This window comes from Octopus bimaculoides, chromosome 26, assembly GCF_046866305.1.
Source record: "Octopus bimaculoides isolate indiv1 chromosome 26, ASM4686630v1, whole genome shotgun sequence".
Classification (NCBI taxonomy): Eukaryota; Metazoa; Mollusca; class Cephalopoda; order Octopoda; family Octopodidae; genus Octopus; species Octopus bimaculoides.
In genome coordinates this window covers 23,171,869-23,316,047 of record NC_142953.1, presented here as the reverse complement: position 1 = coordinate 23,316,047, position 144,179 = coordinate 23,171,869, and the positions used below count along the sequence as shown (strand labels likewise).

The window sequence follows — 144,179 nt, the reverse complement described above, 5'->3', positions numbered from 1 at the left end:
CCAACTACTTTACAAAGTGTGCTGGATGCTTTCATGTGGCACTATGTGGGCGCTTTTGTATGGCACTGCCATGAGTGCTTTACACAACCAAAGGGATCAGTCTTAACACCTCTGCTGCAGAGGACAGATCTTCTATGTTATCTTGTATTAAGTGGCCTTTTCCAAATATTTTAACTTTCTTGTTTTAATGTTTTATCGTCATACTTATATTTATTGTCTTAAGCTGTTCTCACTTGACTGTAAACACGAGCATGTTTGTGTGAGGGCTTTTGCCTTGTTCATTCTTATTAAAGCTTACATATGTTTGATTTCATTATTGTGTATTCTCATCCAAGTATGTCAGCATGGGAAAACGTGGCTGTAAAACAATGATGATATGAAGTGATGTACTTAATAAACAATATAACTAATGACTGATCATCATCATCATCATCGTTTAACGTCCGCTTTCCATGCTAGCATGGGTTGGACGATTTGACTGAGGACTGGTGAAACCGGATGGCAACACCAGGCTCCAGTCTGATTTGGCAGAGTTTCTACAGCTGGATGCCCTTCCTAACGCCAACCACTCAGAGAGTGTAGTGGGTGCTTTTACGTGTCACCCGCACGAAAACGGCCACGCTCGAAATGGTGTCTTTTATGTGCCACCCGCACAAGCCAGTCCAGGGGCACTGGCAACGATCTCGCTCGAAAATCCTACAGGAGCCAGTCAGGCGGTACTGGCAACGGCCACGCTCAAAATGGTGCATCTCATGTGCCAACCGCACAAGAACCAGTCCAGGGGCACTGGCAACGATCTTACTTGGCTTGCCGGGTCTTCTCACGCACAGCCCATTTCCAAAGGTCTCGGTCCGTAGTCATCGCCTCGGTGAGGCCCAATGTACGAAGGTCTTGCCTCACCACCTCAGCCCAGGTCTTCCTGGGCCTACCTCTTCCACGGGTTCCCTCAACTGTTAGGGTGTGGCACTTTTTCACGCAGCTATCCTCCTCCATTCTCACCACATGTCCATACCAGCGCAATCGTCTCTCTTGCACGCCACAACTGATGCTTCTAATGTTCAGCTTTTCTCTCAAGATACTTACACTCTGACGGGTATTCACATTGACATTACACATCCAACGGAGCATACTGGCTTCATTCCTTGCGAGCTTACGTATGTCCTCAGCAGTTACAGCCCATGTTTCACTGCCATATAATATGATAATAGTTATTAATTAGTTCAATAATAGCTATTTATTGTGAAGGTGCATGGCTTAGTGGGTAGGACATTCGGCTCATGATTGTAAGGTTATAAGTTTGATTCCCAGCAGCATGTTGTATCCCTGAGCAAGACACTTTATCTCACTTTGCTCCAGTTCACTCAGCTGGCAAAAATAAATCGTACCTGTATTTCAAAGGTCAGCCATGTCACAGAATATGATCCTCATCCCTCCTCAACACATGTCCATACCACTACACTCAATTCACCCTTGCCAGCTGTTCCACCAATTTCTCCAACCCCCAGCATCCCCATCAAGTCCTCTTCTTATCCAATAGTTTCACACCACACATTGCTTTCATCATTGCTCTCTCTCTCAGTCCTTCTCAAAATTGCCATTTCACTTTCCCTCAGAAAGGAAAATGAGAAAGCTCCCACTACTAAGCGGAAGTTTTTGGGAAGGAGAAGGTAGAGGTGGGCGACTGTATGCCAGGTGTTGAAAGGCTAAAGTATGATAAAGGGATAAGCACAAGCGTTTTGCTATAGAAGAAATACATGGCTGAAGATATACAGAAACTTGCACACACACATATGCATGTATATATATACTTACATATATATATGCATATATATATATATATATATATATATATATATATATATATATATATATATATATATATATATATATATATATATATATATGTGTGTGTGTGTGTGTGTGTGTGTGCATATGCACATATATACATTTATATAAAAACACACATACATGCCCATATATGCAGTTTTCGTATGCCAATTCTACTTGCAAGGCATTGGTCAGCCTGCAGCTATATAGTAGAAGACATGCCTCAAGTGCCATCCAGTGGAGCTGAACCTTCAACTGCATGGTTTTGTAACAAACTTCTTAACCACAGTGCCATGCGTAGACCTTGTAAGAGTACCAAACAGCTGTGTCATCTAACTTGGTGATTTCAGAAAGTTGATGTTTAAAAAAAGTGTCAGAATGACAGGAAATATTTGACATTGAAAGTCTACCCTTGACCCATCGATCAAGTTTACAGGGGCAAGAAATGGTTATGTAGAACAATCCTCACAATATAATTTTGATACTTGGCACTTATCCATTTTCTCTCAATTTTTGTGTATGCATGCCTTTTTCTGAAAAGATGTAAAGTTGAACTTTGGGGAATCAAAATCTATGTTGATTGTTTCCTAAAACAAATCAAACAGGATATTCAGCTGTGATGGACAAGTTTTGTATGAATTTTCGTTTTTGTTTACTACTTAATCTTCTAACAAGTTTTTGCTTTTTAATTGAACTACCTAATTGCACAAACTGAATTGCTGAATTCATTAATGTTCATCATCATCATAATGTCTACTTTTCCATGCTTGCATGGGTTGGACGGAGTTTATTTGTGGCAGATTTTCTATGGCCAGATGCCCTTCGTGTCCCCAACCCTCACCTGTTTCCAAGTTGTTATATTTCCCCACGGTCCAAACACATTTCCACAGAATACTGAAAATGAGGAACACTGCCTGCATGATAATGATGACACTTGTTAAACATCCATCACATAAAGTTAAGGCAACAAGACACTAACACGCAAGGCTGAGTTCCTTTCAAGCATTGGGCCTCACGGAGGCAAAGTGGCTGAGTTCCTTTGAAGCATTGGGCCTCACAGAGGCAAAGTGGCTGAGTTCCTTTCAAGCATTGGGCCTCACAGAGGCAAAGTGGCTGAGTTCCTTTCAAGCATTGGGCCTCACAGAGGCAAAGTGGCTGAGTTCCTAACAAGTGTTGGGCCTCACGGAGGCAAAGTGGCTGAGTTCCTTTCAAGTGTTGGGCCTCACTTTTTTTCTCTAATTTCTGTTTAATAAAATTACATTAAATTTTAATTTCAGTTTCTAGTTTTGGTAAAGCAAAGTCTGAGAAAGAAACAGTGTATGAAACTATTATGCTTCTTATGAAAATGTTAAATTACTTGAATTTAGTTGATAGGGTGAGTTTATCTGAAGTATTGAAGGGTTTGTCCAATCTAGTGAAAAAGGGCAACCACATTGTTTTCCTCTTCATGTATGTCTGAACATACGATGGAACATTTTTTTCACATAGACCCATAACTTTCAGTCTATAGAAAGGAGGAAAGGAGATGACATAATGTTGTTCAGCTTTGTCTTTTATCTTTTACTTGTTTCACTCGGATTGCAATCGTGCTGGGGCACTGCCTTGAAGAATTGTTTAGTTAAATGAATCGACCCCAGTACTTTTTCTTTTTTAAACCTGGAACATATGCTATCAGCCCCCCCCCACCATTTTTTTTTCTCCAAACCATTAAGTTACAGGGACATAAACACCCCTATATTGGTTGCCAAGTGATGGTAGGGGACAAACACATCACCACACTTTTATGCACACACACACACATATATGCAAAAGGCTTCTCTTAGTATCCTTCTTCCAAATCCACTCACAACAAAGCTTTAGTCAACCCATGCCTAGAGTAGAAAACACTCACCAAGGGTTCCTCACAGTGGAAACAAGCTTCTTACAACACAGCTACACCTACACCTATGGTCAGCTTTTAGCCAGTGGGTCAAGAGATTCTAACTATGCCTTTTTCAGCGATCTAAGACTACCTTATCTAATGTAGTCTTAGGATTTCCTGAAAAGACTTCCTGTTTAGTTTGAAGCAGATTTGGTCACCATTTCTTGAAGATCAACCAATCTGAAAGATCACTTTGGGTATTGGTTATGAAATTGCCATAAATAGGAATTGAAGCTTGAATATGGGCTCAACAAACCAGATGAGCTTCATCTACATTTTGTTTCTTTCAATATTAGTCAACACACACACACACACACACACACACACACACACACACACACACACCATTCACTGCAAGCCAGCAATTGGAGCTTCTGTGCTGCTGCTTGACCTGTGAGAAATAGCAGCCACATTTCTTCAAATCACACTCTACGATCTAAAAAAGGAGGAGGAACACATTAGATAATAGTCCCAAATACGCCTAAAAAAATTAAGATGAGATAGGCATGGCTGGATCTCCTTCGATCATATGCTCAGTCAGGGCCAACATAGAATTCTCCATGCAGTCTCTATGTTCCAACAGAATCGGCAAACATCTTTTTTTATCATTATTATTATTACATTGATTTTTGTAACAAGAAAATAGCACAAACAAATCCAAAGACCAAGTCTTCAGCAAAATATTGGTTCTAATAATAATAATAATATTTTCTGCTATAGCACAATCCCTGAAATTTTGAGGGCGGATTCTAGTTGATTACATCAACTGGTATTTATTTCATTGACCCTGAAAGGAGGAAAGACAAAGTCTCAGTGATATTTGAACCCAGAACAGAAAAGCAGGCAAAATGCTTAGCAGCATTTTGCCTGGTGTCCTAATGTTTCTGCTCAAATCATAATGGTTTTAAATTTTAGCACAAAGCCAGCAAGTTCAGAGAAGTGGGTAAGTTGATTACATCAACCCAGTACTCAACTGGTACTTAATTTATCGATCTTGAAAGGATGAAAAGCTAAGTCAACCTTGGCGGAATTTGAACTCAGAACGTAGTGGCAGACAAAATATTGCTAAGCGTGTAATTTTGGGGGAGGGGACTGCTCAATTACACCGACCCTCAGTACTTCACTGGTACTTATTTTATCGACCCTAAAAGGATGAAAAGTCAGCCTTGGCACAGAACATAATGAGTCAGAAGAAATACCACTAAACATTTTGTCCAACGGAATAATGGATCTGCCAGCTCGCCATCTTATTAATAGTAATAGTTTCAAATTTTGGCACGAGGCCAGCAGTATCATAGATGGGGGCTAGTCAATTACATCGGTCCAATGCTTAACGAGAACTTACTTTATCGATCCTGAAAAGGCGAAAGGCAAAATCGAACTTCGGTTGAATTTCAGCTCAGAATATAAAGCCGCAAGAAATGCCGCTAAGCATTTCGTCCTGCGTGCTAATGATGATGATGATGTTGGTGATACTTTGCATCGATCATGGGAGACACATTTGTGGCGAGCTATAGATGGTGGGATCGATTATCGATTCCTGCTGGTTTTTGAAGTGAAAACGTTGAGAAACGAAAAGTTACATTTACTAAAATATAAAATGTATTTCGTCCGGTGCCCTTACTCTTTCTGGTCCTCTAAATAAAAAAAAGAAAAGTCATGACTTTTCACTGACTCCGTAATATAAATTGAAAGAAACACTTCTGAACACAAGGCAGTCTCTACGTAGTCGCTTGATTGCTGGAAATAACAGCCCTGTCTTTTTGAAATCATATCGTTTTAGAACAACGACAGAAGTTGTTGATCAACAACTACCACAACAACAGCGTCATCACTTACCAAACAAGCCATAACTAATCCATAACACCATCATTACTACTACTACTTTTCTCCTCTTTCTCTCCCTCTTTACTATTGTCTGAATGTTAAGGATTTTCTATGTAGTCGCTCGATTGCTGGAAATAACAGTTAAATGTTCTTCAAGCCATTACCCACTGTCTTTGAGACGGAGACAGTGGATGATAGGATCTCGGGGGTGCACTGTGACTGGAAAGCTGTTAAAAAAAATTACGTGGTGGTCATGGCTAGAACGCCTTTGATCATATTTCGTCTGCTCGATCGGACCAAGTCTTTAAACAAATAACAGCCATCGCGTTATCGAATCAGACATAACTAATCCATAACACCGCCATCTCCATCATCCTCACCACCACTACTACCAGTCCTACTCCCACTTATTCTCTACCTCTTCCTCCTCCCCCTCTATTATTATTATTGTCTTAATGTTAAGATGGCTGACTATCGTGTAACGTGGGATAAAAAGAAAGAAAACCAACTCATAGACTATTTTGAAGGTGCGTATTGTTGTTATTAATATCTTTATTATTATATTCCGCTTTCTTGCTTTGATGTTTTATTTGTTGTTCTAACATTTTACTTTTCAATTTCTATTCCCCCCTCCCCTCATTCTTTCTGTTTGCTATTAACTTTCCATTCGGAAACTATCTTTTGTAACCTTTTCTCTCTCTTTCTACACATATAATTTAGACTATCTAACTAGTTGTCTGGTATTTATTTACCTTCGTGTGTTTTTATATTTATCTATTTGCCTATCTATCTAACTGATCGTGTATTAATCCGTTTTTAAACCCCTATCTCCCCGTGTCTGTCTGCTACTATTATACATGTTGTTTCTCTGTCTGTCTTCCCTCTTGGCAGATCATCCCTGTCTTTGGGATCATACTCATGCCGATTATTTCCGCAGAGATGTCAGAGATGGACTCATGAAAGAATTGAGCAATAAACTAGGCTGTGATCGTTCCGGGCGTCCTTATACAGGTAAAGTCTGCTCTATCATTTCTATGTAACAGTCTTCATAAACCGCTCATTTATTTACTTGTGTTGGTGTGTAAACGAGTTGTTACAACTTCTATGTTGCTAATCGAAGTCGACTTAGAGATTGCACTTTCGATTTCCGGTTAAACCATTTCATTTCGCTTGCGCTGTGTGTCGGCAAGATTTTCCTGTTGTTATCGAATGTCGTTGGCCACAAACGAGTTTTTGCTTGGTTAACAATGTCCTTGGCTTATTTACTGCATGAACACAATTTTCTCGGATGTTCCGGCAACCCATTAAAGGTTAGCCAATGTGCGTGCGTGTTTATACACGACCTAGCCGCTCGATCTGCTAAAGTTAGCAACCAAGTCCTCCTCAAGTATGTGTGTGTATGTATACCATCTTAAAATAAAAGGACACATTAGTTGGTGTAGTCCTAAATTATCTCGGAAAAAAATTAGATGGTCACGGTTGGGATGTCTCTAATAACAGGTCTGCATGTTCAGAGGTGACCTGCGTCTGTGAAGTACACACACACATAGACAATGCACCTTTGTTAATATAAATACGTCCTAGTTAGAAAGGATTGTGTTAACCGGTGACAGAGGTTAATGTCATATATGTTATTAGGTAAAATATATTTATTGATACATTTTTGAACGCACTAGTAAAAATATAGAAGATACTGTCAGTGTCACGTAAAAATAACATAAATCTTATAAAAAAATACGAGTGGGTACTCGTAGAAAATCCGTGGCTTTCTGGTTAATTACTTGTGGTTGCAAGAATTAATTGAACAAAATAGAAGGCTATAACTAAATATAATTTATACGTGGACAGTTAAACGTATGCACACTTCTATTCAGTATTCAGTTAAGCCAGTGATTCCCAACCATTTTTTACCTATGGACCCCTTTTGATTGTTGTTTTACTTGGATGGACCCTCAAACATTTGATGTTTAAAAAAAAATCCTGTTGTATTTTTATGGTTAAATATCATTAGGAACTGTATAAAAAAGAATAGTTAAAACATTTTGTGTATAGTAAAAGTATGACCAGTTTATTATACTTCATAAACTGGTTTATACTTTTACCATAATCTTATATGGACCCTGGTTGAGAATCACTGGGCTAAACAAATGCCCTTTTAATGTTTCCAGGAAATACAGAGGTAGTGAAAGCTTCATAACTTGCAGTGTTTCTCATATGAAATGAGTGGAGCTGACAAATTGCTGTGTTTAATAAAATTAAAATCAAAATAATTTCCAACTTGTCCAACACCATCATGAACAAAGAAAAATTTTAGGGATGCATTATGTTGTTAATAATGAGGGGAGATTGAAAACATTTTCAGTTATATTGTCAAGTAGTGCTGTCATTTTGCATTTTATGAACCAGCAGCTCAGCCATCTAAATAACTTCTGTCAGTATTTACACAAAATTCACACATAACAAAAGTATTCTTTCAGTGGGGACAGACGAAGAGGACACACTATAATTTACATTGGTTGATTGGAATGAAGTTGAAGAAGTAAGGCTTGTGATATAACCCTTTTCTACTATAAGCACAAGGCCTGAAATTTGGGGGGGGGGACCAGTCAATTAGATTGACCCTAGTGCGCAACTGGTACTTAATTTATTGACCCTGAAAGGATGAAAGGCAAACTCAACATCAGTGGAATTTGAACTCAGAACGTAAAGACAGACGAAATACCTACTGGGGGCCACAGTCTTGAATTGTTTAGTCAAGTACTTATTCTATCAGGCTTTTTTGCCAAAGTGTTATGGGGGCCTAAACAAATCAACACTAGTTATCAAATAATGGGGTGACAAACTCAACACATGCATACATATATATTACTCATACACATACAACAGGCTTTCACGCAGTTTCCATCTACTAAATCACTCCCAAGGCATTGATCAGTCCAGCCTTATGGAAGAAAACCCTTACCCAAGGTACCATACTGTGGGACTGAACCCAAAAGCCTTGTGTTAAAGTGGGCTTTGCTGACCCTCACTTTCTGTTGACAAACCAAAGCGTGAATTGATGTTGTCAAGAAATTTTTGTATAAATGAAAATTTGAGTTTCTTGGACAGTCATTTTTGTTTAGGAACATATTCTGCATCTTCTGGCCTGATTCTGACATCAACATCTTTTCCATTTGAAGAATATGTTGAAAATTCCTTGCTTTGACTCTCTCAAAATCATATTCCAGCTCTATATCATTAAGAGGGTTATTTTTTTCCAAACCATTGGCTCGAAAGCACTGGCACAAAGTCACCCCTCCCAATTAAGGGGTCTTTTTGTCTTGCAAATTACTTGGTGATCCTGTCTGTGATGATGCCACTTTGTAAAGTGGTTGGCATTAAGAAGGGCATCCAGCAACAATGGAGCCTGGTGTGACTCAGCCTTGCTCGCTCCTGTCAAACTGTTCAGCTCATGCCAGCATGGAAACTGGATGTTAAATGATGATGATGATGGCTAGAGTGGTAGTCTACTCTGGGTAACTGATGCCTTTCAAAGTTCATCCATGTAGTGACCTCACCACCACCACCGCCTTTTAACATTCATATTTCTCTGTCGAATGTAATATTTATTTATTCACATTGCTTTTAATAAATCATGCATTATCTTTTAAATTCAAGATTTTGATGATGTGATTGTTTATTTTTAGAATGACATTGTAGTGTTGGTGTGAGATGCCAGATCTAGCCATTTTAAACAAAACAATGTAAAATATTTGGGTCAGATATGTCCAATTTAAATGCTAAAGGATTAAATAGAGCACATCATGTTTATTTGTACAGCAGCACTAAGGTTGACAAGTATTCCTTAATTTACGACCAGGTGTCAAGACAAAAACACTCCTGTATATGATAGACCCCTTTTTCAGTTTCCCTCTACCAAATTCATTCACAAGGCTCTTGTCAGCCCATGGCTACAGTAGAAAACACTTGACAAAGGTGCTGTGCAGTGGAACTGTGACCAAGTGATTGTGAAACAAACTTTTTAACCCCATAACCATGCCTGTCTATGTTGAAAATAATAATAATAATAATCTTAATACTAATGGTTTCAAATTTTGGTACAAGGCCAGCAATTTCAGTGTTCAGTACTTAATTTATCGACTCCGAAAGGATGACAGGCTAAGTCAGCTCCAGTGGCATTTGAACTCAGTTGGAAGAAATGCCACTTAGCATTTTTCCTAGTACGGTAATGATTCTGCTAGCTCACTGCCTTGACGATAATTATGAAATAATTGCTAATATTTTAAACATTATAAATACCAAGCTGTTGTAGATGAAAGCAGCAAGCATAATACTGTATATTTTTTTTTTTTAATATTTTGTTTTTAGAAAGACACATCAAGATGAGGTGGAAAAATATACGTACCACTTATGCCCGGGAGTGTCGAAAATCAGAAAGTCGTACTGAGGACGGTAGCGACTATGTATCAAAATGGGCTTTCATTGACCGTTTGGGTTTTATCAAAGACTTCATCAAGTCACGTGCTCCTTACAACTGTTCCAATAACTTCAGGCTGTCTACTCTTACTACTGTATCTTCAGACCAAACAGATGTTTACCAGGTAGGTGAAGAATTTACTGGAATAATTTACTTTGGGATCAGCTAACTTACCAGTTTTCAGTCAAACGAGCCAACCCATGCCAGCATGGAAAACAGACGTTAATTGATGATGATGAGAATGTTGCTGACATGGGTTGGACAAGACTTGATGACGTTTATATCCCAGTGTACCACCATCCTAGAGATTTCAGTGTGAAAACAAGCACACACATCCACAGTGCTGGTGCCATGTATAAAGCACTGGTGCTGGTGCCACATAAGTAGTACCCAGTACTCTCTGTAAAGTGGTCAGCATTAGGAAGAGCATCCAGCCGTAAAAACCATGCTGAAACAGACAATTGGAGCCTGGTGTGGTTCCCGGCCTTACCAGCTCCTGTCAGACCATCCAACCCATGCCAGCATGGAAAGCAGACATTAAATGATGATAATGACATTATACAACTGATTTCTATACACTTCCCATGGACCAAATTTCACTTACACAGTATTGGTCATCTCAAGGTTTTAGTTGAAGGTACTTTCCCAACATGCTGTGCAGTGGGACCGATCCCCAAATCTCATGGTTGCAAAGCAAGCTTCTTAACCACATGGCCATGCCTGAGCCTGGGAGCATTGTCTAATGCTGCGTTTCTCAACCCTTTTTTACCTATGGATCCCTTATGATTCCTATTTTGCTCCGAGGGACCTTCATGGCCATTCAGTGTTTAACAAATTCTATTATATTTTTATAATTAAATATTGTTAGGAATCATATTTAAATTCAAATATTTTGAGTATTGTAGAATTATAAGCAATTAATTAAGCATAAATTCTCACAGCAAAACCCTGGTTGAGAATCACTCTGGTCTAAGGATTGAGTTTCATTAGCTTATAGCCTCAGATTTTAGTTTCGTCCTTGTTATAATCAGAAGCAGCTGAACCTCGCTAAGCTACTATACTATAGATAGATTGCCTTGAGACAGTGGTTAGGGTATTGGACTCATGCTCATGAGATTGTGGTTTCAATTCCTGGGCTGGGTGATGCATTATGTCCTTGAGCAAAACACTTCATTTCACATTACTTCAGTCCATTTATCTGGCAAAAATGAGTAATCCTGTGAGGGACTGGTGTCCCACCTTGAGACTTCTTAGGCCCTAACATAGATATGCTACCTGGAGCTAGTCTTCTATGCAAAAGGTTATGAACTTCAATTCAGTGTTATTTTAATCAAATGTTTGTATATATTGGCTTCCTGATCTTTGACTGATATAGAATATTTTCTCAGACTCTTTCAGATGATGACATCGAAGAAGAGGACGACGACGATTTGGTTGTCTGTTTAACGGAACCATTTAAAGATGACAACACGACTCAGAAATCAAATCATCAGGACATGTGGGACTCGGATGATAAGAAAAGCATCTGGATATCGGAAGGTGTGAGCTTAGCAAACAATGCGAGTGATTTGAAAAATATAGACGGGAGCAAAAACAATTTAACTGAGTCATGGATTGTTCAGGAAAGAGTCAGTCCTCATCGAGACTGGCGGGTTGAAGAAAGAAATAGCGGGAGTCCTTCAGAAATGTGGAGAAAAGACAATCGAGAAAGTCACCCGTCGGATGTCGCTACAGACAACCTTCATAATAACAACTGTACTGATTCATCTGGTGACATTCAAGTTGGAAATATCACCTACATGCACAACATTAAAAATCCTCAGTCAGAAAAAAACAGTCATGGAATTGAAGACTACCAGCAGACTGATACCGTTTCTCTTGCAGAAACATTGTCTTTGAACAATAAAGTGTCTTGGAGTAAAGACAAGGAAAGTGAACTTATTGCATTTTTTGAAGGTATGTTTTTTTTTTTTCTTTCATTTTTCATACTTGATTTTACATCTGTTTTTTCAATGGTAGTATGAGTTAGATGAATATATTACCGAAGTGTTGTTTTACAGGCCAGTATAGACATTATTAAATGATGATGATGAGAATGATGGTACCCGTCTTGTCATTAACCCTTAACTGTTTTTCAAGTAAGGGATCTGTTATTCTACACATGTTGAAAGGAGCAAAAACCAGTGGAGGATTGTTGACAGAAGAAATGACAACATCCCTACTTGTAGCTCAGAGATTTTCAAAAAAGCACAAACACACGTACATGCATGCATGCGAGTAAGTGTGTAACTGGCTTCTTCAACCAAATCCACTCACAAGGCTTTGGTTGGCCTGGGGCCACAGTAGAAGACACATGCCCAAGGTGCTGCACAATAGGACTGAACTTAAAACCATGTGGTTGGGAAGTGAACTTCTTCACCAGACAACCATCATTCATTTCTCGTTAGTCGCATCTTTACATAATTTTATTTTCACCTTTTATATCTCAAATGGAAATCAGTCACCTAAGCCTCTATATGGTTGCTAGACTTGCTAGAGATAGCAGCTAAAATTGCCCCCAAGTCTCGCCCCATCATTTTATAATCAGGTACATATTGGATAATATAGTCTGGAATACACACTGCCAGTAAAATAATGAGACAGCCATGGCTGGAGTGCCTCCTATCATAGATCTTCTTGATTAGGGTACATCTAGAATTAAACAGCCCATACCATTCTAGTGTTCCTGTCATTAAATCTAAATTTTATTTTAAAACTATTTTCAAGCTGGCCAGATCTGGCCTCTTACACCAACCCTACAATATCATTTTGAAAATAAACAATTGCATCATCGAATTCTCAAAGCTATGAGTTAATGCATGATTAATGAAAACAATGTGAATAAATAAGCATTACTTTTAAGAGAATTATGTGAACGCTAGAGGGTTAAACATTTCAGGTATTCATTGATGATGTGGACCCATACACTCTTTAGAAGTCCTTGTTGGCCTATGCTATACGTCTTTAACCCTTTAACAATACCCACCTCAAATATTCTACCTGTTTTATGTTCAGACCAGCCACATCTGGTCTCTCACTTCAGTCTTACAATGTCATTCTGAAAATGAACAATCCCATAATTGAAATCTCAAAACTACAAGATAATGCATGATTTAGTTGAAAACAATGTGAATAGATAAGCATTACATCTGACACAGTAATCTGAATGCTAAAGGGTTAACTACCTTATATTGGCTGGTACTTAACCTCCAAACAAATTAACGATTAGTGCTGTTTGCAATCAGCTGTTGTTGTTTAACCCCAAGTAAACTCTATAAAAGTAGGCCTTTGATCTAAAGTGTTCTGTGAACATCCGTTCTCTCTCTATCTATGAGTATATTAATCCTTTCATTTTTTAAAACAACAGAGTATGATTTAATATGGTTGGCTGTTATTTTTAGCAGGTCAAATAACTGTATAGAAGCTCCTCTGTTGCCTTGTTCTCATTCATCCTGAATCGCTTGGTAGTCAGTGTTTAAGGAGGACAAGGTGACAGAGTATTGGAGAGGGATGGGTGAACCAAATATTTTATAAGAGGGTTTTAGTGTGTAAGACAGGGAGCATGGTAGGAGTAGACTAGAGATTCACTTTGTTTTGTGATGATCCAAGAACATGGTATTGATAATAAACCTCGATAATGGTGAAATATTGATATCTACCATCATCATCATCGTTTAACGTCCGCCTTCCATGCTAGCATGGGTTGGACGATTTGACTGAGGACTGGTGAACCGGATGGCTGCACCAGGCTCCAATTTGGTCTGGCAGAGTTTCTACAGCTGGATGTCCTTCTTAATGCCAACCACTCCGAGAGTGTAGTGGGTGCTTTTACATGCCACCGGCATGAAGGCCAGTCAGGCGGTACTTCCGTGGCAAGTTGTCTCACCTGGTCTGTGGCATTCAAATAGTCTTTAGCACTTGGAATCATTCGGGGAGCTTTTCCCAGATACTGTCTCACACCAAGTTTGGCATATAAACAAAACATATACACTGTGTGTGTGCATGCCTGTGTGCAACCAATAATATCTACCTTGCTAGAGCTGACTGTAATTCATAATTTAATGTGTGTGTGTCCTTGCTTTGACATAACATGATAGTTGTAAGCAAATGTCTCCATCATGCAATGCAGTGTCCTTCATTTCCAATTTCCCATGAAAAACATGTCTGATCATGGAGAAAACAGGAAGGGCATCAGACAGTAGAAAAATTCACCTACAAACTCCATCAACCATGGAAAAGTGGACTTTAAAACAATGATGATGTCTCAGGTTTTACATTTAATATATCATTCAACATACATCTGATTCCTTATCCATGTTATTCTGCTGACACTGCTTCAGGGAATACATTGTGTCCTGTCTTTAGTATTTTAATTCACTTCGTCTTAAAACTTCATATTAAAAAAAAGTCTTCTATGTTTTTACAGTTGGGTATCTTAACAACTTCATCATTGTCTTTTTTTTTTCTTCTGCTTTCTCAGGTCACCGGTTCTTATGGGACCACTCTCATCCGGATTATTTCAACCGAGATCTACGAGACTGTATGATACGGGAGTTAAGTTCTAAATTGGGTCATGATCGAAATGGACAACCTTATACAGGTATTTAGTGTTTTAAATGTCATACTACAAGATGTAGCCCTATATTTGTCTAGAAATGGATTGAGCACTATCCTGATCATTTACATTTCTACCCCCCGCCCCCCATAATCACTCTCTTTCCTCCTTCATGCTCTCTCTTCAACATGGATGCTTGATACATGGAATCAGCACAGATGCCTTTTATGTGCCACCAGCACAGGTACCTTTTACGTGCCACCAGCACAGGTGCCTTTTACTTGACACCAGTTTGGGTGCCTTTTAAGTGTCACCAGCGCGGGTGCCTTTTACGTGGCACAGGCGCCGTTTACATGCCACCAGCATGGGTGCTTTCTACGTGACACCAGCACAAGTGCTTTTTGTTTGTGTATGTGTGTTGCATATTTTATATGTATATTTGTATTTCTTGTTCATGCGTGTGTGTGTTATATGTGTTCTGTGTGTATTTTCATGGCAGATGGTTTCATAAGGCAAAGATGGAAGAACCTACGGACAACTTTTGCTCGAGAATTAAAGAAGATTGAACACCACAGCAAACACAACCAGGAAACTCCTTACATTTCACGGTGGGCACATACGGAACGACTGTCTTTCCTGAAAGATTGTTTAAAAGCACGAGGTCATTTAAAAGTAATTCCTCATCTACAGAATAACATAGATGTATGTCATGTGAGTTGGATAATGTTTCTGTTTGGTTTTTGACTCTTACTGCATCATCACCATCATCATCATCGTCGTCATCATTACATCACCTTTAACCTCACTTCAATTTTTGTATGCTGTCAAGTATCAAAAAAGTTTGCTTATTTTGCATTTAACCTTTCTTTGTGGTTATCATCATTAGCATCGTCATCATCATCATCGTCATCATCTGTCTATTTCATTGCTTGCTTGTGTTGTTGAAGGATGATGTCTTACCGCCTGTTTCTATCACTTGTCATCTCCTTTGTGAGATTCAGCTCCCTGAAATCGATTCTGTGGGCTCCTTCCACTTGCTGAAATGTTTAAGAGTGGTGAAAATAGCTTGTGTGGTTAAGGGGTTAGATTAGGTACTTTATAGTGCCTTGTCTTGACCTGTTGCTTTAAAAGCTGCCAAATTTTAGCTGGTCAAAATGGTGAGAAACATTCCAGTGTTGGGTCCTATGGGTGATTATCTAATGTGCCCTTCCTTTTTTTTTAAAGATGGGAGTTGTGATTCAAAGCAGATTTAGCTGCTATTCTTGGCAACTCAGTGGATCAAATCTGTTGAGGTAACACATTGTCTAAACTCAGCTGTATGTAGCACAGCCTAGTTTAGTTTTACTGCTGTCAACAGTGGCAGCACTATGAAAGTGACATGTGTTTTTGTCAGTGCCAAGATCAAAAGTTACTTTTGGTTGGTACTGATGATGATGATGTTTAGCCCAAGGCTAGCCCTCATATTGAGCAGATCTGTGATTAAAGGCATTTAAGTATAATACTTTGTTTTGTTTTTTTTTCTTTCTGTCTATTTAGAAGTCCCTGGGACTGCATTATTAAGTGTAACTTTAAGCCAGTAGGACATCAGCTTCCCAAACTGTGTGTCATTGTCATAAAATTCACACTGGTCTGATTGGTTACATGTCACATGATATTTTATTTGAAAACAAGTTTGGAAAGTTCTGTGGTAGAGTGTGATTTGAAATAGATTTAACTGCTGTTTCTAACAGGTTGAACATCTTTACATGAATACTTTGTTGAAAGGGATGAGTGTTACGCAATTTCATTTTTCCTTCACATTATCATTTTGTGCTTCTTTTTTTGGACCTTAAGAAATTAATATCTCTGAATCTTAAATTTTTTTTCTTCTTTTTTTCCATATTTATTTCCAGACTTATTCCTTATCTGATGATTCCGATGTAGGCAACGATTCCATAGCTTGGCCGTCTGAACAGTTTGTCGAAGATGAAACACATAATTTTGAACAACTCTCAAGAACAAAGCGGTTGGACACCAACCCCGTGATAAACTCCCTCGATTTATTGTCAGACGACAACAACATTGGAGGTGGAGGAGGAGGAGGAGGTGGTGGTGGCAGTGGAGGTAATATTAGTATTAATGGCACTGTACAGAATTTCTCAGCATCAACAACGAAAAAACGATGTCGGTCGGATGATATGGACTTGAAAGACGACTTCCTCAAGGAAGCCTGGAGGATTTTCAACCTGAAAGAACGGCATGACCCTGAGGACTTGTTCGGTATGCATGTAGCAGGGACATTACGACGAATGCAACCGCTGCAGAGAGAGAAAGCCAAACTAGACATTCAGGGCATTTTGTTACAACACTGCTTCTCAAAAGCTGATCAATAAATTCCACATATATTTCACTATAAGTGCACTGCCTTAATCAATATTGATGTTTTCTGGTTAAATGTTCATATAATCTTTTCTCTTTTTGCATGTACATATTGTTTTGTTTCTGTTTTTCTTTTTTCCCAAAATGTTTTTTTGATTATAGGTCTGCTAAATCAACGCTAACCAGGATCTAAACAGCACATGAAAATACATGGTGGACCATTCCATTTCAGAGTTAAGGGTCCAGAATTGAAACACAATACTGGAACCAATGATTCAGTCATCCATGCTGGACTTAACTCTCAACATCTACAACACCACATTTATCAACCAGCCCTCTGTGTCTGTGTCTAATTTGTATTTATTTGTACATTATACAATTATGTGTGTGTGTCTCTCTCTCTCTCTCTCTCTATATATATATATATATATATAATATATATATATATATATATATATATATATATATATATATATATATATATATATATATATATTTAGATAATTAAGTGGCTTGTGGGTTGGCAGTTTCATGCAAGGCATTTATCAAAGTTTCATTAAAATAATTGTTAATTTGATAAGGGTATTGCTTGAAACTCTTTACCCTTAAGTCACTTTTTGTAATTTACTAATCAGACACAATTACAGTTGTCAGAGTAAATAAGGGATTAAGAAATAAGGCATAAAGTCTCTTACAGCTGTTTCTAGAATAGTTGTGCATAGTTCATTGAGTAAAGATTTTCATAAAAAAAAACCAACTATTCCATCTTCAGAGAGGAAGAATTAAGGAATATCCTTAATAAGTGATACTAGTAGTTTCCATTTCCATTGTCAAAGAGAGAAAGTGCACTTACACACATACTTGTTACCTTATGTCATTAGACAATTTTTTTCACGTGTTCTCTCTCTCTCTCTACATATATATGTATAATATCATGTGTGCTTTGTATTTGAATGTTGAAATGTTAAATATTTGTGTTAAGTTGATGAAAACCTCTTGAACTACCTAACTTACATTACTTCACCACACTTGTATCATTCATGCTATATGCCATCCCTTTGTTAACTCATAACTGTCTTTTTGTTCTCTAAACTTCTTTGATTTGTTGTAGAAGAACCAAGGTTTGAATCTCACTCAAATGAGCTGCTGGCCGGACTTCGGCCTCTTAGTAATTGTCTACCGTTAATACAGGAATTGAAAGGGAAATAATACATTTGGTAGAAATCTTTGACTTCCTGACTGATGAATTATCTGAGCTTGGGTATAGGTTTGTCACAAATATATACACATGTATACATAAATACATACATACATACTTATATATATATATATATGTGTGTGTGTGTCTATGTATGTATATGTATACTCTTTTTATTCATTTTAACGCAAATTATGTAACTTTTGTTTCAACTTGATCTTAATGGTTTTACTCTTTAAGAAACACACAACTTTTCTGGTACCAATTCATTTAAAATGTATTTGTTGTCATTATTGTTTGTCTTTTGTTTCATTTTGTTTTTGTATATCCACAATGTGTTTGTTTATATTTAAAAAATAAAAAGCTAGAATATCAACAACTTGTGCTTTTTAGACATTTTGTTAAAAAATTATTAATTTTTAGGATCGTTTTTAATTTAAAGTCATCAAAAAAATTTTCAAATGTTAGTTAAGATAATTAATATAATACAGGTAACTTTTAGTTTCCTGGAGTTTATTGGCAAGTCAAAAATCTGTTTAGTCCTTATTCTTTGTTACTAACAGACTGGTTTCAAATTTTGGCACAAGGCTAGCGATTTCAAGGGAGGGAGTAAATCAGTTACATCAACCTCCAAAAAGATGAAAGGCAAATTTGCCCTTGGTGGAATTTGAGCTCAGAATGCAGAGACAGTATATATTTGAGTATGTATATGTACTGTGAAGCATTTTGCTCAGCGTGCTAATGATTCCGCCAGCCCACCACCTTTGCTATTAATGTACTGACTAGAAGCAATGTATACTTTAGTGGCCAGATTTAAAAAAAAAAAAGAAAGAATAAAACCATAGATGGCATTTCAAACAAGCAGAAGTTGGTAAGATGTACCATGCTTTCACAAATTGTTTTAGGTGCCTGTGTAGTCATGAGCAAACAGATACTCTCTTAGCTCTGCTATCCCTTGACACAGCATAACATCCAAGATGTGACAGTTATAGGGAGAGGGCCTGGCTGCATCAGCCCTTGACTGATATTTATTTTCAAAATGTGAAATGATGTACTTTGCTCACGGACAAATGCTACCCTGTTCAGTAATTGAACTCAGGCTCTTGTGATTGTGATTCCAACTCCCTACTAGCCCATATGCTTCCATAGGCTAGGTAAACTGCTAGAGAAAAAGCTTAGTCATTCATTTTAAACTTGGAGTGGGAATATTTGTTACACTCAGCTGAAAAAAATATACCATTCTGAAATTGTAGGAGGAACAGATTTAAATAACTGACCAAGACCTTTGGCATTATGTTGTACTTGAGAAGAAGACCCGAGTTGAGTAAAATCAAATTCGTGGAAGATACCAATGTCATGCAAATGGCATCATCCGTGCCAGTGGCACATAAAAGCACCCATTACACTCTGAGTGGTTGGCATTAGGAAGGGCATCCAGCTGTAGAAAACTATGCCAAATCAGACTGGAGTCTGGTGCAGCCTTCCACTGTGCCAGCCCAGTCAAACCGTCCAACCCATGCCAGCATTGACAACAGATGTTAAATGATGCTATCTAACTATTGAAATCTATTTTCACCATTTCCTAGCTGTGAAGTAGAGAAATACTATGTTTGTAGAAACTTGATTGTAGTCTAAACAAGTGGTTCTCTGCCATGTTTTACCCAGGGACCCCTTTAATTCCTATTTGGCTCAGATGGACTCTCATAGCCATTCAATGTTTAAAAAGTCCCATTATAGTTTTACAATTAAATATCATTAAGAATTGTATAAAGAAAATTGTTAAGATATCTTATGTAGAAGTATAACCAATTTATTGCTCATAAATTTTAGTAGAAATGTCTTATATGGACCCCCAACTATGGTCCAATGGGCTAGAACGTTACTAATCAATGAAATCTGTATTATTTAGTATCACATAATAAACATTGTCCTTCAAACTGTATTAACATAAATGTAGTTGTAACATGAGTAATTAATAATCTAGATGATAATTAAAACAGGTTAATTATTCTAGTTGCCTTGTCAGTTCCTTATTTATTGTTTGTCTTTTTGTGAAAAAGTTTTTCTTTTTTTTTTGTGTGTGTGTGTATGTGTTTTTTGTCTTTCTTGGTATTGAATTACATATTTTGGGTAAAAATGTTGCATTAAATTCTGTTTCCCCTATTTTTAACAGCTTGAAATGAGCAGTGGAAATGGATTTGGGTGCAGTTTAAAAGGGTTTCGTCGTCTGACAAACTCAATGTAAGTAGTTTATGTACACAAGCTTTGTTACTCACTCTGCATAGTCCTCATCATCACCTACCATTACCATCATTCTCATCAACTTTAATTTAAATGTGCCACTTCACACTTTGTAAGGTTCGAACTTTGTTATCAAGTGGTCACATGATCGGCCAAACTGTTGGATGTTGTTTAAACATCACTGGTCACCATGTGTTTTGCATTGTCTTCACTTTCAAATGACACCACTCCTGGTGGCTAGGCAAGCAGCCAACATTCACCCTGATCAGAAAACCAGTCCATCATAGGGTGACCCATTTACAGCTGAGTGGATTGGTGCAACATGAAATGAAGTGTCTTGCTCGAGCATAATGTGCCTCTTGGTCCAGGAATCGAACCCATGATCTAGCAGTAGTGAGTACAATACCCTAACCACTAGGTCATGTGCCTTCACAACTTTGCTATAAGGTACCTTATTGGACATACATGGCTTCTCACACCAACAATGTCATTCTAAAAATAAACAATCACATTGAAGTCTCAAAGCTACAAGATAACGCATGATTAATTATAAACATTACATTTAGTAATCTGAGGGCTAAGGGGTTAATGAATGTGCTAATTACTCACATTGTCAATCAGGGAGGGAACTGTCATCTCCAGTGGTTGTTGCAGTGCTGTCATCATCATCATCATCATCATCGTCAACTGCTTTAAAGAGGAAGGAAATTATTTAAAAAGAAGCAACTACAGAGATAATGATTTGATGGATTAAGTTATAGAAGAGAAACATTTGTAGCTGTACTACTGGTTCTGTGGAGGATGAGATGTATCTTTTACTTGCCTCGTTCATTAGGCCATGGCCATGCTAGAGCATTTGCCTTGAACTATTTTTAGTCAGATCAATCAGCCACAGTACTTTTTCTTTTTAAAGCCTAGTATTTATTCTATTGGCCTGTTATGCTGAACCACTAAGTTATAGGGGTTTAAAACACACCAACACAGGTTGTCAAGCAGTGGTGGGGGATGGGGAATACATACATACATATATATATATATATATATATATATATGAGCCAGCCGTTGCCAGTACCGCCTGACTGGCTCCCGTAGGATTTTCGAGCGAGATCGTTGCCAGTGCCCCTGGACTGGCTTGTGCGGGTGGCACATTAAAGACACCATTTCGAGCGTGGCCGTTTTCGTGCGGGTGACACGTAAAAGCACCCACTACACTCTCTGAGTGGTTGGCGTTAGGAAGGGCATCCAGCTGTAGAAACTCTGCCAAATCAGACTGGAGCCTGGTGTTGCCATTCGGTTTCACCAGTCCTCAGTCAAATCGTCCAACCCATGCTAGCATGGAAAGCGGACGTTAAACGATGATGAAGATGATGATGATGATGATATATATATATATATATATATATATATATATACACACACACATACAATGGGCTTCTCTGAGCTTCCATCTACCACATCGACTCAAGACTTTGGTTGGCTCGAAGGTATAACGAAAGACACTTGCCCATGTTGCCACATAGTGGGACTGAACCTGGAAACATGTGCTTGGGAAGCACACTTCTTACCACACATCCACACCTGTGCCTATATGTAGTTCAGAGGTGTACAAAGATGGGGCATCACCATTGTCCATTCTCTGGCATCATTTTAATAATGATAGTCGTTTTGCTAAACTCTTTGTTATTATCAAAATCAATTAAAACAAAAGCATTGTATTTCAACAGAAATATGGAAACAAAAGCGTTAAGACCAGTTCTGTGTGGGAACTTTTCTATGCTGATCATGTTATTCTCATAGTAGACTCTGTGAATAAGTTAAGAGAAGAAATTCCTGATATAGAAGCAAAGACAGGAATCATAAAACTACAGAGTAAATCTAGCAAAAGTTCTTAGTTTGTGGGACAAGACCTGTTACCATTGCTGTTTCTTCATCATCATCATCATCATCATCGTCATTTAATGTCTGCTTTCCATGCTGGCATGGGTTGGACGGTTTGACTGAGGACTGGAATGCCGAGAGGCTGCACCAGGCTCCAATCTGATCTGGCAAGGTTTCTACAGCTAGATGCCCTTCCTAACGCAAACCACTCCAAGAATGGGTGCTTTTTATGTACCACAGGCATGGAAGCCAGTTAGATGGCACTGGCATCAACCACGCTCGAATGGCGCTTTTTACATGCCACAAGCATGGGGGCCAGTTAGGTGGCACTGTCATCAGCCTCGACTATGATTTCACTTGGTTCAAAATAAATATAAGTTTGGTGCCCCCTTTTGTTAAGTAGGTTGATATTTTAAGAAGTTAACCCTTTAGCATTTACATTATTCTATCAAAAGTAATCCTTATTTATTCACCGTATTTTGAATTAATCCTGCATTATCTCATAGCTTTAATATTTCAAATATGTGATTATTTATTTTTATAATGACAATGTAGGGGAGGTTTGAGAAGCTATATCTGGTCATCATCATCATCATCGTTTAACGTCCGCTTTCCATGCTAGCATGGGTTGGACGATTTGACTGAGGACTGGTGAAACCGGATGGCAACACCAGGCTCCAGTCTGATTTGGCAGAGTTTCTACAGCTGGATGCCCTTCCTAACGCCAACCACTCAGAGAGTGTAGTGGGTGCTTTTACGTGTCACCCGCACGAAAACGGCCACGCTCGAAATGGTGTCTTTTATGTGCCACCCGCACAAGCCAGTCCAGGGGCACTGGCAACGATCTCGCTCGAAAATCCTACAGGAGCCAGTCAGGCGGTACTGGCAACGGCCACGCTCAAAATGGTGCATCTCATGTGCCAACCGCACAAGAACCAGTCCAGGGGCACTGGCAACGATCTTACTTGGCTTGCCGGGTCTTCTCACGCACAGCCCATTTCCAAAGGTCTCGGTCCGTAGTCATCGCCTCAGTGAGGCCCAATGTACGAAGGTCTTGCCTCACCACCTCAGCCCAGCTCTTCCTGGGCCTACCTCTTCCACGGGTTCCCTCAACTGTTAGGGTGTGGCACTTTTTCACGCAGCTATCCTCCTCCATTCTCACCACATGTCCATACCAGCGCAATCGTCTCTCTTGCACGCCACAACTGATGCTTCTAATGTTCAGCTTTTCTCTCAAGATACTTACACTCTGACGGGTATTCACATTGACATTACACATCCAACATAAAACAGTTAAAATATTTTGGCCAGATATGGCCAGTTTAAATGCCAAAGAATTAAAGAACGCATATGACATGTATTATTTCTGGATTTTAGGTATGGTACTGTTGGCACTGGTCTTTCAATGACATCTAGGGGTTTACGGCCTGGTTTCTCTTCAAGTAAGTCATAAATTTTAATGTCTAATTAGTTTTCTATATTGTTGTTGTTAATTACAGATCAACCCTGATTCAGTGAGCCTACAATCAACTCATTCCAACCATGACCCTATCATATGCTGGGAGGGATGTTGGACTATAATATTTGATATGTTCTTTTCTAAAATAGTAGTGTATTATTTGAGGGATATGTGGCTATTACTTCTAGCATGCCAGCAACCATGGCAAAGCAATGTTACATGCTTTGTTTGTGAATTATGTGGAACTGTGTATGTGTATGTATACACACACATGTATGCAAACATTCTGCGTGCTGGTATTTACGATACTAAATTAACTTTTGTTTTCACTTTTAAACATACATTACATACATATATATATATATATATATATATATATATATTACATCATATGTAAACAAACTTAAGTTTGTTTTTGAAGCGCTGAAATGTATAGTAGTACAAGTAGAAAAATATATTTTTCAACGTGTAAATACTGATATAACAGTTTAGCTTGATGGTAGAGCACTTGACCGGAAATCAAAGGGATGTGAGTTGGATTCTCATGACTGGTTGCTGACAGATTTTTCTGGTCTGTAAGGGATATCATCCCGTATATACTGTTATATCAGTATTTATGCGTTGAAAAATATATTTTTCTACTTGTACTACTAATGTATATAATTTTTTTTCATGTTGAGTTGCAGTAGAAACAATTTAACATTAAACTTGCAGAATTAATAGTTTTGTCGAGTATTTCTGATACTTTTACAAGAAGATGAGTGACAGTGACTTCAAAGTTTCAAGCAGGCAAAGGCCAGCAGACTAGACCTTCGAAGTCACTATCACCCACTTGTAAAATTATAATATTTTATCTTTTACTTGTTTCATGCTGGGGCACCTCCTTGAAGTATTTCTCATCAAATGAATCAACCATAGTACATTTTTTAAGCCTTGTATTTATTCTGTTGGTCTCTTTTGCCAAACCACTAAGTTACGGGGACATATACACTCCCACACCAGATGTGATGAAGGCTTGTAAAATGCACCCAGTACACTCTGTAATGTGGTTGGCATTAAGAAAGGCATCCAGCCGTAGAAACCGTGCAAATCAGCCATCTGGAAATAGGGCAGCTCTCTGGCTTGCCAGTTCTTGTCAAACTGTCCAACCCATACCAGCATAGAAAACAGACATTAAATTATGATGATGATGATGGCATATACGATGTGCTTCTTTCAATTTCCATCTATCAAATCTATTCAAAGCTTTAGTCTGTTCAGAGCTGTAGTATAAGACACTTGCTCATGGTACCGCACCTATACCTATATATATATATGTATGTGTATGTATATATAAATTTTTAGTGAAACTGTTTTGAAACCAATTGAACTCTTTTCTTCCACCCAACAATATTTATTGCTTTCTGTGATGCATCGATATTTAGTGTAGTAACTGTATTTTCTGGTTGTTTTGTAGTGATTGTATCACAGTTTGGCAATGTCCAAGGACGACTGGTCTGGTCAGCTGGAATGACGACGGCTATGAGTACCATCATAGTTTATGATTCATTAAAAAGACATGCAGTATTTACGGTTCAGGTTTGTAATGAATGACATTCTTTCATTTCACGGGAGGTTAAATGTAGGCTGTTGTGAACACTTACATCGTTTGTTGTAGGTTTCATTATTGTAGGTACCAATCACTGGTATGTGGCATTTATGATGCTGGGAGTAACACGGGTGTATCAGGATAAGTCAGGCAGAATAAATATTACAGGGGTATTTTTGTTAAATGCACCTGTTTATTAGTTTGTCTCACTGCTGTGTATAGCTTCTGCACTATCATGTGTGCATGTCTGAAAAAAGACTCCATTGTGTGTGTGCGTGTATTTTATATTCTAATGTAAAACTCCTTTTAATATCTATTCCCCGAAAAGTGGTGAACTGACAGAATCATTAGCATGCTGAGCAAAATGCTTGGCAGCATTTCATCTGTCTTTACATTCTGAATTCAAATTCCACCGAGGTCAACTTTTCCTTTCATCCTTTCAGGATCGATAAATAAGGACCAGTTGAGCACCGGGGTTGATGTAATCAACTGACTTCCTCCCCTGAAATTGCTGGCCTTGTGCCAAAATTTGACACCAGTATTTACTCACTAAGTTTTATATTGAGGCATAAGTCGAATTGATGTTCTCATCTTGGTTGTTACTTTCACCGTGTTTCAGTTGTCGTATGCTCCAGCCCTCCTCAGGTGTCTTGTGTTAAATTTGGCTGTTGAAGAAGGCCGGTTCATACAGCAGCCGAAACATGTGTAAGCAACAATCAGTTTGATTAATATAGAATTTTAAAGAATGTCATGTTTCAGTCCCTTGACCATTTGACTATGGGTAAATAAATGCCCAAAATCAAAGTGGACAACACCACTTTCTATCTTTTGTTCACTCTGAAAACAATTGATGCAATAAAAGAGTAGGTCTTTCATTGTTTCTGATGGAAACTAAGATATCCTGAAATGTTCTCTGTTTCTATTGTTTGGTTTTTCCTTTCTAGATTGGAATTCCAAATAGTTTTGTTTCATTAAGTTACACGCACAAATTTCAAGAAGATGATGCTCGTGTGCGAGGTGCAGTAAGGTCAGTATTATCTCTTTCGCAAATAATTAAATGGCTTTTGTTCATTCATTTGATATCTTTTTTAGTCCATGGTAACATGGACTATAGAACATGTCTGGAAATTTTGCCATAAAGGAGGCACACAAGCAGACTGTAAACTAGATAATTTGTTTTGAAGAAATTACCTTTCTCTATTTCATAGGCTGTTAGTTTTAGCATTTCAAGTAATGGTATAGAGCATTGGTTCCCAACCGTTTTAATATCTGGGTCAGATCCAAAACCTGAATTTTGGGGGGAAGACTGTCAAGGGCTGCCATAAGGATGCTTGAGGACTGCATGTGGCCCTGGGAGCTGCCTTTGAAAACTGCTGGTATACAGACTCAGTGACTTGTGTTTGTCAATATGATGTATGAAGAGTTTGTGGCATGTGTAAAACCCTGCCTTTAACGTGGTTGTAGTTTATCGTTTTTTTTTTTTTGTTGTTTCTTTTTTCTTGAACAGAGTTGGTGTATTTAGTACAATCTTAGAATGTGGTGTTGAGAAAAAGATCACCGAATACAGTACATTAGGAGCGACAATGTTGGTGGGTGTTCCAACAGGAGTAACTCTTCGAATAAAGTAGGTGGCATGCAAATTACTCTTTCTCTCTTTCTCACAGTCTCTTGCTCCCTCTGTCACACTCTCATAGACACACACTCCTCTTTTTTCCTTTTTGTCTCTCTTTCTTTCACTCCCACACTCTTCACTCTCTCACCCCTCATCCTCTCTCTGATATCCTGATTTACAATCATTTCTATTTTGTTTTTACCAAAATGTCTTACATTGCAAAACAGATTTAATATTTTTTTCTTTCCTTGTCTTTTTCTACCAGATTAAGTCGTGGCCGCCAGACGTTCCTCTTCCCCATCCACCTATCCGACCATTTAATGCCCAGCGCCATCTTTTATGGAACTGCTGTCCCTTTTATGTTATACCATGCTGTGAAAATTCTTATCATCAAACCATATCTACAGGAGCAGAAGAAAAGGTCAGATTATTTCTTTTAAAGGAAACGCTTTATTCCATAATAATAATAATAGTAGTAGTAGTAGTAGTAGTCACCTTTGTTGTCTCTCCAGCACCTGTACCAGTGCCACGAAAAAAGCATTTATGCTGGCACTATGTAAAAAAGCACCTGTGCCGGCACCACATAAATAGCACCTGTACTGGTGCCATGTAAAAACCACACATTCTAGTGTCTCAGAAAATCCACTCATGCTGGTGCTACATAGAAAGCATCCATGCTGGCACCATGTAGAAAGCTTTGGTGCTTGTGCTGGCACCAGGTAAAAGACACCTGTGCTGGTGCAACACAGAAAGACAACCATGCTGGCACCACATAGGAAGCAGATGTGCTGGTGCCACATAGAAAGCACCCATGCCAACACCACTTAAAAAGTACTGGTGCTGGCGCCACATAAAAAGTACTTTTGCTGGCCCCATGTAAAAAGCACCCAGTACACTCTGTGGAGTGGTTGGCATTAGGAACGGCATCCAGCTGTAGAAACCAAGCCAAAACAGATGACTGGAGCTTGGTGCAGCTCTGTAGCCTTGCCAGTTCCAGTCAAACTGTCCAACCCATGCCAGCATAGAAAACGGAAATTAAATGATGATGATAATGATGAAGATTGACAAACAATCATAAATGGTGTTTTACCCATGATTTTCCTTTTTCTTCACTTTCGTGTTTTATCAAACATTGTGTATTGCAGATACCATTATCCAATATGTCCTTTCCTTTCTAAGACTGTAGATGTTGAAAATTTTAAGAATATCTAGCTCCTGTTTCTTGAAGGACACTAATGTTGTTTTGTCCTAGTTCAGCCTTAATAGAACAAAAACTTGATCAAAGATGTTCCGATGGTGACCATCCCATCTTATTTCTGTATCTAGGACTACATTGTCCTATATGTCCTTTTTTAAGATAATAGGAAGTAATCTGGCTGCTATTTCCATATAGAGGCTTGTTTGTTTTTTGATAGGTTTGAGTGTGACAGTCAGTGTAAAGTTGGGGTGAGTCCCCCATCAAGCAATCTCACTGCTTACATTTGATTCCCAATTATTGTTTCACTGCAGTTATACTGTTCAGACACTTGGGAAAAGTGTGATAGTCACAACTCTTATAATCAACCTCTTGTTAGCTCTTCCTTTTCATGAAAAAAGGGCTATTTATATACACATATCATCATCATCATCATTTGACATCCACTTAGGAAGGGCATTGAGCCACAGAAGCCATGATATATATAGACACACACAAACGCACAGCATTTGATGAGCTGGATGTATCCTATACACTCATGTGGGTCTGAGTCAAACTGATATTAAAAATATATGTGATTCCTACCAAATGTGTTGAGTGCTACTTTTAATGTTTCTTTTGATGTTTCTTTTGATTTCTGCATTTCAGAGATATTGAGAAGAAACAAGAAGAGAACAGTGAAATTATCCACAAGAAGAAGATGGAAGCTGAAGCTGCAGTGAGTTTAATGATGTTTGTTTGTTGTTGTTGTTGTCTGATTTGGACGACCTTTGTCTCAAGAAATTGGGGGCAAAATGTTGAGGAACGATTTACTGATACAACCTATTAGATACATTGGGTCTGAGATTGTGCAGAGTGACAGTCTAAAGCAGTGCTTCTCCATCAAGATCCACATGCCACAAGGGGTTCAATATAAGATTCTGTTGTTGAAATTTATGCACAAAAATTCAATACACAAAATACCTTAACAATTTTTGCTCTATAATTCCTAATAATATCGAATTGTAAAAATATGATAGGCTATTTTTAGACACTGAACAGCTGTGGAGGTCCAGTAGATTAAAATAGAAATCAAAAGGGATCCATAGACTACAGAATGGTTGAGGATGATGCTGTTGTAACTCACTGCCATTCTGATGGTAAGATCCTCATCCTGATCCTTATTGTTTTAACATCTATTTTTCTATGCTTGCATTGGTCAGATGAAACTTTTGTTAAAGCAGATATTTCTTCAGCTGTTGCCAACCCTCACATGTTTCCAAGCAATATAATATTATTTCTCCTCCTCTGTCAAACAACAAACAGCTCAGACCTACTTTCACAGAGGATTGTAAACAAATGACACTGTTTTTATGAACAGTGGCTTTAGTTTACAATCAGCATACACAAGGGAAGACAGACACTGATATCTGTGCCATCTATACATTAAATCTCTCAAATGGCACAAAGCCACACACCCTCAATACTACCCTCCCCCCTCCAAGTTAAAGGGGTTTTTGTCTTGCAAGGTATTTGGTGACCATGTCAGTGCTGGTGACACATAAAAAACAAATAAGCTGGTGCCACATAAAAGGCACCCAGTACACTCAATAAGCTGGTTGACATTAGGGAGGGCATCCAGCAGTAGAAACCATGCCAAAACAGACAATCCAACCCAATATTTACCTGCTGTTATTTATAGCTTTATGTGATGTGCTTCAAGAGCCATTATTCCCCCAAAGAATTACATGTGTGTATGTATATGTGTGTATATATATATATATATATATATATATAATTTAAAGAAAAACCACTATTAAATAATTCAACAAAGAATTCGACTCACACCCCCCAGAAAACAAATACATCACAAAAACGTTATTCAAAAAATCAATAAAATACAAAAAGAATAACTAGTATATGATTTATTAGTTATTCTTTGTGTATTTTATTGGTTTTTTGAATAAGGTTTTTGTGATGTATTTGTTTTCTGGAGGGTGTGAGTTGAATTCTTTGTTGAATTATTTAATAGTGGTTTTTCTTTAAATTATATACATATATTTTATATTGAGAAATTTGATTTAGTATTGCTAAATTAAATTTTTCCCTGTAGGTTTTGGAATTTATTCCCTAATATTATATATATATATATATATATATATATATATATATATATAGTGGTGAAATTCAACTGCTATTATTGTGTTTTCAGATCCATTTGATGCAAGAAACAGTTCAAAGGGTAATAAAGGAAGAAAATGAGAAATCTGGTCTGCTGATTGTGAAAGCTCTTTATGGGAAACTGTCAGAAAAGTCACAAGAGTAAGATATCCATTTTGATTTGTTTCAGTACAACTTATCATCATACCCTTCGTCTTCAGATCTGCTGGTGAGATACAAGAGAAAATGTCTGTTAGAAGCTAATCCTGTCATATCTTATAAACCTTCATATGTATCTGTGTTTTATACATGTGTTGATAATAAGTGTCCAAACTATGCTAGCATGAGTTAGATGAATACTTATTATTAAAGCATTCTTTTACAACTGGATGCTTTGCCTGTCACCCACACTTACATGTTTTTCAAGTGAGCGTTTCTTTTTTTTTTAATTCCACTTGATTTTGAAAACAAAACCAACATGATGATTTGTAAACAGGGAAATAAGCTGACATTCAGTCAGTTATGACAACAAAGAGTGTTCCTGCATGTGAAATTTAAGTGCAAGTGGCTGAGCACTCCACAGACACGTGTACCCTTAATGTAGTTCTCAGGGAGGTTTAGCATGATAGAGTGTGACAAGGCTGGCCCCTTTGAATTACAGGTACAACTCATTTTTGCCTGCTGAGTGGACTGGAGCAATATGAAATAAAGTGTCTTGCTCAAGGACACAACACTTTGTCCAGAATTCTGAGCTGGACACACTAACCGCAAAGCCATGTGCCTCCACAACGGACGTGAATGAATGAGTGAGTGAGTGTATAGGCCATGTGTGTTTGTTATACATGTTTAATATTTTACATTGTAATAATTGATCTATGATACACTGTTGTGAATAACACCCATCTTTAGATCCTCTAATATCTTCTGCAACAGTGTTACACAACAGCTACTACAAACAGTGGACAATCTACTATAGTCCAATGTGTTAAGCTTTAATATTTCATTTTATCTGAAATATATCTTGATAGAGAAACCATACCAAAGGTGACATTGGAATTTGATGCAGCCCTGCAGCTCCCAGTCAAACTGTCCTACCCATGCTCACATGGAAAGTGACCATCAAATGATGATGATGATAAAAGTGGGCTGGAAGAAACTTTACTGTTTAATATCAGATATTACATGCACCCTTGATAACTTATATGTACCCCCTAGTACCGTGTATTACATGTACTCCCAGTTGTATCGACCAGACTACTGGATGTTGTTATATGCCATTCATTACTATACACTTATTATTCTTTCTAGTTTGTGTCCTCCTATTCCATCTTGGACCAAATTGCTTCACTAAATTATCTTCCCATCATCATGAAGGCCTTCCAAGTGAACTCTTCCAGTCTTTTGGATATCACTCGGCAACTGCACTGACCAACCTTTTGACATGTTGGGTTCAGCTTTTGGTATTCTGTGACCACATCATTCACTTTGCTCCATTCTCGTATTATTTCATTATAAACTCTCGCAATGATACTCCTAACATGGACCTTTCCATGGCCCTTTGGGTCATAGCAACTCATATTCTTCCCTCTTTATAGTAGCCTACATCTCACTTTTGTATAAGAGCACAGATTGGACAGTGTTGTTGAAGAATCTGGCATGTACAGTCTTGTCCAGCTTTGCTTCAACATATCCTTTATTGAGGTAAACACCTTCCACCCTACCCTTCTTCCCCTTGAAATGTCAGCATATATTCTCTGTGTGCCCCAAGTACATGTACACTTTTACCTCCTTGATTTCATTGCTTCCTGCTCCCTAATTTCATGTATTATATGTACCCTAATTTAAATCTTGATTTTTTTTTTTTTTCATATGTACATTTTAACTTTGACAAGAATTCATTGGTGAGTTCTCAGTTTGCTCATAGCATGATTCTTTTTGTCTTGTAGTGGGTTTGTTGATGGTAAATACATCGATGTTGCTGTGCCACTTCAGTGCCTTATCAAGAATTCTTCGTTATTAATTCCTGAAAAGAATAGCAAGGTAAGAATCAGGATTTTCACATTTGGGGAAACTGGAGTAAAAGGAGTTACACACACACACACACAAACGCATTGGGAATGGCATTCAGCTGTAGAAACCATGTCAAAGCAGATGACAGAGCTTGACTGGCTGAATTCTCTGGACTGACGGCTCTTGTCAAACTGTCCAACCCATGCCAGCATGGAAAACAGACATTAAATCATGATGATGAAGAAAGTTACACATCTCTCTTTGTTTCACGGGGGCCTAACTCTTTTACTCGTTTCAGTGTTTTGTCTGCGACCATGCTGGGGCACAATCTTTCAAAGGATTTGTGATTGATTATATTGATGCCTGTACTTGTCTGATCCTTATTTTATTTTTACGCTATTCAGCAGATGGCTAAGTCCTCCTTGATATAAAGGGACGTAACTGCATACCAGAAATATCTCGTATTTTCGTCAGTGCACTGATGCATGTGCACACACACACACACTGTTTAGAAATAGAAACAAGAGAAAGCGTACTCAATGCATGGGATTGAGTTCATTTATTTTACACAAGTTGATGAATCACTCTATCATTACTGAAAATGCTTCATATGCCATAGTGCAATAACTGAAACTAAAAAAAGAATAGCAGAACATATATATATATATATATATTCAGATTTGATCTTTATATTTCAGACTGGAATCTTAGGGTTCTATGATCCCTGTTTAGGAGAAGAAAAGAGTTTATATATCAGATATAAATTCCGAAATAAACTACACCATGTAACTTTAGGAGATTGTGAACCTCTGAAAATACCTCTAAAAAGTAAGTTCCAACTTTGCAAATGAAATATATTCTCTGTGTTATTATACTTTTAAAGATACAAGTACCAAGGATTATGTTGTTTTACTATTACTAATTAAATTATCCAGTTTATCAAATGGTTTAAGCTATTTTTTGATCAATTAGTTAACCCTTTGCCTGTCCAAAGCATTTTCATAAATTTCTCCTGAATAGTAATACATACTTGTTTTCAGAGTTAGTTATTGTTTCATACTTTTTGTCTAACATAAAGTTTTCCTTTAATAAGTCCAAAGTTGCTGTGTTAATTGAAAAGCAATTGGAAATGCATATCATATATAATGCATGGACGCCAGAGAAATGTATCCCATGTATCATGTGATATACAGGACAGGCAAATGGATAAGAAACCTGTGTCTGTACCAGTCAACGAGGGGTTTTGCATGCTAGAAATCGCAACCAAATCTCTCTTCCCTATCTTAACACTTTGCCTGTCTAAAGTATTTCTATAAGTTTGTCCTAAACATCCAAGCTTGTCTTCAGACTTCTGGTTAATCCTTGTTTCATATGTTCTGAGTTACATGAAGCTTTCATTTTGTAAGTCCCAAGTTGCTCTGGCAGTTGGAAAAAATTAGGAACACGTACTGTATATGATGCATGGACACCAGGGAAATAAGTCCTGTGTTATTACATATGATTCACAAGACAGGCAAAGGGTTATGCTATTTGTTTTAATCAAATGTAAGAGGTTATTGCACCAAACAGTTCAACAAATGAGAAACTCAAAACTTACAGCATTCTTAGGCAAGGTGCATCGTTTTTTTTTTTCTTGTTTCAGTTGACCTAACTAAAAGCCAGTTTGAATTCTATTTCCCAATGAGAAGCACCACCCAAAATATGCAAATATCAATTTTGTGACAATTCTCCCAGTAATGTTGGTCTGTTAAAAATCAAGTTAAATAATAAAATGTAAAATAGTAACTTCTGACATAGGTAAAACGCCACGAGTTAGCCAAAGTGGTGTGCAGTCTGTATATTATTGCTACTCATTTTATTAAGCCTGGGGATATGAACAAGCAAAGTAAAGAATTTGAATCTACAAAGTAACATTTTATAACTAACCATATTTCTGACCACAAAATGCAAGATTGGTCTTTAAATGTTATATAAATATATATCATCATCATCATCATCGTTTAACGTCCGCTTTCCATGCTAGCGTGGGTTGGACGATTTGACTGAGGACTGGTGAAACCGGATGGCAACACCAGGCTCCAGTCTAATTTGGCAGAGTTTCTACAGCTGGATGCCCTTCCTAACGCCAACCACTCAGAGAGTGTAGTGGGTGCTTTTACGTGTCACCCGCACAAAAACGGCCAGTCCAGGGGCACTGGCAACGATCTCGCTCGAAAATCCTACGGGAGCCAGTCAGGCGGTACTGGCAACGGCCACGCTCAAAATGGTGCATCTCATGTGCCACCCGCACAAGAACCAGTCCAGGGGCACTGGCAACGATCTTACTTGGCTTGCCGGGTCTTCTCACGCACAGCACATTTCCAAAGGTCTCGGTCAGTAGTCATCGCCTCGGTGAGGCCCAATGTACGAAGGTCTTGCCTCACCACCTCAGCCCAGGTCTTCCTGGGCCTACCTCTTCCACGGGTTCCCTCAACTGCTAGGGTGTGGCACTTTTTCACACACCTATCCTCTTGCACACCACAACTGATGCTTCTAATGTTCAGCTTTTCTCTCAAGATACTTACACTCTGACGGGTATATATATATATATATATATATATATATATATATATATATATATATCAATGATAATGATATGACAACAAAAGAATGAATGAAACCTCGATATTATGTAAATAGAGGAATTTATCTATAAATATAATATGTGACAATTAGTTGGTTGTCATAATAAAGCTCAGAGTTTCGGATGCCGGGGCTGAAGTCTTCTCCAGCATCTCATCAGTTATTAAGGCAACTGATGAGATGTCGGAGCAGACTTCAGCCCCAGCATCCGAAACTCTGAGATTTATTATGACAACCAACTAATTGTCACATATTATATATATATGACAAATTAAAAGCAGCACTAGTAATATAAACAGTATAGTTCGCATATGCACATTGTTTTGTTTGTTTGCCATATTTGCTGCAGGGTAGCACTTAGGAAAAACTCCCTATTAATGCTGGGTGTTAAAACATCTGAATGTCACACACACACACGTGACAAGCTTCTTTCAGTTTCCGTCTACCAAATCCACTCACAAGGCTTTGGTTGGCCCAAGGCTATAGGTGTCATACAGTGGGACTGAACCCAAAACCATGTTGTTTAGAAGCATGCTTCTTACCCCACAGCCACGCCTGTGCCTATTAAGAAGATTCTACATTCCCATTTCATGGATCAAACCCAGGCTGCCTGGTGAACACCAGATCACTGGTTTCCACCTGGGGTCCATATAAGATTTTGATCTTAAAGTTGATGTGCAATAAATTGGTTACATCTCTACAATACAGTAATCCATCAACTATCGCAGGTGTTACTTTCCAAAACCCCCTGCAATAGGTGAAAACCTGTAAAGCAGAAACAATACTGTATTTTTTTTTAATTTTTATAATTTATATATATTTATTTTATCATAAATGCAAAACAACACTATGGAGGAATCAACATAAGCTTATCCCTTTCGTTACTGTATTTCTGTTGAGATGCTCTTTGTTTCTTTCAATTACTTTTAAAATAACAAAGAATTTAGTAAAATAACTTAGTTATAATTAAGCTAGTGTTAGGAACATAAACTGTGACTAAGGTTTGTAGGAAGGTTTTAATTCAGAACTTATGAAAACAAGACATTTGTACTACAGAGCCAGAAGCGGTTTCAGCTGGGTTGGTATTGAAAGGGTTAAGAATTGTTTCTCTATTCTATATTTTAATCCTTTTGTTACCCTATTTCTGTTGAGATGCTCTGTGTTTCTTTCAATTACTTTAAATATAACAAAGAACTTAGTAAAATAACTTAGTTATCATTATGCTAGTGTTAGGAACATAAATTGTGACTAAGGTTTGGTGGAAGATTTGAATTCAGAACTTATGAAAACAAGTCATTTGTACTCAAAGTCAGGTTTCAACCGGTTTGGTAACGAAAGGGTTGAATAATAAACTGCAATAGGTGAACCGTGATATGGCGAGAGATTACTGTACGCAAAATATTTCAACAGTTTGTTTTGTCTTTATTCAATTCCTAATAATATTTAATTATAACAATATAATAGGGTTTTTTTAAGCACCAAATGACTAGGAGGGGTCCAACTGAGTAAATTAGGAATCAAAGAAGTCCATAAGATAAAAAAATGTTTGAGAAACACTGCACTTGACCGATAAAGCATTTTCTGTCAAATTTAGGTTTTAAATTTAATAATTTTTATTTTGTTATATTTTCAGAACACATTATCAAAGATAACGATGTTAATGGCAAAAGTGGGAAATCTTGACAGTAATGGCCCTCTAGAAAGAATGGATTGGTTGTTTTGTTTTTTTTATATATATATATTTTGGTTTTAGTAATGTTTTTTTTCCCTCTGTCTCCACTAAAACTGATCTCAAGTTTGGAAGTAGGGAACATCAACATTACTTTAGAACTTTAATAATGTTGCCGAGAAACAAAATATCTGACTTCTGCAACACCACCACCAACAACAACAATCAACAATCAACAGTATTCTGGAGTTGTTCACTTCACCTCGATCGTAGCCCAGAATCTTTTCCCACCCACCCACCCTTCTCACCTCTCTCCATTTTTTTTTTTTTTTTTTATTCTCTGAGATTGACTCAAAAAGAAAAGAATACCAATAACCAACCATATAATCCCCTGATAGTATCAACAGACAATCCTTAACAAAATGGATACTGCTGCTGCCCCTCCGTTTCTACTGCTGAGCTGGTGGCTGGTCAGTCACACTCTTGGTTTATTTTTCACTGCATAAAATAAACACAGTTTTCGGTCACTTAGTCGGTCACTTTACCAGCGCAGCCCCTACATAAGCCCTGGCAACCTTCCAGACCATTCCATTACCTCCTCCTCCACCTCACACTCCATAATTTAATCTTAGACAAAAAAAAAATAACAATAGACAGAAAAAAAAATGTAAAAAAAAAAGAAGCTGTGTTTGCTTCCAACAAATCCCTCCCTTGTTCCTGTAGGTTAATCCATGGAGACACTGAAATAAAAGACAATTTCATATTGAAATGTGCATGTGTGTATATATATACATATATATATTTGGAAGTGCAGTAGTTGATGTAGACGAGAATATGGGGGCAGACACTTGCAAAATGTCCATAATCTTTGGACAGGTGGGGGTGGATCTGAAAAAGTTATTTAAATAGGTTCAACATTGTTAGTTATTTATTATTATTATTATTATTATTGTGGTGAGCTGGCAGAATTGTTAGCATGCTGGATGAAATGCTTAGCAGCATTTTGTCCAGCTTTAGGTCCTGAGTTCAAATTCCACCATGGTTGATTTTGCTTTTCATCTTTTCGGGGTTGATGAAATAAGTCGCCGCCTTAACAAATAGTAATAATCCTTTCTGTTGTAGGCACAAAGCCCGTAATTTTGAGGGATGGTGTAAGTCAGTAACATTGACCCTGGTACTTCATCATCATCATCATCATCATCATTTAGCATCCGTTGTCCATGCTAGCACGGGCTGGTCACACCGTCCAACCCATACCAGCATGCAACAGACATTAAATGAAGTACCAGTCAAGTACTGGGGGGGTCAATGTTATCGACTTACACCCTCCCCCAAAATTTCAGGCCTAGTGCCTATAATACAAAGGATTATTATTATGATTATTAAGACACCGAGCTGGCAGACTCGTTAGCACACCAGGCAAAAATGCTTAGCAGTATATCTTCCAACTTTACGTTCTGAGTTCAAATTCTGCCAAAGCCGACTTTACTTTTCATCTTTTAGGGGTCAATAGAATAAGTACCAGTCACATACTGGGGTCAATGTAATTGACTACCCCCTTCCATCAAAATTGCTGGGCCTTGTGCCAAAAATTTGAAACCATTGTTATTATTATTATTATTATTATTATTATTATTATTATTATTATTATTATTATTATTATTATTATTATTATGGCAGCAAGCTGGCAGAATTGTTAGCACAATGGATGAAATGCTTAGTGGTATTTCACCCGTTGCTACGTGAGTTCAAATTCCACTCAGGTGAACTTTGCCTTTCATCCTTTTGGGGTCAATAAATTAAGTCCCAGTTGCATACTGAGGTCGATGTAATCGACTATGCCCCTCCCCCAAAGTTTTAGGCCTTGTACCTATAGTAGAAAGGATTATTATTATTATTACTTTATAGCTTATGTTTCATATCTTTTGGATGACCCCGAATGATCTTCCTAAAGAGCAGTGGTTGTCTTTTGCACTTTCTCCTAAGCAACCTGTGCTTTGAGCTTTTTTAAATAAAACTTCAGTTTTTTTCCTTCAGTAGATATAAAAAGCAATAGTCAAAATTTATATCGGATTACACAACAGTTTGAGGGAACAAATGTAGCTCGTTAAAACAAAGAAAAAAGATTTTAAATAATCATAAATAATTAAGAGTTGACCTGCCACAACTTAAACCTAACATTAACAACATTATAAATCTCACCAGTTATGGATGACGTATAAAGGTTATGGACACTACCTTTTCCTCTAGACTCAGTAAATAAAAGAAAACATTACACAATCTTCAATTCACTTTGAATATTTATTTATTTAACAGGATTTTTTTTAATTGAATCTATTTTCATCAATTTTCTGAAGTTGATGAAAGCAGATTTAATTAGCAAACACATTTGTTTATTTGGGGAACAAAATATGTGTGGACAACACCTACCTGAATGCGTTCTGATCTCCTTGTTTGTGCCCGACCAAATTCTTTGATAGTCATTCTACTTTCGCTACCAATTGTCAGTGCTGCCCACTGATGAAATTTCCCTTCTTCCTCGTGGAAACACACAACAAAAACCAAAAAATTATCAAAGTAGTTTGGCCCTGTTAATATTCTAACCCTTTTCTTTCCCTATTTTTAATGAAATACACAGCCCCCCCCCCCACCCCCACCTTCCTATGTTTTAATTAGCATTGAAAGCAATCAAGAATTTGGAAGGATTTGAATGAGCCAATGTTGAAGATATAACTTATCGAAATTTCTTACATAACATTGTGATAGGTTTTCATTTAAAATAGGAGGTTGTATATCTTAAAAAGGGGACTCTCTCAGGTGGGATGGTATCAAAAGGGCCAAAGCATTTTATTCTAGGTGCTTCCTTTGAAATAAAGTGTTTATGTTTTCCTTAAAGAACACTGCTTTTTTTTTTTAATAGAGTTATATATCTCTGTGTGTGTGTGTGTGACAAAATGTCAGATATAAGATACATATTATTTTTATCTGACGTAAAGTATATACTATTTTTAGAACTGAACCTTGTTGAAAACATCTGTATAAAACTAGAATCGTTAAAGCAATCTCCCCGAGACCAACTGTGTCTCATTGTTTTATCACCTGACAACTGTTACATATCTTTTCTTTCCCCTCAGAATCTCAAATATTTTTGTGGGGAAATAACCAGCAATAAGAATAATTTATTTTGGGGATAATCCCTGCAACTTGTCTTCTGGACAAAACAAAAACAAAAAATCTTTAAATGAAATATTGACTTCCTATTAATTATTTTCTATAACATCTGAAATGTTTCCATAAAGAATGGGTAGTAGGTTGGTAGAACTGATAAAAGAAGGGACTAAACACCTTGTGGTATTTCATTTCTCCCTGTATATTTTGAGTATTAATCTCATCAGGACTCATTTAAAGAAATACTAGCCAAGTATTAGAGTTGATAGATTTATTGAACTGTTTTCTCTTCCACATGTAGCCTTGTGCCTCACTTAGAAACCAGTATTTCGTTAAAGACATACTACCCTGTTAATTATTGTATTAATTGCAAGTGCAATTTAATAATTATTGTTTTTAAAAAATCAATTACTCTCAGAGATGGTTCAATATTCAGCTGATGTTTTATAGATTTTTTATTTTTATTTTGTTGCTAATATTTATGTCTTGAATAAATTATAATTTAATATTCATCTGTTATATCTCTGAAAAGGTCTCACAAATTTATACTAAATCTCTCTGCCAAAGATTGTGATCAAAACACAAATAAACAACTTATTAAATTGTCTTTTAAAACTCTATCTTAACCATTAGCTTCTGTTTGGCAGTTATCAACTAATTAGTATTATTACATTAGTTAATTGATATATTTCACCAGCTTCAATCAATTTGGTTTGTTATGCTATCAGAAATTTAATGAAACTTCTCTATGTATCTCAATTAGTGCTGTAGAATAATATGAATTTGTTATCCTTTGCATTTAGTTGCTTGACTCTGTTGGATGGTGAATTAAGGAAGGGCCATTTAACATCAGTTTTTGTTAATTATTAACCAGACACCATTATCAGTATTCCTTTTGCTTACACATCAAATAAAATATTTATTTTCTAAACTGTTTTCATACGTCTACTTTAGTCTCTGTGTGTGTGTTTAGTTCCATCTCAGTTACTTTATAATTTATCTTTATAGTGTTATAATCTCTCTTTTGCTGATAACCTATACTTAATTAATTTCAAATCAATCAAGATTTTTTTTTCCTCTTAGTTCAGTGGACATTTTTGGTATCTTTTGCAAGAATATTATTCTGATGAAGAAGATAAAACATAAAAAAATATGAAATCTTGAAACAGTTTTTTTTTTGTTATATTTCCTTTCTCAATTTTGATGATAGTTTCACACATACGTGTGTGTGTACATACATACATATGTATATATATTTTGTTTTTGTATTTGGTTTGCCAGATTCTGTATGTGAATTTGTGTGTTGAAGCATATTTTATTGTGTCTGGGGAGAGTCATTCTCTTTTAGTGCCTTATTATTTAACAAACCAGTTTGATTTCCACTCATTTATTTATTTTTTCTAAAATTTTCATTGCATCGTTGACTCTCAATTAACTAAATTAATAATACTAATTAGTTGATTCTGGCAAACAGACTAGAATCAATGACTATTGAAGAGGTTGCAAGACGCAATGAAAATTTTAGAAAAAATGAGTCGAAATCAAACCAGTGAGTGCATTAAGTAATAAGATGCTAAAAAGGAATGACTCTCCCCAGACACAAAATATATGTATGTACAAACCACCTTGGTAATGCTTGTCCATGCGGTGGAGTTCCACCCCATCAGCCTTCTTTCCCCACCTACATTTTATCTCCAACACCAACTGGTGCCATGTAAAAGCTCTTGGCATTAGGATGGGCATCCAGCTGTGGAACCATGCCAAAGCAAACAATGGTGCCTGGGACAGTCTCTGGCCCTGCAAGCTCCATGTCAAACCGTCCAACCCATGCCAGCATGGAACACTGATGTTATGATGGTGATGAGGATGATATAATACAACTCCCAGCTTGTTTTGAAAGAAATTTGGCTGATTCCTTGAGCAATTGATTTGATTTAGTTTCAGCTCATGAGCTGTGGCCATGCTAGTTTCTTTGTTCTCTCAAAAAAAATGACATCCTTGTTTATACAGAAAAAAAATAATTAATTTAAAAACAAAAAGTCTTTATGTAAAACACAGCATAATTCAAAATGCCTGAAATGTGTACTTCATAGATAAATCTACAGTTTATTTATTTGACCATCTTAGCTGTGAAAACTGTAGATGATAGGTAAACCTCATAGTATTCTCTTAACTTTTTGGTTACCTTATTTCTGTTGAAATACAATTTCTTTACATTATTTACATTTGACAGATATTTATCCTCATCTTGTTTGTTAACACGTTTTGGCTGAAATACCCTCCAGCCTTTATCAGGTGTCTTGGGGAAATTTCGAACCTAACGTATTTTTTTATGTTATTATTATTCAGGTCACTGCTTGGAATCGAACTTGGAATCTTGGGGTTAGTAGCCCATGTTCTTAACCACTACGCCATATTTATTTAATTAGGTTAATCTTGAAAATAATGAGGAATTTAATAAAATAACTTTGACATTATTATGCTGGTGCTTTGAACATCTGAAATTTTGACGGAAGGTTTAAATCATTCCAGCTTTTTTGTTACCATGTTTCTTTCTGGTGAAATCCACTTCCTTTGTTTCAATTAATTTTGAAAATAATGAATTTAGTAAAATAATTTTGTCATTTTTAAGCTGGTGTTTCAACATAAGCTAGTATAAACCAGCTTCACAACCACATGGTTCTGGGTTCAGTCCCATTGCATGGCACTTTGGGAAAAAGTCCTAGAGTTGATTTGTTCAACTAAAACCCTTCAAGGCAGTGCTCCAGCATGGCTTGCAGTCAAAAAGACTGAAACAAGTAAAAGAATAAAGTTTTGATAGAAGATTATAAATTAGATCACTTTGGAACTGAAAGTTTGTATCATGGAACCAGGGTCAGTCTTAGGTGGGTTGGGATCAAAATAATTAAGGTAAAAAAAAATATTAATATTTTTTAAAATTTATTTCATGATTCAGAAGTGAGTAAATATTTACAAAGTCAACTGGATTTGAAGTTTGATCTTTTGAATTTGCTATTTGGAATGTGATTGATTGGGATCACTAGTCTGTCATCATCGTCATCATTTAATGTCTGCTTTCCATGCTGGCATTGGTTGGATGATTTGACTTGCCAGTCCTCACTCAAACCGTCCAACTCATGCCAGCATGGAAAGCAGACGTTAAATGATGACGATGACGAGAGACCACTAATCCATAAATTTATGAAAGAAAAAGTTGTCTCAAAAATAAAGGACACCAAAAGGCCCCTGCTTTTGTCTCATCCCAGGTCAGCCTTTATTCGACAGAATTACGATCCAAGGAGTTGAACCCGTGTCCATCTCATCTCTATTTCATGTTGCAGCCAGAATATCAATATATGTGTGTGCGTCTCTTTTAGATAATAAAGCCTAGTTTAAGGAAGAATTGGCTGTTATTTCTAGAACATCAACTTTGTGAAGGCTCCTTTGTTGGTGATTGTAGTAAAGAGAGTACATAAGGCATTGGGTATATCATAATAGATGCAGGCATGGCTATGTGGTTAAGGAGTTTGCTTCCCAACCATGTGGTCTCGGGTTCAGTTCCTCTGAATGATCATTTTGGCACTTGTCCTCTGCTATAGCCCTTAGTTAGCCAAAGCTTTCATAATGGATTTGGTAGACTGAAACTGAAAGCAGCCCATTTTGTATGTATGCATGTGTGTGTATGTTTCCTCATCTTAATATGGCATGGTTGTCGTAAATGAGTTTCACTGTCATACAAGCAGGGTTGTTCATTTCCAATTTTCCATGAAAATGTCCATCCGTGGGGAAATATCAACTGGCTTGGAAACAGGTGATGGGTGGCAATAGGAAGCACATCCAGCCCTAAAAATCTGCCTTGATTTCTGATCCATACAAGCATAGAAAAATGAATGTAAAATGATGATGACAGTGCAATGCTAACATTTTGTTAGTCAATTGTTGTGGAAGGATTCTGACCACCCCTCAAGTGACTAAAAGGTGGACTGACTCATTGTTATAAAACAAAAAACTCTGAGCGATTAGCAGTTCAGTGTGAGCCTTTCATACAGAGCATTGAGTCTCGTGTAATAGTAATGTGTTTTGTATATACAATCTTTCCTTTTGCTTCATTATATTCTGTATCCAATACAAGGATACAAACCCAACAAATACCAGAACAAAAAATACTTCTCGGTTCCTTAAAATACAATTTCCTGGGCAGATTCCATGTCTACTTTAGGTTTTGAACCTTTGGCTGCAAGACTTAAATCTCTTGCCCACAGATATTCACAAATTGTAGTCAACACTAATTCAATAGAAGGCACTGATCCCCTTTCCTGAGTGGTGTCTGTTAAATTCTGAATCTTCAAAACTGGGATTTCCCAATTTTGTTCAAAATTCTCAATATCTCTTTGAGTGATTTCGCTCTCATCGAATTTATCAAATCTGGAAGGTGTCAAGGAATACATAAAATGTCAAGTTTTTAATATCACCAACAGTTAATGATGTATGAATGAAGCTTATTCTAGCTGTCATCAGCTGAGATAATCTCTCTTACTCTCTCTGCACAAGAATGTCAGTTTGTCACAATATAATGGAAAACCTCTTAGCCCCTTGTGGAGTATAGGGCCGATTTCCATGGCGTATGTGTTCTCTGCTAGCTGGATGGAACACCAGTCCATCGCAGCTTTTTTTTTTTTTACTCAAGAAAGAGTGAGAGAAAGCTGGGGCGAAAGAGTACAACAGGGGTTGCCACCACCCCCTGCCGGAGCCTCGTGGAGCTTTTAGGTGTTTTTGCTCAATAAACACACATAACGCCCAGTCTCGGAATCGAAACTGCGATCCTCCGACCGCGAGTCCGCTGCCCTAACCACTGGGCCATTGCGCCTCCACTGTCACAATATAAACTCGTAATATAATTGTCAATTACACAAGCCTCTATTCCTTAACCCTTTTAATATTAAGATTTCTGTCAAATCTAAAGCTGATTTATTTACATTGTTTTTAATTAATCATGTATCATTTCGTAGCTTTGAGTTTTCAATGATGTGATTGTATATATTTTTAGAATGACATTGTAGGGTAGGTGTGAGAAGCTGGATCTTGCTGGCTTGAACATAAAACAGGTAGAATAATATTTGGATTAGATATGGCCAGTTTAAATCAATATGCTGTTGATGTAACCCACTTCCCCTCCCCTCAAAAACTGGTGGCCCTGTGCCATAATTTGAAGCCAATATTATTAAAGGCTGTGAACTGGCAGGTCAAACTTAATAAATAGCGGCTTCCTCATTGGCTCAAGCTATGTGCTACACTTTACCATGGTACCTATTTATCAGTAAAAGGAGTGAACATTTGACAAGTGTTTTTACTGAAGAGCCAGTCACTTGCCTCTCTATTCATGTCACTCACTAATGATACTAATTCATTGAAAAGGATATTTGGTTCCAACAGCAATGCGGCAGATGTCATCACCAAGTTCTGTGAATCGACAGATCATCTGAGAGAGGTCATCAAAACTACTTTTGTCAACGAGTGAGAAGAGGAACATCACACAGTCGATGCCATCCTTGCAGGCCTGTAACAGATTAGCCACAAAAAGTGAAGCACTAAAATTATCTATAATAATAATAATAATGATAGTAATGAAATTCTGTTTGTCATAGCATGTGTTTGAGTGTTATGCCTTAACTTTGAAATGAATATCAAAAACATCTTTCAAATCTTTTAACATTATAGGTGCAGCAGTGGCTGTGTGGTAAGTCACTTGCTTAACAGCCACCTAGGTGCAGGAATAAGAAGCTTGCTTACCAATCACATGGTTCCAGGTTCAGTCCCACTGCGTGGCACCTTCGGCAAGTATCTTCTACTAAAGCCTCAGGTTGACCAAAGCCTTTTGAGAAGATTTGGTAAACGGAAACTGAAAGAAGCCCATCATTTACATATGCATTTATATGTGTGTCTGTGTTTGTCACCCCACCATCACTTGACAACCGATGCTGGTGTGTTTACTAAGTCCTAGGATTGATTTGTTCAACTAAAGGTGGTGCTCCAGCATGGCCACAGTCAAATGACTGAAACAAGTAAAAGAATAACAAACCTAGTTTGGGTGTTCTGCTTTAAACAACTTTACAGAACAAAACTGAAGACACAATTGAAACATTTATTAAAGGTTGTAAGGTGACGAGCGTGCCAGTTCCCATCAAACTGTCCAGCACGGAAAACAGATGTATGATGATGATATTTAAACACAAACAGAAGACGGCAACATAGCAGCCATTAAGGAGTGCAATAAAATACCTTGTGGGGCTAATAAAAATAAACTACCTTCACCCAACCAACCACAATCCTGGTTCCTCAGTCTCCATTCACTTCTACTCACTTCATACCTTGACAGTCCACCCTGACACCTCATCACCCCTATTTTTATTTTTTCCCAGCTCCAGCCCCAGTCACTCTCACCCTCTCTTAAAATGTGAGTAGTCATGTGACCGTAACCCCTCAGTACCAAGAAATCTGATATGTTCTGGGCCTCTTCTTTCTCATTTTAACCCCTCGTTTCCAGTAGAAAGCCTCCTCCCTCTCTACTGTAGCCCCACTCAGCTGAAGGCGATCTCAGTGTTGCAAGCTGCATGGTTACCTCATTAGTGTTGGTGACACATAAAAAGCCCCCACTGCACACTATAAAATGGTTGGTTTTAGGAAGGGCATGCCAAAGGAGACATTGGAAGCTGATGTAGTCCTTGGACCTGATGAATCCTTTCAAACTGTCTAACCCCTACCAGCATGGATCACAGACATTAAATGATGATGAAGACTGGAAAAATTGTTGGTGTGTCGGACAAGCTGCCTTGCAGTGTTTGTTTTATCTCTTTTTACGCCCCACAGCCCTTCCCACCCCTCTGACTAAGCAGTAAAAGAAATAGACTAAAAAATTTTTAAAGTAGAACTGACCGGAAGGATGTGGTCAAACTTCTTTGCTGCCATTTCTCCACTTTCCCAGAAATTTAGATTAAATAACACAACTTTGTTTAATTGGCGTATACGGGCGGGCCAGTAATTCCGGAACACTTCAATGCCTGTTTAATAATAATAATAATGCTGATAAAGATGATGATGATGACAACATAAGGAACTTTAACAGAGACAGACATTTTCAGTCTTAGCTACATTGTATCTGAACTCTTTAGATTACGATTGGAATGTAATCAGTAAAATGTAATGCTTATTAAAATAATAATAACAATAATAAACAAGTGTAAATAAATTCTTTATGGCATCACAAACGAATGTAATGATTTTTACCTGTTGTTTCGTAGTGGTTCTCTGGAATAGGATGTCCTGTAAGATTAGCTGCAGTAGCCGTTTTTCCAACTCCAGTTTTACCAACCAACAATATTTTATATTCAACTTCCTTGACAGAAACTGTCTTTGGCAGATTTGGCTGTTCCAGTAAACCTTTGTAAGAGACAATAGACAAAAACATATTCCACAGAGAATAATCCAATATTTTGGGGATTAATCATTTCATGACCATATTTCTGATGAGATACATTTATTAATCATCATCATCATCATTTATCGTTTGTGTTCCATACTGGCATGGGTTGGATGGTTTAACAGGATCCAATGGATCTAAGGACTACATTGTACTCTAGTGTCAGTTTTGGTAAGGATTCTATGGCTAGATGCCCTTCCTAATGTCAACCACTTTACAGCGTGGACTGGGTAGGTTTTTTTTTCCATCCCACTGGCACTGCTGAGGTCACCATACAGCTCACAAGGTTTCAAAACCCAAGAAGTGGGGGAGACAGTAGCTTTATACTAAGACAGTGGTTTTCAGCTGGGGTCCACACAAACAAAATAATAAATTGGGGATCCATTGTAGCATTTTAAGGGTCCTTGAAAGGTTTTAATCTAAGTGTATCTTTTGCAAGAAACCAGTTTTTTTTATCTCATTTTATATAGTTCAGCCTACACGAGTGAGTAAATAACAAAATAGGAATCTTGAAAGAAATATCTTTAGAATTAGTTTTTAAACATTGAATGGTTATAGGGGTCCACCAGAATAAAATTGTAATCAGAGGAGTCCATAGGTAAAAGATGGTTGAGAGCCAGTGTGCTAAGAAATGAGTGAAGTGGGTGGAGCAGAGCAGGTTCTTGTAGAGGAGCTAAATGGCTTCTCGCATTTGGCACAGAGAGAGAGAGAGAGAGAGAATGAATCCTCTCTTTACAGCTAATTCTGATTCATTCTCATTGTATATGTGTTTTAATTAATTCTGAAAGGATATTAAAAGCTGTTACAACCAAAATTCTTCAATTAAAAATCTGATATAATCCGCAAAAAACCAACACACCGGATCCCCTAAAAGATATCAAACCAAAGCCCCTAAGAGCCTGTGTATGAAACCCCCAAAAGGTGATGCACCCATCCCCTAAAAGGCTACTTACCAAAGACCTTCCGAGACCCATCAGCATGTTGTAGTGAGAATAATATTTCCAAACCAATCTTTGATTGGTACCATTTGAAATCAAGTAAAGACCCAGTCTTCAACATCTTCATTTATTAACAGAACTGTAATAGAAAAAGATGATTGGTTATTAATGAGAATAAAATAATTAAAATACATTTTCTAATTACAATGGAGGATGCTCGTTAGGAGAGATAGGAAAGAAACTGGGGTTGGATCATCGCTGAAAAGGTTAGAAATGACACAGAGGTTCAAATCTTCTTAGATGCTAGATTTAGTCCATTGTCCAGTTTAACACCATCGCCTGGTCTTTGAGCGTCTTTAGAGGAATCCATTCAGGTCAGCCTGGGAGTACAGAACAACAACAACCAAGCTACATATTTTATCAACTTTTGAGGGGTGAAAGATAAAAATTAATTTGGGAGAAATTTAAACTCTGAACATGGACATGTATCATCATCCTCATTTTATGTCCATGTTGACAAAGACTAAGATGATTCAACAGGATCCAATTAATCAGAAGACCATGTCTCACTCACATCTCAGCTTTGACTATTTCTACAGCTGAATGCCTTTCCTAACACTAGCCACTGTACAATATAATGGATGAATTTTCTTCATGGCATCAACACTACAGAGGTTACCTAGCCCCCAGCAACACTAGAGTCCTCACACCTCTGCATTGTCTCTACTTGATACACCAACCGTTTATGGCATATTGGCAGCTATTTTTGTGAACATCAGCACTAATGAAGCCACATATATATCATGCAGATTAAAACGTGTCAGTAAGATGTGTGAGGGAAAGTATAAACTGATTAAATCTAAGTTTTTATGTGAATGATAATTGATCTAAGAGGGTGGAGTGGCATGAAAGGAAAAACAGCTCATCAGAATTTCTATGCAAAGGTTAACATAACATATTCACTTAATCAAAACTTCAGTTACATGATGGCCAAGGAAGTTTTTTTTTTTATTTTTATTTTACAAACTGGCTGAGTTCCTTTTGAATGTTGGGACTCATGGAGGCAAAGTGGTTGAGTTCCTTTCAATTGTTGGACTTCACGGAGACAATGGCCGAGACCTTTGGCATTATGTTGTGCTTGAGAAGAAGACCCATCAAGTCGAGCAAAATCGAAGTCATGGCAGATACCAGCATCACATAAATGGCACCTGTGACAATGGCATGTAAAAGCACCCATTACACTCACAAAGTGGTTGGTATTAGGCAGAGTATCCAGCTGTAGAAACCCATGCCAAATCAGACTGGGGTCTGGTGTAGCCTTCCAGCTTACCAGCCCTGGTCAAGCCGTCCAACCCATGCCAGCATGGACAACAGACGTTAAATGATGATGATGATGTTACAGCCATGTTGTTTGTCATACAGAATATTTGGGATAGCAATTAAGAATTATTTGTTGTCATGTTCTGGTTATTGTTAAATTTCTGCGATTTTTCCTTTTCTTTTCTAATTAGTTCTTGCGTAACACCACAAACATGAACAATGGTAACGCACAGGAAAATAATTCTTCAACAAAAAAAGGAAAGAATACAAAAGAAAAAACAACAACTAAAATACAAGTTATAAATCTTAATTAAACCTGCCAAATAGCCCTTATGACAAACAAGCTGATTCAAGCAAAACGTAAACACTTCTGCAGGTGTCAAACTAACACCAGCTACAATGTGAGAGAGAAAGTGAAAGTAGTACGTTATAGTCAAAAGATCACCCAACGATGGCACTATGTGGTCGCTCAATCTGCTAGAAATAGCAACCAAATCTCACCTTACCGCCTTAAATATGGAAAGGACACGTTGCATAATAATGTGGTCCTAAAAGTAGCTCTAAGACGACGTGGTCATGGTTGATATGACTTTGATCTCAAATGTGCTCAATGAGGACTGACGCCCACTGAACCCCGCCACTAGAGATTTACGAAACTAAATTTAGATAAAAAATTATGTCGAACTATGTCAGTCAGCCATTGTTTAGTAATCAGAAAATGACTGGGAAATTAAAACGATTGTAAGAAAAACGAAAACAATATTGTAAGAAAATATATATACATATATATAATTACAGCATTACATGAGCATAACAAGAAATTTAAAATGTCTATTTTTTTAAAGATCAGAACAGTGAACGAATAACTGGAAAACATAAGATGTAGAATTTAAAGATTCCTCACAGAAAAAGCACCTTCGGTAACTATGACACCGGTTGATAGAACAGTGGTAGTTATCTGCTCTTGCGAAAACACTCGATAGGTGTCAGTTTAACTTAGTGAACTGAATAAAATAAAATAAAATAAAAACTGGAAACTGAAACAGGAAACAAATTTCGTTTCAGTGAGAGAAACTCTCATTGCATGAAATCTTCAAAGAGAAGCACAAAATCAATTTTCCTGATGTTTTAGTTCCAAAGAGTTTCCAGATTACCGAATCTTCCGAACAAGGAATGGGCTACTTTGGCTAATACATTCTAAATTAAGCAAATATTAAATTTACTTACATAATTAAACGAAATACTCGTACCTGTACATTAGTGTAGATAATAAGAGGTTCCGGACTAATGGTGTCCAGAAAGACCGTGTTGCACCTGCACACGCACACACACATATATGAGTAAAGACCTCTTTCGGTCATAAATGGCCATGGGATTGTACCTAGAAAGTTCTCCGAGGAGGCACAAGCCCAGGCAAGGTTGTTTTATGGAAGACCAGCAGTCGCCCATGCATACCAGCCTCCCCTCTCCACGCCACTGATGTTATCCAAGGGAAAGGCAAAGGGTCCGATACAGCTTGGCACCAGTGACGTCGCAACTCATTTCTACAGTTGAGTGAACTGGAGCAACGTGAAATAAAGTGTCTTGCTCAAGAACACAACACAGCCCGGTCAGGGATTCGAACGCACCACCCTATGATTGGGAGCCCGACGTTTTAACCACTCAGCCATGCGCGCACGCACGCACACACACACACACACATATATATTGATTTCTTGGTTTAAAGTGGAAGTGGGGTATATAGCTGAGTACTATTATGTAAAACAGTCTATGAGATGAACGAGACTGGTTCGTCTTTGATCAGAGATCTGTTCCATGAAGGATAAACAACAGATTTCTTCGTTAAGACCTAAGAATCAGTTAAATAGTTTTCACACAAGGTCCACTAGTTTTAAACACTTCACAGAGACAAATGTTTCGTTTTCCAATTTCTAAGTCGCACTGAATAACCCTGAAAAACTTTAAATAAATAAATAAGTTCACTTCCAAACTACGTGATAGTGGTTTCAGTCCCACTGCTCAGCACCTTGAGCAAAGTGTATCCTACTATAGCCTTAGGCCGACAAATACTTGTGAGAGGAAAGAAGCCCATCGTGTCTGTGTGTCCGTCCGCACCACTGTTTGACAATCAAGGCTGGTTTGTTTGCGTCCTTGTAACTTAACGGTTCGGCAAGAGATCGGTAGAATGAGCACCAGGCTTTAAAAAATAAGCTCTAGGGTCGATTTGTTCGAGTAAACCCCTTCAAGGCGGTGCCCCAGCATGGCCACAGTCCACTGACTGAAACACGTAAAAGATAAAATGATAAAAGAAATAAAGAAAAAGCACAACAAATAAATAAATATATAAATTGATGTTTTTCACTTTTTCTTTCTCCTTCCTCTTTATTTTTAGAGTTTTCTTCGGTTTTGGATTTGGATTTTAATGTGATTTTGCAGTATATATATATATATATATAAATATAAATATATATATAAATATATATATATATATATATATATATATATATATATATATATATATATATATATATATATATATATATATATATATATGTGTGTGTGTGTGTGTGTGTGTGTGTATACATATGTGTTACGTGTGTAATTATTATTCACAATGAAAATAAATAGATTTCAAGGGAAGTAACTCAGTTTACTCTTTAGGAAGGTAAGAGTTTTGTCCCTTCGGTCGACAAATATTTAGTTCTTCGTTTGGCCGCTAGAGGAAAGGAGATGTCATCCATGGCGATCTTTGTTGCTTTGTGAAATTCCTCCTCGTCATGTCTCGGTCTTGTATTTCTTTTCTCTTCCAGCGAGGAGCATTCAAATGGCATCAGACGTCAACCAAAAACAACGGTGGTAAGCTCTGTTAAATTTTAAATTGTATTGTTACCTTTTTGTTTCTGTGCATAGTCATTTTTTTATTGTAAGCTGAAGGTCATTCCGTCTTAGGACATCGATGTGGTTAGGATTGTATTGAAACTGTCGCAGTTGGCTGGTCATATATAAACTTGGTGGACACAGAAATATCGTTGTGAGAGATGGCTAACAAACTTTGGCATTCTTTCGTTGCCCAAATTTTCCAAAGAAATCATCAGTGTGGAATCCCAGGACCGGATACTGGATTTTGGATGCTGGGTTTAACATGGAAGCAATAAAGCACATGGAATCTAATCTCTACGAAATGAATTCCATTATATACTTGTTCCATCTTGGAACATGTATAATGCCTGACATGTGGGCTGCTATCACAGAACCATTTTGTCGGTGTTTTAAATGGTTTCCTTCTGTCTACAAACATAGTAGCAGGAACTTGGAGAAACTGCCAGTTCCGGGCTTTGTACTGTTGATAAATCAGACTCGTCTTTTTAAGAGTTACGTGCTGTGTTTCTTGTTTCTTGTAGATTCACTACTAAAATAGATTGAACACACTCTTTCGTAATGTCCCCATAAGCTTGCTAGAATCCAGTACGCAGAGCTTTCAACAGGCAGCACTTTGCATTTGGAAGTTCTTTGCAAAAAAAATCTACATTTAAAATATTTTGAAGTTGTCAAATCTTATATGTAAACTACGATCTCCAGTACAAAATGGAAAGTACTACGCAGAAACGACATAACTGCATTCACCAAATCTATAATAAATTATCATTTTACATAAATAACAACTTAGATTGATTTAAACTGAGTCAATAACCGTTTTATGATGTGTTTTATTGGCATGACACAACACACTTAGAATTTTTGAGAACATTCGCAGATTCTACGTGTGTAGATCAAACAATACTTTATAAGCCAATCAAGGAACTTGTAATTACTAAGGCTAATTAAACTGACTTAACTGTCGTTTCATAGTATATTATAAACAATAAACACAATATTTTAGAACGGACCACAAAGTGTTGCCACCATATACGTATTTGCTTTAGTTGAAAGTATGTTATGTTTAAAGAAGGGAGCAGCCATTATGGCTACCACTGAGGGCAAACTAAACCCTTTCTATGCACTGTATCAAAGAGGGAACCAGAAAGATAGTCCAAATATTTCTACAAGGTTATACACCTCCATTGGCACTTCCAGGTCCTTTAACTCTAGCAATTTAGACCAGCCATATCCATATTCTGTTTTATGTTCAAACCGGCCAGATCTGACGTCTCACACCAACCCTACAATGTTATTCTAAAACAATCACATCGTCATAATCTCAAAGCTACGAGATAATGCAAGATTAATTTAAACAATGTGAATAAATAAGCATTAGATTTAATTGCTAAAGGGATAAAGGGCCAGTACTGTGTCCAGAAATCTCTCCAGTTACAAGTACCTGTTCTCGATGGTTAATCCACATTCTTCTGTACGGCACATAAGGCTGGTTTCCTGGTTTTCTTGGCATATATATTCTTTCCAGGACAGGGTGCCAGTCTGTCACAGGGTTACTCATTTTTACCAAGTAGACTGGAGCAACATGAAACTAAGTGTTTGTCTCAAGAACATAACACATTGCTTGGTCTAAGGATCAAAACCACAATCTTATGATCATAAGTCCAGCACCTTAACTGCTCATCCATGCACCTTTTGATGGTAATGTAGAATTAAGTGTTGTGGACTATTGCTGATAAAGTCCCTGCTTTGGATATGAACTCCTGATCTCTGAATAAGTAGTCTGATACCTTATCCACTCAGTTCACCTCTGTCTTGGTAGAAGTAAAGTTATTAGAAGTTTGTAGGTCAGTCAGGGAAATTTCTACGTTTTGCTGAATATGCTCACTTCATTTAAATCTTTATTGTTAACATCAACCCACCTGAGACCATCCTCTTTCTCAAATACACTTTTCATGTTTTCAAATAATCTAAATCAGTGGTTCTCAACTTTTTCAACATCCATTTTTTTATGGGGCCACACAAAATCAACCGGGATTTTTTAGTGGGTTGCACTAAAAATACCTGGATTTTTTTAGGGCGCTGCACCAAAAAATCCACGATTTTTTGCGGAGGCTGCATCAAAAACACCTGACTTTTTGGGGGGGGTGGGAGGAGACAAAAAAAAAAACTTGGATTTTTTTTAAGGGGCTGCCTATAAGGGATGTCTTATATAAGGTACAATAACAACAATGGCCCTTTATTAAAAGTTCACCGATTCATAGACAACATATTAAATATATAGTATATAACCAAAAAAGATATTAAATATTCTGTGTAGGTATGTGTGTATATGTATATATATATATATATACACACAACAAAATATTTTTTTGTACCATACATCACCTGTAAGTAGTTTCTCTTGTTTTTCTTTGCAGCTCTGATGTTTATTCCTGCTGCTGGTCTAAGAGATTTCCCTCATCCACCAGATTATAGCAGTAAGTGAGATTATCTGTCTGTCTGTCCATCTTTTAATTTGTTTGTTCATTCGTTTTACATGCTTGCATGGGTTCGCCTAATCTGTTATTGGGGCATTGGACTACAACTGGATGCCTTTCCTGTCACTTACCCCTGCCTGGGTTCAGTCCCTTTGTTACTTCTGTAGCATTGATTACCTGTTATGTCATTGTGCACTCACAGCGATTAACTAACTCAGAAGGAGTACAATTGTGCTTCTTAGTCTCTTTCAACCATAGACACATTGTCTTATCACTGTAAATGAGTACCACTGTCATACAAGCAGTGTTGTTCCTTTGCAATGTTCTGTGAGAACATGTCTGGTCATGGGAAAATATTGCCTAGCTTGGAAACACGTAAGGGTTGGTGACAGGAAAGGCATCCATCCGTAGGAAAAACTGCCTCAACAAATTCCATCTGACACAGCAAAGACGGCAATGTGAATGTTAAAATGATGGTGAATGTGTGTGTGTGTACTTACATATACTTTTCCATTCTTCCTGAGCGTCAAACCAATACACCTGTTTGTTGTTCCCTCACTTGTCTTCATCTTTTGTTTTCTGTAAATTTGAACTATATATATATACATACACAAAATGAAATAAAGCAGGTGACACGTAAAAGCACCCACTACACTCTCTGAGTGGTTGGCGTTAGGAAGGGCATCCAGCTGTAGAAACTCTGCCAAATTAGATTGGAGCCTGGTGTTGCCATCCAGTTTCACCAGTCCTCAGTCAAATCGTCCAACCCATGCTAGCATGGAAAGCGGACGTTAAACGATGATGATGATGATATATTGTTGTTATGATAGTAAATTAGCCACTGTTGAAGCCGTATTGTAACATTTTGTAACAAGGTATTGTAAGGTTTTAAGACGTATCAGAGAATCCCAAATCAAGATGTGTGTTATTCATAATAAACATGTATGTTGTTGCTATTATTGCAGACATTATATTACCGGAAAGAAGAAGATTAAAGACGGTAGAAAAGGTCCCTCAGATGCCATCGAACCAACGTCCACCAAAGATGCCAAGACGCAACTATTTAATGAGAGGACCAGAATTGGTTCATAATAAACTCCAGTACTGCGACTTCGGCATTCAGGTAAGCTTTTGTTTTATTTCAAACTTCTTGTATTTATTCATTTGTTTATTTATTTATCTATAGTTATTGTCATTAGCAAAATATAATGCGGATCTTTTTCTCTTAGTCTTCTTTAAAAAAAAAGAAATCCATAAATTATTCCATGTTAAAGTTGTCGTATTTCTGTAATTTCAACCAATCACTGACGTCCATTCAGCCGATATACATTAAATGCCGACTACATAAACAAACGATTCTGAAACAATTAACCCTAACCCTAACCCTACGGTTAGGGTTAGGGTTAAAGCAAATTTAAAATGAAAAAAGCAAATAAAACGAAGGTATGGAGATTAAATACGCTTTACATCGCTTAATCAGCCAAAGGAGTAAATGTAAACAACTGAATACTTGTCAGTGATTGGTTGAAATTATCGAAATAAGGCAATTTTTTACAAGAAATAAATTCGAATACAAAAATATTTTTCTGTTCTATAACACAAAATAGATAAGTATACGAAGTTTGAAAGTCTTTCCGTACCAAAAACACTACGTAAAACATTAATGAAAAATGTGGCCCCCGTTTTAAAAAAGATCCTATAATGCTTAAGTATAAATATTCATTTTTCTAGCTATATTCCTGCTTTAAATATATTTAAGCTGAATATAATACATAAAAAATTAATTGGTGGCAGAAGCAATAATAATACCAAAAGGTAATATTTATCCGCACTTAAAAGAGAGTGTTGTGATAGAACACAGAATACTGCAATAGTTAGCATGAGAGAACTTCTAATATGGAATTGGAGTGCACAAAAGCACTTGTGTGTTTAATGCTGGTGAAAAATAATCGGGTGTAGCAGATGATTATCTCCTAGCAGCAATATAAACACAAGTGCATACAAAAGGTTCTCTCATGTTAACTATTGCAGTATACTGTAGTGGTTAAGAGCATGGGCTACTAACCCCAAGATTCTGAGTTCGATTCCAGGCAGTGACCTGAATAATAATAATAACATCGAAAAATACCTTAGGAATGAGAGCCCAAGTTCGAAATTTCCCCAAGACACTTGATGAAGGCTGGAGGGTATATCAGCCGAAGCATTGTGTTAACAACAAACAAGATGAGGACAAATATCCATCAAATGTAAATAATGTAAATACATGATTAATTTAAGACAGTGTGAATAAATAAGCATTGGATTTAAGTAAGTAATGTGAATACTAAAGGGTTATACATATATATGTATCCCTTTAGCATTTAAACCCATCATATTCAGGGTCCAAATATTCTACTTCTTTAATGTTCAAACCAGCCAGATCTGGCCTCTTACACCTACCCTGCAATGTCATTCTAATAATAATAATCACATCATCAAAATCTCAAAGCTATGAGATAATGCAGGATTAATTCAAACCAATGGGAATAAATCAGGATTACATTTGACAGTAATCTGAATGCTAAAGGTTTAAGATTTCAATAATGAACTATTTAGATATAAATAAATTACCCCTACCTACCCTTTTTTTTTTTTTTCTTTCTGTTGAGGATGTATTTTTAATTGCTTTCTGTTGTGTCCAGGCATTGACTGGTGGCCGAATGAAATGGGGTCATTACGAAGTGTTGCGACTGGGCATTCTCCGGAAATTTGATGAAAGTCGAATGTTTGCTGTGTGGCGGATTGATCCTCCATGGAAACCAATGACCAAAAAGGGACAGGGCCATCGTATGGGGGGTGGCAAGGGCTCGATATCCCATTACGTTTGCCCGGTGCGTACCGGGCGTATCATCATCGAAGTTGGTGGCAAGTGCGAGTTTTCAGACGTCAAAGGCTTTCTGTCCAATTTGGCACATCTGATGCCATTCCCAGCCAGAGCCGTTTCCAAACAAATGTTGGAAGAAGAAAGACAACAAGAAATCGAAAAAGAAGAAAGAAATGTGAATCCTTTTAGTTTCGAATATTGTGTGAAAAATAACATTTATGGTTGTCAAGCAAATCTATCCAAATACACAATGTTGTGGTATGGAAAATACAGGTGATTTGTTGCTATAAAAAGTTTAGAAACATTAATTACAATTTTCAATTGTTGTTGTTTTTCTTATTTGTTTTATTTAATGAATATTTTGCTATAATTTGTTTGGGTTGTGTATTTCATTGGTTGTTTTTAAATCGCAGAGGAATCTGCTGTGTTACATATATCATCATCATCATCATCATTTAATGTCCCAGGAACTAGTAAGGCTGGGAACCACCTCAGGCTCCGTTATCTACTTTGATGTGGTCTCTACAGATGGATGCCCTTCTTAACACTTTCCAACCACTTTACGAAGTGTGCTGAGTGCTTTTTACAAGGCACCCACACCAACAGGGTCACTGAGTAACTTGCAAGACAAAGTCCCCCCCCCCCACCTCGTCAATTGGGAGGAGGGAGACTTAGTGAGGGGTTTGGTGGCTTTGTGCCAGTTGATGGGAGCTTAGGGGTGTGGAGGGAAAGGGATAGGTGTCCAGCTGTGGAGTTGATACATGACTATACATAGACATGTGTTCTTTTATTCTTTTACTTGCTTGTTATTCGACTGTGGCCATGCTGGAGCACAACCTTTAGTTGAACAAATCAACCCCAGGACTTATTCTTTGTAAACCTAGTGCTTATTCTATCAGTCCCTTTTGCCAAACCAGTAAGTTACGGGAACGTAAACACACCATCAGTTGTCAAGCGATGATGGTGGTGAGGGCAAGCACAGACACACAAACACACACACACACACACATATATATATATATATATATATATATATATATACAACAGGCTTCTTTCAGTTTCCGTTTACCAAATCCACTCTCAAGGCTTTGGTCAGCCCGAGGCTACAGCAGAAGACACTTGCTCAAGGTGCCACACAGTGAGACTGAACCTGGAGCCATGTGGTTGGAAAGCAAGCTTCTTACCACGCAGATGTATATATATTGAAGGGTATAATTAATAAACGTTCTAATTGGTCAAAATTAACTTTATAACACTCTCATATTATCACATCATTGATCGTAAATATATATTATGAACATGAGAGAATTCAGTGGTAAAATGGAGTGTTATAAAGTTACTTTTTACCAATTAGGGTGTTTATTCATTATACCCTTCAATTTTCTTTTTGTCTGAGCCTTACCTGAGCACTTCCACCTGCAGTCCTATTTTTATTTTTCGGTTTAACGAAATTATAAAATTACCTTCATATATATATATATATATATATATATATATATAAATCAAAATTGCTGACATGGCTGATGACAGTACCTCCTGATTGGCACTTGTGCTAGTGGAACGTTAAAAGCACCATCCAAGCGTGATCGTTGCCAGCATCGCCTTACTGGCACATGTGCCAGTGGAATGTGAAAAACAACATTTGAGTGTAGTCGTTGCCAGTGCCGCCGGACTGGCTCCTGTGCAGGTGGTACGTAAAAAAAAAACCTTTGGGGTGTGGTCATTGCCAGTACCGGCATGACTGGCCCTCGTGCTGGTGGCACGTAAAAGCACCCACTACACTCTCAGAATGGTTGGCATTAGGAAGGGCATCCAGCTGTAGAAATCTTGCCAGATCAGATTGGAGCTTGGTGCAGCCTTCTGGTTTACCAGCCCTTGGTCAAACCGTCCAACCCATGCCAGCATGGAAAGCGGATGTTAAACGATGATGGTGATGATATAAATATATATGCACCTTCTTTCAATGTTATATTCAGTACTACCGGATATGTCGATAGAGTTTTAACCAACACTTTATATAAACAAGTGTATATACTCTGTTTCAGAATGAATCTACAGGTATTTAAGAAACACTACATGTATGGATAGATAGACATATACTCTTTGTTTCAATACTGTTTACTGTAATATAGGATAGATTTATAGATTTATAATCCAACCTGAATGTACAGACAGTTGTAAACACCTTGTTTCAATTCTGTAAATATTTAGCCAACATTCTACAGGTAGATGTGAATACTTTGTATGTACAATACCTTTGTGGAATGATAAAGCACAGCTTATAAACCCACATTCGTCAGTCATTCTTCAATTCCTGGTTTTCTTAATAATCACCAGACTATAGAGTGTGGAACTCTGTCAAAGACTGTCTCCAGACAGACGTAAGAGAGGCTCACTCTTGTCTAGGAACTTCTGCTGTTGCTTCACTATGAAGAGAGCATCAGTAGTACTCCAGTCTGGAACAAACTGTGTCTCATCTAAGTGGATTCTCTCCCTAATCGAGATGGTGCTAAGACTTTTTCTGTTACTTCCCTTACTCGGTCCATCAGTTTCATATTTCTGTAGCTGAGTCTTTCTTAGCATCTCTTTTCACATTGTTAAAGGTTGATGACTTATTCTGCTCTACCAGCTCCTTGTATAACCTTCATTGATTTGTATGAGTGACATGTTTGAACCTTGTCCCACCAGATAATTTCAGTATTTCAAATACTATACTTGAGGGGCCAGCAGCATTCCCCAACATTGTACCCTTAATAGTCACGTCTAGAGCTGGTCCTTCTGTTGGTCACACTTCAAATAGATCCACTTCCTTCCCCACACTTTCCACATAAAACAATCTCTTTTTATAACATGTCCAGGCCTCTTGGATGATAGCATAGTTTCCCTCACCGAGGATAGGTTTGCTATTATCATTCTTTCTTCCAGCATCTTGGTTCACTCTCATCCACTGCTTGGCAGTCCAGAATACCTCACACTTCTTATTTCTTTATTGCCCACAAGGGGCTAAATATAGAGGGGACAAACAAGGACAGACAAACGAATCAAGTCGATTACATCGACCTCAGTGCGTAACTGGTACTTAATTTATTGACCCCGAAAGGATGAAAGGCAAAGTCGACCTCGGTGGAATTTGAACTCAGAACGTAACGGCAGACGAAATACCGCTAAGCATTTCGCCCAGCGTGCTAACATTTCTGCCAGCTCACCGCTTCTGATTCTTCTGCTGCTAGACATTGGTAAATTCTTCACTATGTACACTTCTCATCTAGCAATATAGTATTCCTCTCTGTTGCCTTCCCAGGCCTGTCTTTTAGTTTTTGTGGGTTTGTCCATTTTAGTATTCCACCACTGTCCATCTCACTGGTGCACTGCTTCTACAAAAGATCTTGTTAGTAGCTTTCAGGAGATTATCTTGTGGAAGCTTCTAGTTGTCCTCAAAATTACAGGTCTCTGCTTCCTCCTTTTCATTAAAACTCATCATCTCAAAGTGGAGGACAGAAAGTGTTGTAACCTTTAGCATTTAAACCAGCCATATCCGACCAAAATATTCTACCTGTTTTATGTTCAAACTGGTCAGATCCAGCCTCTTACACCTACCCTACAATATCATACTAAAAGTATACAATCACACAATCAAAATCTCAAAGCTATGAGATAATGCAGGATTTATTGAAAACAATGTGAATAAATAAGCTTTACATTTTAATATCATCGTCATCATCATTTAACGTCCGGTGTCCATGCTGGCATGGGTTGGACAATTTGACCAGGGCTGGCAAGCCGGAAGGCTGCACCAGACTCCAGTGTGATTTAGCGCAGTTTTCTATGGCTGAATGCCCTTTCTAATGCCAACCACTCTGAGAATGTAAGGGGTGCCATTTGCATGACACCGGTATCTGCCATGACTGTGATTTTGCTCAGCTTGATGGGTCTTCTTCTCAAGCACGACATAATGCTAAAGGTCTTGGTCATTTCTTCTATGTGGCCCAACACTCGAAAGGAACTCAGCCACTGGTTTTGGTACTCTTCGTGTCATGACTCTTAACACAAGTCATCTTGTTGACATCTACCTCATTATAAGCCTATGGTCGTATTAACAAGCTAATTAAATATTCATTATAATTATATGTAGTTTTCCAATGCTCCCTACTCTAAATGTCAATGCTAACTTAAATCTTATTGTTTTTCATGTGGATGATGTTGGCGTTAATCTCTGACCAATTCTATTTTCCTCTTGTTGACCAACTTGTAAACTCACCTAAGTCTTTCATCTGTTATTGTATGAAGTATGAGGAAGTTTATACTCCATTGATGAGGTCAGAATAAAGCAGAAACAAAATGTTTTCAATATTTGATGATATAATTAGAAAAATAGTAGCCATTGATTTTTTTTTGTTTTTTACCCCCATAATTCTAGATAGCTTTTTCTCATTATTCTCTCCATATTCATTATCAGTATGTTTTTTTCCCTCTTCCATGGTTTGAATAGGTTTTCAAATGTTGTACAACATCTCACCAATTGTTGTCATTTCCTTCTTGAGGTCAAACTTCCACCTGTGTTTTTGTCTTCGAATGCCTTCCACTTCTTCACCCAATGGTCATCCTCCAGACCGACTCGGTCTTCTCCCTTGCATCTCACATCATATTTCCTCTTCAACCACTTTTTTTACATCAGCTCATTTGTCTGCCATCGTCATTCACGTACACCGTTGCTTCTCAACCAGCATCCACATAAGATTTTGCTTTTAGAATCTAAGTGCAATAAATTCCGTATACGTCTACAATACACAAAATATTTAAATCTTTTTTTTTACAATTCTTTGTTTAATTGTAAAAATAAGGTTTTTTTTAAAATATACATTGAATGGTTTATGAGGGTCCAGTAACATAAATTAGGGTCATTAGGTTTAAAAAATGGATGGTTGAGAACCACTGATATACAATAATAGTAGATAGACGTCCAGCAAAGCTTGCTTGCCTCCTATCCTCCCCAGCCTTCATATTTTCAAGCTCCACCATACAATCTGGGAGTAAGTTTCTTTTTGTTCCCTCTGACATTTATCTGCCCCCATCTTTCTCTGCTCATTGCTTTTGGAACATATTCTTTTCTACTCTAGCCACAAGGGCCCCAATTTTTTTTTGGGGGGGGGGGGCCTCGATTAGATCGACCTCAGTACACAACTGGTATTTAATTTATCAATCCCGAAAAGGATGACAGGCAAAGTCGACCTCGGTGGAATTTGAACTCAGAATGTAATGGCAGACAAAATACTGATAGGTATTTTGTCCAGTGTGCTAATGTCTCTGCCAGCTCGCCACCTTTTTTGGAACATATTCTCCAGATATTAAGTAATTTAGGGAACAGAAACCACCGACTCCTTCCACAGTCCACTGCCTATACAGTGATCCCTTGACTATCGCAGGTGTTACATTCCAAAACCTTCTGTGACAAGTGAAAATCCATAAAGTAGAAATAGTGCTGTGCTCTTCTACTTGTTTCAGTCATTTTGACAGCGGCCATGCTGGATCACTGCTCTTAGTCAAACAAATCGACCCCAGGACTTACTATTTTGTAAGCCTAGTACTTATTGTATCGGTCTCTTTTGCTGAACCACCAAGTTACGGGGACGTAAGTACAAAGTGGTGGTGGAGGATAAACACAGACACACAAATACATATATACATACAACGGGCTTCTTTCAGTTTCCGTCTACCAAATCCACTCACCAGGCTTTGGTCAGCTCGAGGCTATAGTAGAAGACACTTGCCCAAGGTATCATGCAGTGGGACTGAACGCGGAACCATGTGGTTGGGAAGCAAACTTCTTACCACACAGCTGTGCCTGTGTATTTTTTTTTTTTTTTATTTCTATAATTTGTATAAATTTTATTATAAATGCAAAGCAACACCACGGAGGAATTGGCGTAATCTTAAATAATAAGCTATGATATGGCAAGGGATTACTATGTTGGTATCCTTGGGCACCCTTCTCTCTCTTCTCTGCCACCTAAATATCCTCATTTCTGGCCTACCTCCAAGAAAACCTTCCAAACCACTTGCCCTTGACCACCCTCTCCAGACTCATCACTCACATCATCTGTTCATAACATTCCCTAGTGTGTGGGTTAGCTCTGTCACTTAACACACGACCTACCTGTTCTTTTAATAATAGAAGTCCTTGTAGGCCATTTAGTTTTGTAAAATGCAAGACCGCTTCATCAAAGCAGGTGGTACAAATAAGGCAATCCGCACACTCTGGAAAGTGGCTGGCCTTAAGAGCACCCAGCCATAGAAACCTCGGAGTACCGGTCTTCCTAAACTGTCCAACCCATGCCAACATGGAAAAGTGGACTGTAATGATGATACTGTTTCTCTGCATTTGCTCTATTCCCCGTCCTTTCCTGTCAGCCTGGTCGTGATTCCTCTGCATCTCTTTTAGATCCACAATTCACACCAAGTAACCAGCACTTTTCCTATATATCAAGGCATTGTCACTATGAGAACGTATCCACTCCTATACAGATGTTCTCATGAAAACCTGTCAAAGGCCTTCTCCAGGTCGGTAAATGCTGTGTGTAGTGGTTTGTATTCTAAGAATATCATTTCTACAGTTGTTTGCTTTATTAACAAGGCCTCAATGGTGGCACAGCCCCCAACATGCAACTGGTACTTAATTTATCGACCCTGAAAGGATGAAAAGCAAGGTCGACCTCGACGGAATTTGAACTCAGAACATAAAGACGGATGAAATACTGCCAGCTTGCTACAATATCAGTTTGTCCCTGGCATCGCTTGACAACTGGTGTTGGTTTGTTCACATCCCTGTAACCTAACAGTTCAAGAGGCTGATGGAGTAAGTATCAAACTTTAAAGAAAACAGACTAAACCCTTCAAAGTATTGCCCCAGCATGGCCTCAGTTAATTGGCTGAAAGAAATCAATGAAGACCAAAACTGCAAATGTCTATGCCCCTGGATGCATTTCAAAATATTTCAGAATAATTTGAACTGTGCAGGGATACAAATGGTCATTTCTGCTGTTGAAACTTCAAACAGGTGTCACTAATCCCTGAGAGCCGTGATTCCCCAACATGGGGCATGGTAATATTTTGTACACCATAAGGAGGCAATTCGAGAATGAGTTATTGAAAAAAAAATTCTTTACACCCCTTCTATGGACAATTTTATCAAATTTGACACTTTAGAGACAACAGATCATTTTCATCTTGCTCACACATTCATTAGATTTGATGTCTCTAAAGTGGAAAAATAGATTATTTCCTTTGATTCAGTGGTATGTGAAAATATGTAGGCAAAAATACAAATTATGGGTGAAAAACTCGAATCTTGTGAATTTTCTGAAGTCTTCCCCCACCCCGTTGATTTCCACGCATTTTTTTTTTTTTCATATTTGTTTCCTACACATTTTGTTTACGTCTGTTGCACTATTTTTTTTTTTAATTTTGTTCCCGGGTAATATTGTAAACATTGAATAACACAAATTAAATATCACAAGGGGGCATAGCCAAAAATCGGTTGAGAGTCTGAAATTAAATGTTTTAAAGAATTTTAATTGCATTTCATTGAAACAAAACTGGAACTTAACAGAAACGGTTTTTGTTTTATGTCTTTTTTTCATGTAGGGGTCCTTTCTGTCACTGATCCTTACTTTGTCCTTCCAAGATGGTCCCTTGGAAGGGGGGGGTCCCCCACCCCTCCCCAACAGAGCTATAACATGTATTGTATCAAATGGCACCATCCGAAAATGTAAAGTCACACAGATACACAACAGGCTTCTGTACAGTTTCCATTTCTCCATCTCACAAGGCATTGGTCTGCTACACGATTATACAGCTAAACTTGCATCTATTTGTTTAGGGATTAGTCAGAGGAGAAAGGGCCTAAAGGGGCTAGCAATGCCCAGGACTGTTGCAGGGTCTTTGAGAATGGTGGTGCAAAAGAAAGGACCTTTTGGGTCTGAGGTGAGAGGTGTTATCAGACTGGAGAAGAGGTCCGGATGTATGCAACAAAGCAAGACCTTGCTAAAGCACACACACACATGCCCGCCAGAGATACAGGTCACTTTCAGGGCTTCAGTACAGTTTTTGTCAACCCAAAAAGACTTGGTTTGTTTGAGGTGAAACAGCCCGAAGTGCTGAGCAGCAGTGGAACTGAACCCAGAACCATGTGATTATGAAACAAATTTGTTCACCACAGATAAGTTAACAAGACAAATACAAAAAAAAAAAAAAAAAAAAAAATCCAATAAGATGTTAGACACAAAAACAAAACAAAAACAATAAGAATTTCCTCAATATTTTTATGTTTCAGTTTTCTAAACTGGTATGGATGGAACTGTGTATGTGTATTATTATTTATATATATATATTTATGTAGTCTTTTGTATGTTTATCAATGCCTGGTAAAGTTTATGATTGTGCAAATAGCAATGAATGTATGTTGACATGCATGCGAGTCCTGTCAATAAGTTTCTCACTGTCCTGTAGTGTTTTTGCTGCCAGGGTTTGCTGTGTTTAAAGCGATTGGCAATAAACTCAGACAAGACTTAGGAAACATTCGATAGAATAAAAATAATGATAACAAAAAAAAAAAGAGAAAAAAAAAACATTCAGAAACTAAAAGACAAGGTGCCAGAAACAAGAGAGATTATTTCTAAGACTTTTGAAAAGATGCTGTTTAGACACAGAGAGCAGCAAAAAAAATATCCTGAGACAAAAGCTTAACTATTTACATCAGTGGTTCTCAACCAGGGTCCACATGACCCTTGTGGGGGTCCATATAAGATTCTGTTGCTAAAATTTAGGCACAATAAACTGGTTATACTTCTGTCATACACAAAGTATTTTAACAATATTTTCCCCTACAAATTCCTAATATTATTTAATTCTATAAACATTCTAGGATGTTGTTTTTAAAGCATTGAATGGCTGTGGAGTTCCATTAGAGCAAGATAGGAATGAAGGAGGGGGGGGGGGGTGACCATAGGTTAAAAAATTGGCTGAGAACCACTGATACACAGTGAAAAAGAAGCTGGAAGAATTGGTGAATGGGAAAACAAATAAAATTAAACGCTTTGATATATTTTTGAAAAGTATCTTCCTTTTATTGACTGTTTGTTTGTAAATGTCCCCCTTTTTAATAAAAAAAAAAAAACAAACAAACAGGAAAAAAAAACCTTTGGTTTGTTGTTTGGGGTAGATTTTTTTTCTTTTTTTTTTTCAAGAAAATACTTCAGACAATTGTGATATTTCTTGAATCCTAAAATGATAATCTCTCTTGAAAGTGTCTAAGTCCACCATGGAGAATATTATTTCAAGGATTGGTAATGGCTAGCAGCAAGAATTATGGGATTTTCCTTTTTTTTTTTTTTTTTTTTCCAGTTTAGAATTTATGTACAACTGTTACTAAAACTAGATTCTCTTAGGTGAATGAGTTTTTTTTTTTTTAGTGTTTTTTTTGAATTTCACATTTTAACCCCCATTTTTTGGTTTTTTTCATATTTTTCCACTTTTTAATAAAGTAATAAAATGTATTAATGCTAGAACGGTGTTCTAAATCCAATAATCCATGGGTGTTGAAGAAAAAAACAAAATAAAAATAAAAGAACAAAAAAAAACTTAAATTTTAACAAAAACAGGCTTCAAGAAAAATGTTATATTTATAGAAAGCAGCCACTAAATGGTAATGTTGGAGTTGTTCTTCTCTTTGACTTTGGTCTTTCTTCAGTTCTTCAATTCACTTCCTCAGATTTCCAATGCTACATTTTCTTCTCAATGCTTTTATATTTATTATAATTATTTTTATAATTTTTTTGTTTTGTTCTTTGGAATTCAACACAAATTTCTGGGCAAAGAGACAAATAAATAAAGTGATTATTATTAATATTATTATATTCGCATATAAGCTATTTTCTCGTCAGGATGGTGCTGCTTAATGTGAGGTTCAACTTCAAAACTATCCAAAGGAACATTGTCGGGGCAATAAGGACATTTGTAGATCTGAGAATGTCTGAAGCTGTGATGGGTTTTCAATGCTGCCCGATATGTGGTCTTGAAGTTGCATTTGTCACACTTGTAGATCTCCTTGCTGTATCGATCTTCAGACGTGTGTACAGCCTTGCTCAACGAGTGGGCAGTAGGAAACTCCGAAGTCTGTATAGGGGGGCCAATGGGAACAGGGCTGGGGTATGCATTTGGTGAAGATGAAAGATAGGAGCTCAGCTGAGAGGATGATGGACTCAAGTTAAACACTTTGAATGCGTCTGGAGGTATGTCATCAGGGTCTGAGGTACCCGTCGAGGATAAGTCCAAAGGAAGTACCCCCTGTGCTGCCTGCAGGGAGACGGGCACCACCTGGTCGTTATGAAGAGAGGCAGTATCAGTTGTCAAGTACATCTCTTGTTCTTTTTCTTTTTTAATCACTTTGATGCCAAAAGTTGGAGGTGGGGTGAGGTCTGAGGATGCATGGTCTGCTGCTGAACGCGCTGCTAACTCCGACAAGTGCTGGCTGGCTGTCCGAGACGGACTACTTATTGGCCGTTTCAATCCCTTTAAGCCCAACGATACGGATTTAGAAATGGTAATGGGCTCAGAAACGCTCGTTTCTGAATCCTCTTCTACAACTGTATCCATTGGGCCGTCTTCTTCTACACTTTCACAGTCCATATCTAAAGTTCCGTCCCCAGAGGGGTCTGTGCTGCTGTTGTTCTCTGACAGAGGTAGTAGTTTCGGTGTGCGTTCTGGATGATCGATAACAATAGGAGGGTTGCCCTGGTTCTCCTGGTGTGCAGCATTAGCAACTATCATCATTGGTTGGACAGTACCTGAAGGAGTTGTCGATGACGATGACGAAGACGCAATTGCTCGGGCTTGTAACATGTTCCGCAGTAAAATAGTCTGAGAGCGAGGCGGTCGACCCCGACTCCGGCCTCGAGCGCTCAACGGCCCTAATGATGATGTCGACACAGAAGTCGGTGTCTTCAGGTCGGAATCTTTCAAAATAACCACGTCGTCGTCGTCTTTCCGAGCTATTTTGGGTTCAGGCGGCTTAGGTGGACTAGGAGCAGGAGATGGAGGTAGGACTGGCTCGACCATAAGGCCACCAGATGAGGTGTTGCGGTTAGGCTTGCCATCACAGATAAATGCAAACACCACTTCACTACTGACGTCTCTGTCGTGGCAGTTGGCTATGTGTTCGCGGGCTGGTTTAGAGGTACTGGAATTAAATTCAGTGCAGTACGGACAGTGGTAGGACAATTTTTTATCGTGCACACGGTTGGAATGCAAGAAAAGAGAGATTCCATCAGGATACTCTTGGCTACACACTCTACATTTATAATGGGACAATTTGCCGACAAGCTTCTCTTTGTAGCGGGTCTGTTGATTCTTTTCAATGTTAGCTATGTACTTGGTGATGTAGACTGGGTCAAGGAAGAATGAAAGAGGCACACCTCCATCACATTCGGGATGAGCGATACCAATATGTTTATAGATGTCGGCCTCCTTCTCCCCCTTGAATGTACAGTAGGGACAGGTGTACATGCAGAAAGCAGAATGAGAATTGATAATGTGGTCCTGCATCTGACTGAGGAATTTTGCTTCACAACCACATTTCTTGCACATGTAAATGGAACGGCCAATAAGAGGATCGTCGTCACCGGGGTACTTGCACTTGCGGTTCGAACTGGAGCTGGCATATTTTAAAGACATTGTTTTGGCATTCAACAAAACGGGAACAGCAAAACCTTCAGGAGGTATAATACAGTTATTGTTTGTACCGGTTCCTGGACGCCGAGTTGGACCAGAAATGCGGCCGCTATGAAGACTTACAACATTCACTATTTTCAGGCCCATATCTGTCCCAGAACTGTTCGCTGGTCCACTGCAAGAGAAAAATCAGACTGTTTATTCCTTTGATTAAGAAAAGTAATTAATTTAATAGCATCAACTGTCGTCTATTTTCAAATAACATTTCAAAGAACCAGAAATATCAAAGTCGGAGCGTAAATAAAAATAGTGATTTTAGTTTAAATGAATTTATATATTCTTAAATCACAAATTAATAAAATTGAGATGCTGTGTCACAAAGCATATATCATCATCGTTTAACGTCCACTTTCCATGCTAGCATGGGTTGGACAATTTGACTGAGGACTGGTGGACCAGGAGGCGACACCAGGCTCCAATCTGATTTGGCAGAGTTTCTACAGCTGGATGACCTTCAAAATAACCATAGTTATAAAAAAAAGGATTATACATTCATTGCTATATAACATAGAATATGGTGTCTATACACACACAGGTTTCTTATTAGCACATCTAGAATACCACTTGGCTTAAACTCTTAAGAGTTACCAATTCCACAGACTGGTGGCTAATGTACAGTCTAAGCTCAGGATGGAGGTGTATCTGCCTATAAAGGATCGTTCTGCTAAAATGAAACACTTATTATCATAAATCAACTCCCAACTCTCACAACATGTTTATTCGAATGTTTCACTTTAAACAACCTTCACTACAGAACAAAATCAAGGACACAAGGGAAATCTTTCACATTAAGGTGACAGAGACTTAAAAATTGAGAAACATTCACAAAACGTGTGGAATTTCCATGAATTCCTGCTTGGATATGTTATGGGGGGGGGGTAATTAATTCGTTTAAGGAAGCAGAGATAGAACTCAGTTCACTGAGGGAAAATACTACACATACATACATGTCAATATATGCAATTTCTCCCAAACTAGTATTAATGTGTGTGTGTGTGTATATATATATATATATATATATATATACACACATACGAGGGTGAGTCAAAAAAGTAATGCCATTTTGTTTAGGACAGGTATAATTACCAACACAGGAACATGTATCATACATCAAAATGAAGCTGGTCCTCTGTGGATCACATCCCTACTTCTCGGCATAGTCACCGTTTCTCTCAATAGCAATGTTCCACCTTCAAATGAGAGCATGTATCCCTGCCCCGTAAAATTCTGTTGACTGTTCTTTGAGCCACTTCTCCACTACAGTTTTCACTTCCTCATCACTGGAATAATGTTTGCCTCTCAAACCCTCTTTCATGGGGCCGAAGAGATGATAGTCCAGTGACGAGGAAGTGAAAACTGTAGTGAAGAAGTGGCTCAAAGAACAGTCAACAGAATTTTACGGGGCAAGGATACATGCTCTCATTCGAAGGTGGAACATTGCTATTGAGAGAAACGGTGACTATGTTGAGGAGTAAGGATGTGATCCACAGAGGACCAGCTTCATTTTGATGTATGATACATGTTCCTGTGTTGGTAATTATACCTGTCCTAAACAAAATGGCATTACTTTTTGACTCACCCTCATATATATATATATATATATATATATATATATATTTTCACTCATTTCAATCATTTGACTGTGGCCATGCTGGAGCACCGCCTATAATCGAACAAAACCCCCGGACTTATTCTTTGTAAGCCTCGTACTTATTCTATCGGTCTCTTTTGTCAAACCGCTAAGTTACGGGGGTGTAAACACCAACATCAGCTGTCAAGCAATGGTGGGGGGACAAACACAGACACACAAATACATACATATATATACAACAGGCTTCTTTTAGTTTCCATCTCACAAGGCTTTGGTCGGCCCGAGGCTAGAGTAGAAGACACTTGCTCAAGGTGCCATGCAGTGGGACTGAACCTTTCTGTGCTAGTACGTGATATGTGATTTATTAACAGTCCAAATCAGTTGTCATTTGAATGACTCATGTTTTTAGATGTCTTAAATGTGTCAGTTTTGTCCCAATTTCAACAGTTTGATCACACATCCTCCTCCTAACACTCAACTCTTTATGATGTACTTGGGTTGTAGTCTATCATGGCATTAGCACTAGGGACATCACTAGACCCTGTCTATGCTGTGTTCATCAATTCACCGACCACATAACAAGGTGTACCACAAATATGTCTTTGATCAGGGTCCAGCAAGAAACCTTATTCGTATCAATGGTACAATAAAATTGTTGGGGACAGGAAGAGCATCCAGTTGTAAACTCCCTTCCCCATGGAATGAATAAAGAAGGCACAGTCCCTGCAAGGGAGGAAACTTGTCCAGGAGAAAAGTAACTGATTAGAAACTGAGATGAGGTAAAAAAAAAGGGGGGGGGGGCTCTTTAATCCTGCTGTAGTCAACCTTCCTAGAGCCAGAATGAAGTCCGAATGCATACAATCCAAGCTGTAAAGTGGTTGGCCATAAAAGAAAAATCAGGACATTCATTTTGGCACAAGGCCAGCAATTCTGAGGGTGAAGGAAGTTGATTACATTAATCTTAACCCCAGTACTTAAGTTGTACTTTATTTTTATCTCACTTGAAAGGATGATAACAAAGTTGATCTTGGTGAAATTGGAGCTCAACACATAAAACAGCTGAAAGAAATGCCATGAAGCCTTTTGTTTGATGAACTTTCTGTTGACTCACTGTCCTCAAGAACACAGTAACGAGATCAGATTTTCTGTTGGTGTGTCAGATGACAACATGACTGGAGACATTGTGGAACCAGCCAAAGCCATGCAAACATGAAAGAACACAGGCAAGAGGATGATGATAGCTTCAAGTACATCAATTTGAAGTTAACCACACTTATAGCATTAACACAAATAGAGAAAAAAAAATGGCTTTGTGTGTTGAAAGGATTTCTTATTTATGGAGATTAAACACTAAAAATTTGGAAATATACAAATTGAATAGCAACATCATTCTTAATTAATAAACAGAAAGATCTGTAATGAAAATTTTATCCAATTTCCATATGTAAATGGATCGACTGAATTAACATTTTAGTGACTGAGTATTCCACAGAAACATTTCTGTTGTGTTTATATACACTGTCTTTGTTTCAATTCATTTAGAATTACATCCCACTCTTTTGGTTACCCCATCTCAAAGTATATCTTCCATTCCTTAGAATCATCATCCCTACTTACACTATTTCTACCTATCACCTCTTTCTTGTGCCTTCAGCCACTGCTCTCCACCCACCCCGACATTCTGCTAGACTCCATTCTTAACACCTCTCTCGTCCGATTTCTTTCTTGTAACAATCATCTCATGTCTCACATACTATATATATATATACTCCTATATCTCGCCCTTTCATGTCACCCTGCATCTCCCCCCCCCCCGCTCCACCACCAACAACCTTCCACTCTATCTTTCATCCGGAGTAACTTCTACCCCTCTTACCCCCATACTGACTTCCAATCAACTCCAATTCCACCCTTGTTCCTCATTCCCTATATTCTCCTGTACCCCCACCTCTATACATCTGTTACTCCCTCCACTCACATCCTTATGAAAGCACCCCCCCACTCTCTCATCCCCTCCCACGACCCACATCATCTCCTATGCTCATGTTCTTATTCCTTGAGGGTTTGCTCTAACACCCCAATCACTACCTTTCTTCTATTTCCTTCAGCCATGTTATCTCCTCTACAACAAAAGACACCTATGCTTGTCTCTTTATCTTACTTTATTTAACCTTTCCACACCTGGCATGAGGCTACCCCCCACTCCTCTCTCAAATAACAGCGGGAGGCTTTTCTTTCTTTCTTTCTCTCTTGCAAAATCACACAGCAACCTCATTAGAGCATTCGGCTATAGAAACCATGCCAAAGCAGGCATTGGAGCGTGATGTGGCCTTACAGCTCACTAGCTCCGATCAAACCATCCAACCCATGCCAGCACGGAAAACGAATGTTAAACGATGGTGATGGTAATGATGAACTATCATTATTAAGTTGGTGTTTAGAACATAAACAAGAAATTTAAATGGAAGATTTTTAATTTATTCTCAGAGAACCAGAGACATCCTTGGGCAGAATCAGCACAACACAAGTGTGCGACACACAGCTACAATCCATCTGATGGCTTTTTATCCAATTTTATTGAAGGTTGGGGTTGACTTGAGGCTAAAGTAAATGACACTCCTTTGCCATTAAACTGGAGACTTCATGATCACAAAATGAACTCAGCCAAAATACCACCGTTCAGCCATCACTTCCCTCCTTGACCTAACAGAATGCCCAGGATATGACAGCATCAGAACGAGAGAACTGGGGTGATGTGAAATGAAATATCTTGCTCAAGGACACAATGCAAAGGCTGGTCCAGGGATTGAACTCCTCACAACCCTATGATCAAGAATCAAACACTCAACCCACTCAGACAAAGTCCTTCACAGTAAAATCATACAAGACAAATTACACGATCATGGGACCGACCAGACTATCAGATGTTGTTATACATCACTGGTCACAATGCACTTCACGTTGTTCTAGCTTTCGAATGGATGCCACCATTCCCCTTTGATCAAAAGGTTATTCCGTCATAGGGTGACCTATTTACAGCTGAGTGGACTGCAGCAACATGAATTGAAGTGTTTTGCTTGAAAACACAACACACTGCCCTGTCCAGGAATCGAACCCATAATCCAGCAACCGTGAGTGCAACACCCTAACCACTTGGCCATGTACCTTCACACAAGACAAATATTCTAATTAACTTTAAAAAAAAATAATAACAGGTGATCATTAGTACGCATAACAAAGAAGGCATAATTAATACATACCTTGTTTTTCCTTGCATATACATACCACCCCTGCCGTATGCAGTGTTGCGGTAACGATTGAAGCGATTGCTTGCAGGATCCACAGGAGTCTGCGGTTCTTCGCTGTCTGTGAAATCAGGTAGCTTCCGGCATTTTATAGTTTTTCCCGGGTGAACAGTATTATAATGACTAAGAAGATTGGCCTTTGACGTTAAGACAAGTCCATCGCACAGTGTACATGTGTAGTGCACTGCTCCTGGATGTTGACCAGTAACATGCTGCTGTATTATCTCGCGCTGATCAGTGGAAAATTTGCAGTATGTACATTGGAACCGATCAGGCACCTCGACAACATCCTTTTGGTTGCCTTGCTTCCCACCTGGGCTGTTTCCATTGACAACAACTGAGATAAAGACAGGGTTAGATTTTGAATTCTTTTCATCGGTTGAACTAGCATCACCGGAAGCTGATTTAGTCGTGTTGCTGCCGCCGCCGCCACCACCACCACCGCTGCTGGCGGTGCTGGTGCTTGTCACGTTTTGTTTGCTATCGTCGTCATCAGAAACGTTTTCCCGAATCTCAAGATAATGCTCCTTCTCATTAATTTCAGTGGTTTTCTCAATTTTCTGTGGAAGATATTTGTGACTGGACTGATGGTGGATGGCAGCTGTGCCAAAAGTGGTGAAATCAGTGCTGCAATGACCACATCGGAACACTTTCTGGGTGATATGTGCATAAATATGTTCTGTCATCAAGTCTTTTTCCTGACATGAATATTGGCAATGAACACAGCTGTAACTTGGGGGGGTGGCTCCAGTCTTCTTTTCGGAATTAATTAGGAGTTTGGAAACGGTCACAGTTCGATTTTCATTGCCTTCTGTCCACTGTTTCGAATAAGATGTCCGTTTGAAGCCTTTGTTGGTGTTATTCGATTCATTCTGACTGGAGATAAAGCTGAGAAAACTGCCTTCGTAGCTGTCCTGCTCAACACTAGGCGGATTGTTTGCTTGAGAATTGTAGTCAATAACCTTAATGCGTTTGACAAGAGGAAAATCTTTAGAGAGCTCGGAAACATCAATGTCGAGTTCTTTAAAGAAATCCGTTAAACCAACTTTACACGGTCGGCAACGCTTGATCATTTCCCTGACTAAGCCTCGTTTCCTTGACACACCTTGCCTGTAGATAGTTGCCGAAGTTCCACCGTCCTGACAGTAGATGTTAGCTGAGGGGCTGCCATCTGGACGATAAATCGTAGCAGACGTGTTACCATCCACATGATAGATTTTGGCCGAAGTACTGCCGTCTGGACGGTAAATAGTTCGTGAAGGAGAAGAACCATCCATACTTGAATCTGGGGTGGAATCATCAGAATGCTCTTTGTCAAGTGAGAAACTCCCAAAACCTTTCTTGCCACTTAAAGACAAGTCTCTCTGTTTGATATACGATGGTGTCGGACGCCATTTCGAGCCACGAATGAAACCTTTCCTAAGCAACATGCGCCGCAGTGCACTAATCTCTTTAGCAAACTTTATCTTTTCCTCTTCTTTCTCTCGGTCTTCGTCATTCATATCATCCAAGTTGATAGGAAGTCCATTCTCATCCAGATCAACTGCAGGAATGCTGCTCTCATCATAAATACCATATTCTCGATGCATGACATTCTTATCAAGAGTCTCACTGGTTTTCTTCAGCTTCATGCCTTCTCCCAGAAGCCCTATCTTCTCAAAAAACGATTGTTTGCTCTCAGAATCTGATTGGACATCAGGTGACGTACTGCGGTGGCCCATAGCAGATTCATTGGCTTCAGTTTCATTATTGTCCGACTGTGTGGTTGCATTATCGTCTAAAAGAGCAGATGGACTAATGCCATCTTTTTGGCGAGATAAATTTGAATTTGGTTTGGAATCCAGCTGAGATTTTACTTCGTCTGTTGATGCCATAGACCTTGAACCATCATCCCCCTCATCAGCCAAGAGGTTTTTACTTGAAGATTCACTTTTACAAGTGGAAACTTCTTCTTTCAAATCGTCTGAAGTCATGTCTTCCTCATTCGCGCTGTCATCAACTTCTTGTTTCACAGTCACAACATTTTCACTCTTCTTCTTAACACCTGTTTTAGCATCAACATCACTTTTTTCCTCAACATCACTTTTTTCCTCAACATCACTTTTTTCCTCAACATCACCTTTTTCTTCGACATCGCTCTTTTCTTCGACATCGCTCTTTTCTTCGACATCGCTCTTTTCCTCGACATCGCTCTTTTCCTCGACATCGCTCTTTTCATCATCAACATCGTTCTTTATTACGTCAGCTTCACTCTTTACATCAGCATCACTCTTTTCATCGCCGGTGCCCTTTTCTTCAACATCACTCTTTTCTTCAACATCACTCTTTTCTTCAATGTCGCTCTTTTCTAGAGAAGAGCTGTCTCCCTCGGAGACATCTGTTGGCTGAGGAATCGAGCTGGACATGGTGAGATGATGTTTTAAACCAAAACAACAAACTGAGCTGATAGGAAATTTAAAAAAAAAAAGAAACAGAAGAATTCTTATAAATACATAAAAACTTGTGTCTGGTGGCACATTGCAAATATTGTTAATGAACCATTAGGTATGTTTATTTGCTTCACATAATTATTGTTGCGGGTGGTGGTGGTCGTCTCTGGCTTGCTGCTATATGGAAGACCAGACTTAAATGAAAATCTGAATTCAGAGTTTTATCTTATCTTAAAGGGAAGCCAACAAAAATAGTTTAAAATCAGAAGCCATAGAACAATTTGGGGCAAGTTGCCAAAGAATAAGGAATCACGTTACATGGAGAAATTCTGTGTTTGGAAAATCAGGCAGATCTGATTGATGAATTGTCCTCTTGTTGGGTAGATTAGTTCTTTTTAAGGAATGTCCATTACAAACTCTGGTTCAAGATTAGCTGCAGTTTTCACCTGGAAATCACATGCTGCAGGATGTTCTAGAAGGAAAAAGAAAAAAAAGAACCAACAATCAGAATAAAAGAAATAAAAAAATCGAACAGATTATAAGGGAAAAATACAAAATGTTTATATATCATCATCATTTAATATCTATTAATAAATGTATGTTTGCATGGGTCAGATTTTCTAATGGTCAGATCTTCCTGCCATCAACCTTTACCTGTTTCCAATCAAGGCAAATATTTCCCCTATGACCACAAGTTTTACACACAACACTGTTTACAACTATCACAATGCCAAAATACACACACACTCAAACAAGGGCTTCTTTCAGTTTCTGCCTACTAAATCCAATCACAATGCTTTGGTCAGCCTGTGGCCATAGAACAAGACACCTGCCCAAGGTGTCACACAATGAGATTGAACCTAAAAACCACATGGATGGACAGTGTATATACATCGCTGGTCACAATGCACTTTGATTCGTTTTAACTTTCAAACAACGCCACCTGGCGGCTAGGCAAGCAGGCCAACATTCACCCTGATCGGAAAGCTAGTCCGTCCAGGGTGACCCATTTACAGCTGAGTGGACTGGAACAATGTGAAATGAAGTGATCTGTTCAAGGACACAACATGCAGCTAGTCTGGGAATTGAACCCACAATCTAGTGACCATGAGTGCAACATCCTTAGCCACTAAACCACATGCCTTTAGTCAGCCCGAGGCTATAGTAGAAGACACTTGCCCATGGTGCCACGCAGTGGGACTGAACCTGGAACCATGTAGTTGGTAAGCAAGCTACTTACCACACAGCCACTCTTGTGCGCATATATGTATGTATGTATGTATATATATATATATATATATATATATATATATATATATATATATATATATATATATATATATATATATATATATATATATACACACACACACACACATGCATTAAAGAAAAAACAAAATCTGTTATGTTGTCACCTCTGGTCTCAATTAACTGCAAATAATTTCAGGCAATAAAAACAGACATCCAACGAGGTTAGAAACGTTTTTCCTTTGTTAAACCAACAAATCTCAGCCAGCATCAAGATTATTAAAATTTTAACAATCAAAAGAAATTAAAATCAAAATTATGTGCAGGTGAAAACCTGCAAGTCTGGTGTTTTATGCCTACCTGTATCTGAAACCATTACTTAGAATTACGGGATTGGCTCCATAGTGACAATCTGGTGCCCAAATACCCAGGTGGCTATGTTTATACAACACAACAGCTACATACAATGATATTCAAATGTTAGGTAAAGAGCTGGAAAAATAAACTTCTCCTGCACACAAACACTACATTGCAATTATTTTAAACATTACACATATTGTATACATTTATGTCATGTTGTTTTGAAAATAAAATACCATTATTATTATTATTAGAGACACTGTACAGGTCATTGATGCACAACATTTCTGACAACTAACAACAATACCACCAAAACAATATCCCAAATATACACGTGATTCAACCCTTTAGCACTTAAACTGACCATATCTGGTCAAAATATTCTACCTGTTTTGTGTTCAAACAGGCCAGATCTGGCTTCTCGAACTTCCCCTAAAATGTCATTCGCGAAATATAGAATTACATCATCATAATCTGAAAGCTGTGAGATAATCCATGATTAATCCAAAATAATGTGAATGAATAAGGATTATATTTGACATAGGAATCAACTGAATGCTAAAAGAATTAAGTAACTAGTATGACTTTGTCTATTCATTTCCTTCAATACATGATTTCAGATCATGCAATCACTGAAGAAATTTATATGACTCCAAAACCAATCTCTGTTAAGACTCTAGACCAAGCATGGGCAAACAGTGGCCCGTGGCACTTTCTGAATGGCACACCTAACAAAAATTGACCTGGAATTTTTTCTACTAGTGAAGCCCACCAAATGAAGAACCATATCTTGTGTAGCCCACTTCTTGAAAACTATTCTCCATGTCTGATCTACACTTAGAGACTAAATTCCTTCCACATATTCAAACAGGGAAGATCTCAATTCAACTTACCTATTTATTCCGTTAAATATTTAAAGTTGTTGTATCAATATGGAATTTAATTTGACAAAGCAACAAGTTAAATCAATAAAACCAATCTCATCCAATACAACACTGGATCTGGACAGTCTCAATTCATCCTAAACCAAGAGTGCCATGTTATGTTGGCAAACAATCTTTACTACAAAGTACTATTGCTGAATATCTCATATTGTGAGATTTAAAAATAGTAATTTTCTAATTCATAAATCAGTGACTAGTTGTCACTTTGAACAGGAATTTGGCAGCGCCACCTCTACCCGAACAATTATTCTGTGTTGATGAAGGGAAATAACCAAGAAATCATGATACACAGAGCTGAGTGGGGGTGGTAGATTCCCTTGTTCGAAAATGTAAGGACACAGATCGTGTTGTATAGCCAGCTGGAGACGATGTCTCCTGGGGTTAAATTACAGCAACATTCATCCTAAACCAGGACCGCCATGTTATGTTGGTAAATAATCTTTATTAGAAAGAACTGTTGCTGAATATCTCACGTTGTGGGATTTATAAATAGTAATTTTCTAACTGAACAGTCTCCTCTTGAACTTTCTGCTCCTGTCCAAACACTTTCCCCGCTCAAAGTTAAATATATCGCATCTCAAAGATGGTCAAACCAAAGCTTCACGTTATAAATGTCCAAAGTTGACCACCCACCTCCACTTTGGCCACCTTGCTCCACAGTGTGGAGAAAGTGAGAGGTTAAATGAAAGGAACGTAGACAAACGAGTTAAGCCTGCTAGAAATATCAACCAAATCCCATCCCCCACAGCTCAAAAAAGGAAGCACACACTGAATCATGCAGGTCTGAGGCATACGAAAAGACAAGATAGTTACAGGTGGAATACCACAGATCAGAGCTAACCCATAACAAAAGCTGCTACTTCATAACAACTTAGATTGTACTCCACACAGTACTCTTATAATTCAGATTAAAATCTTAACTGTCCACTCATAATTATTCCTATTTTGGGAGTTTTAATTCACATGCATTACCATCGGTGATTCAGTCATCTTCAGGTTTACATTCTGGAAGAGTTAGAAACACTGACATCTGTTGACATTTTCTTGTCAGCAGACCAACTGAGGGCTCTGTGCTTTCAATGAACAACAATGAATACTCCCTCACCTGATGAAAGAAACCAGTACTGACCGATCACAATAAGGCTGCTCCATGGAGAACTTCCTTACTCATATACAATATATAGTGTGTGTGTATACACATACACACCCACCAATGGCAGGAAGGCCCACGAGACGTGAAACAATGCCTTTAATAGCATAAGCACAGAATGTAAACACAAGAGACACACACACAATGAATGAAATCCAGTCATAAGGAATTGTCAACCCAGAGCTATAGTAACTTTAACCAGAGTGCTGAGTAATGGGGCTGAACCCAAAACCATGTGATTACAAAATGAACTTCTTAACCACACAACCATACCCACCCCCATAATGATACAAAATGGTTACAGAGTTAAGTTATAATGTTGCTAACCAGACAGTTATGAGTTCAAATCTAGAAGAGCCATTGATTTTGCTTTTCACCCTTTCGGGGTTAAAATACTGAGTACTGATAATTGAAACACAAACTACAAATACTGGAGTACAATGCAGCCCTTGGCCCCACACATGAGAGACAAAAATCCTTTCGTTACCAACATTTCTGATGAAACACAAAGCTTTGTTTCAATTAATTTTGGAAATAAAGAATTTAGTTAAATAACTGTCGTTATTAAGATGGTTAAAGACAGTGAGCTGACAGATTCAAAACCAAGCCAGACAAAATGTTTTGTGGCGTTTCGTTTGTCTTTACATTCCAAGTTCAAAGTCCACCAAGGCTACCTGACCCTTTCAGGGTTGATAAAACGAAAACCAGTTGATCACCAGGGTCAATGTAATTGACTTACTCCCTTTTCCAAGCATGCTGGCCTTGTGCCAAAATTTGAAACCATTATTAAAATGGTTAAGGTGGCAAAATTGTAAACACATCGGGCAAAATGCTAAGCAACCTTTCATCTGTCTTTCATATTCCAAGTTCAAATTCTGCTCAAGTCAATTCTGATAAAAGAAGTACCAGTTAAGTACTGGGGTCGATGTAGTCGACTGTCTCCCTCTCTACAAAATTGCAGGCCCTGTGCCTAAAGTAGATATGCTTCATCATTTAACGTCCACTGTCCATGCTGGCATGGGTTAGACAGTTTGACGGGGGCTAGCACGCTGGAAGGCTGCACCAGACTCCAGTCTGATTTGGCATGGTTTTCTACGGCTGGATGCCCTTCCTGACGCCAACCCCTCCAAAAGTGTAATGGATGCTTTTATGTGCCACTGGCACAGCTGCCATATGCACGACACCAGAACATTTAATTTTAGATCACTTCAAAAACAGAGAATTTATATAATTGAACCAAGGAGCCAATATCAGGCAGGTTGGTATCCAAAGGATTAAAAAGATGACGATGATGATGATGACTGATTTGATTTTACTCCAGGCCTAAATGGGACAACACAATTTCTTCCTCTCAGACAAAGGGCAAAGACTGAAGCGTTAAGAATCTATATTCTTCAAAACAAATAAACCAATCAAATTCCTCTCCTATTGACTAATAATTGATGCCAATGCAGACCACCACCCATTACCATTTGTTTCTGCTGAAGTAAAAGTTGGCACAGTGCCTTGTCAAAAGTAATCCATAAAGTATTTAAACAATTCACACACACACACACACACACACACACAGAGGCAGTCTTATAGATTTGCCCTAACTGAACAATCACTAACACTGGAATCAATGAAGTTACTGGTGGTGTTTGTTGTTAGTATGGGTACTATCAATGCTGCACTGTATCCATAACCAAAATACTGAATCACTGTGAAAATGGTGAGTGTTGCTGCCGTCAAGGGGAGCCAAATCCAGTGCAGACTGGAGTCCAGTACTGAATGATCGCAACAAGGTTGCTCACCTGTCCATGAAGAACTTCCTTACTCATATCCAATATATAATATGTGTGTGTGTGTACATATATATATATACATTTATAAACAAAATTAAGGGATCAGCAACAGGTTGCTTCACCACATACCGAAGTTCAGAAATAGCAGCTAAAAATGCTTACATACCGAAGGGCTTGGTAAAAATTATTAATTATTAATAAATTGATAATCCTTTACCCTTTTAATTGTAATAATTATATATATATATATATATATATATACACACACACACACATTCACACATGCAGACATAAAGCAGGTGAGGTAAGAAGTTTGCTTCCCAACCACATGGTTCTGGGTTCAGTCCCACTGCATGACACTGTGGAGCAACTGTCTTCTACTATAACCTTGGGCCAACCAAAACCCTATAAGTGGATCTGGTAGATGGAAGCTGAAAGAAGCCCATCATGTGTGTGTGTGTGTGTGTTTCTGTCTTGTGTTTGTCCCAGCTTGACAACCAGTGTTGGTGTATTTATGTCCCTGTAACATAGTGATTCAGCAAAGGAAACTGATAGAATAAGTGCCAGACTTAAAATATAATATGCACCAGGGTCGATTCATTCAACTAACAATCCTTCAAGGTGGTGCCCCAGCATGGCCACGGTCAAATCACTGAAACAAGTAAAAGATAAACGATAAGAGGCTGGCTCTGAATGTCTTCTTTCTCATCAGACAAAAGAAGGACATTTGTGGCAGATACAGGTGTCACGCAAACTGGCACCCGTGCCGGTGGTATGTAAACGCACCCAGGTGTCATGCAAACAGCACTCATGCCGGTGGCACATAAAATCACCGATTACACTCTCAGAGGGGTTGGCATTAAGAAGGGCATCCAACCATAGAAAATCATGCCAAATCAGACTGGAGTCTGGGGCAGCCTTTCAGTGTACCAGCCCAGTCAAACCGTCCAACCCATGCTTTGTTTTTAACAGCAGACTGCATCTCCCACACTAAACTCACTCAACTGTGAACTGACATGGGACTGGCCACTCTGATCCTCTTGCCTCTGTCACCTAACATTTTAAACTGTGCATTCGTGGGTGTACATATAGAAAAAGATAGGAGTTATCATCGTCCACTTTAACTTCCAGGTTTCATGCTGATTATGTTGGACATTTCCGACATGATCCAGCAAGCCAGAACAGCTGTAGTGATCTCCTATGTCAGGTTTGGTATGGCTGGACACCTTTCCTAAAACCCAACCATTTAAGGGTTGGTGTTTAGAACTATTAAATGATTTCTGAAATAGACACAAGATCATAAATCTGAGGCCAGGGTATGGTCAATTACATTGACCTGTCTTTGTATGTATCAATAAGGAAGCCACTAGCCCAATGGTTCTAACCGCAGCTCAGAGGACCTCACCCAGCCCTCAAGCATCCTTCCAGTGTCCCCTAATGGTCTTCCCTCTACAGATGTAAGTTTTTCTTCAATTGACTTGTATTTTACATTTTTTGGGTGCAGCCCCCTAAAGAAATCCAGGTTTGGGACTCAGCCTGGGTATTAAAAAGGTTAAGAATCACTGCTCTATGCAACTGATTGAACTGTTAAAAATACTAGCTAAATCTCCCCATTTTGTATTTAAAAGTGAAGGTAACACCACACAACGTAAACCAAGATATTTTAAAAGGATGGAATGATCACAACTGCAATGCATCCCACATAAACTTGCACAATAAGGGTTAACCTCAGGATAAACAATATCAGGTACATACTTTATTAACCCCGGAAAAATGAAGGGCAACGTTGTCCTCAGTATTATCTGAACCCATAATGTAAAGAGCCATAACCTGATTTGATCTGGTAGTTCATATTATCAGTATTTTAACATCTACTTTTCCATGCTTCCATGGGTTGGATGGAAATTGAGGTGGATTTTGTATGGTCAGATGCCCTACTCATCACCAATCCTCACTTGTTTGCAGGTGAGGTAATATATCCCCCCATGACCAAACATGTTTTCACAGAAGATTGGAAAGGATACTAGTTACGTAACAGTGACTCTCACTTGCAAGTATCATGGGAAGACAAGGAAAGGAAATGACAACACACCCATGCACATATACATACATATATATATATAAAGAAAGAGAGAGCTTCTTTCAGTTTCCATCTACCAAATCCACTTGCAAGAGTTTGGTCAGTCTGGTACTATAGTAGAGGACACTGGCCCAAGGTGCCACACAGTGGGACTGAACTTGGAACCATGTGGTTGGGAAGCAAGCTTCTTACCACATATGTGTGTAGCAATGGCTTTTTTTCCATTGTTAGAAAACAAATCCCATTCCAGTTGCCTAGATGCTTTAGCGAACACAGTAAAAAGGCCATTATTAGCCACAAACTACAAAAGTTTTATGAGTTGACAAAACATGAAGGATATCAACCACCGGAACACCTTGTCTAGTAAACAATTAAAACATTCTATGTTTTCCAAGAACATGTGGTTGTTGCTAGCACAGTACACAACGAGCCTAACACACACACACACACAGTGGAACAATGAAGTTAGTAAATCTGGAGGCAAGTTTGCAGAGGAAGAAAGATGACTTTGCTGATATTTGTCATGGTAGGTGGCCTTGTGCCAATGTCAGAAATCAATATTTGTCATGCTACTGTAGTCTCTCACCTAAAGCACTGTATATCAAAGTTAACTTAATCAGGTCATACACAATACAATGCTCTCTCGCTCTCTCTCTAGCAATATATATTTGCTGATAACTTCATCAGCTGATGTTGAAAAATCAAAGAAGGCCACATATATATATATATATATATATATATATATATATATATATATATATATATATTTCTTAAACACATAGCAAAAAAACAAAACTAAAAGAAAAAAAGGTGTGGTTCGAATTCAACAGAGAAGTGAGACTAGGAACAACAGATTCACTTTCAACAAAACTGTGTCTGCAAGCTGGAATTTAATTTATTATATATATATATATATATATATATATATATATATATGTGTGTGTTTCTATCACATAATAAAAGCAATTTTTACATTAAACTGAAAGATTATTCAATAGAGAAGAAATTTATTATTCTCCTACAAGAATAGTATTGACAGTGATTTTAAAGTTTTGTCTAGTCCAATGAAGGCTTTGCTGGCTGAAACTTCAAAGTTACTATCAATACTATACTTGTTAAAGAATAATACACACACACACACACACACACAGTGCAGAACAACTACTTACATAGGATGATTTTTTAAACTATTATTGTACATAGTCAACTTGCTAGAAATAACAGCTAAAACTCCCTCAAAGTCCAGCCTATCATTTTAAAAAGAGATGGGATATAGTGGAAGAATCTGAATAGGATATGCAAAATCAGACAAAGAAGACAAAAGTGATCATAGCTGGAACAGGTTTGATCCATTTCCATAGCAGAACTGGAGACAGGATTTCTCAAGATGAATACCACCGTTTATCAGGCTTTCAACAATGTATCTGCTTTAAATACGATGCACAGATTGCTATTTTGAACTAATACTGCTTCTGTCAATAATAACAAATTTTTATTCAGCTTGCTGGCAAATTGCAACACCAGATAGCTTTCAATCTCAGTTCAACTATATCGATAACAACAGATTTTCTCCCAGTGGGTATTTTGCAAGTGAGAAAACTCAAAGAAGCAAGAAATCTGTATTTAGCAATGCCATCATGCTGCTGGACATCTGCTTCTTATCTATTTCTGCATTCTTTAACACTCACGAGACAAATCCTGCAGTTTAGCAAGCTTTCAACAATAAAAAAAAATTATTAAAATAGACCATAGACCTCAGATGCCAATTAATGACACATTGACATTACTGAGGGTATCCAGCCATAGAAACTGTGCCTGGCAGACATTGGAGCTTGATGTAATCCTTGTACACATTGGATCCTGTCAAATCATCCAACCCATGCCAGCAAGGAACATGGATGAGGATGACGAAGACAAACCCCTACACCACTAAAAAAAAATTTTTAATGGGGGTGGGGGTGTGTATGTGTTTGCCATCCAATGAACGTCAAAGAGAAAGATGCTTTGCCCCTAAGGGTTTGTAAGATGAATAAAAGATACCAATATCACCACTTCCAGCTGAGTTTAAATGAATTGATGGAAACAGAAATTCTGTGATTTAATCAACTCCCAGCTGGAATTTGTGTCAAGTGATTCGGAGTGAGGAAGGGGTCTAATTTAAACAGATTCCTTCATTTAGCCCCAGGTCAGCCTTCACTAAACTCAACTATGATCAAAAGTATTCCAACTGTGATCATCTCTCTCTCTCACTCTCTCACTCTCTCTCTTTTTAGCCATAGTGTATCTAGGACTATATAATCTAATGTGTAATTCTGTGTTTTGATGGCTGCTATTTCCTGCAGGCCAAGCAACCATATGGAGGCTCCTTCACTAGATCAACAAAATCTTATCATCCTGGCAGAGAAATCCTACATAGGATGTTCAGATGTGCTGGAGAGTACCCCTGACTTCCATACCACAAAGAGTACTGGTGATAGGAATACTTACAGACAGTTTGGTGCCCATAGAAAAATTTGAAATGAACACTACAAGGCTGCCTCATCTCCTAGAAATAGCTGCCAAACCTCCTTCAACCCACACTATACTACCTTAAGATAGGAAGGTCCTATTGGATACTGTAGTCATAAATAGATTATACCATGCCTGAAAATCAAAAAGGCAGGATGGTCACAGTTGGAACGCCTTTGGTCATATATAAGTCTGCTCGTTCTGTGTACTGACCAGGAGCTAAACAACAAATGACAGGCACTACTCTATGGTGCTTTCATAACTTTCGCCGATTTATAAGGATGCTTGAAGGGAAAATCTGTTACTGTGAGAGAAAATTAATACAGCAAAAGATTTCTGAAATAAGGTTTAAAAAGTCTAAATATACAAGAGAATTTAACCATTTTGATATGAACTCATCTGAGACCACTTCTGGTTCGGTGATGCTCCAATAAGGACAGAATTGAAACAAAAGCAGTGTTGGACAACAGAAATATGGGAACAAAAGGGTTAAAGTGATTTGAATTAAAACCATCCATCGAAATTTCATGTTAATCTGTTCTAAATACCAGCTTAATAATGACAAAGTTATTATACTAAATTCTTTGTTATTTTCAAAATTAATTCAAAGAAATATGGCAACAAAAAGTTTGAAAGATACAATATATTTGGTATCAAAAAGGATTCAAGCTAACCTGAGAGAAAAACTGGGTGTAAAAGGCATCAGATGTAGGGAAGAAGATGAAGAACATATGGATGATGACAGGTAAGGAAGTGTGAGGAAATCCTTTGGATGGTAACAGAGGAAGGGGAAGAAATGGACAGAATTGGTAGAAATTGAACTCAGGATGAAGAACTTTGCAAAAGAGATGACAAAGAAGATCTCCAAGTGGTTTTTAAGACTCCCTCACAATTTTAGGTGAAATCTCATTAGTTGTACTGATCCATTCAAAGGTAAACCATTTAACAGGGTGGCACTTGGTTAATTTTGTTAAATATAGTGGAATACCTTCTTAGCTGGCAGAAGCGGATACACATGAACGAGTAAGGACCTACCTGACCGCTATCATGGGTTTGCTTGATCAGAGCAGATCTACGATTAAAACAACTGAAAAAACTTTTGTGAAATCCATGCAAATATCTATGTGTGGACAAACAATTAGTTCACGCCAGCACTTTGTTTTGGTAGTAAAGGTCAACCAAAATATATTACTGGTACCTATTTCATTAACACTGGCAGGATTTTAACAAAGCGGAATGAAACTAAATACATGATTCAGCACACCAGCCACACTCCGCCCTTCAGTAGTAGTAGCAGTGACAGTTTACTGAGATAAGCCTGAAACATGAGGATTTTTAGAAATGGAGAAAGAGATGAAGTTGGCAACATTCTTAGCTTTGCCAAAGGTTAAGAATTTCAAATGAAACAGGAGTCTTCAGCGCAGACTGAGAAATACAGTATCATACAGTACCCTTGTACTGTAGTAAAGTACCTAGTCTGGTGCTCAGCTATTTCAACCAGCTCACATCTCATGCACACCACAAATTCTTGTGTTCCTGTTTTGTATTGTTCTCAGTCATTGCACTATGGCCATGTTGGGGCACCAGAGTATAGTCAATTACATCAACACCCACTACTCCCAGTATGTAATCTATCTCAGAAAGATGAAGGGCAAATTGAAATTGGGTGGGATTTGAACTCAGAACGATACCAAACACCTCCAGGTATTTCACTGTTCATTCTATCAATCCAGTTATCCATCCAGTACAATATTAATGATGTTTTAATTATATGTTGAAAACCATATGTTTGTTAACATCAATTAGAATTAATGAACAAAGGTCTGTGGTTTTAATTAACCCTCAACAGAAATGAACCAATGAGAGTCTTCTCCAATGTAATCGCTCTCAACCATTCCTTTTTACCTATGGACCCCTTTGATTACTATTTTATTCTGGTGGACCCCCAAATCCACTCGATGTTTAAAAAACTTGTTTTATAGATACTTCTTTCCGATGTTCACTTGTGTAGATTTGTAACGGGTTTTAGTGGCTGGAAGCATGGAGAATTATATTAAGAGAAGGAAACCTAGCTGTTTTTCTTGCAATTAATACATCTAAAGCAACTTTTCATGGACCCTTAAAATACTTGAAAAGACTTGTCAAACTAAGTGAGACCATAATGTAACTGGCAGTTGTGCCGGTCGCACATAAAACGTGCCCTTCAAACATTGAACTTTACAGAGATGATGACATGTGACCAAGGCCTTTGGCGATACGCTGTGCTTGAGAAGACTCGTCAAGACAAGTGAAGTTGTAGTCATGGCCGATGCCAGTGTCATGTAAGTGGCACCCATGCCAGTGACACATAAAAGCACCCATTACACTCTCGGAGTGGTTGGCATTAGGAAGGGCATCCAGCTGTAGAAACCATGCCAAATCAGACTGGAAATTGGTGCACCTCTCCAGTTTCAGTCAAACCATCTAACCCATACCAGCATGGAAAGCAGACGCTAAATGATGGTCACACCAATTTACTGTTTTGCTTGTGTGGACACCCAAAATTCTTATACTGACCCAAGTTAAGAACCACGCCTTTAATGTGACTCCTTGGCCTCACAAAAATAACAAATTCTCCCTCAAAGAACAAACAGTGCAGTCTTGGATATCCATAAGCAAATGGAATGGTCATGACTGGAACTATTCACACATCTGATCAACCAAGGTTGATTTGGGATTAACGTTTGCGTTACCAACCCAGCTGAAACCGCTTCTGGCTCAGTAGTACAAATGTCTTGTTTCCAAAAGTTCTGAATTAAAATCTTCCACCAAACCTTAGTCACAATTTATATTCCTAACTAACACTAACTTAATGATAACTGAGTTATTTTAATAAAATATTTATTATATTTAAAATTAAGTGAAAGAAACACAGAGCAACTCAAAATAAATACAGTAATGAAAGTGTTAAGCAACAACAACAACAACAATCTAAGAGATGGATTATTTTGAGGTTTCTACTGAAGTATTGTGTATCTGTGTGGTTAAGAAGTTTGCTTTCAAGCAGGATGGCTTCAGACTCAATCCCACTATATAGGCACCTTGGGCAAGTGTTTTCTACTATAGCCCCAAACTGACCAAAAATTGCAGCTATAGTTGATTTCAAAGAGAAGATTTGACCCCAGTGAAGGATTTGTCTGTCTTTATCAGCCCAAAAAGAGTAAAAGGCTAAGTTCACCTTAACAGTATTTGAGTTCAGAGAACTGGAATGACTGTTAAACAATTGATTTGATGTTTTAATAATGTAACTAACTAGCACTCCATCGGGGGTTCCAGTTGATCCAATTAACAGAATGGCCTGCCCATGAAATTAACATGCAAGCGGCTGAGCACTCCACAGATGTAACCTTAACATTGTTGGCAGGGAGATTCAGCATGACATAGAATGTGACAAGGTTGGCCCTTTGAATTACTGGTACATCCTCTTTAATAATATGAAAGTGCCTTGCTCAAGAACACAACACACCACTGAGAATCGAACTCACAATGTTACAATCATGAGCCAAATACCTAGTGCCTATGATGACTTGACTAATTCATCACAGGAATGGAGATGAAAATTCTTTAATGTTTTTTGGAAGGACAGAAAAGAATTAGACATGAAGTATTGTCTTCACCTCCAACTGGAAGATCTGTCACACAGATGTGCATTTGTCAATATTGCTGTCTGAGTGGAAATACAACAAATTAAGGAAAAATATTGAGAAAGAAAGAGAGAAAAAAGTATTTGAAACATAATGAGCCGTTTAATGTAGTTAATGTTTTTACAATTTCTAAAGAAAGAGGCTTCAAATTCTTTCCCATCGAATTTCACAAAGGAAAAGAATTAAGAGAAGAAAAGAAAGAAAAAATCAACCTCAACAAGGTTAATTCTTCAGTTTGAAGCATCTTAGCTGGAAATGGACTCTCTTCCTCAACCTTGGATTAATCAATTAGAAGAAAAATTGGATCTTTTTTAAAACGGGGGCCACATTTTTCATTAACGAAACACTTTGAAACTTGGAACACTGTTAGAATGTGTCATATAAAACATCTTTTTTCTTTTAGTCTTCTTAAAAAAAAAAGAAATCCATAAGTTATTCCATGTGAAAGTTGTCGTATTTCTGTAATTTCAACCAATCACTGATGTCCATTCAGCCGATATACATTAAATGCCGACTACATAAACAAACGATTCTGAAACAATTAACCCTAACCCTAACCCTAGGGTTAGGGTTAGGGTTAAAGCAAATTTAAAATGAAAAAAGCAAATAAAACGAAGGCATGGAGATTAAATACGCTTTACATCACTTAATCAGCCAAGGGAGTAAATGTAAACAACTGAATACTTGTCAGTGATTGGTTGAAATTATCGAAATAAGACAATTTTTTACATGAAATAAATTCGAATACAAAAATATTTTTCTGTTCTATAACACAAAATAGATAAGTATACGAAGTTTGAAAGTCTTTCCGTACCAAAAACACTACGTAAAACATTAATGAAAAATGTGGCCCCCGTTTTAAAATAGATCCGAAAAATTTGTGTAACAGGTGTACTTCTAAACTGGTTTCAAATTTTTTAGCACAAGGCCAGCAAGTTCAGGCAAGGATTTAAGTCGATAAGATCAACCCCAAAAGAATGAAAAGCAAAGTCAACCTCAGTGGAATTTTAACTCAGAACATATAGACGGACAAAATGCTTAGCAACATTTTGCCGGCCGTACTAATGATTCTGCCAGCTTGCTTAAACCTTCTAAATTATACTTCTAAATTATACACAAGATTTTGTGTGTGTGTTTATGTGTGTATTTGTGTCTGTTTGTCCCCCACACCATCGCTTGACAACCGATGTTGGCGTGTTTACATCCCTGTAACTTAGCAGTTCATCAGAAGAGGTCAATAGAATAAGCACCAGGCTTACAAAGAATAAGTCCAGGGGTCGATTTCTTTAACTAAAAGGCAGTGCCCCAGCATAGCCACACTCAAATGACTGAGACAAGAGTAATATATGTATGTGTATGGATATATATACTTATATATGTATGTGTGTGTATATATATACTTATATATGTATGTGTGTGTATATATATATATATATATATATATATATATATGTATGTGTGTGTATATATATATATATATATATATATATGTATGTGTGTGTATATATATATATATATATATATATATATAATCATAAATATATAGGGATTGACAGTAACCTGCTTCTCCAATATACTGAGAATTCAGAAATAGCAGTCAAAGAACTACTGATTTCAAAACTACAAATTATTCCCTGCCCTGCATATCTATATATATATATATATATATATATATATTATAGCCTCAAGTCGACCAAAGCCTTGTGAGTGGATTTTGTACATGGAAATTGAAAGAAGACTGTCGTATATATGTGTATATTTGTGAGTGTGTCTGTGTTTGTCCCCCCACCATCGCCGGACAACCGATGTTGCTGTGTTTACGTTTCCATAACCTAGCGGTTTGGCAAAAGGCACTGATAGAATAAATACTAGCCTTACAAAGAGTAAGTCCTGGGGTCGATTTGTTCAACTAAAGGCGGTGCTCCAGCATGGTCGCAGTCAAATGACTGAAACAAGTAAAACAATTAAAAACTATGCCATTTTAACCACGAGCAATGCCGAGTATCTTTGTTAGTACTTTTATTAAAGCTGCAAAATCTCCGTAAAAACTTCAAAAGACCGTTTACTCAGAGTTTTGCACTCTTGTACACTGGACGGTTGTGATGAATGCTCTCATTCATCACAGCCGTCCAACAAATGGAAATGTGAAACTGAGTCAGTTTTGTGAAGATTTTGCAGTTTTAATAAAAGCATATTACTCTACCTTAGGTATTCGAGTACTATTTTTTTCCGCCTTGTTTTGCATTTACCTGAGTGTATGTGTGTGTGTGTGTGTATGGTTACTATAAAATAAAAAGGAAGTTCAAAGTATGGTCCTCGAGTTCCATTAAGAAAGAAGGTAAAGTAGAGTAAGTCTCCTGGACATTCCTGTCTTTGAGTCCTATGACTGGTACATCTGGTTACCTTGGCTTATATGCAGGGCTGTGGAATCGAACCAAAAAACTTCAACTGACTCCTCTACTATTGGCTCCTCTTTATGTAATTAAATAATTGTGGTCTACATATCTCATAGGGCAGATGCATACGCTTGTACTTTGTACCGGTTTATATAAAAGAACAAAGATATTGTGAGTCAGAGTTGATATAGTTTTACCGACTCTGACTCCACAGCCCTGCTTATAGGTGACTGAGATCACAACATTCCTCCTGCATCAGATACCAATCCAATCTAGAGTCATTCGTTTACAGCTGAGTGGGCTCAAGAACACAATGTACTGCCTGGTCATGGAATCATGATTACCTAACCACTGGGCCAGGTACCTTCACCATGTACCATTGGCAAAAAATGCCCATTGTTGTAAGTATCAGGCCAAGTTTGGAGTTATCTTCCACCCTCTCTGACCCAGATGCCCAGTAAAGGGACAGAAGTAATTTTAGAAAGCTATGGTTCTGAGGAGGAACACGATAGGATGAAGTGTTTACTGTAAGAGGACAGAGAATGAGCTCCAGTAGGGGCAGCTGAGGTGATAGAAGAAACAACATGGCACCTACATAAAAGGAGTAGAAGATTTGAGTGAACGTGAAGAATGCTTTTGGATATGGTTTATCAAAGGGGTTTGTACTTTTGGCTGCAGCAGCCATCCCAGATATGTGAGAAGTAATTGAGTTATGGAGTAAGTCAGCAAATGACCAGAGGTTTTTCAGATGTCCCAGGCTGACCAAAGCTTAGTGAGTGAATAGAAACTGGAAGCTGTTATGCACGTGCATATGTGTGTGAGGAAGAGAGAGAAAAAGATCATTAGGAAAATATAAATTTAAGAAAAATATTAGGGAAGAAAAAAACTGACAAGAACACAGTGACCCTAAAACAAATTCTTAAGGAAGTTGTTCCAGAAGAATAAAATGACCCACCAATTTACACAAATATACTGACACACACATATACAATGTGTGTGTGGGTGTGGGTGAGAAAAAAGTCTCTTGTACCAGTGTCATAATAATAGAAAGCACCTGCTCTTCACAGTGAAGTGGTTGATAAGGTCTTCTAGGTGAAAAAACTATGTCAAAACAAGTCGAATGAAAAAATGAATAAATATATATATATATATATATATACATATACATATTAGCAGAGATACTGCTTGGGATTAAAATGGAATAGTTTGTATATAATATACTACAGTTATGTTGAAACAGGTGATATGGGAAAGTGCAGCATTGACAACAAAACGTTTGTGGAGTAAATGGTGGGCTTATTCAACTAAGCAACATGCTGTGTGTCCGTTTGAAGTATTTCAGGCCCTAACCTGTCATGGAAAATTGGGGGTGGGGGTTATGTGATTTTTGAACACACCGAAAAGCTGTCAGTGCCATGACACTGCATGGACCCCAAATAAGACGTGTAAAATTTGAATAAAATCAGTTGTGTAATTCTCGAGTTTTAGGGATTCACACAGACACACTCTTTATATATATAGATAATATATAAGGCTATTATTGTTTACAATAATATCAGGTGGCATAGCATGCATAAAAAATACCATATGGTAAAAAAGTATTAATAATTGAGGGTACTACAGGTAGCACCGGCACGCTAAAAATAGCAGTCAGAAGACAATTACATGCACAAATTTTCACTGATGCACATTAAGTGAAGTCAGGGAATGAACAAAAATTCTCAGCCCCCATACCAATAATGAAAAGAATCGTAAATTGGCTTTTCAATTTACAATTCTTTTCGTTATTGGTATGGAGACTTAGGATTTTTGTTCATTCCCCCAATTTCAATTAATATGTATCAATGAAAATTTGTGGTTGTAGTTGTCTTCTGACTGCTATTTTTAGTGTGCTGGTTCTACCCGAAGTAGCCTTAATTACTAATTTATATATATAGTGGCACTCCATCGGTTACGGTGACAAGGGTCCCGGCTGATACGATCAACGGAACAGCTTGCTTGTGAAATTAACATGTAAGTAGTTGAGCACTCCACAGACACGTGTACCCTTAACGTAGTTCTCAGGGAGATTCAATATGACACAGTGTGTGACAAGGCTGACCCTTTGAAATACAGGTACAACAGAAACAAGAAGAAAGAGTGAGAGAAAGTTGTGGTGAAACAGTACAGCAGGGTTTGCTGGAGCCTCATGGAGCTTTAGGTGTTTTCACTCAATAAACACTCCCAATGCCCGGTCTGGGAATCGAAAGCGCGATCCCACTGCCCTAACCACTGGGCCATTGCGCCACCACACACACATATATATAGTAAGAGGTGGTGCACAGATTTTCTATATCATATATTAAGAAAAAGGAGGTAGTCAGAATTTGGATAAAAACTATTTATTTAGCATTTTCTTCCCTTTGAGGGATTCACTATGTATTCTTTTTTTTTTTTTTTTTTTAAGAAAATTCATAACTTTTATCAACCCACTCACATGTATATAAAAAGTATGAATTTTCTATAAATCATCATCCATGATGAATCCCTGAAAGGGACAAAAGCACAAAATAATAGTTCTTATCCAAATCTTGACCATCTTTTTTTTAATACACACACATACATATAGATAGACAGACAGACAGATAGATAAATGCATGTGCATGCACACACAAATACAATGGGTTTCTGCAGCCAGCCTTATGCAGTCATATTTAGGTCCAAATTACATAGAATCAGTGGACTTAGTCAGTGGTGGTGGTCAAAGGTTGTACTCAGGATTATTTGGTAAAGCCTCAAAGAATGGGCAGAAGGAAGGGAGGGAGAAATTTACCCTCAAACTGGATTAGCTAGTAGATCAGCAATCCTCAACCATGTTTTACCTATGGACCCCCTCTTTGATCCCTATTTTATTCTACAGGACCCTCATAGTCATTTGATGTTTTTTAAAAAAATCCCATTATGTTTATAGAATTAAATATTATTAGAAATTATATTTAAGAAATTGTGAAAATATTTTGTGTACTGTAGTGTAGACATATAATCAATGTATTGCTCATAAAATTTAACAAAAAAAGTCTTGTATAGACCCCTAAGGCTTAATTGGATCCTAGGTGAGAACCACTGTCACAGACTGACCCTTTAGCATTCAGAATATTCTGTCAAATTTAATGCTTAATTCCTGTTGTTTTGAATTAATCGTGCATTATCTCTCATAGTTTTGAGATTTCCAAGATGTGATTGTCTATTTTTTAGAATGATATTACAGGGTAGGTGTAAGAGGCCAGATCTGGCTGGTTTGAACATAAAACAAGGAGAATATTTTGACCAGATATGGCTAGTTTAAATGCCAGAGTTAAGGATGCAATTTGTCTTAATTTAGAAATTAAGGTCCTTGGTTAAAATTCAGTTTGTTATTGTGTAAGACAATTGTGATTAGAAACCAAATGAATTCCAACAAAATTTACACGGAGATATTGAAATATTTCTTATTTCTAAAAATGGATTAATGGTTATGCCAACAACCTATACCAAATTGATTCTAGCAGTTTCAAATTATAATCCTAAAGAAGCTGTTCAGCATATTCCACCAGAGAAAAGCTATCAATTTAATCTATATTACATCAACTCACCCAAGACTACCAGTGGTTGTATGATAAAAAGTTTCCATTTTAAAATTATCAAAATCAAGTTGATTTGTTTCAAACCCAAATTTAATAAAGACAAAGTTATTTTGGTAAATTCTTCATTCTTTTCAAAATTAATTGAAACAAAAGCTGTGTATTCCAATAGAAATATAGTGACAAGAGTTGAAATACTTAATGGCCACCAAGGCTCCTGGCAGTGTCCAAGACAGTAAAATAGGAGAACAGTCTAGTTTCATACATCATTGTCTATTGTCCTTCCTTCCAAGGTGAATGAAATAGAATCAGGTACACAGCCAATTATTGAAAAGTAAGAAAGAGGACTAAACCAAAATCTACAACCATAGACATAGGAGTGACTGTGTGGTAAGAAGCTTGCTTCCCAACCACATGGTTCCGGGTTCAGTCCCACTGCGTGGCACCTTGGGCAGGTGTCTTCTACTATAGCCTCAGGCCGACCAAAGCCTTGTGAGTGGATTTGGTAGACGGAAACTGAAAGAAGCCCGTCGTATATATGTATATATATATATATATGTAAGTGTGTATGTGTTTGTGTGTCTGAGTTTGTTCTCCCAACATCACTTGACAACCGATGCTGGTGTGTTTATGTCCCCGTAACTTAGCGGTTCGGCAAAAGAGACCGATAGAATAAGTACTAGGCTTCCAAAGAATAAGTCCTGGGGTCGATTTGCTCGACTAAAGGCGGTGCTCCAGCATGGCCACAGTCAAAAGACTGAAACAAGTAAAAGAGTATATATATATATATATATATACATACATATGTATGTATGTGTTTGTCCCCCACCATCGCTTGACAGCTTATGCTGGTGTGTTTACATCCCTGTAACTTAACAGTTCGGCAATAGAGACCTATAGAATAAGTACTAGGCTTACAAAGACTAGTTTGTAGTCTAGCACCGCCTTTAGTTTGTTCAACTAAAGGCGGTGCTCCAGCATGGCCACAGTCAAATGACTGAAACAAGTAAAGGAATAAAAGAACTATACTGGTACAATTTCATCAGCCCTAAAGAGACAAAAAAAGAAACGGCCTACCCTGGCAAGGTTTGAACCTGGTTCTGATATATATACAACATTAATTAGGTTAATCCAATGACCAGCCTGCTAATTCATCCATCTACACCATTGTCCAAGATAAATAAAATAAAATCAATTACAATCCAATCAACAATAAACATTGGCCTAAACAAATCTAGTCTGATCAGTGTGGCTTGACTTGCTAGAAATAACAACCAAATCCCATTTTACTGTCTTTTACTTGTTTCAGTCTTTAGACTGCGGCCATCCTGGAGCACTACCTTGAACAACTTTTAGTTGAATGAACCAACCGAAGTATTTATTTTTTTAAGCTTCCTACTTATTCTATCAGTTTATTTTGCTGATTTGCTAAGTCATGGGGAGATACACACACCAACACCAGTTGTCAAGCACTGGTGAGGGACAAACATAGACACACACACACACACACACACACGTATGATGGGCTTCTTTTAGTTTCTGTCTACCAAATCCATTCATAAGGGTTTGGTTGGCCCTTGGCTATAGTAAAAGGCACTCGTCCAAAGTGCCACACAGTGGGACTGAACCCACAACCACGAGGTTGGGAAGCAAATTTCTTACCACACAGCCACAGTTTAAAAAATAAGACGGTCATGGTTGGAATATCTTTGACCCCAGTTTTAATTAATCAGGTTAGATTGTGTGGTAAGTAGCTTGCTTACCAACCACATGGTTCTGGGTTCAGTCCCACTGCGTGGCACCTTGGGCAAGTGTCTTCTGCTATAGCCTCGGGCCGACCAAAGCCTTGTGAGTGGATTTGGTAGACAGAAACTGAAATACATATATATATATATATATGTATGTATGTGTATAAGTTTGTATGTTTACGCCCCCCCCCCCCGTAACTTAGCGGTTCAGCAAAAGGCACTGATAGAATAAGTACTAGGCTTGCAAAGAATAAATCCTGGGGTCAATTTGCTCGACTAAAGGCGGTGCTCCAGCATGGCTGCAGTCGACTGAAACAAGTAAAAAAAATTAAAAGGACTAAGCAACAGCCTGTGTGACCCAACAAATAACCAGTATGAAGAACAGGTTGAAGAATATCTGTGCTTACCGAACAAGCAACAATGGAATCACAACAAACTCCTTTAACAGTTATTTGGAGTTTTATATAAATACAGTTGGTGATATTGATTGTAGTTCTTCACATCAAAGCTGAGTGAAGAAGATGAAGATCCAGCCAGGTACTGGGAGAAATCTTTTCTTTCCAAGTTTCTGGCTTTATTATTATTATTAAGGCAGCAAGCGAACAGAATTGTTATGGCACCGGACACAAATGTTCAGTGGTATTTCTTCTAGTTCTTTACAGTCAGAGTTCAAATTCCACCAAGGTTGACTTTGCCTTTCATCCTTTCAGGGTCAATAAAATAAGGACCAGTTGAGCCCTAGACTTTCCCCACTTCCTCAAAATTTCGGGCCTTGTACCTATAGTAGAAAGGACTATTACCTCTGCCTTAGCGAAGACGGGGGTATTGTTTTCAGTCGTGTTTGTTTGTCTGTGGACAAGATATCTCAAGAACCGCAGGATGGGTTCGGACGAAACTTTCAGGGATGTTTGGTATGAACTAGTTTGATTTTGGGATTGATCTGATACCATACAAGGATTCTGGATTATTTTTCCGTAGTTTTTATTACCTTAATTTTTGAGAGTGGTCAGGTTCATTTTTAGTATTCTCATTTGTGAGAGCAGTCGAGTTTATTTCAGATATTATCATTTTAAAAATCATCTCTGGCTAATCGTTGAGAGGACGTTGGTGTTGCCTTGGTGGAGGTTTACAATCTCTGAGTGCTCTAACATTCTGCCATGGTCGACTTTACCTTTCATCCTTTCAAGGTTGATAAAATAAGTACCAGTTGAAAACTGGGGTCAATGTAATTGACTCATCCCCTCCCCCAAAACTGCTACCCTTGAAATTATTATTATTATTATCAAGGCAGTGAGCTGGTAGTATCAGGATGTGTGACAAAATGCTTAGAGGCATTTCTTCTGAGAACTCAACTTCCACTTTCATCCTATCAGCATTGATAAACATGAGAGCACCAGCTGAGTGTTAGGGGTCAGTATTATCAACTTGCCCCTTCCCATCAAAATTTCAGTAAAAAGAATTATTATTATTATTAAATGGAGTCTTAACTAAGATGCCAATTCCTTGACCAGTAATTCACAGACAATCTAACCATAATTAAAAGATGGTAGAATTTACCATAATAAACCAGAAGAACCAAATTAGCAGGTAGTAGTATTGGGGCATGTGCTGCAACAGCGTGTCGCTGCATCTACCGTTTGTTGGTGATTCCTTAATACTCCTGGTGGAGGATGCCTCTGCACCAGTTGGGCAACAACTGTCCAGCCCAAAGGTCTGTTTAAGTAGTTATTGCTAAAGTGGGACTTACAAGGTTGGAGTGCAAATCCTACTTCAACTTCTTTTTAGTTGACTTTTATGACACACACAGGAAACGGGTCTGTTCTTTGGCATGCTGGTCCCCACACAGCACAAGAGCAACGTGTAATGAAGTGTTTTGCTCAAGAACACAATACACCATCCAGTCTGGGAACTGAACCCACAATTTAATGATCATGAGTGCAACATCCTAACCACTAGGCCAAAATGACAGGTGAAAATCAATGGATGATATTTCAATTTTTGGAATTAAATTTTGTCTATATTCTTAACTGGTGGATTTAGACAAGAGAGACATATATTCCAGATGACAGCAAGTTAAAACTTCTTGACTGAAAGTTAAGAAAAAAAAATATTTAAAAATATATATTATAACCAACAACTTCGGAATATTGCAAATAAATAAATAAATGTATATTTATTTAATAAATTGTGTATGATTTTATTTTAGTCACCATTATTATAATAATGGAGAATGAGAAATGGAAATAATCTAGTTGAAAGCTTGGGAAATATGGTAAATAGTTTTTGAAATTTTATGGTGGAAGAACCAAAGTTTGAATCCTGTGGCAACTTAGGAAATGAGAAATAGCATTCAGCAGATGAAAATTGTATTAAATGTTGCAGACTTTTATATTGGACTTTTACTGTGTACAAGGAAAAAAGAACTGAGAGATTGCGTATTTTTAGTAACTTTGATAGAATGGAAGAGTAAAGGTAATTTGGTTAAAATTTCATTATCATCAGCAACAGCACTGTTTTAACATCCACTTTTCCATGCCTGCATGGGTCAGATGGAGTTTGTTATTAAGATCTTTGTAACATAATGCAATAAAGTGTTCCCCTGATCATCTATTGCAGTTAGGCATCCAAATGCACTTGGAACACCCAATACAGAAGCTGCAAATAACTACTGCAATGGTGAAGTGTGCACAGGAACTAAAAATCTATACTTGTGTTTATCTTTTCTGAAACAGATATTCAAGGAACAATGCCCTTCCTGGTGCGAACCCTCACCTGTTTCCAAAGAGGTAATATTTCCCTGTGGCTTGACTATGTTTTCCCATACAAGACTGGAAACGGAACACATTCCTTCTATGGCTGTGAGGCTAGTTAATAACTATAATATGATGTCAAAGGTACATAAAGACACACACACACACACACACACACCATCAGAATTCCACATATCTCACCTCTCCAAAAGCATTAGAGCAGTAATATATTTAGATGGTTGTTTGTTATGGCCAGTCAGAAAGTGACCACCACTGGCTTCACATCGATAAAGTACTTGATAAGTCACCCATACAGCTAAACACTTTGTAGTTGCAAAACCAATGGTCACTCTCTAAGCAGCCATAACATCATCATCATCATCATCATCATCATCGTTTAACGTCCGCTTTCCATGCTAGCATGGATTGGACGATTTGACTGAGGACTGGTGCAACCGGATGGCTACACCAGGCTCATATATATAAAATCAGTTTTCATTTACCAAATCCATTCATAAGGCTTAAAGGCAAGCCAGGGCTATAGGAAACACTTACACAAGTTGTCACACAGTTGGATTGAACCCAAGGCCACATGATTGGGGAAGCAAACAAGCTTCTTAACCACACAGCCACATCTGAACTCAGAAAAAAAGCTACCATAGGCAGCTTTCTAGAATACGCATCCTCAACAAAAATGAAGACTAAGCTCTACTGCTAAAATATCATTATTTTAAAAACAAAGACAAAAAAAACCACATTAATCTCACATATTTTTCTGATTTCCAAAACAAACATTATATTCTTTCACAAATGTTGCTGTGATGTCTAACAGTTTAGTCCTGTTCGCCTATTAATGGTGTAATTTACAATAACCAACAGCAAATGGTAATAGTTAGGAGGTAAACGAGCTCCAATTATTAACAAATTTATTTTCAGAGTCATTTTCTAAGATAAAATTACTATTATCTAAAGCAAAGACCAACAACAGCATTGATAGCCATTTTAACTAACGCAGAACATACTGACACTTCGAAGTTGAAACTGGAGTTAATTAACAAAGAAGGAAGGCTGGAACTAGCCTAGTCAGGTCATTACGGGGGGGGGGGGGGTCTGACATTTCAGTACCCACCAGAGACTTGTATCTTTTTGTCTTTTGCTTCTTTCAGTCATTAGACCGTGGCCATGCTGGGGCACCACCTTGATAAGTTTAGTTGAACAAATTGTGCTCAGCATTTATCTTTAAGTTTGGTACTTATTCTATTGGTCTCTTTTGCCAAACTGCTAAGTCACAGGGCAGGAATAGTGAAGAACCTTGTGCCTTTAACAAACTCGCTTTATAACCACATGGTTTTAGGTTTAACCGTTTAGTATTCAGATTACTGTCAAATCTAATGCTTATTTATTTACATTGTCTTGAATTAATCTTGCATTATCTCATAGCTTTGAAATTTTAATGATGTGATTGTTTAATTTTACTCTAACATTGTAGGATAGGTACGAAATGTTGGATCTGGCCAGTTTGAAAATAAGAGGCAGGATATGGCCATTTTAAATGCTAAAGGGTTAACACAGCACGCCTCCTTAGACAAGTGTTTTCTACTCTAGCCCCTAACTGACCAATGCTTCATGAGTGAAGTGATAAATGGAAACTATGTGGAAGCCTCTGCATGTATATGTGTCTTTGTGCTCTGCCACCACTTGACAACTAGTGTTGGTTTGTTTACATCCGAACAAAAGAGACCAATGAATTAAGTACCAAGTTTTAAAAAGTTAAATACTGGGATTGATTTGTTTGACTAATCCCATCAAAGGAAGTGCCCCAGCATGGCCACAGCTGAATGACTGAGAAGAAACGATACTGTGCACCAACTGACACCATCAGGACTACTCACTCTTTCCGTCACAATATGCTACAAGCACCCAGGAACTGTTTGCTGCTGTGCCAAGGTGATCCTTTTTACAAGCTACAGACACAATCAGGTTCTAAAGGACCAAGGAAATCATAACCCGAACAACAGCCTTCGTCTGCATTTAAATGCTCTCTCTCCATTGACCTTTTCAACCAGAACATTCAGTGTTCCAACAGCCCATATTCTGTCAGGTATAAAACATAGCAGGATCAGTCACACATCAATGAAAATAGAGTGAAACCTCAGTTTATGAAGTTAATTCGTTCCTGAAATCTTTGTAAACTGAACCTATTTTTCCCGTAAGAAATTCAAGAGAAATCACTGCAAATTTGAGCAGGGTTGTGCACTGAGCAAAGCTAGACACCAACTGACGTTCTTCCTCCCTGATACTCCAGCTTGTACTCAACCCTTGTGGCCAGCTGATGCATTCAGTACTTGAGAGTTTGTCACTCAAGATGGTTTATGTTCACAAAGTTTTTGGTAAACTGAGGTTTCATTGCAGTTGGTCACATGCAGTCATACTCCCTTACATTCACAGTTTAACCCTTTCATTACTGCATTTATTTTGAGATGCTCTGAGTTTCTTTCAATTAATTTTAAATATAACAAAGAATTTAGTAAAATAACTTAGTTATCATTAAGCTAGTGTTAGGAACATAAATTGTGACTAAGGTTTGGTGGAAGATTTTAATTCAAAACTTATGAAAACAAGACATTTGTACTACAGAGCCAGACGCAGTCTCAGTCAGGTTGGTAACGAAAGGGTTAAACCCTACATGGGTCTACCTCATGTTTCATTTTTCAAGACTGTCAGTGTTGGTCAAGTAAACATTATCCATGTCGTTTTTTTTAAGTGGACACACAGTCATGGACACAGATGGGTCAGCCGTCCAGTTCAAATAGACATAGCATGTTATCTTACAGAATTGTAATGGGCAGCAGGATCAAAACAAGCCAATCCCAAGCAAGCTTGACCGACCCTACGACAAAGGAATCTATCTGAGGGAGATTTGTCTATTTTTACCAAGTCAAACAACAGCATAGATATTTCTTTGTAACTTGATAAAATAGGTTCCAGGGTTGATATGATAGTGGTCCCCTAAGTATGTGATGGACCTAGCAAGGATTATAACCCAAAGAATAAAACCAATAAAGGAATATATATGAAGAGAAGATAGATCAATAAATAAGAGTTTAGCTAGATATAGGAATATTCTTCTACTCTAGGCATTTTGGGAGAGGGAGCCAGTTGATTAGATCAAACCACCGAAAGGATGAAAGGCAAAGTCGATCTCGGTGGAATTTGAACTCAGAATGTAAAGACAGACAAAATACCACTAAGCATTTTGCCCAGCATGCTGATGTTTCTTCCAGCTTACTGCTTTAGATATAGGAATATCATTAAATGAAATGTACTGGAGGAAGACAACCCACACATTTCTTGCTGATGGAGCCTTCTCTCTCTCTCTCCTGTCTATATATAACAGCCTTACTACCCTGTCTGCACCAACTACACCAACTACACCACTGGTTTTCAACTGGGGCCCATATAAGATTTTCGGGGTTAAAATTTATGTGTAATAAACTACTTGCATTTCTTTAATACATAAAATATCTTGTTCTGTGCAATTCCTAATATCTAATTCTAAAAAATATGATGAGATTTTTTGGCTATGAGGGAGGGTTCACTTAAAATTGTTGAGAACCACTGAACATCATCGTAAGAAGAGAACCTCTACTTACTAGAAAGAGCAACCAAATCTCTATAAAAGCACAACTTGTCCTCTGAGAAAAAAAAAAGGAGGGGGGGGGACATGTTATATAATAAAGATTTAGATACACAATGCCAGAATAAAAAAAAATGGATGGGAATGAGTCGAATATCTTTGGCCAGAGATGAGTTGCAGCAAAGAACCAATAACATCGCAAGATCCAATAGTTGATGTAGTGTGGTGACTTCTATGTCTCAATGGCCCTGAGAGATATGCCAGTGAAATGCAAGTTCCTGGGAGGGCCTCCCATGCTGGACAGGGGTCCAAGGAGAGAAGCCAGACTAATGTTATAGACCACCTCTTCCCAGAGGTAAAAAATGGGTGTGAAGAGGGCCAACATCCCTACATAGAAAAAAGCAAGTTACAGAAGCATTGGAAACAATTCAAAAGCAACAAGATCCAGGAGAGGGTGGACAGTCCAGGGGGAAAGTCATCGCTGGCCTATGTCCCATAGGGAGCAAAGGGCACAAGTAACGCCACTTATACCACTTTCATGAGCCAATAAGGGAGCTTCTATGCTCCACTTGCTAGAGCTCCCTCAAATAAGACTTTATTGTCTTAAGGCGCACATGGAACATGTAGGTCCATAATACACAAAAAGATGAAATATGTTCTGTTTGCTAGAAAGCACAGCTAAATCTTCCTAAAATCACATGTAATCATTTTAAAATTGAAAGGACACACAGTTTATGTAAAAAAACTTGGTATTCATGGCTGGAAGGCCTTTGATCAAGGTTAACCTGGGTCTAAACAACACCTCCACAATATCTTATTATATGAAAATTGTGTGAAATGGTGGAATGTCATTACAAACACATGAATAATAATAATTTTCAACTCTAGGCACAAGGCCTGAAATTTTTGGATAAGGATGGGGGCCAGTCGATTAGATCGAACCCCCCCCCTTCCCCCAGTATGCAACTGGTACTTAATTTATCAATCCCGAAAGGATGAAAGGCAAAGTTGACCTTAGAACGTAAAGACAGACGAAATACTGCTAAGCATTTTGCCCAGCATGCCAACGTTTCTTATTTCTTTACTGCCCACAAGGGGCTACACACAGAGGGGACAAACAAGGACAGACAAAAGGATTAAGTCGATTACATCGACCCAGAGGGGACAAACAAGGACAGACAAAAGGATTAAGTCGATTACATCGACCCCACTGCATAACTGGTACTTATTTAACTGACCCCGAAAGGATGAAAGGCAAAGTCGACCTCGGCAGAATTTGAACTCAGAACACAACGGCAGACGAAATACCATTAAGCATTTCGCCTGGCATGCTAACATCTCTGCCAGCTCGCTGCCTTAACACATGAATAACAACAATAATAAATGTAGACACAAAATGTCTCAAAGCATTTTGCCCAGTGTGCTTAGCAATGCTGTCTTAATAATAATAATAATAATAATAATAATTCCACAAAGAAGTGGTGAAAGTGGGTGTTAGCCAAAACGATCAACCCTAGTACTTCAAAAACCATTGAAAGCAACATTTCACTGCGGGGCTGCTGCCCAGTGACTGAAGAACAAGAAACCCCAACAGAAACTTTCCATTTTTCTTTTCTATGTAAGAGCAGCAAATTCTGAAAAATTCAGAAATTTGCATGGAGGTAAGGGGCCAGTATTTGTTTCCCGCCACTGAATATTCTTGATATCAGTCCCATAATTCTAAATACCCAGCATTCTCTACTGTGTTTCAGTGGTATATACACCTTCTCCTCGACTTATAACTGAGCTCCGTTCCAACTGACAGGTTGTAAGTCGATCTGGTCGTATGTCAGGTTTATATTTTCATTCAAACGCAACTGATACCTGAAAGCGACTGAACAAGAGACAGTGGCAGGCAATGGATGCCTGAGTCTGAGGGGAGGGGGCCTGCGTTGCCAGATGCTGCCATAGTTATCATACACACAGCTGCCCAATGTCTGAAATCGATTTATTTATATATATTTCCTTATTTTTTTCTGGTCATATGTCAAGGAAAAAGTGTATATGTACATGTATATATACACATACACCTGCTCTATATTCAAACAGGCCAGATTTGGCCTCTCACACCCACCCTATAATGTCATTTTAGAAATAAACAATCACGTTATTGAAACCTCAAAGCTTTGAGACAATGCGTGATTAATTCAAAACAATGTGAATAAATAAGGATTAGATTTGATTAAGGAATCTGAATCTTAAAAGGTTATACATTAAATATATATATAAGTATCCCTTTAATATTTAAAATAGTCATTTCCAGGGTGCAAATATTCTGCTTGTTTTATGTTCAAACTGGTCAGATCTGGCATCTCATACCTACCCTTTCATGTCATTTTGAACATAATCACATCATCGAAAGACAATGCAGAATTAATTGAAAACAATGTGAATAAATAATGCAGAAAATTTGACAGAGTAACCTGAATGCTAAAGGGTTATGTGCACTAAAATATGTACCCTGTAAATGTGCAGCTGAACCAGATGCACCTAATACACTCGTGCGTCTTTTATGCCATCCAATATGGTAATTACGATTTAACAAACCCATGACATGTATATCAGGTGACACTGAACAGTAAACAGCTCCCGTTATAACTAAAATACATGTGACAGTCCAATGACAGAATTTTAAAACCCCTTTTGTTAATACAGTTCTGTTGAAATATCCAGCCTTTGTTTCAATTAATTTTGAAGACTGCAAGGAATTTAGTAAAATAACTTTGCCGTCTGTGTGGTAAGAAGCTTCCCAACCACACGGTTCCAGGTTCAGTCCCACTTTGTGACATCTTGAGCAAGTGTGTACTAGTGCCTCAGGCAGACCAAAGCCTTGTTAGTGGATTCAGTGGACATTAACTGAAAGAAGCCTGTTGTGTGTGTCTTTGTATGTGTGTCCCCCACCATCACTTGGCAATTGGCGTCAGTGTGTTTATGTCCCCCGCAACTTAGCAGCTCAGCTAAGAGACCAATAGAATAAGTACCAGGCTCTAATAAGATTAGTCCTGCGGTCAATTCCTTCGACTAAAGAATTCTTCAAAGCATTGCCCCAGCATGGCAGCAGTCTAATTACTGAAACAAATAAAAAGATGAAAGATTTATTAAGATGGTGTTTGGAATATTAACTAACCTAAGATTCTTAACTTGAAAACAGGAAGTCTGTATCACAGACCCAAGAGTGGTCTCAGGTGGGTTGGCATCTTTCATCATTTACTGGTTTCAGTCACTGGACTGTGGCCATGCTGAAGCACCATCTTGAATGGTTCAGTCAAAGAAATTGATCCCAGGACTTTATTAATCTATTGGTCTCTTTGCCGAACTACTAAGTCACAGGAATGTAAACAAACACATGCACACACACAAATATTAAGTTCAGTGCCTGGCGCCAGTATTTTCTTTCTGGTTAAAGTAACTCTTAATGCCTTGAAATTAAAGCTTCTTTCCTTGTTGAAAGCGAAATTTTAAGCCATTTCTTAAGAATATATAACTGTTGCCTCAGTGGAGTTGTTAGTATTGAGAAAGGCATCAAGCCACAGAAACCAAGTCAAAACAGACTATGAAACCTGGTTTTACTGGCTCCTGTCAAGTTGTCCAACCCATGCCAGTATGGAAAATGAACATTAAAATGATGATGATATTTATATATCATGCGACTGACCAGACTATTGGATGTTATACATTGCTGATCACAGTGCACTTTGCATTGTTGTAGCTTTTGAATGATGCCACCATTCTCCCTTGATCAGAAGACTATTCCGTCACAGGGTGATCTGTTTACAGCTGAGTGGACTGGAGCAACATAAAATGAAGTGTCTTGCTCAAGAACACAATCGTGCATGCACCACGCTTAACCACTAAACCTTGCACCTTCACACACACATACAATAGGATTCCTCACATTTTCCACCTACCAAATTCACTTTCAGGGTATTGTTTGGCCCAGGGCTATAGTCGACAACATTTGCCCAAAGAGTCACGCAACGAGACTAAACCTGAAACCATGTGGTTGCAAAACTAGCTCCTTAACCTCACAGCCATGTATGTTTTTTTTTTGGAATTTCAAAACACCAGTTTAAGAAAGTTTCACCATGATTGATGTAACACATCTACATGTGGCTTTCTTCCTACATGAACAGTGCCACCATCCACCACAAGGCCTGACAGCAAATTTACAATAGGTAAACTGCTAAATATCTGACAGTTGTTAAAAACAATGAAAAAATTTGTATAAGAGTGGAATATGATCACATTTAGTTCAAAAATATAAAGTCCCGTGGCTTAGAACAATTACATATTCACTTCATCAAAACGATATTCTTTTACTTGTTTCAGTCATTTGACTGCAGCCATGCTGGAGCACAGCCTTTAGTCAAACAAATCAACCCCAGGACGTATTCTTTGTAAGCCTAGTACTTATTCAATCGGTTTCTTTTGCCGAACCGCTAAGTTACGGGGTTGTAAACATACCAACATTGGCTGTCAAGCAATGTTGGAGGGAACAAACATAGACAAACATACACACGTGTGTGTATATATATATATATATATATACACACACACAACAGGCTTCTTTCAGTTTCCGTCCACCAAATCCACTCACAAGGCTTTGCTTGGCCTGAGGCTATAGTAGAAGACACTTGCCCAAGGTGCCACGCAGTGGGACTGAACACAGAACCATGTAGCTGGTAGGCAAGCTACTTACCACACAGCCACTCCATAAGTGTAAATATTTAGAAAAAGCTTAACTTTTACTTAAGTTACTGGACTGTGGCCACGCTGGGGCATTACCTTAAAGGGTTCCAGTGAACAAATTGAATCCTTTAGTTACCTTTTTTTAGGTTTGGTACTTCTTCTTGCAAGCTCTTTTGCCAAACTGCTAAGTTACAGGAATGTAACCAAACCAGGAGCCATCGGTCAATTGGGCACTGCCCAAGGGCCTGGTAAATAGTTATGCCTGAAGGTCCTTAATATTCTCAGTCTGCCCCTGAACCAAACTAACGCCAAAGATACACACACACATATTTACATACCCATACAATGGGCTTCTTTCAGTTTCCATCATTAAAATCCTTATCAACTAAAAATGGCAGAGGAATCCAAAAATAAACAAAAACCATGTCTAACAGCTGCCAAACATAAAAGTAACAACTTGGTTGGTCCCTACCACTAATGTAACAGAGCAGAGGGCAGTACTGATGAGCTTTTGATAAGGGCCGAGTCTGGTGAGCAGAAGTTATACACAGATGATAACATTTGTCCCAAATACTTACAACAGTGATGCACTCAACAAGGAAGGCAGTGGTGTTAAAATAGACAATAGATTCAATCTATCATCCGGAACCAGTCATGAGCAAACTGCAGTCTGAGGGACTTTCTGAATGACAAGCCTAAAAGATTACCATGAACTTCTTTTTTTTTTTTAGCAGTGCAGTCCTGTTTGAACCATGTCTCGTGTGGCCCACTTCCTGAGAAAGGTTGCCCATGCCTGCCTTAGACAAAACAAGAGTCCATCTGTGTGGTTTCTGCCTGCTGCTCAGTTATACTCACAAAACTTGGGTTGACCCAAATGTAATTCTAGTAAACATTTACCACGTTTGACCAGAGCTGGCAAATTTGAGAGCTGTACCAGGTTCCACTCTGATTTGACTTCATTTCTACAAGTGGATGATGATCTTTCACCAAAAGAACATGTTTGTTTGAGAAAAATCTAACTAAAGATAGAAGTTGAGAAACAGTGAGGAGTGAAAACTTTTCATAAATATCAAGTTTTTGCTGAATTATATTGACTCTGCAAAACAGTATAAAACTGACTTCAAATTTTGGTACAAGGCCAGCAGTTTCAGGGAAACTGCTGGCTTTGCCATAAGTCAATTATATCGACCCCAGTGTTCGATTGGTACTTGTTTTAGCAACCTCAAAAGGATGAAAAACAAAGTCAACTTCAGCAGAATTTGAACCCAGAACATGAAGACAGACGAATTGCCATTAAGCAGAGTGTTAACAATTCTTATTTCTTTATTGCCCACAAGGGGCTAAACACAGAGGGGACAGACAAAGGGATTAAGTTGATTACATTGACCCCAGTGCGTAACTGGTACTTAATTTATCGACCAGGAAAGGATGAAAGGCAAAGTCGACCTCGGCAGAATTTGTATTCAGAATGTAACAGCAGACGAAATACCGCTAAGCTACCCAGCGTGCTACCAGCTTTCCACCTTGAAATAGTCTAATTTTGGGACATACAAACTCATGACAGAAAAAGTGGGTTTAGTACACGTGGGAATCGAACCTGCACCTCTGAATTTTGCAATAAGTGTGCTGGTGTGGGTTCAATTCCCATGTGTACTAATACCTGTTTTTTCCTTGTCATGGGTATATACACCCTAATATTAGACTATTTTCTGGTGAAAACTACATGTATAAAAAAACTGTAAAGATACTTTCCATACAAGATTAAATAAAATGCTGCAGAGTGAAATCTCAGTTGTTTTACTAAACCAGATTAGAGAAGCTTATGATTAATAAGGACGACAGTGGATTGTCAGAAACACTAGTGTCAGACATAACAGTTTGCAGTATTTAGTTATGGCTCTTAATGTTCTACGGTCTCCTTAGGTGGTCAACTTTATCTATTACCTGGTTTAACACCACCACCACCTGGCTCCTTGAGTATCTATAGTGGAATCCACTGTGGGACAAGCACTGAGGCCAGATCTCTTCTTTCCTTTGTCCCTCCTCACTAGTCTTGGGGGTTGGTGTAAAGTGTCATAAAGGCAGTATAAAGGGTCAATGACTTTGCTCCCAACTAAACAAAAGTGTGTTTTTGAAATTGAGAGCTAGAGACTCTTCATGTGGCCAGTCAAACCTGCTAGAAATAGAAGTCAAAGATTCTTCATATTGGTTTTCAAATTTTGGCACAAGGCCAGCAATTTGGGGGAGGGGAGGGAGCTAAGTCGATTAAATCAACCCCAGTGTTTAACTGGTACTTATTTTATTGATCCCCAAAAAGGATGAAAGGCAAAGTTAACCTCAACAGCATTTGAACTCAGAAAGAATGCTGCCAAGCAGTTTCCCTGGCATGGTAACAATTGTGCCAGCTCATATTACACCTTGCCATCTTAATGTTGATCAAAGAAACAGATAATCCTAAAAAGACAGGGTGGGTATGAGTGGAAAGCTGCTGATTACAACAGGTCAGCTTTGTCAGGACTGACTTCTTTGCAACAGTTGTGAGAACTGGCTAAAGATGGCTGATTTCCAGGAATGTAGCACTTGACCTCAGCTTTCAAGAATAGCTAAAGAACTGTTGAACAGACAAACACTGATGCAGAAGCAACCCCACCAAACACACACAAAACTGCAACATGTAGACCCTGTCCACTTCATCTGAATGATGCTGTACCACTCACAAGTTTATTACAGTGCAATAGCAGCAGCAGTAGTAGTAGTAGTAGTAGCAGTAATGGTTGTAATAATTAAATGTTATTACCCGTTGTTTAGCATCTGTAAATAATGAGTATTTTAGTGGTAGAACTCAACAAGACAAGTTTATACATGTAAATTTTCGCGAAAAGGTATGGTAGTATCACAGACAAATCATTAGAAATTCTAGCATTTACACACAACAAAAAAAATAGTTGCCCACTCAGTATTGTTGTTAATCTAGCACCAGCTCCTGCAGCATTTACATCAACTTAACTCCATACCCATCCATTTTCTCCACCCACTTTTCCTAGAAGGGGTGTAGGGATAGTGTCCTCAGGCACCTCCACCATAGGGTCGTTTCAGAGAGTGACCGACTGAGATAATGGACAGCTACATCTAATAAGATTAACATACCCAGGAGTGAGACCGGGTATTTATAATCAAAGAAGAAAAAATTCAATGCTATATAATCCAAGAAAGGTACATAGAACATGTATTCTCTTGGAAACAAAAAATTTATATCAAAATCTCAAGTCATTTGCAGTTGTGGGACTACACCCTGAACATATCAAATATACAAAAAAATGCACTAATTCTCTCAACACCTGGAGAGAACCTCTAACACTCAACTTGCTAGAAATAGATGCTAATCCCTCTGAATACTCCTTACACTCTTAGAGAGGAGAAAGACACAAGATGTGAACCGTGTCAGGGGAAGGAAGAGGTGGATGGTCACAGTTGGAAGGTTTTTGATCATAATTTGGGCTGGCAAGGGGTTAAACAACAACTTGAAGCGTTTACCAGATGTTACCTCTGTGTGAGTAAAGAAACGCTTGAATTGTGAAGTATTTATGTTGTACTTCATTCCTGTCGAGTTTATGGCTGTAGCAAGTCTTAAACAGAGAACAAGTCTTAAACAGAGAACACACAAACAAAAAAAGGGGGGAAAAAAAGAAGAAAGAACGGAACACAGATTCCAGACCCATTTATAGGTGTAGAAGGAATTACTTGAGGGTATCCAGCTGTAACCTTACAGTGGCAGCAGATCTTCAAACGGTCCCCATGCTTGTGTGAAACAAAGTCACTCATGTGTGTTTGTGTGTGTACAGTCTCTAAGTACAAAACTTTTCTATTAAAAGACTGCACATACAATGACCATATAATAATACACACACGCAGTGTACATGAAACTTACCAAAACCAGAGATTCGTCCCTTTGCCCCTCTATCCCACACCACCACTCCTAGCTATTTCGAGGTTGGATGGTCGTCAGAGTTAGGAAGAGAAATCAAACGAAAAATCTCTTCAATTCAAAGTAGAACCATCCCACTTTACGCTCACTTGGAAAATAATTTTTTTTAAATATCACTACACAAAAGCGTACATATATACACCACGTACATGCACAAACCTATATATATATATATATATATATATATATATATATGCTTGGATGCAGTGTTTGTCACCTGCTGTTTAAAAGAGAAGACTGGCAGAGTTTTAGAATAGCAGTCCTTCGATGTCCCAAACCTCATGACAAAAAGAAAATGATGCGGAAATCGGAAATGAAGGTGGGAGTGGAACAAAAATGTAAAAAATTCGAGACTTTTTATTAAAAAAAAAGTGTTCAGAATGGTAATTTCTGGGGTATTAAAAAGTAGGTGGGGAAAAACCCTGCCCTGTTTTTCTTAAACCCATGAGATAAATGGGAGTTCGAAGGAGAGAGCTATTTTAAACTTGTCCCAGATTATTCAAAATCAGGTTGTTTTTTTATATTTTGTTTATATTATTAAATATATACACGAATAAAATCATTAAAAAACAATACTAATTAAGAACAAAATAACACTAGTTTTCTAACATAAAAAAATATATATATTTCCCAAGAATTAACAAGTTGCCCCCCACCAAAAAAAAACTGTTGAATTAAGAAATATTTTCAAAAAAAAAAATGAAAGATATTTAGACATTATTTTCCCCTTCCCCCCCCCCCTTTTGGGAGGGAGGGAGAATATTTGAAATTCCTTAATGTACCCAAAAAATCTCAGATGAAGTATAAAAACAGGAGAGTCATCAGTATAAGAAGTAACGGGGCCAGGCCCCTTAATTTTCAATAAAAATAAATAAATAAAAGCCAACTAGTGTGTGGTCGTTGACCTGTTAAAAGTAGCAGTAGAATTCCTTTCAGATTTACACCGTTCCAGTCTTGAAAAAAGACTGGGGGGGGGGGGGAAATTGGGGGGAAGGTAGGCTTATGTAGTCCTAAATACACATATAACATATATAGTGTTTGAATAACTACGACAGGATGGCCATCAGTGGAAGGTCGGTTTTGGGTAAAGCTGACCCTTAATATCCTAGGTCTGCAGTAAATAAAGATTGGTTATCCTATAAATAGCAGAATTAATCTCAAGATTTACATCCATGACATCTCGAAGGAAAAAAAAACTGGGATACATTTTCAGAAAGGTTAGTGTAGTCCTAGATATACTGTTTATCATAAAACGGGGGTGGCCACAAGTGGAAGGTTGGTTTGGTTAAGCTGACCCTCAAAATATCGAAAGTCTGCAGTAAATATTGAGACCCGAAAATATTTCTAAAAGACGCCGAGGAATCCTTAAAGTGATAACGGTTGAATACGTCAACAAGTTTATTTCACGACTTAATAAAGTGGAACGGACGGAACCAGTCTGAGTTTCTACCTGTTAGAATTAGCAGCTAAATTACCCTCAACCGAACATTGTAGTTGTGGATGACCGTGGTTGGAACTCCTCGCTGACGGGACCAAGGGCTAAAACAGTAACAATACTTTTAGCTGATACAATTAAAGCGACAATCATTTAATTATTTTGAATAATCAACACGGTCCCATGGACATAACGAGAGAGATATATAAGGATATAAATACCTTAAATGACTGAACAGTAATTAAATATGGCCTGGACCACAACAACATCCGAGAAGGTAATTAAGAGATGATTAATAATAATAAAAATAGTAATAACTATGGTTTATAAAGATTAATTAATTAATGATCAAGCTGAAGGGGGGAATGTGTTTAAAAGGATGGATGGATAAAGTATTGGGGGCGTTCATACCTTTTCTCTCTCATAAGTGCATCTAGAACGTAAAGAGAAAACGGCTCCAACGGACAGCAAGGTCGCGAGTTCGAAACCACCTGGAGACGGCGCAATCCCTTCCCGCCAGCCCAAGATGGAATAATAATTATAATACCTTTTAATTAGGTACAAACCTCCTATGGTAATAAATATCACAAAAGTCGATGTAATAATCAACCACAAATATATAACAGGTATTCGTTTTAGAAATTACAGGAGATGGAGGGGACCGAGGGTGGAAGAGAGAGAAGACAAGGGATTCGAACCTTGGAACAGGTAGTGAGGTATCAAAATTACAATAGTAATAATAATAACAGAAATAATAATAAGGGTCAGCTCGTTGCTCTTTTTGTGTCAACTCCCAACCATTTCTGATAAGCTATAAACAAGACGGGAAACTGAGAAGCTAGGACAATCATACTTTTTTTCTTTTCTTCATTTTAGACCCCTTCGTCTATCATAAAGATGTCCGTAAAACTATAATAACAAAAATTATTATCATTATTATTATTATTTTATATATATATATATATATATATATATATAACTAAAGGTCGTCTTCTAAAAACAAAAAATGTATACAAGTGGTAACCAAAAACGATTTGTCCGTCCGATTCAGGTTGGCGAAAAGCAGTATTTCTTTCCCCCCTAACGCCTCTGGAGCCCCCGACATAAAAATGTTGAGGGGAGGGGACTTGAAACAATCTGGCGGGAAATATCATTAATAACAACAACAACAACACTAATGACATTATTATTATTATTATTAAATTATCAATAAATATAATATTCTATAAATAAATAAATGAAATATAAGATTTAAAAGTTAAGGTATGTATAATATAAATGCATTAAATTATACATATATGTACATGTGTATATAGGTGTATACATACATGCATACTTACAGATATTACATGCATACAGAAATATATACTGTAAAGATGCATACATGTATACACATGCATACATAAATGTGTGCATATATATAAATAATATATATATATATACAGTGTATATATAATGTATATATACACAGGAATTAAACACGCAAGTGAGATAATGCTGAGCTGTGTTATTTTTTTGTTTGGGATACAACAGTATATATATATATATATATATATATATATATATATATAGCTCCACATATATATTTATATATACACATACATACATATATATATATATATATATATATATATATATATTCAAGTCAAAAATTTCAAACAATGCTACATGGTAAAGGGGAAAGGACAGCATGTAGGTAATAATAATAATAATAATAATCATTCAAATAACATACAATAAAGCATTCATATTGAAATGTAGGTATAAAACAGAAATTAAACATCCAATCTACCTATATACATACATGGCAGAGATATATATATTATTATTATTATTATTATATATATATGTAATGTCTGTATACATACACACATGAGGAGGGCAAGTAGCTCAGTCGACACAGTGTAGAGAGAGAAAGAGAGAATGATGGTGATGATGATCACACTGGCTAGCTAGCTAGCTGCTCATGGCGGTAGTAAAATAACAGTAGAAGTATTATAAACGGCGGCGGTGAGAGAGGAAGGAAGGAAGGGAAAGATAACGAGAGAGAGAGAGAGTGAGACATGGTGGGGGGAAAATATTAGTGTGGTTGAAGCAGAACACACACGCTCAAAAAGAGAAAAGAGAGCTGGCCTAGTAAGGATAATATAGTAGTTAGTCGAGGGACAAGTTTAGTCGCCATTTCTCCTCACTACTAGACAACAGAGAGAGAGAGAGCCAGGAAATAAATACATAAACAGAAGAATTCATGTTAATATTTTGCTGTTGTTTCTCATATTTACGAAAATCGTGCAAGTAATATAAAAAAAACAGTTGGTTATCAAAACAATAAAGAAAAACTAGACCTTTTTTATATATGTATATATATATTTTTGTGAATGTAGCAACCGATTTAAATTTAAACAACGGACAATAAATAACACATTTATAGATTCCTACATGTTAAGAAATACTTTTGCAATCGTTGAAAGACAAAACAATACATTCTAAAATTACATTATTATGCATGAAAAAACAATTTTAAACAGAATCCCACATGTTACAAAATGGATACTTTTACTGCTGTTTCGACAAATAAAATATAAAAGCAAAAATAAGGGGAAACTTGTACAATACATTAAAATATATTATTGCTATTATCAGCTCCCGCCCTCATGAAAACAATACATGAAAAATTTTGCAACTGAAATTCCCACATGTGGCAAGATTATAATTTAAGTATTGTCTAAACAAAATATATAAAGCATACTACAAAATTCCAAATAACTGTACAAAATGTATTAACTATTGCTTATACGCATAATGCAATGCAAATTACCTCATATAATACACATGTAATATCAGCGACCATGAGCAAGGAAAGACAGCCATGCATACACTCCTACATGTGGCAACAATATTTCGCAATGACTAACATCAGATTTTTTTTTAATGAATTTAATTCTAAAAATTAAAAAAAAATTAATGTTCCCTAATTATTATTATTAAATAATCATATATTTATTTGTTTTATGTGAAGATAAACGGGCAAATAAAATAAAATTTAAAAAAAAAAAAAAAAGTTTGTTCGAGCCGAATTTTTTGAGTGTGTTGCGTAAAATACGAAGTTAGCCACACTAGCGTCAACAGGCAGCTTGGACTAATTTTAAAAACCAAGCACAAAGTACACGACACGACCCATTTATAAACACACACACACACACACACACATATATATATATATACATATCTTGTAGTATATGTCTGTGTGTATATATATATATATATATATATATATATATATATATATATATATATATATACATATACAAGGCAGAGTCAAACTGCTTCACTCACTAAAATAATGAATAGCAGTTGCTATATATTACTAGAACAGCTGACATTTAATAGAGAATAAATGAAATTTTATATATATATATATATATATATACATACATAGACATATATATACATTTTGTTTACACATATACAGATACACACACGTGTATATATATATATATATATATATATATATACACACATAATATCCCGTGAACCTGGAGATAAAAAAAAACTGCTGCACACCAAACGAAAACCAAGCGAAACTATATTTTACTGTGGGGAAAAATAAGTTTTAAAAGTACATATTTGTTGATATGAAAATATCGGTGAACTTAGTTTAACGATGAATGTTAAACATGGAGGATAATGGAGGAAGAGATAGAGAGAAATAGAAGGAGGAGGAAGAATTAGAGATGGGGCAGGAGGAGATGTATAGAAGGAAGGAAGAAAGGAAAGAGAGAAAAATGGAGGAAGAGAGAGGAAGCAATGACTGAGACACAGAAGAGGAAAAATAGGCCAGGAATTCACTGAGTACAAGAGGGACATTTTGGAGTAGATAGAGAGAAAGACTAAGGAGAAGTAATATAATAATAATAATAATAAATAACCACAAGTAGCAGGAGAGAAGAAAAAATAAAATAAAGACTACATACATCTCGACATGTAGGCTTTCCATTAAAGACAAAAATAGAGAGAAGGAGGGAGGAAGAATTGATTTTTATTTTGGGAAATAAAAAGAACAGTAAAAATAATATAAATTATTTAAGTATGGAATTTCCGGGCTTTATTAAACGTCAGACTGGTGGATTTCTTTCTTGTTTTTTTTTTGTGCTAACGACGACACTAGGCTACTTTTCGATCGGCCTGATAATTCTTCATAGGTATATATATATTAGATACATACACACATGTGTGTGTGTGTATATATATATATATATATATATATATATATATATATATATAGAGAGAGAGAGAGAGAGAGAGAGAGAGAGAGAGAGAGAGAGAGAGATGTGTGTGTGTGTATATATGTATATAGTATGTTTACGTGGTGGAATCAATTTGTTTCATTAAACACCTTCAAGGTGGTGCCCCAGCATGGCCGCAGTCTAATGATTGACAAACAACTAAAATATAAAAGATGTGTGTATATAAATATATATGTGTGTGAATGTATATGCATTTATCTTTTTATCTTTCATTGTTTCAGTCATGCTGGAGTACCGTCCTAGAGAATTTCTAGTCGAACGAATCGACCCCAGGGCTTTTTTTTTTTTTCTTTTAAAGCCTGGTAGTTACTTTGTCGGTTTCTTTTGCCGAACGTCGCTCGAATGAACATATACAAAGCAAAATGAAATGAAATACAATCAGTTCTATTGATGGAATGAATCATCAGCTCTGTAACTCTACAATAGTGTATTGAGTACTCTTTCTTCCCATTATGAGACACACACACACACACACACACATATGTATATATGAATAGAGATATAATTATATGGGTGGAGATGGAGTATATGTAATCTGGGTATACCCCCACTTTTAAATTTTGTTTTTTTTTACGGAATCCTATGTTTCAGACCATGGAGAATCCGATTCTGGGAAAAAATTTTCAAAAATCTCAATTTCAAAATTTCGATCCCCCCCCCCCCCCGGTTTTTATATAGATCCACAGGGTAAACCTAACCCTAACTCAAACCCTAACCCTAACCCTGACCGTAACCCTAACCCTGACCCTAACCCTAACCCTAAACCTAACCCTAACACTAGTTTTGTGAGATTTGGCTGTTATTTCTAGCATGTAAATAGCCTGCTTGGTGGGGGGGGGGGGGAATTGAAATTTTTCAAAAATTTTTTTTTCAGAATCGGAATCTCCATAGCCTAAAACGTGGGATTCCGTAAAAAAATTAATAAATAAGGGGGGGGGGGGGTTCAGATTACATATAGTCCATCTCTACCTGAAATACAATCAGTTCTATTGATGGAATGAATCATCAGCTCTGTAACTCTACAATAGTGTATTGAGTACTCTTTCTTCCCATTATGAGACACACACACACACACACATATGTATATATGAATAGAGATATAATTATATGTATATATTGATGTACGTTGAAGTTTAAATTTCAGGTATTTTTTGTTCTTTCACCGGTTTCAGTCATTTTTCTGCGGCCATACTGGAGCGCGTTAGATATTAACAAAAAAAAAACAATTTGCCTCTGTCTCACACAAAATATTTTAAATCCTTGAATTATTTTATTTTAAAAGCGAATAAAAAATAAACAATTCAGAAGTTTCAACACACACACACACAGTCCAACAAATGGTTATTTTGGTAGGTGTCAAAAGATTTTTACACAAAAGTAGGTAGTGATGTCGATCACTTTCCTGAAAACAATAATTAGCATTTATAATAATTGATTTCCTAAAAAAAATTGATTAAATTTTTTTTTAAATAGCTTTTTTGTTTGTTTTTTCTTTCGAAATGAAGCAAAAATTGAATGAGGACAGGGACCGGGTCGTATCTGAGGGTGGATGAACTCATTACAGAACAAAGAGTACAACTATGACGAGGAGGAAGAAAAGGTGTAAGATGATGATAGTTTTGTTAACTTAGAACAAGAAATAGATAAGTCCCAGACCACAAGATATTCTGGACAAACAAATTGTCAAAAGTTGAATTATTATCATTAGGGGGGAAAATGCCCATAATTGAATGAATGCAAGAGACAGCGAGGGTGTCCCTATGTGGTACCGCGAGATGCTAAATATAGCAACTAAACCGGCTTTTAATTTCAGTGTCACCTAAGAAAAGAAGGACTAGTTGGATAATGTAGTTTTAGGGGCAGAACGACAGAATGGATGGATTTCACAGTGATAGGTCCACCTCGTCAGTATTGACCTGGGGTAAAACACTAACACCATTAATAATAATAATACTGAAAACAATAAGTGCTAATGAGATAGATATCAAATACACATTAATGTTATATGCACGTGTGCGTATGTATGTCTTGTTTATATGTAAATATATGTCACGTCTGTATGTGTGTATATATAACACCCTTGAGAACACACTTACCCTCACACAATTATAATTACACTTCCATCCTTATTTATAATTATTATCATCAATCACAACACCCAGACACTTCAAAATAAATATTGCAAACGTTTAATAAGCACTTAATATCCTTTGCAATTTTACCGAAATCATCATTACGAGATATATTTTCGTAAATTTATATATCTCTCCTGAATATACATTCCAGTGACTAACATGTGTGACTAGATACACACAATAGTTCTATACTAATGTTTGTCTAAGTTAACTCTGACTAATAAAGTCATTATTATGTTATAAATAAATCTATATGACCGACATAACCAAAAGGCGCACCCGTTCTAAGACTATTAAATATTATGTATGCAAATATATATATATGTATATATAATGTTGTATCTTTCCCTCTTAGCTCTTTAAATCCCACCCTGGGATTCAACTATTTTTTGACACATGTAGAAATACCAGTAATATATTTAGAACACTATCTGCCCTCGATAACACACACACAACTTGTCCTACAAAGAATGTTAATCATCAATTTTTTGTCTAGAGACACTGAAGGGAAAGCTTAATATTACGAAGCATTCAAAAGGTGTGTGTGACGAGGAAAGGCGAGGAACAACAATATCATTTTGAATTAAATAATATATCAAATTAAATTAAAATCAGTTAATGAGTGGTAGGAGAAAGCAGGGAACCGCGTGTATTATTGGAGTATCACGAGCAGGAGAGTAGTATAAAAAGAGCCTGAAAAGGGTCGGGCTGTGGCAGTTTTTGCGGTCGGGGCTCCTATCTGGGATTAGGGAGCCCCAAGTCCCTTCGTTTCTCTAATACCACATGTATTGAAAGACAGTACGTTGTTATTCGAAGGCTTTTTCTAACGGGTTTAGCGATCCCGTGCTTTTGTTATCGGGTGCTTAGATCCCGGTTTGGCTCTGATCAAGTACACACACCTATGCTGAAAACGCATCCCACCTGAGAAAAACACCATCTAATATCCAGGAAAATGCAGTTCGGGATTAGGAGTTAAGATGGGATTAATGGCAGCGCGTATCGATCATATATGATCCATTGTAAGGTCCTTTTTTTTCTCAACCCGAAAACAGTGTTGCACTGCCTTTGGTAGCAAATAGAGCAGCTACGAGGGGTACCCATCCAGCGCACATTATATATAATAAAGAAGTATGTGTGTATATATATATAGAGAGAGAGAGACACACACCAAGTACTTTAAAGTTACCAGTGGTTAATGAGTAATCAAATACTCATACAGATTGTGTGTATAAACACAATAATAAGTCTAATAAGGTGTAGTAGATATTATTAGTACATTCTAAGTATGTAGAAACCGGTATCGCTAAGTAAAAATAGCACAACTCTTTATATATATATACACCAGTTACTCCTGGTACCCTCCTCTCACTCCCACCACCTCTTTCTACTGTGCGTGTGTATATATTGATAGATAGATATAGACAGTCGGGTGGATAGATGTGTACCTTGCGATATGAGCAGAGAGAAAGCAAAAGAAAATGAAGTTAAATAATAAACAAATTTAAATGTAAATTCTTCAGAAAATGCGGGTATATATACTATGTAACACCATATATATGTACGTGTGTACGTATGCGAGTGTGTGTGTGTGTGTGTGTATATATACGAAAGAATGCATTTATATATATATATACATATATATATTAGTCCAGGTATTTGCAAATGTACTTGATTTTTGCTTTAGGACTTATCTCCATAAATTATATATATATATAGTGCATCAGTTGTATTGAAAAATACCATCGAGTCTAGCATCGCCGACAACCAGTGCATTCATTTATATACATACATACATACATACATATATATATATATATATATATATATATATATATATATATATATATATATACACACTGTATGGCTGACTGGAGTGAGTGTATGAAGATATGTGAACGTGTGTTTTGTCTATACGTGTATGGGCGCTATGTAGAAATGTGTGTGTGCTGTCTATACATGTATGTGTACGTGTAGGTCTGTGCGAGTGTACTGTCTATATATATATGTATATATATGTGTGTGTGTGTGTGTGTTGTATATATATATATTTGTGTACTAGACTTTCTCTACATGTTTGCATGAATGAAAGTGAGCGGCGTCGTGTATAATATGCATAAATAGGTGTATATGAATGCATTTACATGCGTATGATAACTGTATATACGTGTGTGTAGAAATGACATTGAGTGGATGCATGCGTGCGTACACCGTAGGAGAGAATGCGGGTGCATATACGTGTACACCGTGTTTAAACATGAATTTGGGTATGTGTGTATATGCGTGAGTACATGAAATTCTGTGCGTGAAAGAGTCGGGTACCTATATATATATATATATATATATATATATATACACACACACAAAGCGGGTTTAAACGTATTTGTGAATGTGTGCATGTGGATATGTGTGTACGTGTGTATAGATGGGAGGAGAGAGTGCGGGTGTGTATGTGTGTGCAGCATGTTTAAATATGTATTTAAACACGAGTGTGTGTGTCTGTGTGTTAGTCAAAACACCAACAACTCTTTCATACATGAAGCTATCCATATTATACATTCATTCTCCCACATGTGTGTGCTCCCGTGCATGTGTTTACATGTGGCTCTTGTCTAACATGTATATATATATATATATATTTAGGTGGTGGTGGTGGGAGTGAAGTTGCCACCGTTTCTATTGTTGCCCTGCTTCATATTCAGCAACGACCCAGATGACCTAGAAGCAAATAACCGAACGGATTCCAGCCGTGACCATCACATCGATGTTTTCTTTTCCGTATTTTTTTTTATCCTTCAAGCCACTAAACTACATTATGAAATGTTTGCTTTCTTTTTTTCTTTCGTTTGCTTCGAAGACGCTCGGCCAGGCGACCTTTTCATAAGAACGGGCCGCATGAAACGGGGGAACGAGGTGCATTCGACATGATACGGGCCACACTACTTAAAACAAATATTCCAACATAGTTTTTCGGGCCGCATGTGGCCCGGCCCGGCCCGCAAGCCGCTGTAGGTTGTTCATGTCTGCGCTAGGACGTGTATATGTGGATGGGTGGGGGGGGAGAGATTTGGTTGTTATTTCTAGCAGTCGAGAAACTCCCACGTATGACCTCGTGTGATTGTTAAAAAAATAATCTTGTGCAAATAATGTAAAGGAGTATCGTGTGTGTGTGAGAGAGAGAGAGAGAGAAAGAATGTGTGCGTTTGTGTGTGCTATTGTTTGTATGTGTGTGTGTGTGTGTTATTGTTTTTATGTGTTTGTGAAATTTTTTGTGAGTGTGTATTGTGTGTGTGTGTGTGTGTGTGTGAGTGGTTTAACTACAGAGACAGACAGACATAGAGGTGCACGATGGTGGTGCTCCAGAACTGCCACGATTCGAACCAGTGTTTTTGTTTTCCTTTTGTTTTTGTGTTTTTTTTTTAAGGAAAATAATAATAATAATTATTATAACATAACAACAACAAAAAAAACTACAAAAAAAAAAACATGTACACACCTCAAATAAAATCCCAAAAAAAAAACCACTCCTTCGGCTCCCAAACACTTTGTACGGTACGGCGGACTGGAAAAGGCAGAACTCACATCATCATCATCATCATCATCATCATCAACTTTATCATCATTAACAACAATAACAACACTACAGGAGGAGGAGGAGTTTCGCGGTTGTAGTGGTAGGAAGAGGGGGAGGAGAAAAACTAGGGGAATGGTAGGAGGAAAGAGTATAGCAAGAGGGGGAGGAAATACCCTCGAAAAAATTAAAACTCGCGGAAGTTAAACCCTCCCCCCACCTATACTAGTATACCTCCCCCTCCCCTTTTTTTATTTTATTTTTGCCTTTATTTATTTCCTCAGACGTCCTACTAAAGACAAGTTTCTCTCTCCACCTCCAGATTATATATATATATATATATATACTTTTGTGTGTGTATATATACATAGGTAAATACATACTTATATGTCATTTATATATATATATATATATGGGGAGTGCCACGTGTGAGTGAAGTGTACAATACATTGAGCACAACTGTGAATATGGAGGAAGAGGTCAGAATAAAGTCGGTGAAGTCACAGAGAGCGAGAAACGGAGAGGAATATAGAAAAAGACTGAGTGGGAAATAGAGAGAAGAGAAAGGGTAGAGAAACAGAGAGAGGGAGGATGGGGAGTCAGAAACGAGGCGAAAACCACGGGAGAGGAAGAAAAGGAAATAAAGCTGAGAGCTCGAGCTAAACACGAGTAACGGGAGTAGAGAGACTGAGGTGGAGGGAGGGAGGATAGAGTTTGTGAGAGAGAGTGAGAGGGGGTGTGTGAAAGAAGAGTGTTAAGGAAAGTGGTGAGTACAGCTGAAGGGAGTAGAGGAGTAGGAAGTGGAGGAGGTAATGAGGAATAAGAGAGAGGGGAAGTGGGAAGTTAAAAAAAACAATGAATAAAAAAATAAATAAATAAACGGTGCTGGGCTAGCAACGCCAAGAGTAAATAAGGAGTAACCAACCAGAGAGAGAGAGAGAGGGGAAAGGTGATGAAGTGAGATGGGTGCAAACAAGAAGAGGAACAGGAGGAGGAGGAGCAGGAGTAAATACTAACAGTAATGATGAGGAAGAGGAGGAGGGGAGAAAGAAACGGGTTAAAAAGATTTGAAAGGGAGGAGATGGAAACTGTGAAGGAGTAGGAGGAGTATACGCAATTAGGAGGAAAACGAATAATAAATAAAATAAAATAAATATATATGCTTATACACACACACACACACACACACATATATGAATATATATGTATATATTTATAATATATATACTGTGTATGCATATACATGAGATAGGAAAAAGAAAAGCTTGCTTCAGTTGAGACTTCAAGTAAGACACACAGACACATTGCAAGTACTTACATGACATCAACTACTGGAGGGAGTTCCGCGCGTAGACTTGCTAAATATACCACATGCATACACATATATATGAATCTACACGTGTGCATCTATATACTCACACACATATATACATCTATATATGTGTAGGCCAACAAAATCAAATGGAAGTGGTCGTTTGACCTGCTAAAGGTAGCAGCCAAATTTTTTTTTTTTACAATATCACACTGCAATCCTATATAAAGGAAGGACACATTCAAAGATGGCCTATATCTCAAATATATATACTCGTAATATATATATATATATATATATATATTTGCAGTGTACACCTTATCGATATTGGAATGTTAATATGCTTGCAGGACTCAATAACTGAAAAGAGGACACATTCCATCATGTTGTCCTAGATAGATTATGTCCCAAGATATATTCATTGCACCATATAATTGAATACCTTATTGATATAGGAATGTAATGTCATTGTAGCACTCAATACCTGGTGATTGGACTTAATTAAAATATACGGACTGTTAGACAGGTAAATGTAATGTAAAACAACAAAACGTATATATATACAAATTCTAAATATATATATTCTTTTATTTGTTAAAGTCATTAGACTGCGGCCATGCTGGAGCACCGCCTTTAGTCGAACAAATCGACCCCAGGACTTATTTGTAAATCTAGCACTTATTCTATCGATCTTTTTGTCGAACCGCTATGATACTTAGACGTAAACACATCATCATCGGTTGTCAAGCGATGTTGGGGAGGACAAACACATACACACACACACATATATATATATGAGGGCTTCTTTCGGTTTCCGTCTACCAAATCCACTCACAAGGCTTTGGTCGGCCTGAGGCTATAGTAGCAGTCACTTGCCCAAGGTGCCACTCTGGGACTGAACCCAGAACCATGTGGTTGGGAAGCAAGCTTCTTACCACAAAGCCACGCCTGCACCTATATATATATTTTATCTTGTTTCAGTCTGCAGCTATGCTGGCTGAATCCACCCCAGAACTTAGGTTTTTTTAAGCATGGTACCTATTCTATCAGTTTATTGCCAAACCACAAGGTTACGGGGATGTAAACACACCAACACCAGTTGTCAACAGACAAAGACATATTCTCATACATACATATATATATGTCTTCATCTTTTGTTTTTTGTAAATTCCAACTATATATATATATATATATGATTGACTATATATACAACAAGCCTCTTTCAGTTTCCAGCTACCAAATCCACTCAAGGTTTTGGTTAGCCCAAGGCTATAGTAGAAGACACCTGCTCCAGGTGCCACACAGCGAGACTGAACCTAGAACCATTTGGTTGGGAAGCAAGCTTCTTACCACACAGCCATGCCTATATATATATAGTTGAAATTTACAGAAAAACAAAAGACAAAGACAGGTGTATAAACAACAAACAGGTGTATTAGTCTACCGTTTGACAGGGTGAGAAAATCTTTTATGCTTTGAGCCTACGCTCTTCAACAGAAAGGAACACAAGGAAATAAACAGAGAGAATAAAAAGACTTTTGGAGTTAGAAAACAAAATACAAAGACGTATATATATATATATATATATATATATATATATATACATACATACATACATACATACATACATATATAGCAGGTGTCTTTGGCTATAGCCCCAGGGCCAACTAAAGCCATATGAGTAGATTTGGTGCACAGAAACCAAAAGAATCCTGTCATATGTATACATATATAAATAGTTTTATGTATGTGTGTACATATATATATATATATATATATATATATATATATATATATATGTATATGTATAGGAGAATTTACGAAAAAAACAGACGAAGACAGGTGGTGTAAATAACAAAAGGATATATTAGTTTAACGCTCGGGAATACAGAAAGTCTTTAACGTTTCGAGCTACGCTCTTCAACTGAAAGGAACACAGAAAGAAACAAGGAGAGAAAAAAATATAAATGTAGTGGTCAGCGATCTATCATGGCGAATGCTATATATATATATATATATATATATATATACAGACATCAAATTTACAGGAAACAAAAGACAAAGACAGGTGAGGGAACAACAAACAGCTGTATTGGTTTGACCAGTGGTGACTCGTAGATGAAATTAGTGGGGGTGCTACTTCAGAAAATTTGTAGCTGTTGTTTTAATATTGTGTAAAAGGAAACAAACGTATAAAAAGAATATTCATACAAAAACTTGATCAGTTCGCGTTTTAGTCACTGCCAGGTAGAGTTTAATTTGTTCGCTGAACACCGCTGTGAATTCACCTTTGTTTTTCAAAAATCCCCCTTAAATCACAAAATAAGGGGTTGAAATGTGCCCTATTTTTCAAATCCTGCAGCAACACTGAAGCTGGAAACAGGATAATAATCTAATTCTATACTTTATCACATTCAAGAATATAAACACGTTTTTAAGCACAACACATGCAGAGTCAAAAAGAAACACTAAATTTCACCCGGCATTATCATTCATGCAGTGCTCTCTCTACCTAGTGTGAAGCTTCCTATCTCAGACATGTGAACATGCGCACAACAGCCAAACACCGTGTCACTGGAACTGTGAAGCACACAGTTCTGTACAAAGATTTTTGTATTTTTTCATAAATTAGGAGATGGCCACTGACATTAATTTTAATGATCATATAAAGTACAAGTGTAAAGAAAGAATTAAAGAAAAAAAAGGACTCGTTATATTGAATGTTATCGATAATATCGAGTGGACAAAGGGGGTGCTGCCAGTTCCCCAGTTCCTATGCACGAGCCACCACTGGGTTTGATACTTGTGAAAAATGGAAAAGTCTTTGGCATGTGTGTTTGTCTTTGTGTCTGTGTTTGTCCCCTACCACCGTTTGACAACCGGTGTTGGTATGTTTACATCCCCATAACTTAGTCATTTGGCAAAAAAGACCGATAAAGTACCTGACTTTAAAAAAATGTTTACAGGGACACAAACACACCAACATTGATTGTTAAGCAATGGGGGTGAACAAACACAGACTCAAAGACACGTACATATATATGTGTGTGTGTATATATATATATATATATATATATATATATATATATATATACATATATATACAAATAATATATGAGTATATGCATATATATGTACATGTATGTACATACCTTCATCTACATGTATATATAGATGCATATCTGGGTACATGACGTTGCAAAAAAACATGGACAAAATGATTAAACAAGGTACAAAAAACACACAGGCCACATAGAGAACATATCCTTCATCAGCTGCCACCCTTATAACACAAGCGTTTCGAAGAGTTAATGAGCTTCTCTCATTTTCCATCTACAGAATCCACTGACAGGGCTACAGTAGAAGACACCTGCCAGAGGTGCCATATTGTGGAATTGAACCTAGAACCATATGTTTGGGAAGAAGTCCTACTAAATGTGTTGAGTGCTTCATTTTTGGTTTGTTCACTCACTCATGTGTGTGTGTGTGCATGTGTGTATATGTGTATATATGTATATCAGGGAAAAAAATCAATATTAATAAGCTTCAGATTATGCACCAACAGATAACTACTCATACATCAATACTGTTATTATATAATATACATTATATATACATACATATATATATATACATTATATATACATATATATATATATATATATATATATATATATATATATATATATATATATATATATATATATATATATGTATATATATGAGCCAGCCGTTGCCAGTACCGCTTGACTGGCTCCCGTAGGATTTTCGGGTGAGATCGTTGCCAGTGCCCCTGGACTGGCTTGTGCGGGTGGCACATAAAAGACACCATTTCGAGCGTGGCCGTTTTCGTGCGGGTGACACGTAAAAGCACCCACTACACTCTCTGAGTGGTTGGCGTTAGGAAGGGCATCCAGCTGTAGAAACTCTGCCAAATTAGATTGGAGCCTGGTGTTGCCATCCGGTTTCACCAGTCCTCAGTCAAATCGTCCAACCCATGCTAGCATGGAAAGCGGACGTTAAACGATGATGATGATGATATATATATATATATATATATATACATATATATATATATATATATATATATATACATTTGGCCATTACATAAAAGAACATATACATATATACATACACATATATGTGTGTGTTTAAGTGTTTCTCAACCATTTTTCACCTCCCCCACTTAATTCCTATTTTACTTGAAAGGACTCTGATAGCCATATGATGGTTTAAAAATCCTATTATATTTCGATAATTAAATACCATTGAGAATTGTATTAAAAAAATTGGTGCAGGAGTGGCTGTGTGGTAAGTAGCTTGCTTACCAACCACATGGTTCTGGGTTCATTCCCACTGCGTGGCATCTTGGGTAAGTGTCTTCTACTATAGCCTTGTGAGTGGATTTGGTAGACGGAGACTGAAAGAAGCCTGTCGTATATCTGTATATATATTTATATATATATGTATGTGTGTGTATATGTTTGTGTGTCTGTGTTTGTCCCCCCAACATCGCTTGACAACCGATGGTGGTGTGTTTACGTCCCCCGTAACTTAGTGGTTCGGCAAAAGAGACCAATAGAATAAGTACTAGGCTTTCAAAGAATAAGTCCTGGAGTCGATTTGCTCGAATAAAAGCATTGCTCCAGCATGGCCGCAGTCAAATGACTGAAACAAGTAAAAGAGTAAAATATTTTGTGCATTGTAGAAGTATTGCCAGTTTAGTGCAGATGAATTTCAACACCAAAATCTTACATGGACTCCCAAGGGCCTACAAACCATTCATATATTTATGATGTGGGCCGTATATGTGTATGTATATGTGTGTGTGCCCATGCATACATATTTATAAGCATTTTGGCAAGTTTAGACAGAAGATAGAACCTTCTGTAACACTGCCAGCACTGTATTCAATCATCTCCATCAGATGTAGTTCCTTGAGGTCATTTTTCTCCACCTCATCTCAAGTTCTCCTTCTTCCCCAAAGGCCATTCCCTTTAAAAGCTGAGCACTTTTTTAATGCTGCTATAATCTGCCATTCATTTTACCACCTTATCTCCTCATTTAACCCTTTTGATACCAATCCGCCTGAAACCACCTCTGGCTCTGTAGTACAAATGTCTTGTTTTCAAAAGTTCTGAATTAAAACCTTCCACCAAACTTTAGTCACAATTTATGTTCCAAACACTAGTTTAATGTTAACTAATTGATTTTACTAATTTCTTTGTTATATTTAAAATTAATTGAAAGAAAGACAGAACATCTCAACAGAAATATGGTAACAAAACGGTTAATTAGTTACAAATTACAAGACAACCTCTCAATGCATCCTGAACAATTTTTAACCCTTTAGCATTTAAACTGGTCATATCTGGCCAAAATATTCTCCCTGTTTTAGGTTCAGACTAGCCAGATCCAGCTTCTCATACCTAACCCACCACATCATTCTAAAAATAAACAATCAAATCATCAATCTCAAAGCTATAACATGATTGATTGAAAACAATGTGAACAAATAAGAATTACATTTGACAGAGTAATCTGAAAGCTGAAGGGTTACACATATGTATCTATTTAGCCATATACAAAGTCCAAATATTCTCCCTGTTTTATGTTTAAACTAGCTAGATCTGGCCTCTCACACCTACCCTAGAACGTCATTCTAAAAATAAACAGATTTTATGTAATTTTTCCTTATTTTTTACCTTACTTAAAACAATGTGCAGTTTAGTGATTAAACAAGGATGTTGCTTTTCTCTTCTAGGGTCGATTGCTTCGACTAAAAACCCTTTAAGGCGGTGCTCCAGCATGGCCACAGTCAAAATGACTGAAACAAGTAAAAGAATAAAAGAATATGTATGTATGTATATATACATTAAAGGCACCTATGCTGGTGACATCTTAAAGGCACTTTTGTTATGTTAGTCATTTTGATGAACCACTAAGTTACAGGGATGTAAACACACGAACATCAGTTATCAGGCGATGATGGGAGACAAATACAGACACACACGCACAAATATATACAATATATATATATATATATATACAACAGGCTTCCTTTCAGTTTCCGTCTACCAAATCCACTCACAAGGCTTTGGTCGGCCCATGGTTATAGTAGAAGACACTTGCCCAAGGAGCCATGCAGTGGGACTGAACCCAGAACCATGTGGCTGGGAAGCAAGTTTCTTACCACACCTCCACGCCTGTGCCTATGCTACCACACTGCCATGATGATATATAAATAACATCATCAACATCATCGTCATCATCATCATTTAATGTCCATCTTCCATGCTAGCAAACTTGAAAGCTGTACCAGGCTCCATTATCTGTTATGGCATGGTTTCCATGGCTGGATGCCCTTCCTAATGCCAACCACTTTACAAGGCATTCTGGGTGCCTTTTATAAGGCACCAGCACTGACAGGATCGGCAAGTACCATGTAAGACAAAAAAAATATATAAAACACACACACACATCAGTGTGTGTGTATATAATGTGTATATATGTCCTCTTGTCGTGAAATGAAGCACTGATTGTAAACAATTGTCACTGTCCTTTAAGTGGTGTTGTTCATTTGTAACCTGTCATGGAATTATGTCCAGACACCAGAAAAAGCTGAGGATTGCTAACAGGAAGGGCCTCCTGCCTCAACAAATTTCATCTGACCAATGCACACACTGAAGAAAAATGGATGTTAAACTGATGAAGATGGTGATGATTAACATTACTTTCATACAAGTCATATGCCACTTTTTTCTTCAATGTTTCCACCATCAGAATGATGAGTTTTGTCTTTTCATCTGGTTTGACTTTTCTGGAGAAGTGTCTTTGGAAACTCCTGAGTAAGAGATCACTGGACTGGCCTAAATAAATTACTGTGCTCTAAATATATACACACACACACATACATATATATATGTGTATCAGTGGCGGCTCTGGCACTCGGGCTTAGCCCGAGTATAAATTTAGTAAACTGAACATGTATTTGCAAGCTGATTTAATTTCTACCAACACTGACTGCAAGTATGTAATTGCAGCCAATAACTTGGGCTCATTTTATTGAGCCTAGTTGCAGTTAATTTATTTTCTTTCGGCGTCTGGTGGTCGTCTTAGAGGTGCCATGTGTCAAAAAACATTATTTGTAACAGACGTTCTTTTGACATCATTCACACATGCCTGACTTGGGCTCAGAATTTACAGCTCGAGTTGTCATCTATAATTGTAAAAATTAAAAGTAATTCAATTTCAATGTTTTCTTGAAACAATAAATTTCTATAGAGATTAGGATTTAAATTCCAATCTATGAAAAGTTTCCGTTCTTAAAGGAATGCAAAATTATCCAGCAAATTGGTCTACTACCAACGAGCCTGGTAGATGTAAAAGACTAACTGGCATCTCTTGTCAAGAGTACAGTCGACAGTCAGATCGTGGATGTCTGTTGTGCAGTCTGCTGTCGTTATTTGATTGCTGTTATTCTGTGCGTCTGGGTGTAAAGATCAGTTGTGTTTTGCAGGGTTGCTTTATTTTCACCCTTAACTTAGAAATGAGGAGAAAAACATAGTGCTAGATATAAAAAGTAAGCCATTTGGAGCTTGAAATATTGTGGAAAAAGTGAAATTCTTCAAGCAACCATGTGTGTTATATGAAATCTGTGATGAACTCTGAGTGATGCTTATGACTTGGAGTCACCTCTGATGTATATACAGACACACACACACACACACACACACACACGCACACACACACACACACACACACACGCACACATATATTCATGCACCATATTTGATGGAATAAAAGACACACTAGCATATTAGATGCTGTCCACTTTCACAAGAGTATATCCAGGGAAAGAGGTTTTATTGTATTAAAGCTTATGAAAGACTCACCTTTGTATGTAGAAAGTGGGGTGAATTTCTGAGATATTTTTCAGAAAAAGGTGTAACTTACATTCCATCAAATATGGAACATGTATGTGAGAAAGAGATAAATATTTGCCTCAGCATATCACCTTGGGTAAGTGTATACATAACGAGGTAGTAATGTAGATAAACATAGTTAGGCTTGAGATGTATATTGACATGGATTACAAAATTCAGATTACAGAATAAACCAAAAAGAAAACAGAACAGAAAAGAAAGATTATGTAAAGTCTTATCTCAACAGCTGTTTCAAGACAGCTATAACTTACGTAATAAACATTTGCCACTCTGCCTTTGAAAAAGGACACCTATCTTGCTATAACATTTTCATTGAGGCTTGTTGCCAGACTCACATCTATGATATGATGCACATATTGTATATGAATTTGGTTATTATGTAAGTTATGGCCATCTTGAAACAGCTGTTGAGCTAAGACTTTACATGATTCTCTTCTCTTTTTCTTTTTTCTGTAGTCTGTATTTTGTCTTCCATTGTAAATATATGTGTCAAGCCTAACAGTGTTTATCTACCTGACAACTTCCATAAACAGCTAGATAATGATTGTTCTTATAGCTGACATTTGGGCCCCCGGATGAAATTGGAGATTTCATCTGAGCACTATTCTGAGTCATCTATAAGCTTATTTTGCTTCCATCTAGCATCTGCCATGACTGCAATTTTGCTCGGCTTGATGGGTCTTCTTCTCAAGTATGACATAATGCCAAAGGCCTTGGTCATTGCCTCCGTGGAGTCCAACACTTGAAAGGAACTCAACCACTTTGCCTCTGTGAAGCCCAACACTTGAAAGATGCTCTTTACATGCCACCAGCATGGGTGCCAGTTACATGACACCAGCATCAGCCATGTCTACGATTTCACTTGGCTTGACAGGTCTTCTGAAGCACAGAGTATCACCAAAGGTCTTGGTCACTAGTCATTGCCTCTGTGAGGCTCAAAGTTTGAAGATCATGCTGCACCACTTCATTCAATGTCTTCCTGGGTCTACCTCTACCACAGGTTCCCTTCGCAGTTAGAGATCGGCACTTCTTTACACAGTTGTCCTTGTACACATCACATGACCATACCAGCGCAGTTGTCTCTTTTGCACACCACATCTGATTCCTCTTATGCCTAACTTTTCTCTCAAGATGCTTACACTCTGTCGAACATGCACACCGACATTGCACATCCAGCAAAGCATACTGGTTTCATTTCTTTCAAGTCTATGCACGTCTTCAGCTGTCACAGACCATGTTTCAGTGCTATGTAGCATAGCTGTTTGCACACAAGCATCATACAATCTACCTTTCACTCTGCAAGAGAGGCCCTTTGTTGCCAACAGAAGTAGGAGCTATCTGAATTTTGCCCAGCCTAATCTTATTCTCACAGCTATGCTCTTGAAGCATCCACCTCCACTACTAACTTGGTCATCTAGATAACAGAAACTATCAACTACCTCTATTTTGCCCCCTGGCAGTTGATGGAGTCTATTTTCCGCACATTTTCAGCGTTTATTGTACCAGTGCATCTACCACATGCAAAAGCTAGTTTCCCTGTTGACCTTCCTCTGATATTGCTGCACCTTTTATGTGTCCATAGCTTACACCAGGTGCATCGTATATATGTATATATAAATATATATGTATGTGTGTTTTTGTTTGTCCCCCCACCATCGCTTGACAACCGATGCTGGTGTGTTTGCGTCCCCGTAACCTAGCGGTTCGGCAAAAAGAGACCGATAGAATAAGTACTAGGCTTACAAAGAATAAGTCCTGGGGTCGATATGCTCGACTAAAGGCGGTGCTCCAACATGGCCGCAGTACCCAGACTTTGTGGACAGCCTGTATATATATATATATACTCTTTTACTTGTTTCAGTCTTTTGACTGTGGCCATGCTGCAGCATACACACACACACATATATATATTGGTATGTGTGAGTCTACCTATCTTTGTGCCCATGCTACCTGACAACCAAAGTTGGTTTCTTTACATCTCACAGACCTAGCGGTTTGACAAAATGAGTACCAATAGAATATGTACCAGATTTACAATTACGTACTGGGCTTTCTTTGACTAAACACATCAAAGCAGTGCTCCAGCATGGCCGCAGTTCAATGACTGAAACAAGTATATGATAAAAGATAAGCAGAAATATCTTTCAGATAGTGTAGATTCCGATTATATCAGAATTTAATGTGAAAAAAACAAAACAAAACCAAAACCAAAAAATAAAATGGTGGTCGTGCACACAAATATTCTGACTAACATCGCATAAGTTTCATGTAGATATAATGACGTGTGTCACTATATATAAGGGTACACCCAGTAATTTTTTTTCCTCACCATAAATTCCGATGTAATCGTAATCTACACTGTCTGAAAAGTATTTGAAGAGAAATTCATTCAAAAATATCCTTTTTCTGAAAGCTATGAGGAAACAAAGTCGATTCGTATGTATTATCCGAAACTCCTCTTCTCACCCCCCTTCCCGGATTTTTTTTTTTCACAATAAATTGTAATATAATCATAATCTACACCCTTTAAAAGGTTTCTGTAGAAAATTTCATTAAAAAATACGTATTTTTCTTAAAAGTTATGAGGAAACAAAGGTAAATTTTGTGGTAAAAATTTACCGAAACAAAGCTGGCTCATGTGAACTATCCTAAATATCAGCCTTTTCCGTAAAAAAGTGTCTTCGGCGATCTTTACCAAAGATCGGCCTTTTCCGTAACACCCGCACGAGCTTCACTACGGTGTTATGGTTAGGGTTTTAGTGTCAGGGTTAGGGTTACGGTTAGGGACGGAATTCCCTAACCCAAACCCTAACCCTAAACCCTTCAAAATAAATCGCGCTCTCTGTATGTCTTTGGCTTTAATGACGTCCTTTCCCTCCAACACTTTTTACGAAAAAAAACGATATTTAGTACTCGTACCGTAAGTTCGCCGGCATTTGTAGAAAATTTCATGAGAAAATATCCTTTTATCTAAAAGTTATGATGAAACAAAGTATAAGGGTCACACATGGGTAGGTATGCCAATTAATTCTAATATATTTGTGAACTGGATAAATGTATCATGTTGTTTTCATGTGGCCCCTTCTGTTTTGCACGTGAAGTTGTTTATGTACGTAATATTTAGCAAAATAATAAAGCAGAAAAAAGAAAAAGATTAAGAAATTTTTAACAAATTAAAGTTTTGAAAACTTTTTATGAAATATTGGAGAATAAAAAAAAGTTGTCTCCGTTTTGTATTTATTTATTTATTTACAGTAAAATAAATAAACATAAAACTGTCAACAAACAGCAATGTGTAAAAAAAACTATTAAAAAAAAATCTAGTGCGAACATTGAAAGAAGTAAATAGCACATGGTGGGAGAGCGGGAAAAGGAGGAGTAGGAAGAGGCGAGAAACCGTAGAAGTTGTTGAGTCAAGGAGAGGAAGTAAGAGTAAGAGGTGATACTACTGCTGAAGTGGTTGATGAGAACGGTAAGGGGATGAGGGAAAGAGACAGGAAAGGTATTTGAAGGGAGGAAAAGAGAAAGAAACAAAAAAGGATTGATAAATAGATGGATTGAAGGGGAGGAAAAAGGTAGGAATGGGAGTGGGAGTTGCTGGGGAATAGGAGTGAAAGAAGATTGTACTGTGGTTAAGAAGTTTGCTAGCCAATCATATGGTTTTGGGTTCAGTCCCACTGCACGACATCTTCGGCAAATGTCTTCGGGTACAGTCTACGGGCGACCAGAGCTTTACGAGTGGGTTTGGTAGACAAAAACTAAAACTAGTCCAGCATGACCACAGCCACTTGGCTGAAACCCATAAATAAATAAATAAATATGTATATCTATATATAATATATATAATTAACGTAATATGGTAAAAATTCGATATTAATTAATATCAATTTAATACCAGGAAACTAGCACATTAAAAGAATCAGAAGGTTCAAGTACTATATATATATATATATATATTTCCTATTAATATTTAGTAGAAGCAACAGATTGGCCGAAGGGCCAAGAGATTCGTGCGTTAATGTTTATCAAACTTTGCATCGCAAAACCTGTATGTATGTATGTATGTGTGTGTTTGCCAACCCCACCCCCGCTTGACAACCGGTGCTGGTATGTTTACGTCCAGGTGAACTAGCGGTTCGGCAAAAAGAGAACCAAGATCGAATAAGCACCAGGTTTACAAAAATAAGTGTGGAGACTAGAAAGGAGATCTCCAAGGCGGTGTCCCAGCATGGCCGCAGTCCAATGACCTGTGAAACAAGTAAAAAAAAATTAAGGATACAGATAAACGATATTTAGCTAAAAATAATACAAAACTCATCGGTTTCGAATTTTAGCACAAGGCCAGTAAGTTCTGGGGAGCGGTAAGTCGATAACATCATGCAATACTCAACTGGTGTTTTATCCTTTTCTACTCCAGGCACAAGGCTCGAAATTTTTTTTGGTAGGGGGCAGTCGGTTAGATTGACACCGGTACGCAACTGGTACTTACTTTATCGAACTCGAAAGGATGTTGACCTCGGTGGAATTTGAACTATCGTAAAGATGGACGAAATGTTGTCACGCATTTTGTCCGACTTATTAACGATTCTACCACTCACCGCCCCATGTATATAGTAAAGGTTAAAAAAAGGTAACGTGTCGGTACATTTATTGCCCAGAAAATATTTAATATTTAATATATCTCTTGTATCTGTAATTATTATTCGTAAGACATCAAAGAACTCCCACCTAGGTCTCCTTTTTATTGGCTGAAGTCATTGGACTGCGACCATACTGGGGCACAACCATCAACTACTTTTTAATCCATCGCATATCGATTCCAGTACTTAATTTATCGACCTGAATTTACGAATATACTATAATAATTACCTTATTGTATGTAATGCTCAGGTGCACTATGTATGCATGTATTTATAAGCTGTTTGCACGTTATACTAGTCACAGTGCAGCACGAACGAATATTTGCTCTGGACAATTTACTGAATATTCTTCTCACCATCTGCACTGATGAAGAGGAAACGATTTTTATTTAGTACTAAAGGCGGTTCTCGAGTGTAATAAGATCACGAAGCTGGGTACCCTAAAAATACACTTCCCACAGTTGACTGATATACATCGGTACGTAGAAGGAATTGGCCTGAAATTGCGCTGGGACAGCTCACCTCTACCGCCACTAAATTTTTTTTTCACCGTTGTTTTCATTCTCTCTTTCTACCCTCTTTCTTACTCAATCTATCTTATCCTCTCTGTTGTTCTCTCTCACTATCTCAATTCTTCTCATTCTCTTACTTTCTCGTCTTCTCTCTTCCCTCGCTCTATATCTTATTTTTCATCTCCCTTACGGTCTTTCATGCTTTCTCTCTTCTACATATCCCTTAGTCTATCGTTACACTCTATCACCCTTACTCTTTCTCTCTCACTTTTCTCCGTCTCTCTCTCCTTCACTCTATCTGGTATTCTCTTCCTCCCTTTCTCTCGCTATATCCATATATATGTTCCTTATTTTTACCACAACTTCAGTGGAGTAGTGGAGTTAGTAGTAGTAGTAGTAAGGAAAGCAGCAGTGACAGCTGTAATAGCAGCAGTCATAGTAGTTGTAGCAGGGCTCGCGGGATGGCAATGGTGGGAGAGGTGTGTGTGTGCCTAAGTAGTACTAGTATTAATAGTTGGAGTAGGAGCAAGAGGTCAGCAATGGCTGTAGTAGTAGTAGCAATACTAGTGACAGGCGAACTAGCAGTCATAACTATAGTAATAATAATGGTAACAGTAGTAGTAGTGGTAGCATGGATGTGGGATTGAAACCTCTTTGTCTGGCACTGGATTTCGATATTTTCCGTCTACTTTGTATTTGGATTTCTAAATATCTTATCTTAGCAAAACCTATGGCAGTGTCCCAGCGTGGCCACAGCTCTCGAGATGCATGTATGTGTGTGTGCATATATGTATATTTTTTGATGAGTATGTATGCATATGTGTGTGTGTGTGTGTGTGTAAGTACATGCATGCACATATATAGGGGGGAATGGTGAGATGAAGAGGAGAGAAAGAGAACTCAATACGTGAAGTAGAGCATATTTAATTTATAAGCTGTAAAGCTACATGGTTGAATGGAGGACCTAGTTTTGTGACGTGCTTTGCACGAAACTCTGGGACCTTCAATTACTCATATAGCTTTTCAGCTAACATATACGTATATATATATATATATATATATATATATATATATGCGTCTGTGTGTGCGTGTGTTTGTCAAACAATGAAATAAGCGTTTCACAATGCTATACTTCAATGTATGGCGGACTCTTTGCTGGCGAAAAGTGAGGAAAGTAACCGGTGAGAGTAGAGAGGGGGGAAGGAACGAAAGAGAGAAGAAGAAAGATCTACACGGGGAAAGGAAATGACGTCACCAGTTCCATCGTTGCTATGCACTGTATAGCAACCACGAGAATCTGTGTCAGGAGTGCTTGCTTCCTCCTCATGTATGCGTATGTGTGTGTATATATATATATATATATATATATATATAAAGGGTCTGCTGCTTTTTAAGGCGTATATATTTTGTAGCATATGTATCTTGTATCGTTTACTCGTTTCAATCATTGGATTGCGGCCAGGCTGGGGCAACGCCGTGAACGGTTCGGGCGAACAAATTGCTGTAGTTATTTTTTTTGAAAACCTGGTACTTATTCTACCTTGGTCTCTCTTTTGCCGAACCGCTAAGTTACGGGGGCGTAATTATTTTTCGTTTTATATATATATTTATATATATGTATTTATATATATATATTTATATTTATTTATTTATTTATTCTTCTATTCTTTTACTTATTTCAGTCATTTGACTGCGGCCATACTGGAGCGCTGCCTTTAGTCGAACAAATCGACCCCAGGACTTATCTTCGTAAGCCTAGTACTTATTCTATCGGACCGTTTTGCCTAACCACTAAGCTGGTGGGTGGAAAGCACATCAACATCAGTTGTCAAGCGATGGTGGTGGTGGGGTGGGGGGTCAAACACAGACACACAAATACATACGTATGCATATATATATATATATGTGTATATATATATATATATATATATAGTCCAACCCATGATGATGATATATATATAGTCCAACCCATGATGATGATATATATATATATATATATACCACGGGCTTCTTTCAGTTTCCGTCTACCAGATCCACTCACAAAGGCTTTCGTTGGACCGAGGCTATAGTAGAAGACACTTGCCCAAGGTGCCACACAGTGAGACTGAACCTGGAACCATGTGGTTGGGAAGCAAGCTTCCTACCACTCATATATAATATCGTTTATTTTTCATTTGTTTCAGTCATTAGGCTGCGGCCATACTGGGGCAGCACATTACTCCAATACTTTTGTTTTCAAGCCTGGTAGGAACTCTATTGGTGTCTACTGAACCGCTAAGCAATGGAATCCTAAACATCCTAAAACATCGGTTGTCAAGTGGTGTTGGGAGACAAAACACACCCAGGCACACACACATATATTCATATATATATATACATATATACGAGGGGCTTCTTTCAGTTTCCGTCTACCAAATCCACTCACAAGGCTTTGGTCGGCCCGAGGCTATAGTAGAAGACACTTGCCCAAGGTGCCACGCAGTGGGAATGAACCCGGAACCATGTGGTTAGTAAGCAAGCTAGTTACCACACAGCCACTCCTGCGCCTATATATATATTCATATATGACAGGCTTATAGTTTCTGTCTACCAAATCCACCTATAAGGCTTTCGTTAGCCTGAGGCTAACCATTGTAGAAGACAATTGCAGTGGGACTGAATGTGGATTATGTGACTGGGAAGCAAACTTCTTACTTCATAGTCATGCTTGTGCCTCTGTGTGTGTGTGTGTGTGTATTTACATACATAGATATAAATATGAAGCAGTCCTTTTGTATTGGTAGATGACATCATTCACCCACACAGCTTTCCTCACGACATAAAGAGGCTTGGCTACAAAGGAAGGTGAATGACATGGTCTCCTCTGACACCCCAGATACTAATTCCGAAGGATGGACTAAATATATATATATATATATATATGCTTTTACGTTTTTACTTGTCAATTGACTGTGGCCATGGTGTTGGGGGACAAAACACAAAAACAAAAACACACCCAGGCACACACACATATTGCTGGAGCACCGCCTTTAGTCGAGCAAATCGACCCCAGGACGTATTTTTTGTAAGCCTAGTACTTATTCTATCAGTCTCTTTTGCCAAACCGCTAAGTTACGGGGACGTAAACACACCACCATCGGTTGTCAAGCGATGATCGGGGAACAAACACAGACACACAAACATATACACACACATACATACATATATATATATATATATATATATATATATATATATATATATATACATATATACGACAGGCTTCTTTCAGTTTCCGTCTACCAAATCCACTCACAAGGCTTTGGTCGGCCCGAGGCTATAGTAGAAGACACTTGCCCAAGATGCCACGCTGTGGGAATGAACCCGAAACCATGCGTTTGGTGAGGAAGCTACTTACCACACAGCCACTCCTGCACCTATATCTATATATATATATATATATATATATATATATATATATATCTTTTACTCTTTTACTTGTTTCAGTCATTTGACTGTGGCCATGCTGGAGCTCCGCCTTTAGTCAAGCAAATCGACCCCAGGACCGACCAAAGACTTGTGAGTGGATTTGGTAGACGGAAACTGAAAGAAGCCCGTCGTGTTTGTCCCCCTACCATCGCTTGACAACCAATGCTGGTGTGTTTATATCCTCGTGACTTAGAGGTTCGGCAAAAGGGAATGATAGAATAAGTAGTAGGCTTGTGCTAGGCACAAACAATAAGTCCTGGGGTTGATTTGTTTGACTAAAGGCGGTGCTCCAGCATGGCCACAGTCAAATGACTGAAACAAATAAATGAATGTGTGTATGTATGTGTGCGTGTGTGTGTGTGTGTAATTTAAAATATAAACAATAGTAAACCAGAAAATGCATAATTTCTGAGTATAATTTCTATTTTTCAAACTGAAACAGAACTAAAAGTAAGATGGAAAATTATGTTTATTTTTGTAGACGTCCTCATTATTTATATTTGAAAAGTTTTCTACTTTTTTTTTAATTGCAAAGACTGATCAAATCCTCAAAATTAATTTTACATAACACCTCTGCTTCTATTCTTAGTAAAATTAAGGCATCCTGAATTTTATTTTAGCAAGTTTAAAGTGATTTCTTTTGTGCCATAAACCATTTACCATTTCTGTGATCCTCCCCCCCCCATTCTTCCTGTGCTTATTTTCATTAATAGTTAATCCAGTGCTGCAGAGCCAGTTCTTATAGAAGAGCTGCATGACTTCTCATATTTAGAAGAGAGGGAGAGAATGTTTCATGGGAGCTGCAGGGAGATGAAATGTGGTGATGAGATGTACAGGTGACTCCTCAAGACAGGAGGGGGAAAGAGGTGACTGATGAGACAGATGAGGTAGGAGTGTGTGGACTTGCAAGAATGTAGAGGCAGGGAATGGGAGAAAGGAGAGGAGACAAGCAAGAACAATAAAAACAGGGTAGGGTTAGAGGGTGGATGTAAGGAGTGGTGGATAAGTCATGGGGATAACCAATGATGTAGGAGTTAGGGAAGATAGAGGTGCAGAAAAGGGGGAAGCAGGGATGGAGGGGGACAAAAGAGGGATGATGTAGTTGCATAGGCTGCAAAAACCTCCACTGTTTTTCTTCCATTATGCCCTTCCTTACTTTATCGCTTTGTAGTGCTACATAAGTTGAACTCATACCCTCTGCTTTCACCTTCTTGGTTATCATCCTCTTTTCTATTCACACACTCAATTATGTTGACCATGAAAGAACATAGACAACATAGAGTAGAGTAATTTCCTTTTTTGGACTTGCAAGGGACGAAGGAACCTCTTGAATGCTGGTGCCTTGATAAAATGGGCCCAGTACTCTCTATAAAATGGTTGGCAAATGACTGGAGATAACATAGATTTAAGAT

The 144,179-nt window shown here is 37.7% G+C and overlaps 5 protein-coding genes across 9 annotated transcripts in view; 3 read left to right on the top strand and 2 right to left on the bottom strand.

Moving 5' to 3' along the window:
* LOC106879708 (dnaJ homolog subfamily C member 11) overlaps positions 1-48,337 on the top strand; it is a 68,092-nt gene extending 19,755 nt beyond the window's left edge. Inside the window, exons 7-18 of one of the 3 annotated variants that reach the window (XM_089342963.1) lie at positions 20,376-20,443; positions 23,699-23,763; positions 25,237-25,358; positions 26,313-26,395; positions 26,876-26,992; positions 27,246-27,401; positions 28,824-28,893; positions 30,367-30,476; positions 32,261-32,354; positions 33,023-33,152; positions 42,133-42,165; positions 45,502-47,034. In XM_089342963.1, coding sequence (XP_089199089.1) covers positions 20,376-20,443; positions 23,699-23,763; positions 25,237-25,358; positions 26,313-26,395; positions 26,876-26,992; positions 27,246-27,401; positions 28,824-28,893; positions 30,367-30,476; positions 32,261-32,354; positions 33,023-33,152; positions 42,133-42,165; positions 45,502-45,524 — 1,071 coding nt within the window. In that variant the 3' untranslated portion in view covers positions 45,525-47,034. Of the gene's footprint in view, positions 1-20,375; positions 20,444-23,698; positions 23,764-25,236; positions 25,359-26,312; positions 26,396-26,875; positions 26,993-27,245; positions 27,402-28,823; positions 28,894-30,366; positions 30,477-32,260; positions 32,355-33,022; positions 33,153-36,579; positions 37,385-42,132; positions 42,166-45,501 lie in introns of those variants that run through there. The other 2 variants (XM_014929380.3, XM_089342964.1) reach the window with 2 other exon arrangements.
* On the top strand, positions 5,448-17,041 carry LOC106879707 (uncharacterized). The gene is made up of 7 exons (XM_014929378.3): positions 5,448-6,102; positions 6,467-6,586; positions 9,944-10,176; positions 11,441-12,008; positions 14,572-14,691; positions 15,146-15,357; positions 16,539-17,041. Exons 1-7 carry the CDS (start codon positions 6,039-6,041, stop codon positions 17,016-17,018), a joined length of 1,797 nt encoding a protein of 598 aa, XP_014784864.1. The 5' UTR covers positions 5,448-6,038; the 3' UTR covers positions 17,019-17,041.
* Positions 43,817-48,337, bottom strand: LOC106879709 (ciliogenesis and planar polarity effector 2). The gene is made up of 5 exons (XM_089342965.1): positions 48,214-48,337; positions 47,068-47,220; positions 46,717-46,841; positions 45,204-45,340; positions 43,817-44,208 (listed from the first exon to the last, which is right to left on the bottom strand). The coding sequence occupies exons 1-5, from the start codon at positions 48,323-48,325 to the stop codon at positions 43,962-43,964; spliced, it is 774 nt and encodes a 257-aa protein (XP_089199091.1). The 5' UTR covers positions 48,326-48,337; the 3' UTR covers positions 43,817-43,961.
* Positions 48,338-52,201: 3,864 nt separating this feature from the next.
* On the top strand, positions 52,202-58,056 carry LOC106879710 (large ribosomal subunit protein uL16m). The gene is made up of 4 exons (XM_014929387.3): positions 52,202-52,374; positions 54,813-54,872; positions 55,838-55,995; positions 57,554-58,056. Exons 1-4 carry the CDS (start codon positions 52,296-52,298, stop codon positions 58,010-58,012), a joined length of 756 nt encoding a protein of 251 aa, XP_014784873.1. The 5' UTR covers positions 52,202-52,295; the 3' UTR covers positions 58,013-58,056.
* An 8,777-nt stretch (positions 58,057-66,833) lies between these two features.
* LOC106879712 (uncharacterized) lies at positions 66,834-124,872 on the bottom strand. 3 transcript variants are annotated; one of them, XM_089342962.1, is made up of 3 exons: positions 124,815-124,872; positions 74,371-77,316; positions 66,834-69,634 (listed from the first exon to the last, which is right to left on the bottom strand). In XM_089342962.1, the coding sequence occupies exons 2-3, from the start codon at positions 76,818-76,820 to the stop codon at positions 67,642-67,644; spliced, it is 4,443 nt and encodes a 1,480-aa protein (XP_089199088.1). In that variant the 5' UTR covers positions 76,821-77,316; positions 124,815-124,872; the 3' UTR covers positions 66,834-67,641. The 3 variants fall into 3 exon arrangements, with proteins under 3 accessions (XP_089199088.1, XP_014784878.2, XP_014784876.2); XM_014929392.3 differs by lacking the exon at positions 124,815-124,872 and adding an exon at positions 117,698-117,794; XM_014929390.3 differs by lacking the exon at positions 124,815-124,872 and adding an exon at positions 116,748-116,856.
* Between the last annotated feature and the right edge of the window lie 19,307 nt (positions 124,873-144,179).

Coding starts and splice junctions, on each gene's coding strand:
- LOC106879710 (XM_014929387.3), top strand. CDS start 52,296: ATGTCTCGGTCTTGTATTTCTTTTCTCTTCCAGCGAGGAGCATTCAAA. Junction 52,375..54,812: donor GTCAACCAAAAACAACGGTG/GTAAGCTCTGTT, acceptor TTTTCTTTGCAG/CTCTGATGTTTATTCCTGCT. Junction 54,873..55,837: donor TCATCCACCAGATTATAGCA/GTAAGTGAGATT, acceptor CTATTATTGCAG/ACATTATATTACCGGAAAGA.
- LOC106879712 (XM_089342962.1), bottom strand. CDS start 76,820: ATGTCCAGCTCGATTCCTCAGCCAACAGATGTCTCCGAGGGAGACAGC. Junction 69,635..74,370: donor TATATGCAAGGAAAAACAAG/GTATGTATTAAT, acceptor TTTCTCTTGCAG/TGGACCAGCGAACAGTTCTG.
- LOC106879707 (XM_014929378.3), top strand. CDS start 6,039: ATGGCTGACTATCGTGTAACGTGGGATAAAAAGAAAGAAAACCAACTC. Junction 6,587..9,943: donor TTCCGGGCGTCCTTATACAG/GTAAAGTCTGCT, acceptor TTTTGTTTTTAG/AAAGACACATCAAGATGAGG. Junction 15,358..16,538: donor ATAACATAGATGTATGTCAT/GTGAGTTGGATA, acceptor ATTTATTTCCAG/ACTTATTCCTTATCTGATGA.
- LOC106879709 (XM_089342965.1), bottom strand. CDS start 48,325: ATGAAGATGTTGAAGACTGGGTCTTTACTTGATTTCAAATGGTACCAA. Junction 45,341..46,716: donor AGTTTGACCACATCCTTCCG/GTCAGTTCTACT, acceptor AATCTGTTACAG/GCCTGCAAGGATGGCATCGA. Junction 44,209..45,203: donor CGCATTGCTGTTGGAACCAA/ATATCCTTTTCA, acceptor GACACCTTCCAG/ATTTGATAAATTCGATGAGA.